At 42.8% G+C, this 144179-nt stretch overlaps 5 protein-coding genes across 9 annotated transcripts in view; 1 reads left to right on the top strand and 4 right to left on the bottom strand.

The window, feature by feature from the left end:
- The window catches only part of ADAMTS12 (ADAM metallopeptidase with thrombospondin type 1 motif 12), a 276826-nt gene extending 242232 nt beyond the window's left edge, over window positions 1–34594 (bottom strand). Inside the window, exons 1-2 of the mRNA XM_029941278.1 lie at window positions 34157–34594; window positions 26577–26938 (exon numbers count right to left, since the gene is read on the bottom strand). Coding sequence (XP_029797138.1) covers window positions 26577–26938; window positions 34157–34283 — 489 coding nt within the window. The 5' untranslated portion in view covers window positions 34284–34594. The remainder of the gene's footprint in view (window positions 1–26576; window positions 26939–34156) is intronic.
- Window positions 34595–50199: 15605 nt separating this feature from the next.
- Window positions 50200–55944, top strand: RXFP3 (relaxin family peptide receptor 3). 4 transcript variants are annotated; one of them, XR_003909615.1, is made up of 2 exons: window positions 50200–52931; window positions 55903–55944. XR_003909615.1 is itself a non-coding variant. In XM_029941533.1 (1 exon), the coding sequence occupies exon 1, from the start codon at window positions 50847–50849 to the stop codon at window positions 52233–52235; it is 1389 nt and encodes a 462-aa protein (XP_029797393.1). In that variant the 5' UTR covers window positions 50200–50846; the 3' UTR covers window positions 52236–54209. The 4 variants fall into 4 exon arrangements, 1 of the variants encoding a protein (XP_029797393.1); XR_003909616.1 differs by lacking the exon at window positions 55903–55944 and having other exon boundaries at window positions 50200–52330; window positions 52707–54209; XR_003909614.1 differs by lacking the exon at window positions 55903–55944 and having other exon boundaries at window positions 50200–52330; window positions 52509–54209.
- A 1115-nt stretch (window positions 55945–57059) lies between these two features.
- SLC45A2 (solute carrier family 45 member 2) lies at window positions 57060–85920 on the bottom strand. Its single transcript, XM_029941277.1, has 8 exons — window positions 85884–85920; window positions 83687–84268; window positions 81310–81486; window positions 68096–68421; window positions 63260–63403; window positions 62457–62580; window positions 58909–59123; window positions 57060–57306 (listed from the first exon to the last, which is right to left on the bottom strand). The coding sequence occupies exons 1-8, from the start codon at window positions 85918–85920 to the stop codon at window positions 57085–57087; spliced, it is 1827 nt and encodes a 608-aa protein (XP_029797137.1). The 3' UTR covers window positions 57060–57084.
- A 4764-nt stretch (window positions 85921–90684) lies between these two features.
- Window positions 90685–107042, bottom strand: AMACR (alpha-methylacyl-CoA racemase). The gene is made up of 5 exons (XM_029941531.1): window positions 106719–107042; window positions 104099–104242; window positions 102950–103110; window positions 98312–98498; window positions 90685–91435 (listed from the first exon to the last, which is right to left on the bottom strand). Exons 1-5 carry the CDS (start codon window positions 106963–106965, stop codon window positions 91026–91028), a joined length of 1149 nt encoding a protein of 382 aa, XP_029797391.1. The 5' UTR covers window positions 106966–107042; the 3' UTR covers window positions 90685–91025.
- A 5558-nt stretch (window positions 107043–112600) lies between these two features.
- On the bottom strand, window positions 112601–133605 carry C1QTNF3 (C1q and TNF related 3). 2 transcript variants are annotated; one of them, XM_029941627.1, is made up of 6 exons: window positions 133303–133605; window positions 127394–127505; window positions 125278–125432; window positions 120355–120484; window positions 115762–115861; window positions 112601–112774 (listed from the first exon to the last, which is right to left on the bottom strand). In XM_029941627.1, exons 1-6 carry the CDS (start codon window positions 133603–133605, stop codon window positions 112615–112617), a joined length of 960 nt encoding a protein of 319 aa, XP_029797487.1. In that variant the 3' UTR covers window positions 112601–112614. The 2 variants fall into 2 exon arrangements, with proteins under 2 accessions (XP_029797487.1, XP_029797488.1); XM_029941628.1 differs by having other exon boundaries at window positions 112615–112774; window positions 133522–133605.
- Between the last annotated feature and the right edge of the window lie 10574 nt (window positions 133606–144179).

Below are 144179 nucleotides of genomic sequence, written 5' to 3'. Positions count from 1 at the left end.
GATGGTCAAGGAATATTCCATTGTGTATATATACCACCTCTTCTTTATCCATTCATCAGTCAACAGATACCTGGGCCACTCCCACAGTTTGGCTACTGTGAGTGGAGCCCTCTTATTAGGACAGATTCCAGGAACTCACAGTCTTCTCTCTAATCCTAGATCTTTCAGGAACACAATAGCTATGAGAAGAAGTAAAAGATGTGAGTCACTCCCCTCATAATTTTACAAAAGCACACAGAAGTTAGCATGAGATGTTGTACATGCAGAGCTGGATGGGCGCACGATGAGGAGAAGAGAAAATAAAATTTCTTTTCACAAAAACTTTGTTCCAGTAAGTTCCAGGCACGCCTCAGGCCATAAAGCAGTACTTGCTTTTCTTAGTTTGTAAGCGGCTACACAGACTGGCTTCCTTGGACTTCAGCTCAATATAGATGGTGGGATGAGGAATGAATTTCATTTTTCTATCGTAATTTTTATGAATGTTTCAAATAGTCTACAATAAGATGTGTTTCTTTCATATTTAGAAAAAACAATAAAGGTTATTTTTAAAACAAGTTCTTAGCATTCTTAAGAAACACAGGAAGGCTGTCCTGCAAAACTGCATACTTCGCAGCGAGCTCACTGCCAGGTATGTGTCAGGGAATGACTTACTCCCCACTCAGGAACCCCTGACCGTCTATAAACTTCTGGCTTACATTCCAGGAGGCCTGGGCCCTGCCCTGCTCCATAAAACCTCACTGGAGGAGTCAGAAGGGCAAAGCGCATCTGCCAAAGTCAGCTCAACCGCTTTTGGCCCCCACTTCACACAGAGATTTCACCCAAGTTCCCTGGGCAGACAGGAATTTAGGTCGGCTGTCACCAGTTCCCCAAAGGAGGAGGACACTCTGCTCTTTGTGCGCAAGCACTCCTGCTGCTGTAGGCCAAGAACAGCAGCTTGCTTGAAACGTTTGCTCAAAAATACATAGTCAGGTCACAAGTAAAAGGCTACCGTCTTACTGATTCACAGGAAGCCTGGCAATTCCAACTCCCCTAACATCCGTGGGAGCAGTGAAGTCCCAAGTGGCACCTGGGAGGAAGGGAGGGCAAGAAAAAGGCAGAGAAATCACCTGCCCTGTGACAACACATGCCGCAGGACAAGCAACGGAAAACAAGTATCAGCCACCGTCTCTTCGGTGCACTCCATAACCCGCGAGTGGCTCTAAGCACCTCTCAAATGCTGCCCCTTTAATTCTCTCTATGTGTTTCTCACATAGGAGGAGACTGGGACTCAGAGAAGTTACCTGTCCAAGGCTGAACAGTTGTAAGTGGCTGAGCCAGGACTGGAGCCCAAGCCTACCGCCAGAGCCCCCGTTCACAGGCACTCAGCACCATAAACTCCAAAAGGCAGGGTCATGTCTAGTCTACCATATCCCCAGTGGCATCTACAATAAGGATCCGCTGAATAAGGAAATAAGACCATACAGCCAGCTCTCCCCAGATTAGCTGCATTCACAGAGAGCCACCTTGTCATGCACTGCCCTTAGTCCTTACGTGAACTTTGCAAAACCCATACTACCTTTTTATTGATTGATTGATTGATTTAAATCCAAGTTGGTTAATATACAGCATAGGATTGGTTTCAGTAATGGAACCCAGTGATTCATCACTTACATATCACACCCAGTGCTCATCCCAACAAGCGCCCTCCTTAATGCCCATCCCCCACTTTGTCCATCCTCCCCCCACTCCCCTTCCAGCAACCCTCGGTTTGTTCTCTGTATTTAAGAATCTCTTACGGTTTGCCTCCCTCTCTGCAAAACTGGTACTGTCATCCCCATTTTAGAGCTGTGGTACCTGGGTCTTAAAGAAAGCAGATATGTGCGACACTGTCAGGAATAGAAAACACAGAGCAATATAAGATTTTCCTGCCTGCAAAGAATTTACAATCGAATTAAGGGTGACATCCATCCATTATCCATCCATCTTGGCAGTTTATGCAGAGACCCAAATGAGAGACACGTGTGGCGGAAGCTCATACAAGCATCAACATTCCTGGTTTTGCGTATGTGTTCTTGAGGTCTATGTCCTCAGTACATTACATTATCGCAAAGCACTCTCCCAAGTGAGAAAGCCGAGGGCATATGAGCATGGAATCCTGAAACCACCCCGCCTCGCCTGCTGTGGTCTGCTCGGGGCAGGAAGAAGGGTGTCCACCATGGTGCCTCAAGGAGCCTTCACTGGCCTAGAGGTGCCGGTGGTGCCAATCCGGAATGGCTTGAAAGCAGCCAGACAGCCCCTCCACCCCTAGAAAACATCCCTCCTCTAACCCCTGACATTCTCAAATGGGTGATTCACTCCCTGTGTTGTTACAGGCCCTCTCCAAAAATCCTCTTTAACATGCAAATACCCAGACCAGACCGGAGTGGGACAGAAGTTTCTGGGAGGGGAAGATAAAAGGCAGCTGGAAAACACAGGAGGCTAGAAACAACTCCATTCAACAACCTTCATTTAATACTCACTAGATATTAAGGATATAACGGACAGTAAGAGTAAAGCAGACAAGGAATCCCCTGCTCTTGGGCGAACTTCCATTCTGAGGGAAGAGGACAACGTGAGTTTACGCCAACAACAAAGAAGCACAAATTACTGAAAGCACTGGGAAGAGGGCGTCTGGGTGGCTCAGTCAGCTGAGCATCTGACTCTCGATTCTAGCTCTGGTCAAGATCTCAGGGTTCATGAGATTGAGCCTTATTTCAGGCTGTGTGCTGGCAATGCAGAGCCTGCTTGGGGTTCCCTGTCTCTCAAAATAAATGAATAAACTTAAAAAAAAAAAAAAAGCCCTGAGAAGGAGAAAATTAGGAAATGGAATGGAAGATAATAAAACGGGGCAAACACTGATTTGGAGAGACTCTCAGAGGCTGTAAAAAGTAAGCAAAGAACTGAAGGACCAGAAGGAACCAGATTCAGGTAAAGAACGTTTTAGCCAAAGACAACAGCACTTGCACAGGTGGGAAAGAGCTTGAGGCATCCAAAAACATCAAAAAGAGGCAAGGATAGCCGTGCACTGAAGACCACCAAGTAGACGGGGCAGACCAGAGCCTGCAGAGAGAGGTCATGCCCAGCCTCTCCAACAGTCTGGGTTTTAGCCCGAGAGCCAGATGGGCCCAAGTGGTCCAGACAAGACCCAAGTTACATTCTTAAGTGGTGACTAGCTGTTCTATGTAGAACTAATCTTATAGCAGCAAGAAAAAACAGGAATGAAACCTCGTAAGAGATGGAGGGCCTGGACTAGAGTCAGGGGACCAAAGAGTAGGGGACCAAAGAGAAGGACTTGATCTATTCTTTCAAGACAGAATCATCACAACTATAGATAGACCTAGATGTGATGGTGGCACAAGGAGGGACGATGACATTTCTCCGGAATTAGGACAAATATGTAGTATAAGAAAGTCATCAGAAGAGCCCTGCTCACTACACCCACATGAACAGTCCTCCGATGATGGTCCAAGTTGGGTCTACCAGGAAATTCTTGAAAAGTATCCATTTCTTGTAGAAATCTGACCCCGAATGGCATGGAGTGCCCTTGTTTCCAGGTGAACGGAATGCCTGGCTGAAGGAGAGCTTTTCCTATCACCTTCCCAGCACCTGCTGTGGCTTCCTGCTTGCTACTTTAAGAGAGTACAATTATTCTGTGAAAGAAAGCTTACAAGAATGTGCATAATATGATAATAATGCAAACCAGGAGACAGGTCAACAGCAGGGAATATCTGGATTCAACAACAGTGTTATTCCTAAACACTTCCTACAATCAGAACACTGCTGAGAATTAATTATTGAAGAAACCTCATTTGTAACTTTTTACCAGGGAAAGAGATTTCTCATTGAGGAGGGCCTGCCCTTCAGAAAACTTACTTTCAGGAAATTTTGGGGCACCTAGGTGGCTCAGTCAGTTGGATAATGGACTTCAGCTCAGATCACGATCTCACAGCTCATGAGTTCGAGCTCCACATCCGGGCTCTGTGCTGACAGCTCAGAGCCTGGAGTCTGCTTTGGATTCTGTGTCTCCCTCTGTCTCTCTCTGTCCCTCCCCAGCTCACGCTCCGTCTCTCTCTCTCTCTCTCAAAAACAAATAAACATTAAAAAATTTTCTTTTAAAAGAAAAGTTACTTTTAAGAAATTTAGATGTTGTATACAAGAGAGAGTACAATATGCAAGCTGTAATTTACTAAGAACATTAAAGTGTCACGATAAAATTAGATCAGTATTTGTGGTTAGGCGTACTGTTTCTCCCATTTTTTTAAAGTAAGAGCCATCATGAGTAATCATGCTGCATTTTAATTACTCTCCACAACATCACCACAGAAAAGCTTCCATAGAAATTCCCCCAATGCCTCATGTGGACTCACATGGGTGTCTAGACTTCCAGGATGAGCAAGACTATACATATTTACAAAATATAAAACAACAGGGTCATCTTTCAAAGTTTAAAGAACTAAGGATGTTCCATCAAAAGAACCATGACAAAAAGAAGAAGAAGAAGAAGAAGAATCATGTCAATTACAGTATCTTAGATCCCAACAGGCAAACTCATTGGAGTCAAAGTATATAAAAGAAAAGTTTAAAAACTGAAGATGATAGCATTTAAAAAAAGAAAGAAAATGATATTAGAGGAGAAGGCAAGAAAAGAAAAGGGCTAAATGCAGACAAAGAGAATTATAGGACATTAAAGTACTGGAAAGAAAAGAGGAAGAGGGCTGAGGCAAGATGCAGAGAGAAAGAGCATGGAAAAGATGGAGAGAGAAAAGGATGGGGGAGGGGCTGAAGAGACAGTGTAGGAGGGAAAAAGAAGCAAGAGCTCACCACAGAATAAGGGTGGTCATTTCCTAAGAGAAAATGTGTCCTTGAGCTAGACAATTAACTAAAACACTTGGAAATGATAGTTACAGTAACTTCCTTGTCTGACTGAAAAACAACCGGCCTCAGAATGTCCCCAACTCTGAAATTAACCTGAAATGCTATTTCAACTCTGAGTCTAACCTTCTGGATGGCAGGCCCCTCGTCTATAAAGTGAAGCTCCTAAAACAGGCCTTTTGAAACTCATTATTCTGTGATTTTTTTTAAAAAGGCAGAACAATGTTGAAATTAAGACCACATGAACAGGAAGTTAGCTTCTTCAATTTCCTCTCCATGTGATCCTTTAGAAAGCACTTAATTTTCTGCCTCAGTTTCCTGCCTATGACTGGGAAGAGAAGATACCTACCTTGTAGGGCTCTAGTAAAGATCAAGCCAGAAGAGAGCCTGGGAATGTAAGTGTGAAGTATTTATTAGCAGATTTCTTTTATCCCAACTTTGAAGTGTCCTTTCGAGGCTAATCCATACGGGGGGGGGGGGGGGTGAACGAACCACAAATTACATCACAACTTTGCTGCATGCTACTGTTAGATATTTTACAACACTAATTAACTTGTGCTCTTCCCAAGTCTACACAGAATTGAGTCACATGGAGGCAAGGTGCTTTCCCTTCTTTAGCGGACCCCAAGTCACTTCCTTCCCAGCCTGATATGTGGTTGGCCCCCTCCAGGCTCCAGCCCTGCGTGAGAACAACAGAATGAGAGTCTGTGCTCCACACCAAGGGAAGGAGGCTGAAGGGGTTCCCACTAACTAACCACTAGCGTGGTTTCCACTAATGTCAAGCTTCTTACCTTCTTACTTCTTCGACCATCTACTTGGCCACTTCAAAACTCCTTCTGCGATCCCTATCTCTACCATCCTGCTCTCTCAAGAAGGTTATACGAAATTCTTTACTGAAACACAAGCAATGAAGACGTAATAACTTAGCCCTGCCTTCCCTGTTTTTGTCCATCCTATCATTTATGGCTCACTATAAATAATCTACAGTATTTAGCTTGGTAGTTTCATGAAACAGAAAGAAAATTCCGCTGTGTTTTCATTACTAGCTAAGTAATGCAGTAAAAGACACTGCAAAATGAAGACAGCTTTGGCGTTCAAGAATTCAGAGCTATTTTTCTAAATGTCTTTTGATGAAAAGATGAATTTTCCTAAGCAAACCCCTACTTCCCCATTCACTGACATTCTTTGACAAAAGCTGAGTGGGCTCCACTTGTAGAAAGATGCCAATGAAGGACTAAGTGCCGTGTTTGCTTACTGGTGTTTTCTCTAAGGCTTTACAAAAGTAACATGAGTCAGGTCCAGCACTCAAAAGAATAGCAGGACCTATTTTATTCCTTTCATTTCTTTCCTTCCCTCTTTCTAAGAACATAAGTGAAAACAACAGTGCTTGGGCTCCAGGGCCCCACTGTCTGCCTTTGAATCCTTCTCCCCTTACTAGCTGTGAATTAGGCAGGCTTCCACCCCCTCCCTTGCCTCCCTTTCTTAGATGGCGTTCTAAGAGCTCAGGACCAAGAACCCAACAGAACAGTCTGAGTTTAATCATGGCTCAGTCGCTTACCAGATGCAGAACTTGAGCAATTTACTTAACTTCCCTGTGCTTCAGTTTCATCTTCTGAAGAGTGGGGATCAGAACAGTACCACATCATGGAATTGTGTTTGAAGCTTAAATGAAATTAAAAAGTAAAGGACCTATTACAGTGCCTGGCACTCAACAGGAAGTTCAATTTTGTAATAAAGGTGGTGGTAGTACCAGTACCAGCCCCCTCCCCTGGCCCGAGAGTGCAGCAGGCTTACTACAGCCCTGGTCCTCCATCACTTGACACCTTGGACCCTCAAGACAACCAGCCAAGGTAGGAATGATCTTCAGCTTGCAGACTTAGCCTCTGTTCAGTTTCTGATATAGCCAGTGTATTAGCCTCGGTTGCCCAGCTACCAAAGCCCAAGGTCTAATGCAGCGGTTCAGGAGGCTAGAACCCTCCATGTCTGCTAAACTGAGCTTCCTCCATGCCCAGTCCTGTCCTGGCCAGCTGGTCTTTGTGGCAGACCTTCAGCACAGTCTCTTGGTTCATATGCCAGCACTGGATTTTCATCCTGAACTCCAGAGTACTCAGCCAGGAGATGATAGACACGGCCCTTAACAGTTCCATCCAGGGTTCAGGGGCTCCAGACACCGCTAGAGGTGCCTTCACTTCCTATCCTCCAACCTCAGCTTCTCTATATCTCCAGTCACCTTCACTTCCATTCTCCTTGTATCAGCAAAAGGGATCCAGCCCCGAGTCCATGTGCCAAAACCGTCTGCCTGCTCCTGAACATCCTGGAGCCCAAGCTCCGCCTGTGATCACTGAGCTGTAGAAAGCCTATGAGAAGCAGCAGCCAGCCACCCAGCCTCGTGGGCACCATGCGCGCCTGCAGCCCAACCCACCGCCCGGAGCCCGTGCCCACGGGCAGCGCAGGTCCACAAGGCTGGAGCTGAACACGGAGGAGGCGTAATAACGCTCTCCAAAGCTGCCCGCCCGCAAGCCCCTCACCTACCAGCCCAAGCAGCTCACTGCCTTGGAGATCCAAGTGGAGATGTAGTGAGCAGAGGCCTTGGCCAGCGCTGGGGATGGCCCCCAGGTGGACACGTGCTTCCCTCCCCCCCGGGGGCGGGGGGCGAGGATCCACTGGGGAGCAAGGGGCGCAGCCACCAACAGTGGCTAGAGCGCATCCTGAAGACAGCGGCCCCGGAGGAGCAGCCGGAGAGGGATTTCTTCTAGTTCACGATCAGCAAAGCAGCAGCCAGCCCCAAGCTCAGAGGACGCGGCCCTCGGGACAGACGCGGCTGAGCAGTGCACTGGCACTCCTATGGCCAGGAGCAGTGTGGGGTTCGGGTTCAAGGACCGGCCTCTAACACCACGAAGCGCAGCCTGTCACCAGGGACCGACAGCAGCCGGAGCCCTTGCCAAGCACCCGAAACTGCGCCAAACGCCTGGACCTCAGGCTCCACACTGGATGTCCCTATCCAGGCCACACCCCTCACATCCCGGAACCACGTCAGACGTCTCCCATCCACACGCAATGTCCCAGATCCACGCCGGACACCCTGGAACCACGCTGGAAGGGCCAGAACCACGCTGGAAGACCCAGAACCATACCCGATGCCCCTGGGGTCCATGCTAGGTACAGGCCCCTCCACACAGGAAGGCCCTGATTTACATCAGATGCCAGGGACCCACCCTGGATACCCTGGAGTTGTAGCCTCTTTTTAAAACCCGGATCCTGTTCTGATGGAGCCGAAGAATGGAACCCGGAACAAGGTTAAGGGCAGCACAGGCACCAAGTTTATTAGGGAGACAATGAAACAAAAGAAAAAGAGACTGCAGCTTCGCTACCCGCTACCCGGGAGGGGCTCCTTAAGGAAGAGGTCCCCAAGGCGTCTGAGAAGGAGGCATCTGTCGGTTAGAGTGGGGGACCTTCCCAGGGGCAGTCAGGAACTGTGCAGCTGCTGAACCAGGATATGGTCCCGTCGGGTTGTTCCAGGGAGTGGGTGTTTAAGACCTTCCAGTACTTTCTGCTCCGTTGTTGTGAACCAGGGGCCTCTTATACCTGTCTGCCCAAGGTCAGTCCATCTCCTGTCTCAGAGCCACACTAGAAGTCCCGGAACCAGGCCAAAAGCTGTGGGATCCGTGCCGAACACCCCAGACTCAACAGCGTACACTCTGGGGGGCTGGGGTTCATGCCCGAGGCTCCAGATCCACACCAAGACCCCTAATTCACATCAGACACCCCGCATCTGTACCAGACACCCCAGGGCTCACGCTGAGTGCTTTGGCTTTGCTAAAAAATGTTAAGAACAGACCCCCTCGAAAAATCTTTATGAAAGTCACACCTTAAAAAAGAAATTCTATGCGAGGCAGTCTTCTCACTGTGCTCTGGGACTTGAACAGTCTCTCTTCCTCCGGTCTCAGAACAACTATCCTTTCTCTGTAGGGTTAACCTCTAGTTCCCCAAGGCTCCTCCTGGGTCTCCCAACTTCCGAAAAGCAGTCAGTTCCTACCTATTTATTATAGTGTTTTTCCTTATTCATTAACCTGTAATTTTTCTTTTCTTCAAAAAGAATTGACTACGTTTGGAACTGAATTTCTATCTCTGCGCTCTTCTGCCCATCCCACACCACCATTCATGGTGTTGGCCACGCCCTTGCAGACCTTGACTTCTCTTCCCGTTCCTCTTCTACCTCCCCTTTCTGACGCCATGATCTTGAACACCCGTATAGCTGAACTAACGGTGTTAACAACACCCTTGCATCAGAGAAGACTCCCCTTAACTGTGCCTCAGCAATGCCTTCTCGATCCCCAGAAAACAAGGATTATGATTGTACTTTGTTGGGATATCTACGTATAGAAGTCCAACGGGTAATTGGAAACATTCATCTATGACTTACAAGAGAGAAAAAAAAATTGGTAATCCTATGCACAGAAGTGAAGTGTGCTCTCCTGGTGCTTTTCAGTCATGCCCGTGCTCCTTTTACTGACTCACATTCTGTCTTTCCAGTGCTTATATAAACTTAAAAGACACTTTACTTAGAAATACATTTCAAATTATACAGCTGAATCAATGGTAAAACAGCATTGCTTTGGGGATGACTTCACTGGAAGTAAACTTACAGAGTTATGCCTATCAACAGAGAGAGGCTTAACAAAAGTTTAAGTCATAGTCTCATAAAAGCTTTTTGGAGCAAAAGGAATTTAAACTAAGAGTTGCCCACACTGCAACTCGTAAACAGACCTTTTCACACTGAAACTAGCATAAAGTTTGCTGAATATCCAGAATGTTCCATAAAGAACTATTGATAAAACTCCACGGGCTGCTGGAAAAACACAGGGAAATAGGAAGCAGGCATGGTGCCAACCACTGGGGCAGCCTTTGCAGCTAAGCCCAGCTAACAGTCAGTGCAGAGTCCCTGCAGATAGCACAGGCAAGGACTGAAGACTCCAGGAAACCAGCAAAGTGGCCATTACATCGAGAGCCAGGGTAGCAGGTGTGAACACAAAGGCAGGAAGCAAAGGCAAGGACAGCTACCAAAGGCAGAACCAGACTTGGTGGGCACGGAAGAACTACCAGGGTAGAGCTGGGGACCTGTCACCAACCCAGCATGCAATCACAGAATATCTGAATTGGAAGGCACTGGTGATCACGCAGACAAATGTGGTCAAATTATAGACAAAGTCCCCTTCCCTCTCCCTCCTCTGTACTCTTCTCTTCTTGAACAATTCAGTTCGAAAGCCCTCAAGTAGGTCAGAGCATGGCAGGCACCTGTATGGGACTGGAGTAGGGATGTCGGGTTCAGGGAGCACCGAGGTGGAACAGAGCAGAGCATCGGTGCCTGAGTAGAGGAAAAAGGATGTCTGCATAGGGGGCATGTGAGCTGCAGGATACCAGAGCCCAGAATGAAAACAAGACAAAGACAAAAAGAGGGAGCGGTGCAGTGCTGGGTTTCCATGCTGAGTCTGGCCACCCCACAGGGCAAAGCCTAGCTAGAGAATCAAAACCCCATGGCCTGGCATGAGGGGCAGAATCTGAGCAGGATGAAGACAGCAGCCACATGAGGCATCTGGGGGAAGCCAGCATAGAACAGAGAAGCCCAATTGAGGTAAGAAGGGCATCCAGCAAGAGAGATGTTTGTTGCAACGACAACAATGGGGCATTGGTTATAAACAGGGGGAGTGCGGTTGTACATGCCCAGGAATATTATTCAACCTTAAAGAAGAAGGAAAGCCTCCTATTTGTGACTGCATGGATGGGGCTGGAAGGCATTATCTTCAGTGAGATCATTCAGTCACACAAGAACAAGTGCTGCATGATTCCTCTTCTAAGAGGCATCTAGAATAGTCCAGGGGATAGAAGTGGGCCACAGAGTGGTGGTTATCAGAGGATGGGGGAGAAAGAGATGGGGAACTGCTCAATGGGCATAAAGTTACAGGGATACACGGGGAGTAAGTTCCAGAGATCTGTGGCACACATGGTGCCTGTACTTAACAATAAGTTGTTAGACACTTGCAAATTTAGAAGGGTAAGTCTCATGTCAAGTTTCTTACCATGAAAAGAAAGAAAGAAAGAAAGAAAGAAAGAAAGAAAGAAAGAAAGAAAGAAAGAAAGAAAGAAAGAAAGAAGGAAGGAAGGAAGGAAGGAAGGAAGGAAGGAAGGAAGGAAGGAAGAAAGGAAGAAAGAAAGAAAGAAAGAAAAAGAAAGAAAAGAAAAAAAGGAAGGGAAAGGAAGAAAGAAAAATGGGTACAAGAAAACTTTTGGAGGTGATCGATACATTATTACCTGGATTGTGGTAAGAGTAACAGGAGTATATACATACCTCCCAACTCACCAAACCGTACCCAGTAATCATGTGCAGTATTTTTATATACTAATTGCACCTCAATAAAACCCGAGAGGAAAAAAAAGAAGATTCTAACACATTTTATAACGTGGTTGAACCCTGAAGATATCATGCTAACTGAAATCAGCTGGTCACAAAAGAATGAATACCACATGATTCCACTTATATGGGGTGCCTAGAGGAGTCACATTAGTGGAAACACAGAGTGAAATGGGGGTTGCCAGGAGCTGAAGGGAAGAAGCGAATGGGGACCGCTGTTTCATGGGTGCAGAATATGGGAAGCTGGAAAAGTTCTGGTGGTAATGGATGCACAAGAATGTCAATGTATTTAATGCCACTGAACTTCACGCTTTTAAACAGTTAGTTTTTGCTATATATATTTTACCACACACAAAAATAATCTATAATTATACCTGTTGAAGCCTAGGCAGAGAAGTTGTTCAGAGAAGTAAGTTGGGAGTGTCCGGGAGGCAGAGGTAGGAGGCAGACATAAGTTGTATCTTTTAAATGTTGCAGCATGTGAACGTATTACCTGCTTTAAAAAAAAAATTATAAATGGAGGGGGAAATCTGGAGTTCTCTCCTGTGGCAATTTGTGCTCCAGATTATTTTTTCTTCCCCAGGATCAGTAATAAAAGTGAAGATGGGCAGAGAAAGAGTGAAAACTCTAAATGGCCAGCCATTAAGAAAAAAGAAATAATGGAAATGTTAACTTCTTTTGTCCAAAAGACTAAATGATGAATAATAAAGTATATATGTTCATTCTCGGGCACTGCAGATAAATGGGAATAAATAAAACTATTTACTTGAGCCCTGGAGAAGATATTTTCTGGAGGACTGAACTTTCTAGTTATTCTGCAATTGTAGTAGTAACAGTAATAACAATAATTATGTAACAATAATTAATTAAGAATTAATAATAGTAATAATAATAATAAGAGGTACACATACATAGTTTTTTTAACATCTACTCTGTGCAAAAACAGTTACCCACTCAATATTTTATTTAGTCCTCATAGCTACCAATAAAAAATTATTATAGATAAACCACTGTTTACAATCTAAGAGATAAATTGCCCAAAGTTACAGAGCTAATGACCAAAAACCAGGCTGTAAACACTATATGCCTCTCATCAAGATGACCTTGGGAAATTTCCAGGGACAATTCTCACAAGAAAGGCTCTGACATCAGCATCCTCCTTCTGCCACCATTTCCCCAGCACAGAAAATGCCAGTGCCCACTCCCTGCACACTTGGGCTAAACAGTCTTTTTCACTCTCATATTTTTGACTTTTTCATTTTTCAGCTTCAATTTTCAGAAGAGAGGTTTGTACCTAGCCACAAATCATCATCATCACTACCATCATCATCATCGTCCTGTGTTTGCACCCACTGCCACAGTGATGGCACAGGCTTTGGCCACAGATCGGGCACAGTGTCAGAGTGCCTGAGTTTAATGAGACAGTAGAAACTGCTCACCCTTCATTTCACAGGTGAGGAAACTGGGACCACGGTGTGAAGGGACTTCGCGCTCCGGCGAGCTAGGAGCCGTCAGACATAAAACACAGGCCCCTCAACTCCAGGCACAGTGCTTGATTAATAAAAGCCTAAATCTCAGGGGCCTGGTCTAGAGATTAAAGTAAAAAGGAAGAAAAGCCTGCTTATCAAACTTGCATCTCTCTATTAAAACAGTTTAATGTAAGTGGAATTAACCAGTCAAATAGTAAATCCTTTCCAGAGAAAGGATGTAAAGCATTTATCAATGGATCTCAAATCCTTTCCTGGTCCTTTGCCATGGCTCCTGCCGCCACAACCTTCCAAAGAGAAAAGAACACTCACTCGGGAGGGACTCTGGACACTCGCTCCCATCCATCGGCCAAGTTCCGATGCAATGTCCAATGAGTGAGGGTCAGGGGTGTTTGACACCTTTAGCTATAATAACACCTGTGATTTCAGCCATTTCTTCTGCAACACAGCTTCAGATAAAAACCCTTTTCTGTGGACTTACTCTGTATTAACTGGCTCCCTCCCCCCACCCCTAACACACACACAGTCCACTCCTGTCCCTGCACTAATCTCTCTCTTATCTGGAAGTTCTGCCGTGAGCAGCCTACTCCCACTGTTCGTTCTCTATCACGCTGCACAGAGATTGGCAAGGGGACAGGAAATACATTTTCTAAAGTTTATTTATGTATTTATTTTTAAATAACCTCTATACCCAAAGTGGGGCTCCATCTCATGACCCCAAGATCAAGAATTGCATGTTCTTCTGACTGAGCCAACCAAGCGACCCAAGATAAGACATATAGTTTACTATATGCTACATATGAGATAGACTTTCATATACTTGAATTAATTGAATTAATATATTACTACATATTATACATGAGAGTTACAACTTAGTTATAACTTATATAACTTGTTATATAAACTAACTGAAATGTAATATGTAACATAATATAAGATATATATTATAACAATATAAAATTAAATGAGTTAAATATATCTGTTATGTAAGTTAGGTAACTTGTATATTAAATTTTAGCTAACAACTCAATTTTTTGTGTTCCTGCTGCAGATATGCTAAAACACAAAGGAATAGTAAAAATAACCAAAATGCAGCAAAAGCAAGAAAAAGAAAGGAAAGCCAAAGAGAAAGCTCAGAAAACCCACAGCCACAGGAGCACAGGAGGGAAAATCAGTCATCAGAGATAAACTAAGAATGTTGAAAGATCAGAAAGAGGAAAATGCAGCTGCAACTTAAAAAAGAACAAAACAAAACAACAGAAAAACAAAACTTGCAAGAAGAAGGGAAGACTGCTTGGAAGAAAGCTGGGATATTTGATAACCCAGTCAGAGACTGTGGGAGCCGTGCAATTTTAAATTGTATGACTCATTTTCCAGGGCCAAAGCAGAAATCAAGTGAGGAAAAAATTTTCAGAGGAAAAGCTGTCTGTAAACAGGGTGGCGGGGGGAGGGGGGGCGGAGGGGTGATGAGGGGAATCAATGACACCAAATGGGACCCTTTAGTATGAGACTGTATAACTGACAAATTTGTTTCTCAGAATAGCTTATTGCCTCCCAGCCAATTTCACTGTGGAACCCTGAAGGAATGTGTAAGTGGGAATGAGACTGAATTAGAGACAGTGGGTCTGGTATAGGACACACTGGGGTATGAAAATCTCTTTTTATTTTAAGTTTATTTATTTATTTTGAGAAAGAGAAAGCACAAACAAGCAGGTGGAGGGCACAGAGAGAAAGGAAAGACAGAATCCCAAACAGGCTCTGAGCTGCCAGCACACAGCCCGGCTCGGGGCTCAAACTCATGAACCTCGAGATCATGACCTGAGCTGAAACCAAGAGTCAGACGATTAACCAACCAAGCCACCCAAGTGCCCCTGAAAGTCACTTTCTTTAACTGAATACTTCAGATATCTCAAGGAGGAAAATAAACAAATAAAACACCATTGGGAAATCTCAGAAGGCCATATTTTTGTAATGTGTGTTTATAGGAAGATTTTCAGTGTTTGACTATTTTGAAAAGTCTTAAAAGTAAAAAACCAAGTGTAATCACTGAAGAAGGTCAGGACAACTCTGGTATTACCAGATGGTCAGTGGCAAGTAGAAAGAGAAGCATATGCACAACTTCTCTAAAACCCCAGTGTATTTAATCAGGGGTATAGAACTTAATGGAAGTAGGGTGGTCGGGCCCAGAAGAGGAGGCTGTGACTCCTGTCCCTGTTGTCTGTGGTGTGCACTGCCGTAAGTGGTCCTCTCTGCACAGATAGCATCCTCCCAGAGCTCAGAGGAAAGCCCCATCCTTGCTTTGCCATTGCCCTTTTATTCCTAGACTTTGCTGAATATCCTAGAAAACTCCACACTCACAATCTCTTAAGGGAGTATTTATGAACGTCAAGGTTTCCTCGTTCTTAACCCAAATTTAGCATCAACCAGGCTCCATCCCCTTAGGAGTGGAAAAGAAAGTCTAAATGTATCAGTTGTTATTGTTCCTCCTAGTCTGTGGAGGGCCCAGAAAGACTATCTCTTCTCAACAGCTTAGATGAAGACACCAAAACAAAAGATTATTGCTTAGCACACCCACCAGAGATGAGATTAAATAACCTGAGAACAACTGGAAGTTGTCCTGGTAAGAAAGAGCCCTTCATGCCACGGACAAGGGTTCTAACATAACAAAACACTGTGGAGGTCAGAAGAGCAGCAAAGGATGATGGGGGTAAATCCAGCCACCATAACCTGCCTTATTGGACTCTCAAAGTCTCATATATGTTTTCGGTCTTTTTTTGAATCCCATTTTCTTTCTTTTTTTTTTTTTTTTTTTTTTTTTTTTTTTTTTTTTGAGAGACAGAGAGAGACAGCTCCAGCAGGGGAGGGTCAGAGAGAGAAGGAGATACAGAATGCAAAGCAGGCTCCAAGCTCTGAGCTAGCTGTCAGCACAGAGCCCGATGCGGGGCTCAAACCCATGAACCGTGAGATCGTGACCTGAGCCTAAGCCGGACGCTTAACCGACTGAGCCACCCAGGAGCCTCATGAATCCCATTTTCTAAGATTCCTCTCCCACCCTTCTATCCATCAACATTGATTAGAACAGCAGCATGCCCCACTACTGTTGCTAAGCTTCATTAGGTATTTGGGCCAACAATTTGCCGAAAGTATGCAACATGTAAAAGGGTGAACTCACACAGAACTAGTATCTCTGGGTTTAGTGGGCCAATGCCTGTCAAATGTTAATGCACATACAAATTGCCTGGGGCTTGTATTAAAATGTAGATTCTTTTTTTTTAATAGTTTATTGTCAAATTGATTTCCATACAACACCCTGTGCTCTTCCCCACAAGTGCCCTCCGCCATTACCACCACCTCCCTTCCTCCTCTCCTTCCCCCTTCAACCCTTGGTGGTTCATTTTCAGTATTCAATAGTCTCTCAAGTTTTGCATCCCTCTCTCTCCTCAACTCTCTTCCCCCTTCCCCTTCCCCTGGTCCTCCATTAGGTTTCTCCTGTTCTCCTGTTAGACCTATGAGTGCAAACATATGGTGTCTGTCCTCTCCGCCTGACTTATTTCGCTTAGCATGAATGACACCCTTGAGATTCTGATTCAGTAAGTGAGGGAGAAGGATCTGAGAATCTGCATTACTAATAAGTTCCCAGGTGATGCACATTCTGATGGTCCACGGGCCACACAGTTAGTAGCAAGGATCCAGTCCACTCAAATAGCAGACCCAAAAAGGCAAAGGATCTCAACTAACATCACATCGTTAGTAAGTATTGAACTAGGACTTGAGCCCAGCTCCTCTGACTCCCAAATCCTGTGGGATTGCTCTATGTGGAAAATATGCCATGTCTCCACAGACCTGGCCATGGCTCTCGGGCCAAAAATAAATTAGTTATGTCACACTGAAAATCCATCTCCAACAAGCAAGTCAAACATTTTTCAGTTACAAAACCTAAAACCCAGGCCTCCTATTTTCTCATTTTTCAAAGATCTAATTAATATGCTAGTCAATGGAGATATTTTTGAAAGGAACTAGAGCTTTCTGAAAGCTAATATTTAAGCTTTCTGGACCTATGATTCATACTCGATCAAAAAAGATGAGAAATATTCATCTATGAACATCAAGTGGGAAACTCTGGACACCCAATCTTCAGTGTCTGTGATGAAAACAGAAATGAGGTTCAAAATAAAGTCTTCAGAGAAGAGATATACAGGAGAAGGGAGTAACATGTGTATCTGCATTTGTGTGAACCCATAAGCCAAGTAATTAACCTATAACAAATAGAGCTCTGGCCTCTTATTTTCCATAAGATGAGGGTTATTCCTTCTCCCTACCTCTACCTGGACCTATACCTGGTCCATAGAGAAGGTCCCTAATTCAAGATCCAGCAAAGAAAGAAAACAAAGCTGCTTCTTGAAGTACATTCTCTCTCATTTCCAATCCATCGTGCTGGGAACGCACGAGATGAACCCAACACATTGAAAAGGAAGCGGAAAGATGAAAAAGTAGGGGGAAAAAATAATGCTCCTGTTTATGAGCCTGTAACACAAAGCACTGATAGGGAGGAATCTCCCACCAGCCAGTTCCAAAGTCTCATGTCTGAGTAAGCCTGGGCCTGACCAGGCAACCTCCAAAGGTCAGGGGTCATGGGGAATTCCTCAGCCTCGAGTAGAGTTCGGGATACACAGAGCATTTCTTTCCCTCCCTCCTGGTGAGGAATAACAAACCCGACACACAGGCCTCCCACAACTCAAATGACTGTGTTCTGCAAAGGAGCCACGAAGTTCCCGATCAGGAAGCAGGGCCGGAAGCCACGCCGGGAAAGTTTTCCCACACAGCTCTGCCAGTGGATTTCATTCCTCAGCTGCATCACCCCGGGCTGCGGCCGAAGTTCAAGAACAAGAGGGCAGAGATGGTTACATCAGTTGATTGTATGGAAAAGGAACTGGCAGAACTTTCCATCTGGGCCAAGAACTGAATAGCCTTTGAGGGAGTCATGTGGTATGAAGCACACCCCTCTCTCGATGGAGGCACCAGAGCACAGAGTTTTAAATGCCACTGATCTTATTTATAGCATTCACACAGCAAAACACGAAGCCCACTTAATTCTAACATTTTGGGAAATGAGAACCTAACAAAGTTTAAAGAGTTAAAATGATATAACAGCCTTTCTAGTTAGAAGCTGGAAGACAATTCCAAAGCTTCATGGTGTCCTACATCCTAAGATTCCATTTCTTTTTGGAGCATACCTTCCGTTAATTATGGTGACAAAAATTAACATTCTCTTCACCTCAATCTAAAGATGGAACAAGGAAAGAGAGGGATGCCTTCGGACATGGCTATTGGGTATATGTTTTGGCAGAAATGTTTCACTACTATTTGTGCATGGGAGAAAGTCTTTTTCTCTAGACAGCTTGATAGGATCTGAGCATCTGTGGAACCATCTCTTCTTTTTTATGTTTTTTATTTATTTTTGAGAGACAGAGAGAGACAGCGTGAGCAGGGGAGAGTCAGAGAGAGAAGGAGACACAGAATCTGAAGACAGGCTCCAGGCTCTGAGCTAGCTGTCAGCACAGAGCCTGACGTGGGGCTCGAACCCATGAACCGCAAGATCATGACCTGAAACGAAGTTGGACGCTTAACTGACTGAGCCACGCAGGCGCCCGGGAACCACCTCTTCTTGAGAAGATCTCCTCCCTTGTATTCCACCTCAAGTGGTTGTTCACTGCAGATCAGAAACAAAGAGCCCAATAGTTTCAGGAATTAGACACAGATGCATTCTTCACCTTGAACTGGAGGAGAGACTGGGAAAAAGTATTGGTCAAGACTTGTGATAGCTCAATGGAAAAGGATCTGTTATTAATGCACATACACTCCCCACAGCTCCATCCCGCTGCAAGAAACTTAGGCTCTGGGAAACATGCTGGTAATGAATGACTGTGTCCCCTGGTGACTGTCAACCAGAAGCCACAGAGCCAGGTCAAATCCTGTGGGTAAGGGGCTCTGTGACTATTGCAGTAGCACCCATTTGTGCAAATTGCAAGAAGGTGTGCAAGAGAGAAGTGCAATTTTAAAAGGTGTCCCTTTTAGACAGATGTATTTTAAAGGGCACCCGTCTAAGTAGACAAATTACAAAAAGATGCTCCAATTTGGGCACAAGGATTATTCTTTTTTCATCCTGAAGGTAGGATTTGGTTCGGCTGGTAGAGCCTGAATTGGATTCAGGCCTCACCTCTCCCCTCGACAGGGCACTTTTGTGGGGTTTGCTGTGGGGGCCAGCTGCGTTAGACTGGGGCTGCCCTTGAAACTAGTAGCTATTCTTTGCAAGAAGTACCTGGGAGGAAGCATTAGCAACAAAGATGACCCTTAGCCTGAGGGGAAATTTTCCTCCTTTCTCCTAGGCTTTGTAATTGGGCCCAGGACTTCGTAAAGAACATTTTAGAGAGTGTGTATGGAGGTGGGGGGAGGGAGAATTCATGCTGTAAATGTGACAACGAATATATTTATGGCAATATAATTATTAGCTTTCTCATAGTTCATGTGTCAAAAAAAAGAATTGTTTCAGTGCACCCTTTTGCAAGGAGATTGCTGGTGGGGTGATCCTTCCTACATAATCAAAAGGCCAAGTGCTTGGTTAGAGATCCTCTTGAAACTCAGCCTACACTCAGCACAGCCAAGGTGAAGAGAAGTTTTGAGTTATTATTTGTATTGTACCTTCCTTTCCTTCATATCCAAACTTTCTAACAAGTCGTACTGATAATTACAGTTTGGAATCTGACGTGCCTTGCAGAACTAAGGAATGGCTCAACCCAGGCTCAGAAGAGAATAGCAAAGTGGATAGCAGTGTCCTCTTTCCAAAGTCACATGATGACACCAGTCACAGTGTTCTTAGGGTGAGGAGCCCAGGAGGGAGCCCAGGAGAGCCATGGAGCAGAGAACAGCACACTGCCCAGTGCCCTGGGAACCCACTAGAAGTGATCTGCAGACCCTTTAAGCAGACTGCATTATAGAAGTTAGTAGATGGTGTTCAAGCTACTGTTTGGGTGACTGAAGAACCACAATCTCCTTGTGAAGCCACAGCCTGGGGAAGGTCTATAAGAACTTGTGGCAGCAAAAGGCTAAACGCTGAAACAAACACATCCATCCATTCAACCAGTAGTTACTGAAGGTTTCCTATGGAACATAGCTAAGCTTGTGTAAACAAGACAGGGTCAGGAAAAGAAAAGTTAAGCAAAAAAGTAAAGAAAACATTAGGTATCATAGGTTCTCTTCGAAAATAAAATGGGCAATATGATAGAACACTGGAGGCTTCTACTTTAGATTGAGTGATCAGGGAAAATCATAAGCTGGGATCTAAATGACAAGAAGGAGCAGTGAGGTAGAAATCTAGGGGAAGAGGGTTCTAGGCAGAAGGAACATGAATGCAAAGGTGATAAGGCCAGAGTGTGCTTTGTACATTTAAAAGACAGAGAGGTCAGTGTGGCTGGAGAGCAAGGTAAGGGAGCAGGAGGCTGGGAGGTAGGCAGTGACCAGATCAAAGGGAGCCTGGAAGCCAGGACAAGACATTCAGATTTTAGTCTACTATGATGGGAAATAAGTAGAGATGTTAAGCAGTAGAGTGCACTGCTCCAAGAATGTGTTTAGAAGTCCAGTCTGGCCACTACGTGAGAAATGGCTTACAGGGAATTAAGAGAGGAAGTGGAGGAACCACTTGGGAGGTCAATGCCATAGTCCGGAAGAGACATGATGGTGACTAGAACTGGGGCAGAGTTTCTCAACCTTGAAACTACTGACATTTTGTACCGTATAATCCTTTGTCATGGCGGGTCATTCTGTGGTTTGTAGAAAGTTTCCAACATCGTTGGCCTCTACTTACCGGAAGCCAGAAGCAGTCATCCCTTTCCCAGTTGTGACAACCAAAAATATCTCCAGACATTGCCAAATGTCCCCTTTAGGGCAAAACCACCCCTGTTGAGAATGACCAGACTAGGGTGTTAGCTAGGGAAGTGATAAGGGTGGTAAACTGTACACATAGTTTGAAGGAAGAGCTGACAGGATTTACTGATAAAAATAAATACAGAGTTTGAGAGAAAGAGATGAGTCAATCATAGGATGAGTCCATGGGTTTTGGCCCAAGCAACTGAAAGAATGGAGCTGACACCTACAGCAAAGGAGAAGACTGCAGAAGAGGGAATCAAGAGTATTGCCTTGAAATAGACAGCTGGGGCTGTAAGGAAATATCAGAGTTAGATACATAAATTTTATAGTTATTCACATACATGTATGGAGATAGAGCTAGATGATATAGATAGATAGATGATAGATAGATAGATAGATAGATAGATAGATAGATAGATACAGTGATGATAGGTAATTATACAAATAGATGATTAGATAGATAAAAATGATAAATGATGAGTGAACAGATGGATGAATAGTCAGATAAACTGACAGATGAGTAGATAGCATTTGGGACCTGTCAAGCTCACCTAATAAGAGGGTGAAGTTAGAGAAGACAGAGCTACAGACAAAGCCCTGGGACACTCTAATAGTTAAGGAAATGGAAAGAAGCAAAAGACGTAGAGACAGAACTCTTAGAGTGGTAGGTAGGAGTAAAACCATAATAATGTGGTGTCACTTAAGCCAAGAGGAAAAAAAATACATAAAGACAGAAACTGTGTTAAATTTGCTGAAACACAAGTACAATGAAAACAGAGAGGCACCCTCTGGCAACACGAAGTTCACTGATGACCTGACTAGAGCAGTTTCAATGAGGGGCCCAACAATGTAGATAAAGAGATTCAACTGCTCCTACTAAGCCAACAAGAAAACTAGATACTTCTAAAAAGTACCTGAAGCTGTTATCTACAACCGTGTGAAATAGGCAGGGCTGACTAACGTGATTATCTGTTTCCATGTAGGAATAGTTTGCAAAGGGCATGTAAGGGTTAAGGCAGTCACTGAAACGAAGGTTCTTACAACAACTTTTGAGACACTTCACACTTAAAAACCTATAAAACCTATTTTAAAAAAACCCTATAAGAAAAGTTTTTAGACACTGGAATTCTTCAAACTGAGAAGATATCATAGATCATACTAATGAGGCATAGAAACATAGGTCACACCGTAGCAGACTCTTCTCCAAACATGATCATGCAATCGATGAGCAAAGTCTCACCTGTGAATAAAATGTGGCCATCTTTCAGCAGTGGGGGAGACAGTGAGGCTAGCACAGAGGGAACTATCATTCCACCTGACTGGATTTCGAATTTAAAAACTCTCCAGAACAGAATACTTCAAGAATAAATACGAGTGAACGAACAAAAGGAACAAATTTGCAAAAATGGTCTCACTAATTTTTCGCCCAAATAAATTCTATGATCCAGAAAAATCAATTAAAAAAATACAAGGCAATTATTACAGTCCATTTAACAGCCTCATTCTCTATTCACACAAACTACCCTATAGGTTGGATAAGCCTGCCGGTCCGTATGGACAGCCCACCTAATGGGTGATACACACAAGGAAAATGTCTGAGAGATTTCCTGATGAGAAATGCCATCAGAGTGAGATTTACAGTCCCTCCCAAGGAGCTATAGAATTCGCACCTTGGGAAGGAGAGAAGACCAAGCCTCATGGATCTTTTACTACCACACCCCCCCATCCCCCATCAACCTGGACAGATCTCATGGGAAGAACTGGAAGAGACCTATCCTGTTCACCAATTGGACTAAACACAACAAATGTCAATTCTGCAAATTTATATATAGGTTTATATAATTTCTACCAAAATCTCAGCAAATTTTTGTGGTCAGACTGTTCTAAAATTTATCTGGAAAGGCAAAGGAACTAGAATTATGAACACAATTTGGGGGAAAAAAAATGGTAAGAATCAGTCCACTGGATTTCCAGACTACTTACATACCTATAGTAATAAAGATTCTATTGGTGGACTAGAACCCTAAACTCTGAAATAGACTCACAAAAATACTTCCAAATGAATATGACAAATGTAGAAACAATTCAATGGAGGGAAGTTAGCCCCTTTAAAACAAACGGTGCTGGAGCAGTTAGATATTCATAGGCCACAAGAAAAAAAGAGAATGAACCTCTTCCTAAGTCTCACATCTTTTACAAAAATTAACTGAAAATGGATTATGACTTAAATATAAAATGTACACATAGGGAGAATGTGGAGGCAGGAAGGAAATGGGTGTGGCTATAAAAGGACAACATAAGGAACAGTTTATTCTTTATGGAAATGTTGGGCGTCTTGACTATGCCAGTGTCAAACTGCTGCCTGTAACACTGTACAGTAATCTTGTAAGATGTGACCATTGGGAGGGACTGAGTCAAGTGTACATGGGATCTCTCAGTATTAGTTCTTACAACTGCATACGAATCCACAGCTATCTCAAAATAAAAAGTTTAACTTAAAAAAAAAACCTGAAAATAATACCTCTTTGAAAACTGTGATCCATAGTTGAGCTCAGAACAAGAAAAGAAACCTCAAGATGCCAAAAGAGAAAAGGAAAGAGAGTGGAGGGGGAGTTTAAACTGAGTGGCCCTCGAGAAAGAGAGCTATTTGGATTAGGAGTCAGGATCTAATTAATTCTCCAGTAGGGTCTGGGATTGAGGCTAGGGTTTAGGATAGAGCCAAAAGCCATATTTACGTCAATAAAACCTGAGCTGAGAAATACTATCCCTAACTGTGAACAAAAATTTTAAATATTTACTAAAATAACAAACATTACAAATATTTACTGACTTGGGTACCCAGCCCAGGTAATGGGATCCTAGACCAAGCCCTTGGTGAAAGTGGGGTACCCATGAAGGGTCAGAACCCCAGGCCCATATCATACATAAATGTGTAGTATAACATTTTGCAGAAACCTCAGCTGAAATACTAACAACAAGGTAGCCTGGGGCAAATCCTATAGGGTTCCTGGCAGTAAGTCCAAAACCACCCAGCCAGAATTCTCACAGGTAATGGCTCGCACTGAGGATCAAATCCAAGTCTGACTGATTGAGCGACAACACAATCTTTCCATCAAAAAACCTAGAATGGAAAAAATCAACTAAACTGTTCAAAAAAAATTCCATAACTTCAAGGACATAAGGACTTAAGTGGAGAGGGTGGTGAGAATGTTAAGGATGACCAAGGAGGGGCTGCTGGACAGGACATGGGCTGACTGTGTCTGAGAGCAGCTCCCAAAAGAATGGGCGCCAGAGGCATGTGGAAGGTTTTAAATGGAGGAAGGAGGCCATCCATTACTCTGTCATGAGTGACCTTTTTTGAGTCTTCAGTTTGCAATCATCTGAACCTGCTCCAAGAGAAACTAAATGAACCTTAAATTCGAGACAACTCCAAGAAAACGCAGCCTCCAGCATCAAGATGGCTATATCTAAAGCAAAGAATCTGGCAACCCTGAGCCATTGGGAGGAGAAGCTCATGTCTTCTTCCACATGAGAGTGTTTTCTTCCTCAGAAATCTTCCCCAAATGCCATCTCTGTTCTTAGGATGGTGGGGGGCTTAAAAGCCAATATATCCTAAGCCTGCCATCCTGTGAATTTGAGTGCAAGGTCATGCTTTGGTGAAAAGGAAAATAAATATCCCAGAGTTCATTTCCCAGACAAGTGATCAGGAGACACCAGACACAAGTCCAACCACTGTCCTTTTGGTGAGAAGCACTGACGATGATGGCACATGAGCAAATGAACTTGAAGCCAGCCAGTTTGTATGCTCACAGAAAGGAAAGAAACTCATTTGGATTGTATGACCTATTTTATAACTATCCATTGATTGTTCAATTCTGTGTGAAAGGCTCAAAACTAATCCCAGTAGATTGGATCTTCTGACAAAATCATTTAGTGATTTGAATCTAAAAATCTTCCATCATCCTGGCTACCACATTAGTCTATTAGTTAATATTTGCTTCTTTGTGCTCCTGTACTTAGAATGAATCTGGAATCTGAATCTGAAAATGCCCACATGGTAGTTTGCACTGCTCCCTGGGGCCATTTGACATTGAAAAGCTCCCAGTATTCTGTTCCCAAGCCTGAGATAATGCTAACCAGTGTGCAATCTCCCTTAGAAAGCATAAGAGGAAAAGAGGGGGCAATTGAGAGCAGCGGTTCCCAGCCCCGGCTGCACATTAGAATTACTTGGGGAGAGTTGCTACTTTAGAGTAATATTGGCTAATGTTGCTAATTAATACCTGCTATGCTGATCCATTGGCTGGCAACACTTACCACACAACAGAATTTCCTTGGGAGCTTTAAAAAAATACTGATGTCCGAGCTTCACCCTCAGACCAGGTAAATCAGAACATCTGGGAAGAAGGGTGGGGAACAGGTACTTTTTTAAAGCTCCTGGGTTGATCCTAACGTTCAATCAGGGTTACGAATGACTGCTCTAGTTCAGTGTTTCTTAAATTTTAGTGAGCATCAGAATCCCCTAGAAAGCTGATTAAAACAAGGATTTTAAATAGGCAGATAACAGGGGTGCCTGAGTGGCTCAGTTAGTTAAGCACATGACTTTGGCTCAGGTCATGATCTCAAGGTTGGTAGGTTTGAGCCCTGCATCGGGCCTGGAGCCTACTTCAGATTCTGTGTCTCCTTCTCTCTCTGACCCTCCCCGTTCATGCTCTGTCTCACTCTCTCTCTCAAAAAGTAAATGTAAAAAAAAATTTTTTTAATAGCAGATAATAGAGACAGGAAGTAGATTAGTGGTTCCTCAAAACTAGGGGAAGATGAAGGATTGGAGGGTGTCTGGTAAGGGGGAGAAGGACTTAGGCTCAAATTAACAGCTCAATAAAGTTATTTAACTTCTCCAAGCTTCTTCATCTAAAAAAAACAACAAAGATGAGTGTTTGGGGGACAGAAGAGGACAGTGTACATAAACCACCTCATAAACCACACATTCCAGTACCTGGCATATCAGAAACAAACAAACAAACAAAAAATGATAATGACAGCCAACGTCCATTGACTGTATTATTTCCTAAGCACTTGTCTAAGTTTTTACATATATTAATTCATCTCATCTCACAATACTGTACTATAGGGTTGGTAAAGATTTTCTGTAAAAGCCAGATAGCAATTTTTGGGCTTCGTGGGCCAGACAGTCCTCATCCCAACTATTCAGCTCTGCTGTCGTAGTTCAAAACCAGCCATACGCAATATAAACACATAGGCTTATCTGTGTTTCAATAAAAATTTATTTATAAAAAGAAGAGGCAGTCCAGATTTGGTCTGTGGGCCATACTTTGCCAACCCTTTTTCTGTGAGATGGGTGCTATCATTATCTCCACCTTACAAATGAGAAGCCAAAGGTACAAAGGGATAAATGCCTAAGTTCCTACCCCAAGTCTGATAACCAAGTACACACCATCAGCCGTTACACCACAGCAGCTCCTGACAGCACTATCATTACTGGTAAGCCTCTCACTCAGTCCAAATTCAGGTTCTCCTAATTCAAAAGGGGAGTCACAATACCCTCCGAGCTGCCTCAGAGGTTGAACACCGACCTACAATCCTTCCCTCCACCCATGCTGTTCCTGGTTGAAGTTCTCCCTGCTCTGAACCCTCAGTGCCTTTACTCTCCATACCTCCCAGATTGACCAACTTTTTATGCGATTTTATGCATTTCTCCCCAACCCATTTGGCAGCCAGAGCTGTGCACATCACAAGTGTTCAGTCTGCATGCATTGAATGTGTCTGTGAGCCCACTGGTACTAGATATGCAGGATGAGACTATAGGGGCCTAGGGACAGAGAAGGGAGGCAATGGACCCGGGCACTCACCAGTCCCTGGCAGGCACTGAGTGCTGCAACTCCGATTCTGGTACCCTGCTGCAGAACTGTGCCCCTGAGATGGCAGGGGGGTGCGGAGGAAGCCACCATCTTAACACGGGAAAGGTTTCCGTATCTCCTCTCCACGATATAGCTTTTGGAAAGAAATCCCTGATTGACTGATAAGTTAAAGAACAGGTCCTTCTCCTCATGTGAAATTCTATAGTACACCCGATCCTCTGGGCCATCCAAATCTCTCTTCCTCCTGTTGTTGGTGGTGGGATGACGCAGGCCATAGGATAGAAAATGCCCACTGGCATCTACGCGGACAGGAGCCACCACATGATATTCTGGCAGGGCCTTGATAAAATGCGCTGAAAGAAAAGGAGACAAAAAAGAAAACTGAGAGAATTCCCTGATGAGTCCATTGCAAGGTAAATGCTCTGTCATTTGGAGCTTAGACTTTAGCTTATGGATTGCAAAATATCACTGCTGACCTGAAAAGTTCACAGATCCTGTCTACCCCATGAACACCGTTAACAGTAAATTCCTTGAGCAACTCAAATTGACTAGGGGCCTCTCCCTGATGACACGTGGCAGTCTGCACCGACACAAAGGCATAGCTCTGGATGGCAGATGTTTTGCTGGAGACAAATTAAAGTAAGAATTAATGCATGAGGAGTGCTGTTAGGAAAGGGACAAGGTCAGTATAAGGAATTACTTCAAGGCTTGAGTATATTTCAAGTATACTTCCGTATATTTCAAGGCTTGAGTTAATTAACACAAATCACAAAGCTCTTCATTACAAAGAGCTTAAACAATTCCTCAGGAACTTCCCATGAAGTCAGGTTAGAGGGGAAATGAAAAGCAAATAACACACCCTATACACTCACAAACTTCACACCCAGGGCAACACAAGTGTTCTGGAACGTAGCAGAAACTGCTGAAAGAAAACTGGATGTTTCTTTTTATTTTTACAAAACACACGAAATAAAAGGATAAGATGAAAACTGCCACTTTAAAAATACAAAACAGGAACACTGGACCCTGCTACACAAGCGGACATTCACCTTTTGACTTGCTTGTGTTTAAATCCCCACCATCTCCTCTTCATTCTAATGTTTGAGAATAACAAGGAATGTAACTAGCAGGGGCTAATCATCACTCGGGATTACAGGCTACTTCAAGCAAACTATTAGCCACTTAGTAAAATAACTAATTCTCTGCTTCAGAGGGGGGAAAAAAAAGAAAGAAAAGAAAAGAAGAAATGAAAAAGAGCAAGGGAGGAAGCAGGAGAGGGAGAGAGAAAGAGAGAGAAACAAATTCCACTTGCCACTTCCTGGGTAGATTTCTTGCACTTTCTAGCTTGCATTGCTTTGTTCATATGACCGCCCCAGCTACAATGTCTTTTGCACTTCCTACCAATACCCTGTGCATTCTCGATTATGCTTTAAAGTCTCAACTCCCGTTCCTCCTCTTCTTTCTCTTAAAGTCCCTGATTGACGTTCTTTCTCCCTCCTTTGGACCCCCACCCAAGTCCTGACTCTCTATAGCTCCCAGAATAGTGTCATTTTACAAGGCCTTTTGTTCATCCACCTTTATTCCCAAAGCTTTTGGAACCTGGAACCTTGCACATGAGAGGTGCCCGGCTTGCCTGTCCACTGGCTGTATCAGGGAGCACGTTTGTAGCTGGTTAATTATAAGAATAGAGCTTAATGGAGGACATTTATAAAACAGCCTTTTTCTCCCCCCAGACGACTGCCTTCAAACACACTTTGTGAAATTGTTCACTTCTGCTTTGGATCAAATATGAGCAGAGCACAGAGTTTTCACTCTTAGGTACTAATGAATAGTCTCAATATTTAGGTGTAAAAAAATCCAGACCCATTGCTTCTTATTGCAGCAGTTAGGAACAACAGATCACACAGCACATGGAAAAATCTTTTAAAACAATGTTCACTGAAAAATAAGAAACAATACAAGTGAATACAGAGCCATCTATATCAATGGAGAATACATGCACACAAAAACAATAATACAAAGTCTGCCAGAACATATGCGAACAAAAAATACACATGGAACCCATTAAAACTGTTTTCCACGAGGAGGAATGGGAGTAGGGACAAAAATGCATAAGTAAATCAAACAAGAAAGGGGTTTTGCACAAATTAATGATGCCAGTGTGCCATGACCTAGGAGTCAAATTGACTCAGTCTTCTGTACTCCCCAAGGAATATCTGGACATCTTCTGTATCAGAGTTTTACTGCCCTTCCAAGTTCAGACCTTAGGAGAGGAAAGGCCAGGTTGGGTGGAGCAAGGGTGGATGTAGTTGACTTCCATAGCATTATTCTCAGTTACTCTTTTCTTCTACTGGTCATGGTGATATCTCTGCGTCCCCAGGATGAGAGTGGAGTGGAAGTTAAGGGCATAAAAAGTCTTATTCTACAGTGTATAGCCATCATCTTGCAACAGGACCAACTGTACATGGGCACTACCCAGAGGCTGACTCTTCTGAGAAGTTCTTTTGTCCCTTATAAGGCCTGTCTCTGAACATACATCTTAAAGAATTCAACATGATTTCTGAAAGTATAAAATGAAATTTAAAGCTTGCCTAACCTCCAGCACTTACTTATTGCTCAAAGAATAAAAGAGCAAACAAATTTAGAGCTTTTGACCCAGTTGCTTTCAATCTAATGGGTTTTTAGGAGATAATGTAATGATAATAACCATAGTAACCCTTTCATGATCACCTGCTATGATCCAAGCACCACAAGTCTCTTCTCATTCAGAACTCACAACCTGAGATTCACAGATTCAGTGGATTCCCATTTCATAGACGAAGAAACTGAGCCTCAGAGAGGTCACAAAGTCAATATGCAACATTATCCATATTGAAATCTCATGCTTCCTATTTCAAAACCACGTTCTTAGCCACTGCCCTTCAAGTACATAAGCAGTTGCTCTTGGAAGAGACTATGACCTAGTAGAAGTGACAGGGATGATGATCTAACAAGAGAAGACCTTCTTGACTTCTTTAAGAGGCCTCAATTTGCCCAGCAATAAATGGAGATAATAATTGCCTGTACATCAGGTAGAGTAATAAGAGATAAGATCATTTTGCCTCTTTAAAAAAATTTTTTTAATGTTTTATTTATTTTTCAGATAGAGACACAGAGCATGAGCCAGGGAGGGGCAGAAAGAGAGGAAGACATAGAATCTGAAGCAGGCTCCAGGCTCCGAGCTGTCAGCTCAGAGCCCGATGCAGGGCTTGAACTCACGATCGATAAGATCGTGACCTGAGCTGAAGTTGGACACCCAACCAGCTGAGCCACCCAGGTGCCCCTTATTTTGCCTCTTGATTTGATTGCACACCAAGCAGTGGTGAAGCCATGTCAGCCCACAAGTGTGGGCAGAAATAAGAGGCCACATACTTAGGGGCGTGGCTTATGTCGGTGGCCCAACCACTCTTGTTTCATCTATACAAGGGTGTAACAATAGTACCTACCTCCTAAGGTGGTTCTGAGGATCCAGTGTATTAATATATGCGACAGACTTAGAAGAGTGCTTGACAAGTAGCACTCGATAGCTATTATTGGTATTAGAGATAGAAACTTGGCCACCAAGGATCCCTGTGGCCATAAAAGTAACCTTCAAGCAGAGGATACAGGAGAATTCCATGCTCACCATGACTTCCTCTCAGTAGGTACTCCGTTTGGAAGATGAGGGAGCTCTAACCTTGGCCAATAAAAAGCACAGCTCCAAAGGGATATGACAGGAATGGAAGAAATGAGGTGTCAGGAATCAATAAGGGCTCCTTATTTTTACCATTTCTGTGGTCAAGCCCAGCATTTAAAGTATATCAGCTTCATCTTGTCTAATCTTCACAGTTCTCTGGGACAGGTATTATTAACAGTGTCCCTGACCTTAGCCCTCATTCCCACCGCAGTTAAAAGACAATAAAGAAGGGTAAGGATTCATTCTGGAACAATCTGACTCCAGAGTCCTCTCTTCTAACCTCTGTCTTTGTTGCTTCTCGAGCGTCTACTGCCGAGAACCAGATGTCAAGGTGGGGCGTCAACAGGGTTGGGGGCGGTGGGAACGGAGACACACTGTAATCATATTACCATCTGCAGGTTTATGGAAATACATCATAAGCCCTGAATACTTGGCTTTGCCTTACTGGAAATTAGACTTTAAACCGTTGGTTACAAACTTGGATGATACTTCCTGAGTGAGGCTGTTGGTGCAAGTGCTTTTGAAAATATACAACACCAAGTGATCTTTTACCTCTGCTTAGAAAGAAAGGAAAGAGGTGAGAGAATATTTACCTGCCAGATTTTATAGCTTAGGTTAAATCTATTCTTACTCTTTACTTTGATTATTTCCATCTTAGAGAACAATGAATCTCTAAGGGCAATGAAATTCTGTAATAGTTCAGTTTTATAATTCTCTTCCACAGGTTGTTGTAACCTTTCAAATATATTTTTATCATAGAAAACTGTATGTGTCAAAATGGGGAGAATGATGTTGAACCTCTCAAAGTCGTAAAGCACAACACATGAGGTTGGATTTGCTCACAAACCCTATGACAACCAACTTCCAGACCATAATTGCTTATGATAATTAACACAAATAAAATATTAAAACTGTGAAGTCTCTTTTATCATTAAGAGAATATATGAGGGGTGCCTGGGTGGCTAGGTGTGTTACACGTCCAACTTTAGCTCAGATCATGAGCTCATAGTTTGTGGGTTCGAGCCCCACATCAGGCTCTGTGCTGACAGCTTGCTCAGAGCCTGGAGCCTGCTTCGGATTCTGTGTCTGCTTCTCTCTCTGCCCCTCCCCCACTCGTGCTCTGTGTCTCTCAAAAACAAATAAATGTAAAAATAAAAATTAAAAAAAAGAGAATATATGAAATAATTTCCTTCTTTATTTTTTTCAAAGAGCATAGATACACAACAAGAACATTTGTCTTCAAACACTCCTCTGTTCTTGCACAAAGCCATGCAGCAAGAAAGCACATCTCCACCAAGGGATCAAGTGCCTGCCCTGCTGATTTCAGCATCGCCGGGAGCAAAAGAGACCACAGAAGCAGCCGGTAACTTGCAGGGAGTATAAGGGATAGGAACGCAAGGGGCTATGGAAGACAAGCAGTACGCTGTGTGCAAGGCCAGTGTTTCCCGTTGTTCTGATACTTGGTTGGAAACCAAGAAATCTTGTGGAAGTCACTGCACGTGTATATATCACAAGTGAGCGATGCGGAAAGAATACCTGGCAGAGTTTGTCAAATCTGCCCCACCCTTAGAACTAGAAAGAATGTTAATGATTATCTGGGATTAGAATGTTTCCAACTGTGGGACGCTATGTAATTCCCTTCACCCCTCTGGTGATGTGGCATTCAATAGGCTCTCACTAAATATAAGCCGACTGACAGACTCATCTCCCAGCCCCCTCCCCTCCAATCTGTAAAAAGAAGGATGGGAGACATGATATATGAAGTGATTTGCAAGTTTAAATGTTCAGAATTTGGGTGCAATTCAAAACTCTTATCAGAGTAGAGATGAAAATTGGGAGTTTGGTTCATTGTGAAATGGCAGGCTGGTCATTTGGGGCAAAAACCAGGTCATCCTATTACCAAGAAGCCTTAGAATTTTCTCATCCCTTCTCTCTACCTGTCTCTCTCCTTCTCTACATCCCTCCCCACCTCAATTGTTCTCCATCTTTCCACTCAGTTCTAAATAAAGCCTGCTCAGAAATTTCTCTATTGTACTTAATGCAGATTACTTGTAAATCCATTGGTGAGTTGATTAAAAACAAATATTCTGGAGAAAAGACTTTTAGAAACAAATTGCTTTTAAAACCTAAATATCTGTACATCGCTAATAAACTCAGGGCACTTTACAGCTGTTTTTCAATATCAAATACTCTCAGCACATAATCCCAATGGTAAGCAAGGAAAACAACCATCTCTCACCTTCCAGACAACAGAGAGCAAGGCCCAGCGGTGTCTGCTCTCTACTAAGCTGAATTCGCTTACAAAGTACATGCAGAACCAAAACCAACCCAGGAGAATGCGTGTCTTTGAACCAAATCATCTCCAAATGCCCTGGGAGGTGCTCACAGGCTTTGTTTGTGCTGCCAGAAGAGAGACTTTTCACAAAGGGGCTGTTTTTCAAAGAAAAACAAATGCTGCTATTTTAAACTTGGGGGTAGGAGATTGTATCTGGAACGTTTACACAAGCAAGTGGTGGCTGATTGACATCTCACCCCAGTGTTCAGGCTCCAGCTTCCAAGGAAAGCAAAGGGACTCATTTCTGATGGCTCTTGAAATCACAGCAGATGAGCTCTCAGCAGTATCTGAACTTTGCAAGTCAGGCAGAACCCTGTGTGGAAATCCTCCACCAAGACAGGCTTGTGATGTCTGCCACCCAAGAGGTCTTGGGGATTAAGGGCGTCATAATGCTAGGGAAGCTTCTCAAGACTTCAGCACAGTCAGCAAACACAGGACTTAATGGATGCTAAAGCCGTGCTGTGTGTGTGTGTGAGTATGTGTGAGTGTGTGTGTGTGTGTGTGTGTGTGTGTGTGTGTGTGTGTCTGTGTTGTCCCTATTCTTGCTAAGAGGCCAGCCTCTGGAGCCAGGTTACCTGGGTTCAAAACCTCACTCCACCATGAGCTGGGCCAATCAACTCACCAAATTTCCTCATCTTTAAAACAGGGACAGTCCCAGTGGTCCCTGCACCCCAGAAGACTGTCGTCCGTGGCTGCCTGGCTGACACATACAGGCTGGTTTCTCCAGCCACTCAGGCCATTGACGGAGCTCTGTTTATCCTAGAAGGCCAAGGAACTCCCTACCAAGTGCAAAAGTGTCTCTGACCCTTCCAAGTCCAATAAAAAAGAAGAGGCAGCAGCGACACTCTGCTCAAGGTGTTAGGCTTAAGTAACACCAAATTGTCATCACACCCCTTCCAGTGTTATCTATAGCATTGAGTTTCCTCATAATGTGCAGGAGACGCAGCCAGCTGTGATCACGAAGGGCAAACAGGGAAAGGTGAGCCCCTAAGGTGGTAACTTCTCCCCCATAAGTACAGTTATTTTTGAAAACACAGGCCTTAATCTTTCCAGGAAACCAAAACACAGCCAAACTCACTCAGCAGGGGGCCGGAATCACATTTCCCCTCTCCTGTCCGGAATTGAAACTAACTAGAAACACTGCAATGACTGACAGTGGACAGTTGGAACTAAAAAAAAAATCATTTTCCATATTCAGAATTTGAAAAATAGAGGATTGAAACAGTGCAGCATTCAAAGAGGGGAGACAAAGCGGGAGCGTTACCAGCTATGTCTTGGGTGCAGCGTTGGTGAACAAGAGATCCAGGACACGCGCCTTTCAGTGAGAACTAAGGAATCATCACCTTCGACCATGAATTCCGAGACACCCTATGGTACTGAGCTCCCAGCCCAGATTTCCTTGCGGCTCAACCAAACGGTTTTTGCAGAGTTCAGCCAGTGGGGGAGGGGTTGGGGGAGCAACTAACTTTGCACGCGTCTCCCCACCAAGGTTTTCAAAGGAGATAAAGAAAAGCCACTAACCTTGCCTCCTGTCCGGGAAGTGCACCGGGCCTGTCTGAGCTTGTGTCCCATAGCAAAGGGCCCCAAAGTGAAGGAGGTGAGCTACGATGGAGAGGTTTGCAAGCCAGCTCCTCTGGGCACATGGCATGATTCAGTTGTTGGGGAGAAGAAAAGTCGACGAGGTTTAGCGCTCAGCTCAAGAAATCGAGTCCTCGCCTGTGGCTGAGCAGGAAGATGCAGGGGGACATGGTCCAGGCGTGGGACGGAGCGGCTGTGAAGCTACCCACGATGTCCTTTTGCTTTTTTACGCAGAAAGGGCTAGTTACCCTTATCCCCCTTCCCTCCTGAAAGGGGAGTGATTCAGCTGGCAGCGCCGGCTTTCCGCGGGGTGCGGAACGGGTCCGAGCGGGAGGGGGCAGCCCACCCAAGATCCCCACCCCTCGGCCTTCCGCGCTCAGCCTCGCAGCCAACTCCGCGCATCTTCCCCCGGCCTCCCACCCCCGCGCTCCTCAGGCCCCGCCCAGAGCCCTGCCGAGCCGGCCAAATAGGGGAGACCCGGGAGAGCCTCCCTGGGCGGGACTGCGAGTGAGAGCCCCCCCACCCCGGGCCGGCCCTGCCTGGCCGAAATACCGGCCCAGAGGGCTGGGCGCAGAGCTGGGGGCGCCCTGGGCACCCCACTCCTTCACCCTCTCCGGCTCAGTGCTGCCCCCTTGTCTGCCTTTCTCCGCTCCGTTTGAAACTTTTCCTGACGTGTCTTTACCAAGACCCCTCGCTCAGCCAGACTTCTCTAGGATTCTCTTCCAAGGGAAGCTAAGACTTCCATTTTCAAAAGGAATGGGCAGTTTCTCTCTTTGCCAAGTCACACAGAGGGAAATGGGTCTGAGCTCAGCTTCAAGTTCAACCCTTGACAAGTCCCCTTATTGCGCAGAGAGTTGATGAGACCCAATAATTATGAGCCCTGCTGCGTCTGCAGATCTCTCTGGTGCCTTTCTACTTTTATAACCCCACCTTTCCTAGCCCACCTCCACCTACCCAGGTGGAGAGTGGAGGAAACCAGCTCGCCCGAGGCCATGTGAAGGTATCTTTCTGTTTTACCTGCACAGGCCGCCCATGGAGGGGGCAAACGTTCAGAGGCTCAAGCTTTAGACAACGCTGCAAACCAGGGAGCTTGCCAGGCATCCTGAGAATTTACTGGGATAATCCAGCCAAGACTTCACACCTCTGGGCCGAAACAGGTTCCTTACTCCATTCTGGAGGAATTTGGCCCCATGCTGGTTCTCCATGGCTTCCAGCCAACCACATGCATTCAGTGAGAGGTTCAGGAAACCAACTCAGACAACCTTGCACAGGCCTGGGCAGCCACGTCCAAGTAGTGATCCAAGTGCAAGGTGGTCCTCACAGGTTTGGGGTGGGACTGAATCCTTCACACTGATACTGTATTAGTTTCCTATTATTGATATTACAAATTCCCATAAACCTGGTGAGTTAAAACAGCACAAATTTAGTATCATCCAATTTTGGAGGTCAGAAGTCTGAGATGGGTCTCACTGGCCTAAAATCGAGGTGTCAGCACAGCTGACTTCCTTTCTGCAGGTAGGAAAGAGTCGTTTTCTTGACTTTTTGGTCTTCTAAGAGGCTACCCCCATTCCTCAGTTCCTTGTTCTCTCCCCCCGTTTTCAAACTCAGCATGGCCATTGAGTCTTTCATAGGACATCATCCTGACACCACCCCTTTTCCCTCCCTTTTTGGTTGATAAGGATCCTTGTAATTATACTGGGCCCACTGAGATCATCCAGATTGATCTCTTTATCTTAAGGTCAGCCCATGAGCAACCTTAACTCCATCTGCAACCTTTATCCCCCATGCCACGTAACATAACATGTTTAGTTATGTGGTCATGGACCTGTCACAGAAGTGTTTTGAGCCTCTTCTCCAGTTACATAAATATTAAGTCAGAAAAGCACAACTTAAGTGCAAAAAAAAATTCAGATATGACAGGTGGGCCTGGTGAAATGGCATGAAAACCTGACAGAAATGCAATTGCAAGGGCCTCAAAGAACTGCCCTGAACTGGAAATCCTCTTGTTTCTTTTCCTTTCTTCCTCTTCCCCTTCCCCTCAGTATTCTCCCCCTCTTTCTCCTCTTCTTCTTGTTCGTTCTCTCCTCTTAATAGCAAGACTGGTCTCATCTGACGGGCAAGATCACTCCTGGCCTCCATGCCCCAGGAAAAGAGCTGTGTCTCTCAGGAAAAAGAAAAAAAAACCTTCTAGGTACTTCTGAGTCCAAATAATGTCATGGAGGATTAGGGAGAATCCATGGAACCTTCTGGACTCTTAACCTCTTAACCTCTAATGGCTTTCCCCTTAGTTTCTCTCCCCCTTCTACTCTCAAGACTGTGACCGGAGCTATCTGTCATCCAGTCATCCAAGCCTGAAATATTGAAACTATAAAATCTCACCAAAACTTCATATTCTGTCAGTCTTTCCAAAGCTTTGTACCTAGTGCCTCGGGTCTTCAGCCTCGTAAGGACCGCCTGCGTCCTTAGCTCTCCATGTTTGGTTGTCCCATCATCTATAAGCATCTCTCTGGCTTTACTTCCTTTTCTGCCTACCCACAGCCTATGATTCATCTCCTTAAATCATCTCCTTCAACACCTCTTCCTCATCAAACCCTGACCTTGTTTTACCCTGACTGCTGATTCTCCCTGCTTTTCATTTCTAAGTGCTGGTGAAGAGACTCGTCTAACTGCACCTACTAGTGCAACCATCATCTCATGTCTCTATATTCAGCAAGCTTTCAACATGGCCCAGCACTACAATGCATCCTGCTATTATCTAAGTCCCTCCTACTTTTTCTAGAATTTACAAAATACCCCCAAAGCCTGGTGTTTCCTCAGGATAGAGGGGAAAAGTAAACCCACTCAACTTTTCCTCTGCTCATTGGTTAAAGGTAACAAATGTTCTTGGTGACAGCAGTTGGTAGCAATGAAAAAAAAGAGGCAACTCCATTTCCTGATATGTCCACTATAAACAGCAGACCTGTGAATCACTGCAGAGTCCCCAAATATCCCCGAGCTGGCTGTTGCAAATATACTACCACTGAAGAAAGACTACAAAACATGTAAAATCAAGTGCCGAATAGCAACTAGAACTGAAAAAATAGACTCCATCCTGGTCATGTATCAGGCACGGTGCTAAACACTATGTATCTTCATTACTTTATGCAACTTTACAAAAACCTACTAGGCAGGTACTATTATTATCCTTTGTTTCTAGTTGAGGAAACACTGAAAGGTTATACAACTTGCCAAGGGTCACATAAGTACTAAGTGCAAAACCAGGATAAAGCAGTGAGGTGTAGAAAAATGGGAAAGACTCAGTCAAGTCACTCCACAGAATCAAATACAAATCTGTCTTCCTTAAGACCCCTTGTAATGCCCTCATTCACAAACAGTGGGAGGGCTAAGAACACTGACACACAGACAATCCACAGACATCACTGTAGCATCTCAGGTGGTGGTTTAGTTCTTTGTGGTGAAATATTTTCTGTACAAAAATGCAAATTGTGACAAAAGAATTGAGATGCCTCCCAAAGAACAAAGAAGGCTTTGGAAGTTCATACTCTCCAACTAAGCCTATAGAAGCACAGAACGGCTGAAATTCAGGGACTGTTAGTCCAGGACATATCTCAGAGCTGTCATTAACGCTGGGCAAAAGAAACTGACTTCAGCCAAAACAAAAACCCAAACAACCCTGATTTAGCCCCAAGAATCACAAATAGGTATGTCATTAAAATAGACTTTCCTTTAATCCTGCCTGAGTATCACAGCCACCACCTCATAGTGAAAATCAGTGCATCACGCTTTAGGGTTTGCAAAGCTGCCATTCCTAAGTCAACCCAGACGATGGAGAGAAGAAGGAAGAGTCTTCCTCTGAGGTTTTCAAGAGTAGTTGGACCTTACCTTCACCTGAAAGTAAAAAAACATTGTCTTCAAAAATCATACATTTAAATATTATTGTCACATGTACTATTTTCTTCACTTTTTTAAAGTTTTTAGTTGAATTCCAGTTAGTTAACATACAGTGCAATATTAGGTTCAGGTGCACAGTATAGTGATTCAACAGTTTCTTACATCACCCAGTGCCCATCACAAGTGCATTCCTTAATCCCCATCACCCATTTCACCCACTGTCCTACCCACTTTCCCTCTGGTAACCATCAGTTTGTTCTTTATAGTTGAGAAAGAGTGTGTTTCTTGGCTTGCTTCTCTCTTTCTTTATTCTTTCTCCTTTGCTCATTGTTTTATTTCTACAATTCTACATATGAGTGAAATCATATGGTATTTGTCTTTCTCTGACTTATTTCACTTAGCATAATACTCTCTAACTCCATCCATGTCATTGCAAATGATAAGATTTCATTCTTTTTTGTGGCTGAGTAATATTCCACTATATATATATATATATATATATATGTGTGTGTGTGTGTGTGTGTGTGTGTGTGTGTGTGTGTATATACACCACATCTCCAACTTATGGACACTTGGGCTGTTTCTGTAGTTTGGCTATTGTAGATGATGCTGGTATAAACATTGGGGTGCAAGCATCCCTTTGAATTAATATTTTTGTGTCCTTGGGTAAATATATAGAGTGCAATTGCTGGATTGTAGGGTAGTTTTGTACTGTTTTCTTTTAAACCTCTATGCAGTCTTACAAGAAGATGGGGGTAAGTATTTGTAACTCTCAGAAGTGTAAGCTCACTTGGATTCTTCCACCCATCTTATTCAATATGTAGGTGGATGGATAATCAACACAGCTCACTCTGTACACTCAGCTCCCAGAAAGATTGCCTTCTTGGCTCAATCTGAAGATTCTGGAATCTATGCATTCTAGATTTTGTAAAGTTACCTGGCTTTGTATCAAGTGGGTTCCATTTTGGACCATTCTTCTAATGTCGCAATTAATCAACTTAATTAAATAAACAATGTCATGGCAATGCCCCCTTTGAAAGTCATGGCTGAGAAGGCTATGGATCCCTGATTAATGAAATACACTATTTGCTGAAAGAAAACAGCATACTGCAGAAGAAATGTGTAGCACAGAGATCAAAATGTTGCAGTAAATTGTAACTAATTTCAGTTTGTAGATCATCTTAAGCCTAATCAAAACGAAATATAACAAGATTTTACTGGGTTGGTGGAAGGAGATTCATGTGAGAGGTCTGCCAGAGGGACCCCATGTCATGTGAGGGGGCCAAGGAGCAGCCTATTAAAAAGGTTTCTGAACCTCAGCAATGTAAAACTGATATCCATGTGAGACAGCTGCCCACTGCACGTATCAGAGCCTAAGCAGAGTGTCCCAGCAGGGCACTGAAATACTGGCAGGGTAAGGAAGGGTAGGGTGATGGTGGAAACTGATCCTGGTGATTGGAGAGGGCTTACACATAGGGAAATTGATCAAATAAGTAAAGACAGCAAGGATAATGGGAGCCAAGTTTCTCACTGATAGTGAAGAGAATTGCCAATATGATAAAAGAGAAAAGTAGAATAAACTGTATGTTGGATTACAATGGAAGGTAATTGGTGTGAACCCAAAGTTGTTGATGACTGTATAGATGCATACAGAAATGAAGATATAAATAAGCCTGAGAAGTAGGACTCCTTAGAGAAATAACTGACTTTAGATCTAGCGCTTGAGTGAGAGAAGATAAGCCAGAGCATTTTATTGCTAAAAACAAACAAACAAACAAAACCCAACAACAACTCAAAGAAAGATAAGAGCTTGTCCAAAGGTGAGAGGAGTTAACATGAAAAGGTGCCCAATGGTCAAATCTAGGGAAGTTTAAGTGAAAACATATAATAGTAATAAATTATTAGTCTTACAATCAGATAAGAATCAATGAATCCATACTGATACAAATAGATAAATGATGAAGAATGGGAATTTATATAATTTTAAAGTATATCCTCCCAAATATTTATTAAATAGAAACAAAAAAGAGTACTTCAGAGTGAACAAGCCTTACAAATATCCCCTTAATCAAGTAAGCAGAGAAAACAAAATCAATAGTATGGATAGTCAAAATCGTGTGCTACTTGATAGGCTCCAATAAGAACACCATCACTCCGAAATATTTGCCAAAGACACATAGCCTGAATCTAATTATGAGAAAACATCAGACAACCTAAGTTGAAGGACATTCTACAATATAACAATTGCTATTTTTTTTAATCTTCAAAAGGCTAAGAAATTCAAAGAAAAATTTAAAAACTGTTCCAGATTGAAGGAAACCAAAGAGATATGACAACTAAATGCAACACAAAATTCTGAATAAGATCCTTTTGTTACAAAAGACATTGTTGGCGTAATTTGTGAAAGTTGAAAGGAGACAAAGAATGGGGTGTTAGTATTGTATCACTTAATTTCCTAATTGTGATGGTGTGGCTTATATAGAACACTGCTCTTGTTTGTGAGAGATACACACAAAATTGTTTGCAGGTGAAGGAACATTTAGTTGACAATTTACTCTCAAATGATTCAGCACATAAAATGTTCTCTTTAACCTCACTTTCAATTTTTTGTGAATTCATGGTTGTTTCTAAATTAAAGGAAACATAAAATGTGACAATTTGTTCTGATTCTTTAAAATACTTTAACACTTGGTGAAGATACTATTGGATTGGAAATTAGAGAAGCTAGTAACCAACTGAGCGCCCAGGCACAATGGTCTCTGAGTAACAGTGCTGGCAGCTTCGGAAGTTATCATTATTAGACTGGTCCTGTGTTAGTAGTCCATTTGGGCATTCTGCCTTAAAAATTAAACCTGAATTAAAGAATGGTGTGCCCGTTGTTTATAAGAAGAGGGAGAAATTAGGGATGGGATGTATCAGGAAATATTTGAGTGCTACAATGTAAGCAAAAAGAGAACACTTCATGTGTTCATTCAACAAATATTTGTTGACAGCTTCTGTGTGCAGGCATTGGGGGGTATAACAACAAATAAAATAATCAGAGAATCTTTCCTCATACTTTCATATACCCTGGCTTGAACCAGGGAGAAAGAGAATAGGCAAGTAAATATGTAATATGTAGGACAGTGGTAAGAGCAGTGGGAACAAAAGCAGGCTAAGGAGGACTGGAAGTTTTGAGAGGAGTGGGTTCTTCTTTTATATAAGAGGATCAAGAGTGGCCTCCACTAAGATGATTGTAAGGAAGGAATTAAGAATCTGGACAAAATAAGTAACTGGGAGAAGAACATTCCAGTCCAAAGAGACAGTAATAGGAAAGACCCTCAACTGGGAATAAGTAGGAATATGCTTAAGGAGCTTAAGAAGAAGCAAAGTGTTTGTCGAGTGTGTGGACGAAGGGAGAGTGGTGATGGAGAGGAGGCGGGAAGTTCACAAAGACCCTTAGAGACCACAGGGAAGACTTTGAATTTTACCCTGAGCAAATTAAGAAGCCATGGTCGAGGGGGAGTTGAATACGGGATACAGGAGTGACATGAAGTGACTAAGAATTTTATGGGGTGTCTTGGACTGCTGTAGAGAGGGAAAGGGAGGAGCAGAGAGCAGTTAGGAAGCCATTGAATTAACTCAGGTATGAGATAATGATGGATTATATCAGATGGTAGCAAAAGACATGGTGAAAATCTATCAGATTCTAGATTTATTTTTTGAAAGTAAAAACAAGACTTTCTAATAAATTGAATGTGTGGTTTAAGAAAAAAAAGAAAAGACCTCAAGGAGGGTTTCAAGGTTTAGAGTTGCCAATGATGGAGATGAGGAAGATGGAAGGTAGAATAGAATGGGTGGGGGTGGGGAAAATCAAAAGCTCAGTTTAAGACACATTACCACTTAGATATCTGAAAGGAAAAGGCAAGGAGGCTAATGGATACGCAAGTCTTGAATGCAGAGAGAGGTTCAGGATGGAGTTATGTGTTTAAAAGTCATCATAGGTATTTGGATGGTATCGACAGCCTTGAAATGGAATGAAAGTATCTATTTTGAGAATGTAGCAGAGAAGAAAAGAAATGTGAAGCTTTACTCTGGGTATTATAGACTAAATATCGGTGTCTTCCCCCCAGACACTCACACACACACACACACACACACACACACACACACACACACACACTTTATATGTTGAAATCCTAAACTCCAATGTGATGGCATAGGAAGGTGTGACCTTTGGGAGGTGATTAGGCCCTGAGAGTGGAGACCTCATGAACAAGATTAGTGGCCTTATAAAAGAGGCCCCAGAGAGTTCTCTCACCCCTTCTACCATGTGAAGAAACAGCAAGAAAATGGCTGTCTGTGAAGCAGAAAGCAGGCTCTCACCAGACACTGACTCTGCCGGGTCCTTGATCTTGGACTTCTCAGCCTCCAGAATTGTAAGAAATGAATTGATGTTGTTTATAAGCCACCCAGTCTATGGTGTTTTTGTTATATCAGCCTAAACAGGCTAAGATATTGAGAGTGCTTTAATATTTAGAGTTTTGGGAAATAAAGAAAAATCAGCACAGGAAACCTAGGAGTAGCCAACAAAATGAGAATGGAGAGTGTGGTATCTTCAAAATCAAGTGAAACACATTTTCAACAACGCATTGTTATTCGCTAGCTCAAACTGACATAAGGACAAGAGTAAAGTCCAGGCTTTCCATATTCAGCTTCACAGAAGAAAACAATGGAAGAGAAAGACCAAAGATTGAGGTTAGTTAGGAAACAGTAACTTCACCCACTAATAAATGCAGCTCAACCAATGTCTTTGAAATCTGACCAGATCATAAAATTTCTCATGGAACGCAGTGTCAGGAAGGTATGAAAACACCAAGGAATGTCCCAGTCCTTGTTGACTGCACTTTTAATATTCTCTTAACCCACTGAGCTCAATACGAGCCCATGAGTAGCTTGGGCTGGTGTTCTCCGCAGAGAAGGAGGAGAGCAGCTGAGTGTCAAGGCTCCTGCCAGGCTCCTGTCAGGGTCACATCCTTGGTATTCATCACTGCTTTCTTGTGTAGTCCTGTGGTGATTGAGAGCAGATCAGTCATGCCCCAAAGAAACTCTAATGTTGAGTAAATGAGGTTTGTTCAGGTGGCAATAAGGATATACTATAATAATACCTTTTCTTTTGCTTTATTGAGGTACAATTGACATACAATAAACTGCATATGTTTAAAGCATACAATTTTATGTGTTTGCACGGGTATACACACCTGTGACACCATCACCACAATAGGTTTTGACGTGTTTGTGTGTGTGCACATTTGGTGTATGTGTGCAAGTATGAGTTTGTCAAACCAGAAGTTTCCCCCTGTTCCTTTGCAGTCCCCTCCTCCTGTCCCTACTTGTACGCCCTCCCCACCCCAACTCTCCAGCTGTCTCTGAAGATTCATTAGCAATTTCTTGAATTTCACATAAATGGACTCATACAGTATGAACTCATTTTTGTCCTCTTCCTTTACCTCAGCATAATTATTTGGATATTTTGTGTCCCAGTATTCTTTTCCTTTTTATTTCTGCAGAGTTCCATTGTACAGATCTACCACCGTCAGTCCATTCATTTACTGTGTCTCTAATTTATCTGCTGACCATTGGAAAAACAATGGAGATAAAACTTGGTAACCTCCACCTAGCCTAAAATCAGGCAGATGCATGGATACCACCAACTCCCGTTAAAGTTCTTTCCTTGAAACTTATGAAGCAAGCCCCCTAAATCCTCCAACAATTTCATTTCAACGAACTGTATATGTTTCTCCTCATGATAAAGTGGCTCTTAAGAATACACATGAAAATAACAAGAAACTGACTTTGAAGTTAACCCTGGATAAAGATAAAGCTTCTCTTCATGGTTTTGCACTTTTAACATAGCTTGGCTGAATTGCCAGACAGAGATGTAGGTTATCTCTACAGCCACAAGATGAATATCTGTGGCACTTTGAATCATCAGAGCACAGAAAGCCAGACTCTGTGCTCTCAGAGACCCTTTCACGAAGCCCAGGGGACAGCTGGCTGAGGGCTAAATGCCTCTACGAACACCTCTCTCTACCTTGGCCACACTCGCCAAATGTTGCCTGCCAGGATTGCCTCCTTGGCAACAAGAAGGCCTCCATTGTTGCTTCCTAGCCCCTCTGAGTGTCAGATAACACAGACTCACACTATTAGTCGATTATTTGCCGTCCTATTAAATCTGCACCAAATCTCCTGAGAGGTCTCCAAGAGCAAAGGGCTCTATTGATTCAGCAACTGCTTTACTGCAGAAAGCTCAGTAAAGCAGTGGCTGTGGTCAGATTAAGGTGTTATGATTCATCTTTTGAAGGTGAGGAGACTGATATGTGTATGGATAAACTGATGAAGTCTTTGAAACCCCATGTGAGAAAATTGAGTACACAGATATGTTTATTGAATGCGTGGATTAGTATGTAAGGCAGAGAGAACCCTGTAAAAGACTCATAGAAAGAACTGATGTTATCAAGTGTTGTGTTAGAAAGCAGGCAGCCAAGCTGAATTCCATTTTGTGAGATTCAAGTTAATGAATCTCATGATTCCTTATAATTGACTTTCCACTTGATTATAAACTGTAGGCACAAGGACTAAGTTTTATTTATTACTACATTTCCCTCAAAGATAAAAAAGATGAATAAATATTTGATCAAAGGATGGGTGGCTGGGAGACTTTGTGGGGAATGTTCTGGGAATGACCTGTTTTGGGACCCATGGACACACTTCTGTTAAAAAGTTGGCTTCCTCTCCTAACTCCCAACTTCCCTGGAGTTGGGAAACAGATTCTCATTTTAGTATTAGACTACTCATTCCTTTCTTCGCTCTCAAAAATGAATATTCTCCTTTGTGAATATGCTGAAAGCCCCCTAAAAATCCCACCTTGGGCTGCTCTGCTCTTCCCTTGGGGCCTCTACTCACCTCTGGATGAGCCAACAGCTAGGTTAATCCCTGACATAGCAGAAGCTGTCTGCATATTTATGCTCTTATCTTTAATATTCCCATACTTCTTCTATCTTTAGATTCAAAGTATTTATCGTCTTCTAGTATTTTGGGTTTGAAGCCTGGATCACTGATGTTTAACCTTTCTTCTTTTTGAAAATATGCACTTACAGCTATAAATTTCCATCTAAGCAGTACTTTGCATCCCACAGAATTTGATGCCATATTTTACTATGATTTACTTTAAACTATTTATAATTTCTTTGATAATATTTTATATTTTAGTTCCTCTTTAATCAAGGTTGTTTAAAATATGTGGCTTAATTGTGAAACATTTGAGGACTTCTAGTAATCATTCTTTGGTTGAGTTCTAGTTTCTAGTTTAAATCCTCTGTGCTTAAAATACATGGTCTGTATGATTTCAGTGCTTTGAAGTGTAATTGAGACTTGATTTTGGCCCAGCGTGTGGTCTATTTGGGTGAATGTTCTATGTGTAGTTGAAGGAAGTGTGTGTTTTTTGATTGTTGAGACTAGAGTGTAGAACTTACCCTTAGGATGTGCCTTTTGAGGGGGTTGGACTGAAAGCCTGGACGGTTTACTTATTACTCCCCTCCAGTTTCCTGGACTTTAACTTCTATCTTTATTGTCCCAGCACTGTGTCGTTGTTGAGATATCTACCCATTTGAGTAGGTCTTCAATGCCTGTTTCCTGTGGATATTGTGAGAACGTGCCCTACTGGGGTAGCCGGGTTTTAAGACAGTCCCAATGATATCTACCTCCAAGTATCAGATTCCTGTATAACTCCTCTCTCCTGGAGTGTGTACTGGACTTATTGACTGATCTCTAAAGAAGACAATATGACAGAAGTGATAGGTGTGTCACTTCTTTTACCAGATTATAAAATCACTACAGATTTCATGCTGACCCCCCCTTCTCTCTCTCTCTCTCTCTCTCTCTCTCTCTCTCATCACTCACCCTGCTGGAAACCAGCTGCTATTATTTTGAGGCAGCCCTGTGGAGCATCTCACAGAGTGAAAGATCAAGGTCTGCCAACAACCCTGTAAACAAACTTAAAGGCAATTCCTCTCCCTCCTGCTAAATCAATTAAATAAGACCACAACCCCAGCTGATAGCTTGACTGCAACCTCAGGCTAGACCTTGAGCCAATGACTACGCCGCACCTGGGTTCCTGACCTACACAGACTGTGAGATAATGTTTGTTATTTTAAGCCATAAGGTTTTAACATAAATTGTTATTCAGCAAGAGATACCTAACACAGAGAGAAATGGAAAAATAGAAAGAAGTTGATGGATTCAGGAATTTGGGGGGTTGGCTTTTGTTTTTGTTCTTGTGAACATTCTAACAAGACCTATTAGATTGAGTTAAATTAGATGTAAGGGAAAATGAGAGTTAAAGAATTACTCTTGGGCTTTTAGTTTGAACGGTTATGTGAATACTAATGCCATTTACTAAGATGGCAAACTCTGAAGGAAATCAGCAACCGAATTGAAGTGTCAAATAGCAGTTGGATATGCAACTCTAGATTCTGGGGATAAAAGGCTGGAAATCTGATCTGGGATGATAGTAGTATCAACCTCACTTGTGGGTATTAGGTGAGATAATGCAGATAAAACCCTTTGCACAGTGCACACATTTGTTACCTGTAGTGGGTAGAATTGTGTCTCCTAAAAAGATGTGTTCAGGTCTTCATTCCTGGTATCTGTGAATGTGACCCTGTTTGGAAATGTAAAGTTTAGTCTTTGCAGATATAATTAATTAGGACGAAGTCATATAGGATTAGAATGGACACTAATAGTGTCCTTATATGAAGAGAAAACAGAGACACAAAGATACACACAGGAAGGCAAAATGCTGTCTGAAGGCAAAGACAGAGATCACAGTAATCTGTTAGAAACCAAGGAATCAACATAGAAGTTAGGAGAGAGGCATGAGATGTTTTCTCCTTCAGACCCTCCAGGGAACCAACTCTGACAACACCTTGATTTCTGACTTCTAGTGTTGAGGATTTTGAGATAATAAGTTTTTGTTGTGTTAAACCACCCATTTTGTGATCATTTGTTACAGCAACCCTAGAAAAATAATAGTATCCAAATAAATGTGAAATAGGAATGGTTATCATTGCTTTTATTATTATTATTCATATTGTACCATTGTTGTTTTATTGTTATATATCCAAACACCTAATACATTGCTTTGTGTATATTAGGAACTTAATTCACAATTTTGGTAGAATAAAAATCTGTGCTATTTGCAGACTGAAAAGAAGTAATGCAGAGTCAAAAGTATCTGCACATATTCCAAAGGAATTTTGAAAGAATAGATTCTTTTATCTGAATACCCATTTTTCTTTGTAGAATCCCAGAGTCAAGAAATTCTGATTATATTATCTCCTTTCTAACCTGACTCCTGTAATTTCCGGTCTTCTCATTTATATCCAGCTCAAGTGTTTCTGTCTTGCTACAGTTTACTCAGAACAAACTATCCATGTGATGCCAGGCTTCCCCAAACTCACATCCTAGCCTTTACTAACATGTTTGTCGTATATTACATTATTTGGTTTATTATCTTGTATACTTAAATGATATTTGACCACAATTGATACATTTCTCTTTTTGAACTTTTAAAATGATGCTTGAGAAAAATATGGCCCATACTTTTAAGATAACAGGTCTACAATATCTTTAGTTTACTTTTGAAAAGAACTTATTTGAAAAGGAACTTTTGCTTCCATAACACAGTCTTAGTTAAGTGATTCTATACATTGCTGTACATGATCTCTCGTTCATTTTCTGAGAGCAGATTCAGGAATGAACATTCTAGGCTTAGAAGCACTCTGGCTAAATTCTCGGAGAGTCACACTTGGGAAAGCCTTTTCTGGAGCTCAGTCTGAGCTGTGCTGTCTTGTACTCAAGGCCTGATGTCCCCCAGGATCACATGGCTCTCCCAGTCCCACAATGACAAAAATGTCATTTTAAGGAAACTTGCCAAGACCCCTTTTCCTTTGCTTCCAATCCAGGGTGTGATAAACCATCACTGGACACTAATTACTTTTGGGGACTTACTATTTTTTTTTACCTGTAAAATTAGAAAAGAAAGAAAAGTCCAGATATTCCCAAACTTGGGGAAATTAGTATCATCTGGACAAATGCATTTAAATTGAAGAGTCGTGGAGCACCTGGGTGGCTCAGTCAGTTAAGCATCTGACTCTTGACTTCCACTCAGGTCATGATCTCACAATTCATGAATTCAAGCCCCACATTGGGATCTCAACTGACATCTTGGAGCCTGTCTAGGATTTGGTCTCCCTCTTTCTCTCTGTCCCTCCCCCACTTATTCTCTATCTCAGTCTCAAAATAAATAAAAACAAACTTTAAAAATGTACAGTCTTGGGTCCTTTTCCAAATCCACCAAGAATCAGAATCTCTGGGCCAGATGGGGCAGGGAGGAGAGTTGCAACTTATATTTAGCAAGCTCCCCACCTGACTCTGATGTCACCTACTTAGCACCTATCCTCAGAATATCGAAAAACTATAATTCCTTCCATGTACAGATGTGAAAACTAAGGCAAAAGGTTGTCAGGATATGTCATAGGCTTCCTCGTTTCTCAACAGCAGCTTGAAATATTTTTTTAACTTTTTTTAAATAAAGGAGAGATAAACAATTGATCGAGAAAGAATTAGTACAACATGAAGTGAAAAGTGAGCTTAAAGATGAAATACTAAAACAGAGATAAGAGGTGTCCACAGAGGCAACCCATGAATTGGGAGCAATAATCAGAGCTGGGCTGAACTTCTCCAGATGAGAACTGCTTGAGGATGGTTGGTTTTGGTTTGTTTTTTACTAAAGCCCTGACGCCCTCTAGCCAGCAAGTGGAGAAGTCCAGAGTGCATAGTGAAACATGTTCTCTGCTTGGAACTGCGTTCTTGCTTTGGAATCCAGATTGTTTCAATTTCCTTTCGTATGTTTTGGGTACCACATTTCTTTTTTAACTAAGTATTTTACTATCTTTGCTGCTTTAAAGTCACATCCTCTTGATCGTAAGTAAAGTCATGAACTCCGCAAGAGAGACAACAGTTATGCTTAAGATATTTTTGTATCACTTTAGTTGGGGACAGTGAGAAAAACATTTCAAATTTCCCAAATTCATCCTAAAAATTATAATTTACATTGAGCAGTTGAGCTGGCACTTAAACAAGCTGTGATTAGAGAAGTAATTCAGATGGTTTACACTGGTTTCCCTTGTCCAAAGTAATTTCAAAGATTCCTTAGCATTTACTTCCCTTGGTCTGGAAAACACCTGCTAAAGACTTTTGATTATAAATGTAGTGAAAGTAAGGGGCTAGTGGTCCAAAAACAACCTCATAGAATTCCCTATTCCAACTGGATCAAGGTAAAGAGAATGTATGTGAGTAAGTAATTCGTGAAAGAGCTTTGGGCTGAGAGCTGGACAAGAGGTATCTAGTGTCTGTTAAGTCAGCTCACCAATTATGTATTTTCTGTCTAACTTCAGTTCTTAGTACATACAAAAGGCAACACTTGAACCTATAGTTCTGCTATATGAAGAAGCCTTGAAAATCCTGACAATCATGGACATCAAGTAAAGTGGTTAGATAATTAAAGAAGGGGAAGTGGAATTTGTGTTCGTGTATTCATTAAAATCCCATCATCCGACTTGTGGTCTGGGCATGAAAAGAGACCACTGTCATTGCTTTTAAAAATAAAAACGGGTAGGAGGTCTTGAAGTTTTAGAACCATCTTTCATGGAATAGGATTCATTTCAAAGATAAAGTGGGAGTAAGAAAGAAAGAAAAAAAATTCTAATACCTGTAGTTATGTTTGGGAATAAGCAAGAAAAAGGAATCCAAATTAAATTCAACTTTCTCCGGCAACATAGGAAAGTAAAGGATTACAACCATCTCCTTCTGAAACTTCGAATAGGGAAAGGAGAATTGGCTGGTGGGCTCTGCCTGCTGCCCACCGCTTCCTCCTCCTCTCGGCGGGCGTGGCGAAGTTCAGCACCTCGGAAAGCGCCCCCTCATCTGGCGCGGGGTTTACGCATGCTCTCTGGGAGCCCGCAGCCCAGGTTTTGCGGGCGCTAATAGAATTCCAGTGACGGCGGCGGGCAACTCACTGGGAGTTGACCACAGCGGAGAGATGGAGGCGCAAGGCTGGGAGGACGACTTCGAAAGACCTCCAGAGAGTCAGAGCGAGATAGATGGAACCCTCTTATCTCTCTTTTTCCTCTCAAAGGACAGAAACCTCATCCAAGCAGCAGCAGCAGCAGCAGCAGCAGGAGCAGCAGCAGCAGCAGAGGAAACCGACAAAGGTATTTGAAAGAGAAGGAGCGGGTCCCCAGTAGAGGTCCTGAGCCGCGAGATAAGCATAGGCTAGTGCCCATATAGAAACGGAGTGGGGGAACGCAGTGGATCGTACAAGGACCGGGAGAATCCGACCTCAGCCAGAGAACCCTCGGATGCCCACCGCTCGCCCTCGGAACCGCGATGCTTAGTTCTAGAACTCCGCTCCAGAACAGACGCGGAGCGTAACTCTCGCGCCCCAAAGCCGCCGCGCGCCAGAGAAGCTTTTGGCACCCAATACCCAAGAGCTATGTACAACTGCTCCTTTGAAAGCTCCCATGCACGCCTTGTGCCGTCGCAGGGACAGCACCCCCAGCGAGCTGGACTCGCTTAGGTCTTGAAGTCCTCCTGGAACATGACCTAGAGGCACCTGCGCTTGCAGGTGGTCGCTGCAGCCATGACAGTCACCATGAATAAGGAGGCTGGCGGAGACGAGCTCGCAAAACTCTTCAGTATGATCCCGTACTTTCTGCAGGAGGCCAACACCAGCGGCAACGCGTCACTGCAGCTCCAGGACCTGTGGTGGGATCTGGGGCTAGAGTTGCCTGATGGCGCAGCGCTCGGGCATCCCCCGGGCACCGGCGGGACGGAAAGCGCAGACACCGAGGCCCAGGTGCGAGTCCTCATCAGCGTGGTGTACTGGGTGGTTTGCGCGCTAGGGCTGACCGGCAACCTGCTGGTGCTCTACCTGATGAAGAGTAAGCAGGGGTGGCGCAAGTCCTCCATCAACCTCTTCGTCACCAACCTGGCGCTGACGGACTTTCAATTCGTACTCACCCTGCCCTTCTGGGCGGTGGAAAACGCTCTGGACTTCAAATGGCCTTTCGGCAAGGCCATATGTAAGATCGTATCCATAGTAACGTCCATGAACATGTATGCCAGCGTCTTCTTCCTCACCTCTATGAGCGTGGCACGCTACCACTCGGTGGCCTCGGCTCTTAAGAACCACAGGACCCGAGGACACGGCCGGTGCGACTGCTGCGGCAAAAGTTTGGGGGGCAGCTGCTGCTTCTCAGCCAAAGCACTGTGCGTATTGATCTGGGCCTCCGCCGCGCTGGCTTCGCTGCCCAATGCCATCTTCTCCACCACTATCAAGGTGATGGACGAGGAGCTGTGCCTGGTGCGCTTCCCGGACAAGTTGCTGGGTGGCGACAGACAGTTCTGGCTGGGCCTCTACCACTTGCAGAAGGTGCTGCTAGGCTTCGTGCTGCCGCTGTGTATCATCAGCCTGTGCTATCTACTGCTGGTGCGCTTCATCTCCGATCGCCGGGTGGCGGGGACCGAAGGAGGGGCCTCAGCTGCCCGGGGCAGCTTGGCCGCAGCCAGCGCCCGGAGACGGTCCAAAGTCACCAAATCAGTGACCATCGTGGTCCTATCCTTCTTCTTGTGTTGGCTACCCAACCAGGCCCTCACCACCTGGAGCATCCTCATCAAGTTCAACGCGGTGCCCTTCAGCCAAGAGTATTTCCTTTGCCAGGTATACGCGTTCCCGGTGAGTGTGTGCCTGGCTCATTCCAACAGCTGTCTCAACCCCGTCCTCTACTGCCTCGTACGCCGCGAGTTCCGCAAAGCGCTCAAGAGTCTGCTGTGGCGCATCGCGTCGCCTTCTCTCACAAGCATGCGCCCTTTCACCGCCACCACCAAGCCAGAGCCCGAAGATCAGGGGCTGCAGGCCCTGGCACCTCTCCACCCGACCGCGGAGCCTGACCTGGTCTACTACCCGCCTGGCGTGGTGGTCTACAGTGGGGGGCGCTACGACCTGCTGCCCAGCAGCTCCGCCTACTGACTCCGCCCTGGGAGCGCAGTCACAGCAAAGTGGCCTCCCCGAGTGCGGAAAGAGAAAGCCGGTTAGGAGATGCCGGGGCCCCACAGGATCTAGAGGTAAGCGGGATGAGGCTGAGGAGAGGCGCAAAGGAGCCGCCACTGAAAAGACGAGGGGAGGGGGACTGTCTCCGGGGAGGGAAGGCCTCCAAACCCGGTGGAAAGGAGAAGCTGGCAGAGGGACCGAGGCCTGCGTCGCAGGGCCATGCCACCAGTTTGCGCACCCTTCTCTCCTTAGGCTGTCAACATTGGGCTCTTAACCGGAGAACGGACTCAGGAATGCAGAGAAATTGGGGCACGAGGAAGTGGGGCTTAGCCGAATGGTGCGCAATTGAGCACATTTCTTCAGCGACCTTTATGGAGCTCTTGGAAGGGTCCTCAAGGTGCGTGCTACTGGGGGAATTTCCTACAAAACCTTTCCTCTGCGCCTCCGCAGGCGAGACCGCCGCAGCGCCATCTGACCGCCGCGTGGCTGCGCAGAGAGCCTAGTTTGGGAATAAGAAACTTTTTCGGAGTTGGAAGAAAGTAGTGACAGTCTTCATCCGCATTCAAGAGAAATGCGCCGCGAGAGAGGCATCTCCAATGAGGTCATTGTTATCATTTATCATCGCGGCCAAGGCCAGTTGGGTACTCGGGAGCCCGGCTGCGACTCTGCGCTCAGGTATCACCCGAGGCGCAAAATAATTGTCTCCAAGAGCTGTGAGCGATTCCCTGGGGATCGGCGTCACTGAGGGAGGGAGCGGATGCATTGTGATTAGAGAGACTGAACTGAGACCTTTTCAGGCTCTCGCCTTTAAAGGAAAGGGGGAGCTCACGTGCTCACTTAGTAACCCAGCAGGAAAAGAGTGCGCTCGGGGCTGGAAGCCTGAACCTTCCATTTCCCCGGGAGCGGTGTGGGTGCCCCGAAACTCTGTGTGCTCCTTTCTGCGCCCTGCAGGTGAGCTGTGCCCTGGAGCAACTTGAAAAGATCTGAATGGACACGCTCCTGGGAGTGGAGGCTTTTCTGTAGCCTCTCCCCCCTCACTCTTTGGGACTCCGGAATGCCTGTTTGACAGAGGCTCTGGACCAGCCAGTAGAGGGATGGCACCACCACGGGTTTTGTAGGTTTAGGACTGAAAACTAAGAGATGTTGTAGAAATGGGGGGTCGGGGAGAGGGACTCCTGGAAACCAACCCCCTAGAACCAGATTTCAACAAGAGGCATGGGGTAGGAAAGCAAATGGAAGACTCAAGTAAAATCTGTCCTGAAGGGAAGAGAGTACAGAGAGCCTATTCTGAGGGGATGGCCACAATTTCCGGTGTGGGTTTCTCTCTTTCTCATAATACTGAGGAGACAAGGTGGGGAGGAAGACTTCCCTAGGATAGTACCTTAACCAAGTTTCATGTATTCTAAGGAATGCTCTGCATGGGGAGCATGAATTACTAATTTTTACTTAACCACCAGGCAATCTATGGGATCATTTCTGAAGAATGACACATTTCTTAAGACAATTCTGTTCTGGTCACAGCAATTTAGTCCTTTCTTGAGGCTGCTTAGAGCATGGGGATCAAAGATCAGCCTACCCATCCAACTGCCAGTTTTGACACAGGTGCTACTGTTCTCTTTGGTGATCTAGTTTGGGGTTAAAAAAAAATAACCTGGCAACTTGGGCATCTGTTGTTGTGGTTCCTTTATAATAAATAATCATTACACAAACCTGCCTGATTAAATGGCCTCTCAAACTGTAACTCTTTTTGTATTTTTGTTGGGAGTGTCCTGTACTGTCAGGGTCAGTGTGAGCGGCCCTAACATCTTTTATCCTGCTTTCTGTAACACAACACAACGCAATACCTAAGCATTCGTAGCTTTGCCACAAAAACAAAAGCTGCTTGGGGTGCCTGGGTGGCTCAGCCGGTTAAGCGTCTGGCTTCGGCTCAGGTCATGATCTCACGGTTCATGGGTTCGAGCCCCGTGTCGGGCTCTGTGCTGACAGCTAGCTCAGAGCCTGGAGCCTGCTTCAGATTCTGTGTCTCCCTCTCTCTCTGACCCTCCCCTGCTTGCACTGTCTCTCAAAAATAAATAAGAAACATTAAAAAATAAAAAAAAAAAGCTGCCTGATCTCCTCAATCCTGAGCAGTCTTGAGAATTTGCTTTTTTTTTTTTTTTTAAAGAAAACCGAGTAATGCTTTTGTTTTACAGCAGTCAAATAGGAATACCTGGCTGGCTCAGTGGATAGAGCATGTGACTCTTGATCTCTGGGTTGTTAAGTTCAAGCCCTATCTGGGGTATAGTCTACATAAATGAATGAATGAATAAATAAATAAATAAAGTAGTCAAATTAGTCTTTCTCTGCCCTTCACAAAGAAAAAATATTAATACTGATATTGAATAGCAATCAGGCTAATAAAAACTGAACTGCAACCCCCTCTGAGTCCCCAAAACCAAAAATAACCAAGCAACAAGCACCCAGAAGGAACAAACAGTAGTAGCATGGTGGCATATCCATGTGTGATGTTGATATTAGACTCTCATGAGAGATTCTCTTTATTAAAGGAAATTGCCGTTTCAATTTTGGGAATAAAATACTGGGTTGGTAGCTCGGGGATTTTAGGAAAGTATGTTGAAGGGTGTACTTCTGCTATGATGGGCCCTAGAAAAACAGAAGGGGCTAAGGGCAAGGCCTTTATGAAAGAACTTTGCAAAGAGAATCAACTTGTCTCCATCCAAACTTGAGGCTTCTGAGAACATGGCTAAAGAGAGCAAAGACTATGACTTCTATATACCACAAAGACAAAAAATAAATAAATAAACCAGGAAATGGCCAGATTTATTTTGTTTTTTTGAGTGCCAGTTGTGTGCTAAGCCCTGTACTGGGTGCTGAGATCACACACATCAACTAGACACATTACAGACTTGTATGTTTAGGAGACACAGCCATGTATGCAAGGCAACTAGGTCATGGAACAGTGAGTTGAATGTCATGGTAAGGCTAAAAGAAAGTGCTGAGGGAATACAGGGGATGAGAAGCTTGCTTCTGCTGAGAATCAGAGACTTCCTCACCAAAATGGTACATGAGATGCACCTAGAAATATGGTTCCCATTTAGACGGGCAGGAATGGCAATTTAGACAGGTGGTGGGGACACAGGACGTTTGCAGCTGACGGAAAGCAGTGATTAAAGGTTTGAGATGGGAATGCCAGTTGCATGGTGAGGGAAGCAGGAAGCGAAGCAGTTTGGCTTCCCTCTCTCCTACGGGATTTCCTGGGATTTCTCTTCAGAATTTAGGTGTCCCTGCATTTGCTTGATTTGTCTGGGAATGGAACATTTTTGTCCCAGAGAGAACATGTCATTGGTATACTGAGAACAAGTACTTGAGTGCCTTAAGGTAGGTAAAGGCTTTTAAAATTGGATTCTATCCACTCATTCAAACCTCAGTGGAATCAAGTTACTAGAGCAGAGTGTTTGAATATCTAAGTGTGTGTGTGAGTGCGTGTGTGCAAGGGGGCTCAGGGGTGGCGGTGAAGGCACGCTCTAGCTCCTCTCTTCAACCCCACAGTCTGTCCAGTCCTCCAGCTGAAAGGAGCTTCATTTATAATAAAGACCATGCCCTGTGGTTGGCCAGAGATGACTACTTTCAATTTCTTGGTGTCCAGGTAAAATGGTCCTTAACTGCAGGCTGCCTTCCTAGCTCACCCATTCATTGATTTCAACATCTTCAATCACCAGAACAGTCATTGGAGAAGTGATCAGGAAATAAACATTAAAGTCTGCAAATAATTCTGTTTTTAAACCTTGAAGAGGTCAAGGAGAGGTAGGTAAACCAAGGGAGGTGTTCCTTTTATAATACAGGCTACTGGGTCACATGGGGTCCTCTGAGCATTTGCTCATCATCATCCCACAGTATGGGGTAGGGAGTCCTGATCACTCCTCTGAGTCAGTCATGACCTGCTGCTCTAAGATGGATAATGTGAGAGGGAGAGGGAGGAGGGAAGACTGGGGAAGATGGAGTGGTTTTGAGGGTTGACAATCTCATGTCATTTATTGAATACTATACTGAAAATGAAAAAAAATAAAATGAAAAAGAAAAACCTGCAGAGCTGTATGGTGACAGAATGGTGGACAGTGGACAGTTGTTCACCCTTGTGGTGGTGAGGCTGACTGGGAGCTGTGGGTGCCGCTGGCCGGCCTCGAAGAGAGGATCATACCACATATCACCCAGAAAGATCAAAATTCACAATCTGAAGTATGCTTTCTACTGAACGTGCACTGCTTTCCAACTAACATTAAGTAAAAATTTGAAAAGAATTGTAATTCAAACCATTGTATTGTAAGCCAGGGGCTGTCTGTATGAGTAAATGAAATATGAGTTAAATATGAGTAAATTAATATCATAAATCATCATTAATGTTTTGACTATTGGTGAAGTAATGAAAAATATGACCCTCTGATTAAATATGGACCTCTGGTTAAGAAAAAGAAAACACATGATAGAGTAAACACAATTGTCGTGTGTAAAACCAGCCTGCTTTTCGAGTTTTATCAAGGCCTGAAGTGCCCTGAGATGCGGTAGGAAGGCGCACAGAGGTGCTGTCGCCCACAATTCACCTTTGCCACAAGTGAATGGAAGCAGAGCCCTGTCTTTCCCAAGATGGGTGATGCCTAACAGCTGTGCAGAGTTCTGGCAGAAAGTGGGGTGCAGGCAGATAGCTCTACCTGAAGTCATAGTGCGGGGCATCCAAGGGGCAGACCCCAAAACTGCGGAGCCAGAGGAAAGACCAATTTCTTACCACGCGCTTCACTGTGTAAGAGATGAAGGATGATGTCTCTTTATTGACCTAATCCACATATCTAACAAAGAGAACCACAAAGCAGCAGCCGATCAGTGACACCACAGAGGCTGTGATCACCACGATGACGCTCCCGGCCTTGTTGACCAGAAAGCCCAGGCCACCTCCAACCAGGATCTGAGCCAGCTGTACCATGCAGGTGAGCACGGCGCAGTCCAGGCCCTGCCCTCTCTCTCTGCCATCCAGGTTCTCTTCCCCAGCTAGCAGTCTCTGCAAGGGAAACACAGGAACACGTTTAATCTACGCAAACAGTACTTTAGGGCAGATGGCAGGACGCTATTTCCGTGAAGAGCTAGGTAGTGAGCATTTTCAGCTTGTGGTTTCCATGGTCTTGGTTGCAAGGACACAATTCCACCATTGTAGCATGAAAGCAGCTCCAGTAAACACATGAGTTGGTGTTCCAGTATAACTTGATGGACATTGGTATTTGAATTTCATATAATTTTCACTTGTCACAAATGGTATCCTGTACTGATTTTTGTTTTAGAAAACCATTTAAAAATATCAAGAGAATTCTTAGCTCATGGGCTATAGAAAAACAGGGGGCAGGCCACATCTGGCCAAGGAGGCATAGTTTGCCAATCCCTGATTTAAGCCAAAAAGCTCCACACACCCGCCTGAGGCTGTTTTTCCTACCTGCCACAGAGTCTTAAATTCCCGTTAGTGCCCATGAAGGTTAAATGATTAATACATGCAAAATTATCTCTTCCTAAGAAGTCAATAATAAAATGTATGGAAACTCAATACATAGCCCCTTCCTTTGCCTCCTTGTTGTTAAAAGTTCAAATATATTTAGAAGCATATTAATCCTAGATCTTAAAAAAATCCAACAATTAAACCTTTCAAGACCTTCCAATATGGTTGATATGTGGTCTGAATTGGTTGATAATGTTCTTAATAACTGTCTCTTTAACAGCAAAACCCTTGCGTGCATTAATACGTTAGTGACAATGTTTGCCAGAAGAAGAGGCCAGCCACGGACTCGTGTTTGGAAGCTTTTAACTCCTAACACAGCTCTGCCCAGTGGCATTAGTCATATCAAATAGTAGAGAAGAAGATGGAGATTGCGGTCACATAAACGTATTCAGTGTTTTTGCAGCTTCGTGCTGGGATGGACTAAGCTTGAAGTTATCTCTTTAGCTTTTATATCACTAGTCCAGGTAAGGAAATGTAAGTCTCTTCTCATGGAGAAAAAGTGACATATTTTGAGAAGAAGACATGGTAATCTTAAAGCAGAAATACCTCACCTACTGCTCTCTTAGGGCAGCTTGGTGTCTTCCCCTCCAGCCTGAGCTCTGAGACAGAGAAGGGCAGGCCTCCCTAGACGCAGCTGGGGGGTGAGCACACGCAACCCCAGCTTTCCTCCCTGTGCACAGGGTCTGACTTACTATCACCTGGACTCCAAGGGAAATGTGGGCTGGGAATTTCCTACCTTTAATCAATAACTCCACCATTGTAGTCATTGAGAGTGGGGGGCCCAGAAGTGCTGCAGGAGCACTGGACATTGGAGCTGTTGTCAGAATTCCCTGGGGTCCCCTTCTTTGTGTCTGTTTTCTCAGCATTTCCAAGCCCCCTTTTCTTAATCAGATAAATGAGGGTAACAGCACCTGCTCTCCTGCTCCCCAGGTACACAGGGCTTCAGAGTGAGGAGGAGGGTGTGGGCTAGGAAGGTGGTCATGCTTTGGCAAGACCATCATTACATTTGGCTGGGCATTTTAGAGCTTTAAGGGTTTTAAAACCCTTATCTTCCAGACCTGCCCTACACTTTCCTACCAAATCCCCCCAGCCTGCAGGTGAGGTTCAAGGACGCACCTTCTCCTCTTGCTCCTCGCGGTGGTACTTGGCAATGAGGTTAAAGGGCACCGTGTACAGAGTGCTGGACATCACGCCAAACAAGGTACACAGAGCCAGGGTGGAGTAGACATTCGGGAAAAGCCCAATAAATCCTGTCCCCAGGCCAAATAGCAAATACCCCAGGAAGTAAAGACCCTTTAATCCGATGTAGGATACCAAAGACTTCTGAAAGTCTGTGGGGAAAAGAAAGGGAGAAATTACGGCAGGCAATGCCTCACAACATTTGATCATTTTAGACAATCCTTTCTTTTGAAGATTCACTTTTTAGGAGCCTTCCTCTGATACTGAGTCAAAAACAAAAGAACCTCCTTATCTGTGCTTAAAAACAGCTGGCTTTTGGAATCAGTCTTAAATTCTGTGCATACAGAAGAGCTGGAAATTGCCTTGCTAGGTTGATTTTCTTTTCCACAAGGAAGGACCAGGTGCTGTTTAGCCGGGCAGCTGAATAGCAACAGAATGCAAAAAAAAAGTGGCAAAGCCCACTTTGGCTATTGGACTGTGGGGATCCAAGACCCGGAAGAAAAGTGGGGTCCTTCTGGTTCAGAGGAGTCTAGCCTAACAGGATACAAACAACGACTGAGGTCTTGGCCCCTTCCCCCAAGTCAGACTGGAGGAAACTGAAACAACCAAATTTAAAGAATGATCCAAAGTCATCTGGTCCCTTCACTCCCATCTGAATGCCACCTGCATACCTGAGAAGGATGTGAAGGATGCCCTTTCTAAAGACAGGTTCCCTGACTTGCCAACACTTCCCAGGCTGGTGAGGGGCTCTCACTATACCCAGCACCTCCCCATTGCTGGCTCCCTCACTCTCCAGCCATTTCCTTAACTTCTCAAAACCTCAACTTCCTCATTTAAAAAATAATCAGACTAATAAAACACTTTTTGAAGTTGCCATCAGGATCAAATGAGATCTGGTGCTAATGACATCATTCAGCTCAATGCCAAGCACAGAGAAGACATCTGGCTAATGGTGATTATCATTGCTTCAACAAATACAGGCTTGGCTGAAGATGGTTGTCTCTTAATGTGGTTCCCCTCCCAGTAGGTAAACTTGGCTTGCTCATTGATGTATTGTAGTAGATTAGTAGGGTTCATTTTTAAAAATGCCAAATTATGTTTTAAAATGTTGTATGGGGGTGCCTGGGTGTCTCAGTGATGTAAGTCCAACAATTATTTGGACAGATAATGGAAATTTTCGTTCTTGAATAGACACACCTGAGATCTCTATCCTTCATCCCCTAGATTTCTGTGTTCTGTAGGAGGGGGAGAGAAGAGATAGGGAACGTATAGATTAGGAATAGCTATGTAAAAAAGAAAGTGAAAAAATGGCTATATTTCAGTATTTAATATTGCTGTTTTCATGGGTCTACATGTGCTTGCTATGTAAAAGGAACCCGAAAATACCATTCCTCACCCTCCACCCCAGCAGCCAGAATGCCCTGCTAAACTCCATCTCAATAGAAATTCTGGGTCTGCATCTGATGTTAAATGATGCATCCAAAAAACAGGATGTATTCTGGAAGTAAAGGAAATTATTGATTTTGCCCAGGGTGGGCTGGAGTACAGAGGGAAAGAACTTGCAAGATTTAACAGACAAGGTCATATGGAGCTGAGTCTAAAAGCAGGCATAGCAGTTGTCTAGATGTGGAATTAGAAAGAACATCTGGTAGAAGGAGAAACTAAAAGCAATAGGAAATACACAGAGCTGAGAAAGTATGCGTAGTGAGTCTTCAGGGGAAGTGAATCTGTGTGGGAGTGACATAGGTCAAGGTGTGAACCAGACCAAACTGAAAATCATGGAATGCCAGGCTGAAGACTGATTTTATCTTATGGTCATGCAGAACCCCTGAAAATCCTCAAGGGCTGGTTGGTATTTTATAAATAAAATTTTAGTTCTAATTCAAGAGAGATCCCATAGATTTATACATTGATATAACTTTGAAAAACTATTCAAATAATTGTTTATGGTACACAGAGCCTTTAACTCAAAAGGGCCTAAAAAATAACATGCATTTTAGTTTTCAAGTGCCTAAGACTAGTTCCTAATAGAATGGTCCTTAGTAGGGATTCTTTGAGGAAAAAAGTATTTTCAATTGACACAAAACTAAAATGCTAATTACTTGTGGAAAAATTAGTTCCTGTTACAAGAATGAGGGTGGTTTAAATAGCCCCCCCCACCTCTTGGTAGCACAAGGGATTAAGATGAATAACTTACTAAGACCCTTTTAGTCTACTATTCTCTAATTCTATTTTAAATACTTGAAATCTTCCTCCTGGAATTTTCTTAGTTCATTCACCCTAAAGGAGAAACAAGGAGTTTTGCTAAAGAAGCATAAGGTGTAAGCCACCCTTACTTGGTTATTATAAATTTTAAAGTAATAAATTTTAAGGTTTCATGGGCATGGGGCTTATGCATTCCTTATATGTTTGTATTAGGTCTCCTGGCTATATTTTGAAGAGATTTTTTGATCTTGAAGCAGGTTTCCTAATGTGCTATGGCTAATTGTAGGCCAGATCAGATGTCATTATACACATTCAGTCTCTTCCCTCTCAGGAAGCACACTTCAGTGGCAGGAGGAGTGCCCCTGAGAATGGGAACAGGGATTGTCCTCCATCACTTCACGCTCTCCCACCTGGGCCATAACCCTGCTGTCCCCTGGGTCTGCCCAAAGCCTAGAACTCCAAGCTGGGGACTGGCTATTACCCCACAATCCAGGAGGAGTTTCCATTATTATTAGAAGCCCAATTTCTACTCCAAATGGGGGACCAGCATACATTTTATCAGGTTATTTCACTTAATTCAATGTATACAGAGCTTAGAGATTTCCATACACATCGGCAGGCCCCAAATGAGGCTAGGGTTATAATACATTAGTTTGGGATTGTTTGAGCCCAATCACAGATCTCTTTGTTTGCAGTGTCCTTTCAGCTGGAACTTAGCAAAGGGGGGTTAATGGACTCCAGTCCCTGTGGAAAGCTGGTACCTAAGAAAGTTGTCATCTTCAATCCTTGAACAGTGCTCCTGTGACACAGTACCCTGCCTACCTGGGCTAAGGTCATTATGCATTAATTCTGTCACCAGCATATTAACCATCCCTCCTGTGCTCTGTCATCTACAGTTCTAATAAGCATATCCGTGAAATTCTACCATGTGATCTTACTCTAGTAAAGACTAATCAATACACTCTGCTGGGACTCTAGCCCTTGTCCATCCAATACTTCGCCATCTTGTTTACAAGATTTCCTTTTATTTCCCAGGGAACTTTGATCAGGGTCTCATAGAGTCCAAGGAAAAAAGTGATCAATGAGGAAAATAACATAGAATTCAGTATGGAAAAGGATTCTTCATGTAGTCCTTTCTAAGGGACTAGTCTTTCCTGATGCCCATATATTTATCATGAATCTGGCATTTTAAAGAGGAAAAATAAATATAGAAATATAAAATCCAAGATTCTGCCAGACCAGAGCCCTTTAGAAGATACCCCCAGGAAGAAGAGACTTACAAGAATAAAGTGAGGAAAACATGGAATTGAGACACAAGCCCCAACATCCAACCTCGACCCCTCTTTGGTAGATGAGAAACTCTGTGGAATTGTGTGCAGCATAGGGATCCCCTTGGTACACAATCTGAAAGAGAGATTTGGGACTGTTGAAATGCAAATGCAGTGTGGTAGGGACCCTTTTCCACGTGCTCTGCTTCTCCATCTTTAGGGAGTGACAGTCCCTGCCCAAAGGGCCCTTCCCAGGACACTGAGCTCATTCTCCCATGACCACATCACCCCTTTCATCCTTTTACACCTCTACTTAAGGACCATCAGGAATTCTTAATGCCATTAAGTCTAAACAACATCTCCCTGGGTCAACACCCTTCCTTTGTAACATCTGGCCTCCATCTGACTTAGACAACCCTGCCCCCCTTCTGGTATAGCCAACAGGCTCCTGGCTCATCTCTGCACATGCCATTCCTATTCCTGCTTGAAATGTTTTCTCCCTATTCTCTATTTCTCCAACTCCTATTCACCTTTCAAGGCCTGGATCATACTGTGCCTCCTTTCTTATGCCTGTCATAACCACTGCAGCTCACATTGATTCTTTCCTCTTTGTTTTATTTGATCAAGTACTGGTCCCATAGAGATGTGTAGGGTGTAGCAACTTGCCTCTAGTACCTGTCTACAAAGCAGCTCTTTGAAAGTACTGCATCTTATACTCTAACTGTGCCCATCTTAGGGGTTGGCCCAGAAGAAACTCAATAGGTGCTGAATGAAGGATTAATGTGCCAGTAATGAGTGTGGCACACATTTATTACCTGGCCCATAAAATCTGTGAAGAAGAGCATGTTAGACAGGAAGGCAGTCCATCCAAAGAGGTGGCTGATGCAAAGGCAGCGGTAGTAGGGAGGCATATTCACCAGCGCCCTCAGCAGTGACTTCATGGTCATTGCCTTCCTAGTCTGGAAGAAAACATGAAACAGGTGTGACCTTCAGTGCAGACATGCAGTCAGCTGTGTGATCCAGAGCACACAGCCATGTTACATATCTGTCAGCTGACTACCCCAGGGTCACACTTTCTGGGCATGGCACCAAGGTATCCATGGAGAGGTCTTCTAGGAGGGGTTCTGTTTCATGTGTGTAGATATTTAGCAATTTTGGGTCCAGAATAAGGCTTTGGAGACCTAAGGATAATGGAAATGGGGCTTGCTTTGGGCCAACATGCAAGAGATACCTAGCATTCTATCTTTGAATGACAGAACCGCTGCACAAGGACAGAGCTCACAGATATAAGCTGGCCCTGAGATTATTATAATTCTTAGATTTCTTGACTCTGAAAGTGTGATAGGCCCCATGATCTCTGTTCCCCGATGTTACATGGTAGAGGGATTTTGCAGAGATAATTAACGTTACTAACTTGTTGACTTTGAGTTAATCAAAAGAAAGATTATCTGAGTGACCCTAACCAAATCACATGAGCCCTTTAAAAAGCAGACAGTTTTCTCCAGGTGGGAGCTGGAGAAGTCAGTGTTTCAAGCAGTGCTGGCGTTGAAGGTAGAAGGGGCCACACAGAAGGGATCTGAGAGTGGACTGTAGGAGATGACAGTTACTTCCGGCCATCAGTCAGCAAGAACACAAGCACCTCAGTCCTATAGCCACAAGGAATTCTGCCTGAATTAGGCTCAGAAGCCGATTCTTCCCCAGTTGAGCCTCCAGATGAAAATGCACCTCCATCAACACCTTGATTTCAGCCTTGTAAGACCCTAAGCAGAGAAACCAGTGAAGCCTACCCAGACTTCTGATTTACAGGACTGTGAGATAATAAATATGGCTCTAAGCTGCTCAAGCTGTGGTAATTAGCTTGGTAGCAATAGAAAACTAATACAGAGAGCTAAACAGCTCCCCGCTCTTGACCAACTATCTCTTTTCAGTTTATTTCCCTGGAACTTGCCATGAGCCAGCACATATAAGTGAGTCCTATGTGAAGTCAGAAGTTAAAACAATATAGAACACATACACAAAGGGGTGCCTGGGTGGCTCAGTCAGTTGACTGTTTGACTTTGGCTCAGATCATGATCTCACAGTCTGTGAGTTCAAGCCCCGTGTCAGGCTCTGTGCTGACAGCATGAAGCCTGGAGCCTGCGTTGGGTTCTGTGTCTCCCTCTGTCTCTCTCTCTGCCCCTCCCCTGCTCATGCTCTGTCTCTGTCTCAAAAATAAATACACATTAAAATTAAAAAAAAATAATGCACACACACATACACAAACTGAATACACATGCCCATATCCTTTAATTTAGACTTAAATTATGTTTAAGCCAGGGGCTACACTTTCTTTTTGTATCAGAAGCCTTGAGAAAATGATAAATTTTGAACTAGTGACACAACAATTTTAAAATACAAAGAGTAAAACAACCTTTAGCATTTTTTATGTAAGAGAAGAAAGAAACCTTGAGAATACTGAGCAGTCCGCTGCCCTGAAGACAAGGAGACTCCAAACATCAATCATTATGGGCTGATGGGTTTTTATGGTCAGATTTTTATTTGGTATGAATCTTGACATAATGAAATTGAGTCCTGGCTAGTTTATTCATAAGATGGTCTCTGGGGAATTTCTATTTTAACTGTAACAAAATATTGCTTTTTATAACTCTACACTTTATATGATAATACTTTTTACTTCTTTGTTGTGGAAAATTATATTTACTCATTGTAGGTTTGTTGTATAAGTTGATTGTTTAAGTTGTCAGTTTTGTAGTATTTAACCAACTGACCATGACTGAACTGGTTTTCTTCAACAGTCATCCCCACCCTTATCCATCGGCAATACATTCCACGACTCCCAGCAGATGCCTGGAACCACACGTAGGACTGAACCCTGTAGACTATGTTTTTTCTTATACATATGCACCTATAATCATGTTTAATTTATAAATTAGGCACAGTAAGAGATTAACAACAATAGCTAATAATGAAATAGAACAATCATAATATACTCTAATAAAAGTTGTGTGGATGTGGTCTCTCGCTCCCAAAATATGATATTGTGTTGTGCTCACTCTTCTTGTGATGATGTGAGATGATAAAATGTCTGTGTGATGAGATGAAGTGAGGCGTGGTGACATAGCATTAAGGCTACTGCTGACCTGACAATAAGTCAGAAGGATCATCTGCTACCAGATGGCAGCTGACCACAGGTAACTGAACGTGAGTGAAACCAGTTAACTGGGGATGACTGCACATAATCAGTATTTAAAAAGGATAGGCATTCCTTTGGAATTAGGAAAAATAACTGTTTTTGCATGTAAAATATGGTAACTGTCAAAATAAATGTTTACTGTAAAAGAAACTCAATGAAGTATTGTTACTTTTTACTGACCACAGGAAGAAGATAAAGGTATAGAATAAGAGACACCAGGGGTGCGTGGCTGGCTCAGGCGGTAGAGCATGTGACTCTTGATCTCAGGGTTGTAGGCCTGAACATAGAGGTTACTGAAGAAATAAATAAAATAAAATATAAGCTAGCCTGGGTTTCATGCCTCAGACTAAGTGATTTATTTTTACTCTCCTTCTCTTCTTTCCAAAACCACAGAATTTAAAAAAGTGAAGGTGGCTAGCAAGTATTCATCCTCACTCCAAATATTAATTTAGGTTTCTGCCTTATACATAATTTTCATTCTACTTTCATTGTTAATCTAATATTTTCTTTCATCCAAAAATAAATATGAGCTTTCAAATTGTGCCTAGTATTTCTGTACAAGCTGGGAATGTGAATATTCAAAGCTCTTTGGGTATTTTAACTCAGAATGAAAATTCAGCTGGCATCTTATTCTGTGACTCATCAGTTCCCTTGAGGAAGCCCTTCCAATGATTCTGAGCCCTGGGGAGTTAGTCTACTGCATGTATTGTGCTCCTTTGTCAAGGGGAGATTGGGTGGTGGTGAATTTATATATGAGAAAGGCAACAGTAGGGAGAGGACTTCATAAGTCTCAAAAGGAGACTATTGAAATGCTGAAGTAAGCAATGGTGGCATGGAGGAATTGCAGATGGATTTTATGGGATCCATTTTGAATCCTGAGATAATTCAGATCTCTCACCATTAAAAAAAAAATAATCCCAGTTCTCAAACGGCCCAGTCACTCTCATTTTGTAAATTAAGTATATTCTACCTGAGAAAATAAGTATTGGTATAAGTGGCTTATTATAACCCACTACTCCCCCCCCCCCCGCATTATGGCTAAGTTCTTGAGCATGAAGATGGGACATTAGTCAATTTTATGATCCCTAAATACCTCATAAAGAGCTTTGTGTATACTCTTTAACCAAAGTAGTTTGTTGAGTGAATACTGACTATAACATGCTTACAGACTTAGATAAAGCTTAAAAAGCACCTTTTCATGCTTTATCTTAGTTGAGCATCCCAATAACCCTAGAATATAGATAGTCCAACCCAACAAGAGAAGTCAAGCTTATAGATATGAGATTCACTGGGCTTGTCTGAAAGGTCTGTTAGAGCACAGATTAAGTTTGTTTGTATCTGGAGGGCTCAGCATTCTGCCAGCTCACAGTAGGTACCTCTACCAAACAGCTCATCATGTGGTAGGAGCCACGTTAAGTAACTTTGCACAGATGCTCTCATGTCATCTGCACAAAACCCTAGATAGAATTACTTTTTCATTTTACAGAAATGTAAATGCCCAAGGTCATGCAACCCAGAGCTGGTAGAGGCAGGATTTGGACACCTGTGCTTTTAATCTTTAGGCTCTTTACAGCAAGTGCTAGATGGTTGTTGAATGAAGAAATCAGGTCAGCCAGAGAGAAATCAGAATTTAAACCCAGGTCTTCCACAACCTCAGGCCAATACCTGAAATGTTGCCATCAAAGTCAGCATGAAGGAGGATGAAGCTGTGTGTCATTGTGGTCCAATAGAACTTTCTACAAGGATGGAAATGCTCTATATCTACATTGTCTTGTACTGCAGCTCCTAGTTCCAAGGGGCTATTAAGCCTTGGAAACATGGCTAAGGCAACTAAGGAACTGACATTTAAATTTATTTCATTTTAATTAATACAAACTTAAATAGCCTTATGGGAAGAATAAGCAATGTATTAGTCAGCATAGTTCTAGCCTCCTCTCTCTAACCATTTCCTCTTACCCTAGTCCCATTTCTCTGTAATTTAGTAGAATTTTCCTTACGTTTTAAACTAATTAATTCACTGACTAGTTCACTGAAAATGGTCTAAAATTTTTTTTAAATCCATTTATTAGATACAAATGCAATATGCCCAACCCAGCCAGTTACCAACCCAGGGATGCTATCATTCAGAAGAACAGATTTAGAATCCCAATCTAAGTAAAGATATTTCTTGAGACCTGAAGATGGTTCCAGGCTTCTCTTATGGGCTAACATTTTGAAACTGGTTTCATCTTCCCTAGTTTGATGCTCTGAAAAGAGTAAGAGGAAGACCAGAGGCAAATGCAAAGTTCTTTGAGGTGCAAAGTTTTAATTCAAAGGGATGAGCACTATAGGGAACTGAAGAGTTCAAGAAGACTTCACATCAAACAAGCTAACAAAACAAAGAATAATAAAAAAATAAAAAGAAGGGTAAGAACAAGGATATATTTCCTGAGCCAGGAAAAAAGAATTTGCATCTTACCTGTTGAGCAGGATTTTTGGTTTTTTCCCCATGCAGTGCCAGCTCTGGGTTTACATAACCACTTTTAGCTTTCTCAATAGACCCATACTGGTACATTTTGTCTGATGACAATGGAAAGTCCTGGGGGCCTTGCTGTGGGGGAATGTCCTTTATAACATCTCTAAGTGGGGCTTCAGGGATACTGCAGAGATGAATAATAAAAGACAAAATGAGCACCAAGGCAGAGAAGAAGAACATGACCTGGAATTCTGTGCCCAGCATTCTTCCGAGCTCCAGATGGGCCCAGTCGATGGCACCCAAAAGGTAACCCAAGGTACCTCCGATACCTGGAAAGCAAGAAAGCTGCATTAGCATATTTAGCAAACTGCCTTCTCTTCCCATGGTGCCCAGCACCCTGCTCCTCAGTAAGAAATCTGCCTGAAGACAGCCGAGGTGCCTGGTATGATGGAGAGTTAACACAGCAGGAAGCCAAAACATCTGCAACCAGGAAACTTGGGTTCAAGGCTCGCCTCTGGCATGTACTTGCTGTGACTTTGGACTTCCTCACTTATAATATAGGGATGATAATAAAAGAGTAAAATGGACTAGTGCCAGAGACAAATATTGACCCCATCAGAAGTCCCGTGGTCTTTCCAAACTGCACTCTCTAAACTGCTTTGGAGCTAAAATCCCTGCCCATAAAGAGCCGCAGAGAAAACCAACCCCTGGCTGTAATCAAATTATTTGTATTGTCATTTATCCATTAATAGGCTTCCTAGCATGATACAAGTTTGCAAAGATGAAACAGTTCATACTCTGTCTTCGTTCCTTTATTAGAAGCTAAAGGAACTTGTTCCCAGTTGATAGCCACAGAACAGAGAACAAAGCTAAAATATGAATTTTTAAAAATTGTTTTGTCATCTCATAGGACCTTGACCTGAAGTCTTTCTGTTACTTTTTCTACCTGCTTTTGCTAAAAACAGTGGGATTTGAGGGACACTGAGAAAGTACTCCCCCAAATCTATCTTGCCTTAATGGTATAATAATTGAAATCCTATTCGTAGTGATTCATTCTCTTTGGATTTTAAAATAAAATTGTCCTTGACCTGAGCAGGACACTATATTTGTTCCTTGTGGAGTTGTCAGTGATCCTGAGAATGCAGGGCTGATGGGGGACACCCCCCAGAGGTGGAGGGTGCCCAGGGATATAAGGAAATGGGTGCCAAACATGCCTCCTACCGACATCGCAAACTTGTGTAGGGCTGATCAACCCGTCAGAACCCTTTAAATGTCAGCCTCCCACCACGTCTCACCAAACACAAATATCTCCCTGGACAGAAAAGTTTTGTTTTTGTTTTTTCCTGGGTGAGTGAAGTCTCCATTTTATTTCCCAGGGAAAGACAATATCCTCACCAACCAGGGAATCAAGGAGGAAAATGGAACTTAAGAAATTCTTTATCTCGAACCCTGAACACCCAATATAAATCCTGATCCCAGGAACACAAATCTGAACATCAAACGCCATGACTCCTAATTCATCCCACATGGTGGGAGAAGGGGTGATTCTGGTCAGTCCACATTCTGGTTAGTTGCAATTTACTATAGAGGATATTTATAGATGACTGACCGTTCAACCAATGAATTCCAAAAACAAAGCATCATTGTCATGTCCTGAGTGCCAAAGCATTATAAGACAGAATTATGGGAAACTATGGTAAATGGATGTGAAAAAGTAAACTCTACATCTCCTGCCAACAAGAATATATGATCTAGTCATGGTGATGGGTATATACATAAACAGATAAATCACACACACAGTGACTTGTCCTAGATGGTAGATCTCAGGCTTTGAGAGGTAGGAGAGGCCCTTGGGCCAGCCACACTTGTGATTCAGAGTACGGTCTGGGACAAGTGGTACCTCTAGATCACTATGAGACAATGACTCTCCTTATCCAATCATGGAGATGACATTGGTGTCAGAGGTCATGTGCTGAGCCAAGCAATCAACCAATAAAGATGTACTAAATTCTCAGCACTATTTGCAGGCCTATGCAAATCAGAATTTCCCAATTTTGGCCCTACTGAAATTTGGGCTGAAGGATTCTTTGTTGTGAAGGACTGTTCCATGCATAAAATGTTTAGCAGTCTCTCTGGCCTCTCCCTACTAGATGCCAGCAATGACTTCACCTGCTATGAGAATGAAAATGTCTTTAGACATTGCCTAATGTCTAGGAGCAAAATGTCCTCCAGTTGAGAACACCTGTCCTTAATTAATTCTATGGAAAATTTACTATTCCTTTTTTGAGACTATGATTTGTAGCCAGGTCAATGGTTGTCATTTGTCATTTAATTCTCCTGTCATTTATGCCGTTTTCCTTCATACTTACTAGTCCACTGAGCAAAGGAAATTTGAAGCAAAAGACCCCTGTCTATTTTAAAGAATTTATATGTGGGGCACTTGGGTGGCTCAGTGGGTTAAGCATCTGACTCTGGGGTTCAGCTGAGGTTATGATCTCACAGTTCAAGACTGTGAGCCCTGCATCAGACTCTGGCAGTGTGGAGCCTGCTTGGGATTCTCTCTCTCTCTCTCTCTCTCTTTCTGCCCTCCCCCACTCACATGTGTGTGCTTGCTCTCTCAAAATAAATAAGTAAACTTAAAAAAAAAATCAAAGAATTTATGTGTGAAATAAACCTTCCACTGTGCAATAGAATGGTGGTTTTATTTTATGAATATAAATGTATGGGTATAAATCTAATAATGAATTGATATTAGATATTGATTAGAATGATCAAGTCCTGCAGTTGGAGGGTTTCCTAGTCTCTTGTTATGTCTGCTGGCTTTGTGTACTTCAATAAATATTAGTGAGGACTAAATATATGTAAAGGGCTCTCTTAGCTTCTGGGGATATGGATGTAAATGAGACACGGCTCCCCACCCACTTTTCCCCAGAAGGAAGTTCCAAGTGGGAGAAGCAGGTAAGTAAACAGCTACTTTAATTATTTTTTAATGTTTATTCATTTTTGAGAGAGAGAGAGAGCCGGACAGGAGCAGAAAGAGAGAATCTCAAGCAGACTCCATGCTGTCAGCACAGAGACTGACATGGAGCTTCAACCCACAGACCATGAGATCATGACCTGAGCTGAAGTTGGACACCCAACCAACTGAGCCACTTAAAAAAAAGCAAAGCTGTAATTGAGGAGGGCACTTGTTGAGATGAGAACTGGGTGTTGTATGTAAGCCACGAATCACAAGAATCTACCCCAAAACCGAGAGCACACTATATAAACTGTATGTTAGCTAACCTGACAATAAGTTTTAAAAATAAAAATAAATTAAAAATAAACTATAATATAAAAACTATAATAAATGATGCTAGAACTGTGAGTTGGGTATTAAAATAGTATAGAAGAGTTCTGAAGAATTTATTTGTTACTAAACAGTGCCTAGCTACTGGTACCAAGATAATGCTGATTTTTTTATTAAAAAAATTTTTTTAATGTTTATTTTTGAGAGAGAACATAAGCAGGGAGGGGCAGAGAGAGAGAGAGAGGGAGAGAGAGAGAGACAGAACTCAAAGCGAGCTCCAGGCCCCACTCTGTCAGCACAGAGCCTGACACAGGGCTCGAACTCACGAACCATGAGATCATGGCCTGGGCCAAAGTCAGATGCTTAACCAGCTGGGCCACCCAGACACCCCAAATATCTTTATTGATTATTGTTGATGATTAATAACTATTATAGGATTCCTCTTAATTAACAATGAAGTTCATAAGAGTTCAACATATTAATGGATTCAAAGATTTTATAGATCAGAGGATGTTTGGAACTCCTCTGGTTGAATTTGATCTGAAAGCCATAGGCTACAGTGGTTAAGTGACAGGAGACAGCATGGCGAGAAGGGGTTTGCAATTTTCCCTGATTTCAATCTGCTCTGTGTGCTTTCTAGTCATGTGATCTTGGGCACTACTCCTCTGAGAAATGGGGGTGGTGAGGCCTCCTTGCATGAGTTTTGTGAGGGCTAACATGGCAACATATGTAAATTACCGGCACATACAGTGGCAGAATGAGGGCCCAAAATGAGTGCCCTGCAGACTTGCTATAGAAACCCTAATTCCAAAGCCTTCCCCACAAGTGAGAGAAGACAGTTACTGCCTTCGGTTGACAACTTGCCTAAGGCTGGCTGCAAGACTTGGTCATCGAGGCCCAGTGATTAGCATCTGGGGGTGATTCTGGGGGCTGACCTGGGCCTAATGCTGTCCCTGGAGGGTGGTGAGTAGCAAGTATTATGGAAGAGAGATGTATCCCAAACCTGGAAAAAGTAACAATGGCATGTGCCTGATTTACAAAGTATCAGTCTAGAGCAGTGCTTCTTAAAGTGTAATGTGTACTGGATCACACGAATGTCTTATTAAACTGCAGATTGTCTTGGTCTGTTTGTGTTGTTGTGACATAAATGCCAGAAGCTGGGTGGCTTATGAGCAACCAAGATTTATTTCTCATGTCGTATCGGCTGGGACCCTCACAATTGTGGCGTCAGCAGATTGGGCGCCTGGTGAGCCATGCTCCTTGTTGGTGCCTGTCTTATTGCTGCAATCCATCTTGGTATAAGTGGTGAAGTAACTTTATTGGGCCTCTTTTTTAAGAGCTCTATTTCCATGAATGAGGCCCCATGACCAAATCACCTTCTAAAGACTCCACCTCCTGATACCATCACATTGGGTATTAGGTTTTTAACATATACATTTAAACATTCAATCTATAGCACAGATTCTGATTTTAAAGCTTCAGGGTGCGACCTGAGGTTCTGGATTCTTTTGAAGCTCCCCTTGTGCACCAGTGCTGCTAGTCCAAACATCTCTCTGTGCAGCCAGGTCAGAGAGCAGTGTGCAATGAACCTGCTCCACCTTTACCTGACATTCTCGGGAACTGGGACCTTGCCATTACAGGATATTTGACCAACCATCTAAAACTGACAAAGCGCAATGATGTGCAGTTCTGTAAAGCTGAGGTTAATTTGCAAACATTCTTAGGTTCTATGTAGTTCTATGATTTGTATTGTTTTTATCGCCTAATAGAGAACTTACAAACATATTTGTAACAAAAATATTACAGAGGACTTCTAGTTTTACTAACTTTTAGAAGGTTAATTAGATTTATATCTAACAAACACTTTTTCTTTTGCTAATCACACACACACACACACACACACACACACGTGCGTGGGCACACACATAAACACCATAAAGAACTTGGGGGAACTATTTTTTATGTCTTCCCTGTCAGCTCCCTCACTAATCAGTCGGGCAAAATTTTGACAACTGCTTCAAAGACCTCAGAGAATTTCCAGTCTTCTCTTCTCTTAGGGAGGAGAATCAAACAAAACAGGCAAAACTGTTTTGTTTGTCCCATAGCTATTGGGGGGATGTAGCTAAATGTTACAACAAAATATGCCCTGTGAAGGAATAGTGGGCCATTGGAGTAATTATTCCATAGACACCATAATAAAACTCTGGATAGAAACATTTAAACTTTATCTATTCACGCCCTCTGATATGATAAAGGCCACCAGAGGGCTGTAGGAATTCACTGAAGGCTTTCCTTTCTGCTGCTTCTGCTTAAGCTTAGGATTCTATCTTCAAAGGTAGTCTCCAAGACAAAGCCTCATCATTTTAGCTGTAACAAAGGCCAATACCAACTCCCACATCTACATCCAGACTGCATTATATCTCTCTTTCAACCTCACTCTCCTTGACCCCCTGGAATTAGTCATCAGGCTATTGGCCAAACCTTAAGCAGGGTGTTCTACAGAACATTTGCTAATGTCAGAGAACAAGCCTTTACAAAGAAGAGCCTACAAATGATCCAGCTGGCTCTTTCACAGAGCGAGGCCATGTTGCGAACTCAGACCACAGCCAGCCTCAGAAGAATGAACGGCTGGACAGATAGATGTTATTCTTCATAACTTATAACTCGAACAATGGCTCATCCTAGAAGAAGTCCAAGCACACAGAAATAGGGTTGTTTTCTTTAGTTTGCAACTATAATAAGTAGATGAGTAATTTGGGGGAGTTTCAGGACCAAAGAATCTAAAGAGTCTGGGTCAAACTCCACATCTGCTACGTACCTGTAGCTGTCTCTCTGCGTCAAGTGTGTGGCTTAACAATCCACACTCTGATGGCAAAATTGTCCCAGTCAAGAGAGCTAGCAGTGTGCTGCCAGCTACTTGACTCCAGCAAGAGATCAGACTAAACCCACCCCCAAGTTTCCATGGCGTTCATGAAAGAGTGATTTTGACTTTATTCTATATGGTAAGAAAACAGCCACAAAAGTGTTTAATTAGGTATATAGTTCCTACCTTCCCCCAATAAATATACACTAATCCCAGAAAGTTAACATAATAAGTACCAGCTAGTGTGTGTATGTGTGTGTCTCCTTGGACCTATCTGTTTATCAACAAAAATTGATGGAGCATCTACTCTCCAAGAACTGTGCTAACCACTGGGGACATGGCCAATAACTAAGACAGACATGAACTGCCCTCTTGGAGGCTGAGAGTACAAGGAAAATCAATCAAACAGACATAAGTCTCTGGTCAAAGAGAGAAGACACAAGGGCGTGACATTTCTTTAGATTTACAAGGAAACTTTTCTCCTAAAAGATGGTGAGATAACATGTCAAGTGTTGACCATTGTTTCCATCCACCCACCACTACCTGTGGTCCTGGGGTAAATCCCTTTATCTTTGTCCCTTTGGACCCTTCTTCACATTCAAGCTGAACCAGGATACCTTATTGCTTGGGGGGAAGGACATAAAAGTAGAAAGCCCAGAAACAAGAATGTGTCTTCTTGCTTCTGAGTTTCAAAAGCCTTTAGGCTCCAAAGGCATAGAAGGAAGATTCAGTGGGAAATGGGATTTAAGAGCAAGGCATTCGTGCTGGGTGCACATATACTGGTGAATTCCTAAGGCAGTGGTGGTTCTGCTCCTATTTCCTAGGGCCTATTGGGGGTGGTGGCAGGTGGTGGGGGGGTAGTACAACCCCCAAATGGCTAGGGAGATCCCAGAACAGAAGGGATCAAAGCCTCATTTCCTGGGTAGACTCCAGGGAGGCAATAAGACCTTGAGGAAGAAATAGCTTGTTGTGGGTCTAGACAGATATGTTTATCATGTGTCAGGCTCTATTCCAAGTGCTTGACATATATCGACTCATCCAATCCTCAAAAGAACCCTTTGAGGAAAGTACTGCAATATATTCATTTTAAAAATTTATTTATTTTGAGAGAGAGAGAAGGACAGAGAAAGGGGGAGAGAGAGCATCCCAAGCAGGTTCTGCATTGTCAGCACAGAGCCTGACACGGAGCTCAATCCAATGATGAGATCATGACTGGAGCCGAAATCAAGAGCTGGACACTCAGTCAACTGAGCCACCCAGCTGCCCCTGCAATATATTCTTATTATTAGTGGTAGCTGTGTTCTCGATAGTTGCCCCAACCAATGAATTAGTGAGTAGCTAATGATTCCTGTGAGGAGAAATACGGGGCTAAGTTACTGCAAACTTCTAGTCACATCTTCAACCAGGGAACAACAAGGTGCTTTTCTGTGTGCTTTTTAAAAAGATATTTAGTGTATATTGTTGCTTCATTAGCACGGAGCCAGTGGGCAACAGTGCTGTAGCTCATGCCTGAACAGAACTTAACACACATATTTCACAAGGCACATCACAATGTTCTGCACTTTTGCAGCCTGGAGGGCCCTTAAGCACTACATTTGGGACCATTTTAAACAGTGAAATTACACACACACACACACACACACACACACACACACACACACTTGAAGAAAAATGCAAACAATTTGGTACCAAACACACCACAAAAGAACACTTGTTTACAGTATGAGAACCAAACAAGAAGGCAGAGGGTTACCTGGATCTCCTTCAACTGGGACTGAGGCCGTGGGTGATTCAAATTGCCCTCCTACACCCTGTGCTTCTTTGTAAATGCCTGGTGGCAATGAGCTATCAGTATTGCTTTTGGTGTTACAAAGAAGCTTCAGTGAGTGAATTTGCAAATAAAAACCCATGAATATTTGATCAACTGTATTTTTATCTCTACTTTAGAGCCGAGGAAAGCAAAACACAGAGAGTTTCCTCCGCTCCTAGGCTTCACCTCACCCTGGCGCGGTGTCGGTGTCGGAAGAGCAGACTGGCAGAGGGGCCGAGGACGCTGTGGTTGGGCAGGGGCCTCACAGACAACTTGGCTTATGCGCTAGCCACATGCTTTCCAAGGTAAGTGACTGAGGAGATGTGAAAGTCCGAGGGTGACAGAAACTTCAAAGGGAACCCAGTCGGCACCAAGAAAACCAGTCATGTGGCAATTACTCCCCAGGGAGAAACTGTTCAAATAGACTCTAACATGAAACAGACCATCTTTTCCACTTTTGTGAAAGGTTTGCTAAGTATAGAAATTTGGTGTTTGATCCTTTAAACGATTCCTTGTTCTGGGCATTTGGCAAGATATTAATAACTAACATTATTGTGAAGATTCACAATCTTGTGAGGAAACCAAAGTTCAGAAATACTATAGGCACTCAGCAGTTAAGAAAAGGGGCCAGGATTTGAAACGGGACAACCTTTCCCATCATGCTTCACCCCAGCCACCCACTGCCGGAGAGAGCCAATTGTTAAAGGTAGTGAGGTCTTAGGTTCAACTTAGCAGGACTATGCTCAGTTAGAAGCACTCTGACACAAAGAAGGAATTGTCTACTTGTGAATGTGGGTTCTGCAGGCCCAGAAGCCCCCAGAGGTGAAGGCCTGGGGTAGCAGGACAAGGCTGGATCCATGAAATCCACCACATATGTCAGGGGTAGAGGGAGAATGGACTTAGTTACTTTTAAATAGAAGAGACAGAAGAAGCTAGGGGATTAAAATGTTCCCCTGGGAGCCAGTAGAGTCTTTGCTTTGAAAAAATGTCAGAAGTATGCAGGGAAATATTTTGGCAACAAACCCTTTGACATTTTTTTGCAAAGCATTTGGAATTGTTGGGCCTGGGCTAAAATGAAATCAATAGCTCTGAAATAAATAAGAAGGATTTTGGTTTATTCAGATGATTGGATTCCTTGGGTGAACAATGTCTTGCTGATAATGAAAATCAAGATGGGCTCTGACACTGAACATCTCTTTATCATAAAATGCTCGATGCAAGCAGTATGCTATACATATCACTTTGCCAAGTTCATGTACATTCAGGAGGTCTGGCATGTATGCAAAGACAGAGCAGTACAATAAGGTACTGCTTGTTATTTTTCACTCCATTTTCCAAAGTAGTCTTCCATTCGGAGTAAAGATTCTATGGTGGGGTTGGTCACACATTCATGTTTAATTGGGCATTTGGCAGTTGATATTCACACTTTGAAAAGAAAGGGAGATGGGGCACGTGGGTGACTTGGTTAAACATCTGACTCTTGATTTCATCTCAGGTCATGTTCTCACAGTCGTGAAATCAAGCTCCACATCCAGCTCTGTGTTGGGTGTGGAGCCTGCTTAAGATTCTCTCTCCCTCTCCCTCTGCCCCTCCCCTGCTCACTCTCTCTTTCTTCCTCAAAAATAAGGGGGTGGGGGGGAGAGGAAAGAGAAAAGATTAACTTATTTATTTAGAAAAGTCTAAATAATACAGGTGTCCCTATCTCCTATCTCATTCACTGAGGCCACGTCCAGCAGTAAACTTTACAGAGATGCTTCTGCAGATATAGTTCTATGTGTATCCATCACTATGCAGGCCTGTGCACACGAACAAGGCAAAAAGGCCTACTGTATTTTATGTGTGAGCTGAAAGATATTCATGAATAACGTAGACTTTCTATGATTATCACTTGGGCAGTGAATTTAGAATATAAGCTTTAAACAAAGTGAGACTTCACTGTACTGTTTTAGAAGAGGAAGATGTTTTAAGCTAACTTTTTCTAATAGGAAAAAAACCTTGCTTTGCACTATCCCCACACCTCCAGGAGTCCCCTCTGGGATTCAGAGTTCAGAGTTGGTTAGGAGACAAAGCAAGGTGACTGAGCATTCATCTGATTGATGCAATTTGCCACACAGTTTAACCTGACATAAAACTGCATGAAATGTAAGCAGGGTTATGAAACCAAGAGTCTCCTTTTACATAACTAACATTTCTAAGTACCTGCTGTCCACAATACAACAGGTTACACGCCATGGGGAACTAATTTCTCACGTTTTTACAAATCTCGTATTTTACAAAATCTTGTAAAAGAGAAAGATAAATACACACTGAATTATAATACAGGGGAAACTGTGAACAGTAAGTACTATAATAAATATGATCAGGTAAAATTGTGAACTGAAGTATAACGTTAAAGTATAATTACTTGTTAATTATTCCTTAATAGATTGGGCTTTGAAAGCTCTTGCAATACTCAATTGTGCTTATATTATACATAATAGCTATCGGCTTTGGTCTATTCAAAAATAATTACCCTTTCCCCCTGGCTAATAGAACCCAAATAGAGAGGATCTGCCCACCCCTGCCCTAAACCCTCACTTTTCCGATCTCCTCATTCTGTGGCCTAATTCTGCCCAATGAGAAACAAGCAGAAGTCTGTGCAAGTTCTAGGAAAGCTCTGCTTTCTTCCTTAAAAGAGACAGATGTCAAAGTCCTAGGCCCCAATATGACTATATTCGGAAACAAGGACTTCAAGGAGGTAATTACGGTTAAATGAGGTCATTGGGCTGGGGCCATAAGCCATAGGATTGGTGTCCTTGTAAGAAGAGGAAGAGACACCAGGAATGCATGCACAGAGGAAAGGCCATGTGAGGACAGAGGGAGAAAATGGCCAAGTACAGACCAAGAAGAGAGGCTTCACCAGAAACCAAGCCTGCCATCACCTTGTTCTTGGACTTCCAGTCTTCAGAAGTGTGAAAACATAATTTCTGTTGTTTAAGCACCCAGTCTGTGGTATTCTGTATGGCAGCCCAAGCAGATGACTCGGGCCCCAAGGGCAATGAAGTTCAGGATATGTATGAGATGAACTATAATCTCACCATCTCTTCCTGCTGGAGTCACCCACCTTGTTCATACCCTTGTGTTCATCTACTTGATACTTTTGCTTTGATAAATTTTGGAGTGGAGTCCCTGACCAAGTTAGAAGTTGTTTGCCTGCAATTTAGAAGAGAGGGGGGGTCTTCTCCCCAGGAAAGGGGTGGAAAGTTTCCAAGCAGCTTTGATTTCCAAAGGGAGAAAGGGAGAAGGGAATTTCAGCATGAGGAAAGACCCAGAAGTTGGAACAGAAAGGGCAAGCTCCTTTGTTTGTTCCATTAATATTTATTTTGAGCATGTATGATGTGCCAGCCTGTATTGAAGGTGTGAGGGATGTAGTGAGTAAAACAGACCTGGCCTCTGTCCCTAGGAGCATGGTGGGAAATTGTTCAAAGCACAGAAAATGTAAGGGATATAATAAGAAGTAAAGCTTGAAGAGGAGGATGGAAACAGATTATGGAGAGTCTTGAATCCTCTCTAGGAATTTGTTTTTTATCCAGTAAGCAAATGGGGAACCACTCCAGATGACTGAATGGGAGAATGCCCTGGTCATAGTTTTTTTTAGGAGTATGAATCTAGAGGGTGTGTTTTGGTTCAGTTGGAATAGGAAGAGATTAGAGACTAGAGAGATCATTAAAGGAAAAGTGCTAAAGCTCAGACAAGATATAGTTGGAGCCCGAACCAAAGTAATTTGAAAATTATACCATATTTGATGAGACCACCATCTACTAATGGCAACATAAAACCTCAAGATATTTTCTCAGATTTACAGAAATACTACCATGTGTTAGCCTTTGAAAAGTTCCCCAACTACCAAAATCAATCTTCAAATATCTGAGACAACAAAGCAGAGACTGTTCAGCCAAGACTAATACTGACATAAGCTGGGCAGCTGGAAAGGGTGGCCACGTTGCCCAAAGTACTTTAGAGCAATAAAAGTCTCAATGTGTCAGGTTCAGAAGCCAAAGAATCTCCCGTTGTTGTAATTAATTTCAGCAAATTACGACCAAGCAGAGAGAATTATGGGGTTTAAGTTAGGTAGGAGAATCCAAGTTTAATCTCTCTTGTGGGACCTTCTAGCTGCAGATAGGGTGGCTGGGGCCACTGACAGATGAGCAGGACTCCTGCTCCTCCATCTTCCCTAAAGCAAGGAGGAGCTACTCTCTTGGCTGGGCAGCCCCCTTTCTTCCAGAGTTCACCATTAGGTGTTTGCTCAAACATCAAATATGGAGCCAATGGCTTCCGTTGATAAGCACTGCTCTTAACTGTGGAAAACAAATGGAACAAAACTCAGATCCTGCTTCTCATAGGACCTACCTGGCCATGAACGAAGGCAGAACATATCAAAACATGAAATAAATATATTGGGTTGGCCATAAAGACATCACATAAGATGGACTGATAGAATTCTGCCCCCACTAGATATAAAAACACTCCCAGGCCAGAATTATGCTATAATCTTCTGTATGACCCCCTCCAGCTCCCAGTCCTAGAACAGTCCTGTCTGGTGCTCTATAAATGGATATTGAACGTTGCTTGCTTTGCTATAAATGAATGATCCAACAGCAACAAAAGAAGACTGACAAGAGCTCCAAGAATTGAAGAGAGGCCCCCATTGTCCTTCTGGCATAACTTTTTTCAAACCAGGAGGTTGAGGAAATAATGAAGAAATCTCTAAGACATGTGGGGATTTTTCATTTGCTTGGTTTGTTTCTAGTTTTGTTTAAAAATGCAGTTGTTAGGACACTTGCCACAGAAATGCAGACTTCTGGGCCCCATCTCAAACTCACTGAATCAAAATAACTGGAAGAGAGGCCCAGGAAGCTGCATTTTTAACAAGCTCTTAGGTAATACTGATGCTACCTTATTGATTTAAACAAACAAACAAAAACAAAACAAACACATCAAAAAGTAAAAGTGCACAAGGCCTCTTTTCAGTGCAGTTGTAAATGTCTCCACAAACAAATCTTCAGAAAGCTCTTCTGTAAACTTCCTTTGCAAAAACTTCATAGCCTAGTCACAAGCTGATTTGTTTAGAGAAATGCACTGAAAGAGCGAGCCCGCGTGATGGGAGCGGTCCATCAACAGATCCATTCATTCAGAAACCAGACACTGGATGGCTTCAGCAGAAGCGCCTCCCCATCTAGGGAACTTAAAAAGAGACTTTCTGGAATATTCCCTACCTGTGAAGAGGGCGTGGTAGTGGAGGCCCCTCTCTTTATCCTCATAAGAACAGACATCAAATAAGTAGGCTTTAATGGGCCCATCAATGAAGTCAGCAGCAAAATCAAAGAGAACTACGCCTATCATGGTGATGGTTATGGCCCAAATCAGCTTCCTTCTTGGATCAGCAATCAAAGCTAAAAAGGAAATAAACATATGTTGCCTAAATCCCGGTTTAGGATGATTTGCATTTTTGTTTCCAACAAAATGTCCTGTCATCAAATTACCATCCGCCCTCTGCTTCCATTTTGCTTTGCTTTTCCAAATAAACATAGATTCACCATTTTTTCAGGTTTTAAAAATTACACAAGTGAATGCCAGAAAGGGCAGATCTATAGAGATAGGAAGTAGACTGAAGGGTTGCTTATGCCTCGTTGTCAGGGAGGGAATGGAGAGTGACTGCTAATGGTTACTAGGTTTCTCTTGGGGGTGATGAAAATGTGGTGCAATTAGATAGTGGTGATGGGAACGAATATACAAAAAAGCACCCAGGTATATCATGTCTCTTTTAAAAAAGTTGTGTGAAAAATGATAAACCATTACAGTGATATAGACAAGCTGGGGAAAATGCTTCGTCCCAGCGCCTACTGATGGTCATCCTTCAGATTTCCTTTTATGCACTTGCAGACATACAGAAAAAGGTGTACACCTGTGCTCTAGGCAGTACTTCTCAAGCTTTAGCATCCTTAGTCATCACGTGGACAGCTTGTTAAAACATAATTGGCGGAGCGCCTGGGTGGCTCAGTCATTTAAATGTCTGACTTTGGTTCAGGCTATGATCTTGCAGTCTGTGAGTTCAAGCCCTGCATTGGACTCTGTGCTGACAGCTCAGAACCTGGAGCCTGCTTTGGATTCTGTGTCTCCCTCTCTCTCTGCCCCTCCCCTGCTCATGCTCTGTTTCTCTCTCAGAAATAAACATGTAAAATTTTTTTTAAATTAACAAAAAAAGCAGATTATAAGGCTCTGTCTTCCATGATTCTCCAATAGGTCCAATAGGCATCTGCATCTCTCACAGCCCCAGAGACGCTGACGCCTTGGGTCTGAGGACCAGGTTTTGAGAAGCACTAATGGGATCCTGTTGGACGTGTCCATCTATAACCAACTCTCCTCATATCTTTGCATTTTACTTAATGGGGTGCAGCTGCACAATTTCTAACAGCCGAATAATATTCACTCTGTGGACATGCCAGAATTCATTCACCTTATCTCTTATTAGAGAAAAAAAAATGTTCCCTTGCTTTCAGTTTCACTTAAGAATAATGTGTAACATATGCCCTTTAAAAAATATATAGTATAAAAACAAGTGGAAAAATAAGCCTATAATCCACTTTTTACATCCAAAGTCCTTTAGTACCCTCCCTTGGGGAAACCATACTTACCAGGGGTTTTTGTAAATATTTTGCATAAATAACCAAATTTATGTATTTATGCCTTCTTTTAAATATATACAGATGATGGGCGCCTGGGTGGCTCTGTCCGTTAAGCGTCTGACTTCAACTCAGGTCATAATCTCATGGCTCTAGGGTTCAAGGCTTGCATCGGACTCTGGGCTGACAGCTCAGAGTCTGGAGCCTGCTTCAGATTCTATGTCACTCTCTCCCTGCCCCTTCCCTACTCACACTCTGTCTCTCTCTCAAAAATAAACATTTAAAAAATCATTTAAAAATATATACAAATGAGAACTGATTATCCTGACTCATTATAATCCATTCTGCTAGTCTGGGAGTTAATGGTCAAAAAAATGTGTATTATTTTTAATGATTCTTTTTTCAATGAAATGTTTTAGGTACTACCACCAATTACTGATTAATTGGTGGCTGATTAATGGCAAGAAAAAGCGCTCACCCTCAGGGGTTTTTTTTTTTGTCCAGAATTTGCAATGCAAAATTGTCCCCTTGAGCTGCTACATAAAGCTATGAGGAAAACTAGCCCTTATGTAGACATATAGGTAACTTATTAGAAGTATTTATGAAGTCATTTGGCAAATGGTTAATTTCACCAAGTACTAACTAAAGCCTAGGTTCAAAAAAAACACTGCAATTAATAAATATGTAAAAATATTTCATTTGATAAAACAGATAAAAATATTATTCCTACTTTGCAATCCTCATAACAATAAAGCCACAACGGCCATGGGTCCTGATGTTTCTAAAAATGAAGGCTCCCCAACCACAGAATCTGGGTCCTTCCAAGGTGGAAGTTTATTTTAACCTGGGAGAGAGAATCAGTCTCACCAGTTTCCAACTAAGTGTCACATAAAGAAATCCGCATTCTACTCCTGTCCAGTTGCGTAATGGGCCCCTTTGCCGTGCCTGCCCACCTGCGCGGTCCACTCACCTGATACAACGGCGTCCCCGTTGAGGTACAGAGCCATGCCCAAGAGCATCATGACGCCCAGCGCGAGGATGTAGGGTCTCCGTCGGCCCCACCTGGCCCGGCAGTGGTCGCTGGCCGATCCCACCACGGGTTGCAGCAGAAACCCCAGGATGGGGCTGAGAAGCCACACCACGCTGTACAGACTCCTGGGCAGCCCCACGCTGAGCAGCACCGGGGTCACGTAGGCCGCCTCCACTGCGTAGCAGAACTCCCTGCCAAGCATGGCCATGCTGTGCATGATGAGATTGCCCGTGGGTCTTCTGGGTGGCTCCACGGGGTCAAAGGGCTCATCCTCAGCTAGGGACTTACAGGTGTGACTGCCAAGCTGCCCCATGTTGCCGCCCTTGGCCACAGGGTGAGGACCCTGCCTGCAAGCCCACCGCCTTCTGTGGGGCCCTGGGGTTTCGGCCCCAAGCTGAACTTGACATGGAGCCCGACTGAGCAGCCCACGGAGAAGGTCAAGCTGGGGGGAAGGGCTCAAATTCTTTCGTGCTTCTAAGATCACAAGTTGCGAGGAGAAGGAAGGGGGTGGGGTCAGGAAAGCTGGAGGGAGATTAGCTGCTGTGAGCCTTCTGGATCCTTAGAATCTTTGTCTAAAGCAATCCTTTCTTTCTCTGTTCTGTTCTCTCCCTCTGTTTCTGTCACACACATGTATATACACACACTCTATTACACACAATCACACACACACAGATTTGCATTATGTAAGCATTAAATGCATTTGATAAGCTTATTAATTAATATTAAATTAATATAAAATATTAAATATTTTTATTAAAAATTAAAATATTAATTTAATATTAAAATGCATATTTTGACTCAAGACCTGCATAATACAGCTTTATTATGCAGGTCTTGAGTCAAAATATGAACACATCAGTATCTTCTAAACTTTCTCTAGATATATTCTGTATTTTCCTGAACACAAGTTTCTACACACGTACCTCAGGAATCAGCTAACTAGACTTATGGCTATGGCAGACTATACCCTTTGTCCAATCTCTAGCCTGTCTCAGCACTGTGATATTTCCCTTCATTGCATTTAACACACTTTATAACTAGATAGTTCTGTGTTTATTCTATTTCTTCTGTTAGTCTTTGATCCCTTTAAGAGCAGTGATCAGGTCCTTTTCTGTCATTGTGGTGTCCCCAGATCTAACATGATACCTGGCACCTACTAGGTCCTCAATAAATATCTGCTAAAGGAATTACTGAGTGAATAAAGTGTATACACTACATTTTGTAGTGTTGGTCAACTGCCTGTTTGCTCAGGTCCATTCCCTGCTCCTCCTCACAAGCTCTGTATCGTAAGAGACTACATTTCCCACGTTCCCTTGCTTCTAGGTAGATTTGGCCAATGAAAGGCATTGGTGAGAAGACTGGGGGAAGGTATTTCTCTCCCTTTATTTCTCCTTCCTGAGCTGTCTGTGATTGATAGTGGCTGCATCTCCATGGCGGGCCTAGCTTCCACCAAGCACACTTAGCTTCGAGATCCTAGTAACACTGCCTTTCCCATTTTCCCTCAGCCATAGGAATGGCCCTGGCTTCCCATTGCTGCTTATATCTGGGTTGCCTCACTGTCCCCTGGGTTTCTCAGCATTCTTATCACCAGTGTATTTCTCTATATTAAATTTCCTGATTGACTGACTGATTGATTGATATTCCACCCCCCCCACCCCCCCACCCCCCAACTCCTCTGTGGCAACCACCAGTTTGTTCTCTGTATTTAAGAATCTGGTTTGTTGATGTTGTTATTTGTCTCCCTGTTACTTTGTTTTGTTTCTTAAATTCTACATAGGAGTGAAATCATGGTATTTGTCTTTCTCTGACCTTTTCACTTAGGATTATATCCTATGGCTCCATCCATGTTGTCATAAATGGCAGGAGTTTATCTTTTTGTTTTTAATGCTTATTTTTGAAAGAGAGAGAAAGAGAGACCCTGGCAAGCAGGGGAGGGGCAGAGAGAGAGGAAGACACAGAATCCAAAGCAGGCTCCAGGTTCTGAGCTGTCAGCACAAAGCCCGACGCAGGGCTTGAACTCATGAACCATAAGATCAAGACCTGAGCTGAAGTCGGCTGCTAAACTGACTGAGCCACCCAGGTGCCCCAAAAGTTCATGTTTTTCATAGATAATATCCCATTATATATACACACACACCTGTCTTCTTCATCCAGATTGGCTGGGTTGCTTCCATATCTTGGCTATTATAAATAATGCTCTAATAAACATATGGATGCACATATCTTCTCAAATTAGTGTTTTTGTTTTCTTTGTGTAAATACCAAGTAATAGAATTGCTGGATCATAAGGTAATTTTATTTTTAGTTTGAGGAATCTCCATCCTGTTTTCTTCAGCGGCTGCACCAGTTCACCTTACCACCAACAGTGCACGAGGGTTCCCTTTTCTCCACATCCTCTCCAACACTTGTTATTTCTTTCATTTCTGATTTTAGCCATTCTGACAGCCATAAGGTGATTATCTCATTGTGGTTTTAATTTGTACTTCCCTGGTGATGAGTGATATTGAGGATCTTGTCATGTGTCTGTTGGCCAACTGTATGTCTTCTTTGGAAAAATGTCTATTCAGGTCCTCTGCCCATTTTTAATTGAATAACTTCTTTTTTTGGTGTTGAGTTGTACAAATTGTTTACATCATTTGGATAGTAGCCCTTTATTGGATACATCATTTGCAAATATATCCTTCTACTCAATTTGTTGTCCTGGTTGGTTGGCGCCAAGATGCCCCAGGGTGAACTCAAAGTGGTGCCTCAGGATATTTAAGGTTTTGAGGTTAGTAAACAGATTGAAACTCAACATCTGCCAGATACTACATAAACTATCAGTGAGGTAGTTCACCCTTTCAACAGAAGATTGCACTACAATACTTTCAATGACTACATACTTCTGTGAGGCTGGATTTCCCACAATCATGATAAAAAGCAAGTATTATATGAAAACAAATGTGGAACATGAGGGTAGTGGTGCCCAATATGATTCCAAGGCATGAGAAGCTGCATAGTGTCCAACACATGTATGACCCATAAGTAAGAGTGTTAAAACTGAAATTTAAAAAAATGCCTTCTCTAAATTTATGTGTATTTTTTTTGAACAGTGAATTAGTTACGGCATAAATACTTAAGGTGTTGAGACCTAATTCCTTATAAATGGACTGGTTAGATATTTCTTTGGAACTAAAGGCACCATGAAAAAGTTACTCAAACACAAAGGGGGATGTGAACTAAGAAGGCTTAAGACCATCTGAGCCCTGTGTTCTCATCTGTACAATAAAGTAACTTGCCTCAACTATCCCTGTGATTGTGATTTTTTTTAATGTTTATTTATTTCTGAGAGTGAGAAAGAGCATGAGCATGGGAGGAGCAGAGAGAGAGAGAGAGAGAATCCGAAGGAGGCTCCAGGCCCCAAGCTGTCAGCACAGAATCCAATGTGGGGCTTGAACCCATGAACCATGAGATCATAACCTGCACCAAAGTTGGACACTAAACCAACTGAGGCATCCAGGCACGTCCACAGTGATTGTTGAAGAGAGACTGGGATACTGTAAGTAATGTACATCTGTGGCTGCCTACCCAACACCCACTGTCCACTCTCCCACTGTCCGTCAGGATGGGACCTGGATTATATTCCGGAATCCACCCCTTCCTCACACGCCCATGTGCTCAGGCCAGGGGAGCTCTAGAAGCAGGCTGGTTTTCTCCAAGGACAACCCTACCTTCTCTGACAGAGACTGGTGGAGGACTTAACTCCATCAAAGGAGACACAAGATTTGCTGAGTGTTCCTGAGGCAATCTCTTCTTCTGGATGTCCCTGTGTGTGGATATGAGATCCAGAACTTGTTACCAGGCTGAGGATAAAGTGAGTATCTGGAGGATGGCAATTTTATCGGCAGAGCCACAGGAATGCAGGGAAATAGGGTCTGAGTAACTGGTTTCAGGTGATCCTAAAACTCAACATCCTTCAATTTGAGGTAGGTGAGCCAAAATGGTTTATGTTTTGGATATTGTGACTTGAAGTTGAAGGCATCCTAATGTGACATAGGTAAAAGTATTTTGCAAATTATAAAGTGCAATATAATTGTGACTGAAGCCTAAAATGTGCACAAAGAGGCCTGGATGCAACTGGTCACCTCGTTCCATGTCTTTGATTAATCATCATACAGTGTGCAGATCCCATCACTTCCTACATTGCAGGATCAAAAGAAAGTGTAAATCAATGTATATTAAGCTACACACACAAGAATAAAATTCCTATGTATTCAAGACTATAATTTGCCTCTCACTAGAATTTGCCATTTCCAATTGTCTGCTTCTCCTCCATCCTCCTTATAACCTCCTAGGTTCTCCTCACCTACCACCTTGCCTATTTCTAAGTGTATAGTTTGTCAAAAGATAACCAAAGAGGAAGCATAGCATTTTATGCTCAGGGCTTAGTCTCTTCAGAAGAAAAGTATGGGTCATTAACAAAATCTATTAGCCTTATTCACATACATGTATTTTCTAAAAAGTATACACTACGAAACCAATTTTTCATTCAAACATTTGGTATAAAGTCAATCAATCACAGAAATCAATATTTTGAGCTAGTCCATCTGCTTATTTACAGATTTTTGCCAATTGGCTTTTACCCTTTCCCTCAACAACCCTTCAACAGATATTTTTGAACATCTATTATGACAGTAGCAAAACGAAAAAGAGTTTGTTTCTATCTAATAGGACAGCCACTCAAGGTGTAGTCTTTGAACCAGAAGCACTAAAATCACCAGGAAGCTTAGCAAAACTGCAAATTCATGGGTCTTGCCCTCAACACACTGCATTAGAATCTCTAGGGTTGGGCCTAGGAATCTGTATTTTAACAGTGTCTACAGGTGATTCTCTTCTGTGCTAACGCAACCACTCGAGGAGCTAGGACCTAGTGAAGAGTTACATAAACTATACTAAAAGCAATGACTGTCCTTGGAGATGTGTACAAAGTTCAATGGAACCTAGGAAAGATCCCTAAGAAGAGAACTAACAATTACTGAGCACCTAGTCACAAGCATATGGACTCACCAGTGATTGAGTGATATTTGAACCCACTGGTATCTAACTCATATTTCATAATTATTGTATAAAACTGCCGTAGGCTGAGAACAACAAGTTTCACAAAGAAGGCTGTTTGAGCCAAGTCTAAATTTGCTAAATCAACAAGCTGGAGGAAAAGGGGCTAGGAATACTGCTAGTCCTGGAAAATGCTACAGAATATGGAAAGGAATGGAAGCAAAAGAGACCATCACATAATTAGAAACTTAAGGCACTCCAATAGAAAATGCTGGGGAACAGAGACGGGACTGGACAGGTAGGTAGACATCTTATTATAAAAAGGGGTTGATATGCTACATAAATGGATTTATATTTGTTACATAGGGAAAAAAAAAAAGAGGACCACTAAAGAATTTTATAGGACAAAAAGACCAGTTTGATGTGGTAAAGATTACTAGTAGAGTAACTGGATTAAAAAAGGGGGGTCAGTGGTACTGGAAGTGGAAGTCAGGTAGGCAAGCTGAGCAGTGGTCCAAGAAAGAGGTAATAGGGGTCTGAGTGAAGGCAGCAATGGACGTAGGGCAGAGGGGATCAGTATGGAGCAATGAAGGTGGACACCAACAGCACTTCGCTATTGAGCTTTACTTCTTTAATAAATGCTTACAAAGTTTCTATTATGGGCCAGGAACTGATCCAGGAACTGAGGATTTAACCTACGAATAAAACCTAGGAAGCTCTTCCTAAAGCTTCCATTCTAGTGTGCACTGGTTAAGAGATAATTGGTTAAGAGGGCTGGGCTTAATCAATATAATGTCAGTAATAAGACAGGAGAGGGGAAAGCCAGCGAGAAGGTGGCCGCCATATTAGGGAGGGGGCAGGAAAGGGTACTCCCTAAGGTGGCATTTGAGCAGTTGTTGGGGCCCAGTAGGCCAAAAAACCTCCCGCATAGTTCACGTGTGGCTTCTGTTCATCCTGTCTATGATTTTCTCGTTGCTTTGCAAAGAGACATATACTTTTAGGCTCTGAATCAACTTGGGTCAATCAGTAACTCCAGCCTTCCCTTACTTTGTCTGTCAAAGATTTGCTTGTTAATGGATGAGCATCTTACCCTTGAATAACTGATGAAGAACCTTAAGAAATGTAAATCTCCTCATCGAATTCTTCAGGCTCATCTTCCGCTTGGAGCCAGACTATTATTAGGGAATCCCTCTCTTGTAATGACTTGATTGTTCTGGTTATTTACTACTGTCCTGATAAAAATGACCTTTTCCGGAGCACGTCTTTGCTTCAGGGGCCTTGAACTATGTAACCATTAAAGAAATGATGTAATCACCCATGGTATATAAGACCCTGGCTATCTTAACAAAGTGTGGCTTTACCACCATCCACGTTGTCTGTCTGGTCTGTCTGGTCTGTCTGGTCTGTCTTCTTCCCTAGAGATATTGTGCCAACACCAACCTCCTACTCGGGACCTTTCAACTGGGGTGCGTGGGCTGGTCCCCCGCAAGCAGTGACCTGAATGAAGTGAGGGGTAAGCCATGGGCGTACCGGGGGCAGAGGCAGATATGATGGGAATGGAGGCCAGAGACCTGCAAGAGGAGGAAGAGTCTAGCAGGACTTTCTAATGGATGGCCCTTTACTAAGAGATGTGGGGGTGATGCTAAGAGGCAGCCACACAGAGCAGGTCTAGATGGGCAGTGGGGGTTCTCTGAAGGAAACATCAAGAACCTTTTCTAAAATTCTAATTTCCAAGACATTGCTGGAAGATTTTCTTATCACATTAAAAGGATCAAACTTTCCTATCTAAGGACTTCGTTTTGGTAAACAGTAGAGGCAAAGCTACTTAAATGAGTCACAAATTGCTTTTTAAGTGCTATTTGAAGGTCTTTCTTAAAAGCTTTTCAGAAACGTAAAAGCAGAAGTAAACTTTGTGGGGGGAAGGCTTTATTTAATTAAAAGCATTATATTCATTCATTTAAAATACATTATTAATTTAATATTAAAAATATAATCTATCAAGTAAATTGAAAATCAGAAAAACTGCCACAATTAGGTAGTAAACTGAAACCATTCCTAAATCAAGAGTTGTGATATTAACCATTTTCAGAACTCAATCATTACTGTGTCCTAAGTCTTGTTTCTTGACTAGAAGAGCTGCTCCATCATGATACTGTTCCTTTGTAGTTTCCATACATACAATTTTAGGTGTTATTCTATACTGAACATGCAGTATTCAACTCACTTGAGCTGTGAGGCCTGAAATTTAGAGACTAGCTCTTGGCTTGTTAATTGCAATAACTTTATCTAAGGTAAGCTGATTGATCTCTGCCTGACTGAACCCAAACTCTTTAAGTACCTCTTCAGTATGTTCTCCGATGAAAGGACCCCTTTTGGAAGAAGGGAGAGCTGGGGTGTCTGACAGCCGAGGTGCAGGGCAGGGACTCACACCCTGGTCCTCATCGTAGATAAATGAGCCCCGTTCTTTGTTATGATCATGCTGGGTAACCTCTTCAAAGGTCAGAACTGGAGTCACACACGCATCTGTGCCATTGAAGATCTGACACCACTCATCTCTGGTCTTCTCTGCAAATATATCAGCAAATCTCTTCTTCATTTCTGGCCAATCATTCATGCTCATCTGATTAGGAAGCTCATCAGACTTTAGCCCAAGTCCTGAGATAAAAACACAATTCCTTAAATTATTATGCTTTGGGTAGAGTGATTATAATCAATAAAAAGAGTTTGACCTCACAATAGTGTTCCAAATAGGATTTTCTGCAAGGGTTTCTCAAATAGGTCAAGAGAAGAAATTCAAACTCAACTTGAAGTTGGAGCCAACAGCTGGAAAGGACAAAGGTGTAGTAGAACTGAAAACAGACTTCCCACTGCCAAGATTTTATTATTTACATTTCATCAAAAGTAGTCTCTCTGTAAAGGTCTAGTTTCAAGAAATTGATATTTTTTCCCTGAGTAGGTTTTCAAAAAGAAATTTCCTCAGGATGTTACTGTCATACTGAATTCAAATAACCCCACACTTCATATAGTGTACCCAACAAAGATAAAATTTAAACAACTTTACACACAACTAACCCAGTTAGTTCAGGAAGAAGCCTGAAGAAAAATGATTAAATTCAAGATTGCAATTTTATATTACATGTGTAATATAAAATTGAGTGATATTTGACTCAATACCCTCTTACAAAACTGCTGTGAACTAGGAACAAAGGATCTGTAAGGTAACCAAAGACACACACAACAAACTGCTCCTTTGGCAAAGAGGACAGAAAGGGATCCACGAGCCAGATCATGAGTGGGGCACACAGACTTTTGTGTCAGGCAGGAGGGAGACCCCGAAAGGCCCATCAACATATGGTGGAGAGAAGATGAAAGTATCCAGCTCGGACGTAACAGAAAGGATGGCTCATCAGGCCCCAGACTGGCTCTGTGCTTCCTTTATTAACTACAAGCACCTACCCCTGCAGATCCACTTGAACTCCAGTGCTGATTACATCATACCCAAAAGGCTACTTTACTAGAGTTTGGTGTAAATATCATTTTCTATTCCCATGTGGAAGAGGGTTTTTAAGTGTGTATCTCAGAGTGGAATAATAATAAAAGGATCTTCTTATGCATGTGATTTTGTATAAGTTCAGGCAAGCTAATCTCATAATGCTCACTTGTAAGATCCTTCCCTTCCCTATCACGTAGAAGCGCAATGACTAAGCTGCTCTGAAGAAGAAAATCCCTACAGAAGAAGGTAGACAAGAATACTGCAGGCTCTTCTTGGGGTTTTGGGATATGTAAGATAATAAGGAGAACTCATATAGTTCTGGATAGTTGTGAAAAGATACCTGTGGATAAACAAGTAAATTTTCCTCTGTAGCTACTTGTTCCATTCAAATACAAGGAAAAACATGGAGCCATAACTTCTGGTTTATCACTATATCTCCCAAAAAAAAAAAAAAAGGTTCCTAAGGATGTAGTTCACTTTGTTTCTTTTTTCCTAATTACCCCAAACTCTGCGGTTGAAAAAGAAATAAAATGACCAGTTAGCCAAAAAAATAGTGATGTAGATCATAGCTACTGTTAGAAACGTCTTTGCATGCTTTTCAAACCGTTTTTTAAAATCAGAATATGGGGCGCCTGCGCGGCTCAGTCAATTAAGCGGCCAACTTTGGCTCAGGCCACGATCTCATAGTTTGTGGGTTTGAGTCCGGCATCAGGCTCTGTGCTGACAGCTAAGAGCCTGGAGCCTGCTTCAGATTCTGCGTCTCCCTCTCTCTCTGCCCCTCCTCCACTCACGCTCTATTTCTGTCTCAATAATAAATAAAAACATAAATAAAAAAATAAAATAGAATCATAATACTAAATAAAATTGGACCCAATATGCTCTCTCTGTAACAGACATTACATTTGAAATTAACGGTCTCACAGATTATAGTCTGTATACTGGAAAAACACTAGAAATCAAAAGACCCCAGCTCCCTACCCCTAACTCTGACACCCCAGCTTTTCCACTGTCTTATCATCCATTCTCAGCCCACAGTTTCCCATCCTGCCCATGACTCTGATCAAGGCCACAGGACTAACTACCAATTGTTTAGGATAGACTGTTTCTTGTGCTCTTGACATTCCTGTATGGAACTCTAAAACCACTCCCCCACATGAATACAATTGTAGATTGTAGCTAGTTTTTATAGCATAATCAATTATTAAATTCCTGGTATTTTAAGTGAAACAGACTTTTAAGGACTGGCCTGTAGACTCAGACACTATTTAAACCTTGGGAAAGCATGTTTTGATTTCCAAAAAGCGATCTTATGTATACATGTAACACATGCATATACATACACACAATGACACAAAATACTTATTATAATTATTATTTTAAGTACATGCCATAAACTTTACTTTGCTGTAGCACAATATTAGGCATATATTAAACAAAAATTCATGTTGTAAGTATGCAATGATCCCACAATGGGGTAACAACATCTGTCAAAAAGAAAGGAAGATGAAGAGGTGCTGCATTATTTGACAAGAGTTGAAGTGACAGAATTTGAAGATATTAAATCAGGTTACAGAATAGATTTTTATTTTGAAGAAAGCCCTTATTTTGAAAATAAAGTTCTCTCCAAAGAATTCCATCTGAATGAGAGTGGTGGCCCATCTTCAAAATCCACAAAAATCAAATGGAATCCTGGAAGGATTTGGTGACATGTCCATGTCAACTGCAGGAGAAAGCCAGCAGAAAGAGACAGCATGTGGAGCCAGAGAGCTTCTTCACCTGGTTTACTGACCATTCGGATGCAGGTGCAGATGAGTTGGGAGAGGTCATAAAGATATTTGATCAAATCTATTAAAGTACTACTTGGTTCCCAATATCGATGACGAAGAAGAGAAAGGAGAAGGAGGGGGAGGGGGAGGAGGGCCAGGAGAAGGAGGAGAAGAAGAAGGATTGGAAGATACTGATGAATAAGGAGATGAGGATGAAGGTGATGAAGATGACAATGAGGGGGAGGAAGGAGAGGGGGAGGAAGGAGAAGATGACTAATGGAATAATAACAGATTCCAACCTTCCTATTTTAATTTTCTCCAGTCCCTGAGAGCAAGTTGCAGCCCTTGTCCCCACCCTTATCTTAGGCTCATTTGTCCTGGGTTTTTTTTTTTTTTTAATGTTTATTTATTTTTGAGAGACAGAGAGAGACAGAGCACAAGCAGGGGAGGGGCAGAGAGAGAGGAAGACACAGAATCTGAAGCAGGCTCCAGACTCTGAGGTTTCAGCACAAAGCCTGGCGCAGGGCTGAAACTCATGAACCATGAGATCATGATCCGAGTCAGAGTCAGAAGCTTAACCAACTGAGCCACCCAGTTGCCCCAGTCCTGTTTTTTTTTTTTTTTAAGTCCCTTTTCTCTCCCATTATACCATGGTTTTCACCTTATCTGGGGGGAAATACCTTGAGCAGAAAACAGTGGGAAAAGAATTTCTATCCCTTTCTCCTCCACATTCATTTTTATTCCTTCCTGTCCCAACAAAAACTTAATGGAATCAACACCACTGTGCTCTGTGGGGAAAAAAGAAAACTTTTCTGCTCCCTTAGCTCTGCTGGAAGCCGGAGGGTGCTAGGCCCTTGTGGAGCAGTGCACAGAATTGCAGCTTGTTTCCTTCTTTCTCTGAATGTTGGGCTCAGAGATTACTCCGTGTCTGTATGTGAATACGGGCAGTTAGCTTTTACCAACATGTGTCTGTCTACTTTCCCTTGTTTAAAAAAAGAAAGAAAGAAAAGCTTTAAGAAATGGAGTTAAAGAAGGTCAGCAAAGGGTGGGTTTGAGATGTTTGGGCGAGCATTTTGACAACAGGGCTTCTCCACTGGCATGTTTAATTATGATGTTGAACAGACATCTTTGCCGTTTTAGATGACATTTTAAAATAAAATTCTCTCCTAATGATGACTTGAGCCCTCCCACTTGATAGGAGAATCTTATCACCTGTAGGACCTTAACTGGAACTAACATTGTCTGTCTATTGTAATTTTGTCCCTGTTTATTTTTAAGTTTTGTTTCAGAGGAAAGGAAAAAGGATGCTCAGTTCTAAATGTTAAAAGTACACAAGTTGCTTTATTACAATAAAGCTAAATGTGCATGCACACGTGCACACGCACACACACACACACACACACACACACCAACATAAGCATTAAGGGAGTCTCAGAAGAAGAGAGACAGAAAAAGGCAGAGAAAATCCTTTGAAAAAAGAAGGTCTGAAAATTTCCCAAAGTTGATGAAAAACAAATTAGTTGCACATCCAAGAATCTTAAGGAATTCAAGCAAGATAAACTCAGAGATCCACACTTAGAACAAAAATGAGCTCAGTGAAACCAATATACAAAAATAACTATATACTCTATATTTCTATACACTAAGAATGAACAATACAAAAATGATACCATTTACAATTGCATAAAAAATAATAAAATTCTTCACTATAAGTTTAGCAAAATAAGTGCAGGTTTTTGTCCACTGAAAATTATAAAGTATCACTGAAAGAAATTATAGACTTAAATAAATGAAAAGCACATGTTCATGGATATTAAGGCTTAATATTGGTAAGATGCCCATCCCCAGCTTGATATACAGATTCAGCACAGCCCTTATAAAAATCCCAGCTGCCTTTTTTGCAGAAATTGGCAAGATGATTCTAAAATACATATGGGGGGCTAATGGGTGTCTCAGTCAGTTGGGTGTCTGACATTGTCTCAGGTCATGATCTCATGGTTCATGGGTTTGAGTTCTCCATCAGGCTCTGTGCTGACAGCTCAGACCCTGGGGCCTGCTTCAGATTCTGTGTCTTCCTCTCTCACTACCATTCCTTGACTCATGCTCTCTCTCAAAAATAATAAGTGTTAAAAACAATACATATGGAAATGGAACCTGAATAGCCAAACGATCTTGAAAAAGAACAAGAGTGGAAGAACTGGAAGACTCACGTTTCGTAATTTCAAACTTACTACAAAGCTACAATGATTAATACAATGTGGTACGGACATAAGGATAAACATGTACATCAATGGAACAGAACGGTGTCCAAAAATAAACCCTTACAATTATGGGCAACTGATTTTCAACAAGGATGCCAAAACCATTCAATGGAGAAAGAATAGTCTTTTTGACAAATAGTGCTGGGAAAACTGGATAGCCATATGAAAAAAAAAAAGTTGGACCCTTACCTCACACCATATACAAAAATTAATCATAATGTAACAGAGACCTCAATGTGGGTATTGAAACTATACAAATTTTTAAAAGAAATACTGGAGTTAGACTGTAAAACTGGGAGTTCTCTGAATAATTTCTATGCAATATTTACTAAAGGATAAGTAATAAAAATGTGCTGGAGCTTATCTTTGTTATTAGAACTCAATAGTAGCTGTCGCAATTATTTAGAACACAAACCAACAAGTTTTTTCCTTTTTTCTTTTTTTGTTTATTTATTTTTGAGAGAGAAAGAGACACAGCACAAGTGGGGGAGGGCCAGAGAGAGAGGAAGACACAGAATCTGAAGCAGGCTCCAGTCTCTGAGCTGTCAGCACAGAGCCTGCCAAGGGGTTCGAACTCACAAACCCTGAGATCATGACCGGAGACGAAGTCAGATGCTCAACTAAGGGAGCCACCCCGGCTGTCCTAACAAAATCTTTTTCAATGAGTACATTTTATCATTGTCATTTAGAATTGTCTGTGAATGATGACAACAAAAAGCTGACTGATGGGCATCTGGGTGGCTCAGTCCACTGAGCATCCAACTCTTGATTTTGGCTTAGGTCATGATCTAGGGACATGGATCGAGCCCTGTGTTGGGCTCTGTGCTGATCATGGAGCCTGCTTATGATTCTCTCTCCCTCTCTCCCTTTGCCTCTCTCCCTCTGCCCCTGTCCCCCACTCATGTGCTCCCTAAAAACCAAAACAAAAACTGACTGAAGTTCAGTCAGTTTAATTATTACATTTAAATTCTGTATAGACAATGCATAAATATCCAAGGTTTATGTCAGGTACACACTCCACCATGCTATATCCCTGCTGCCTTCCAAGGCCCTGCACCATGGAGGTAAGAGTGCTGACCCTCACATAGCCTTGTTCTGTCCTTAATTTTGAACTAATATCCTCTATTCCTAGTTTTAATTTTTTAACAGAAAGGCCTTTATGATCTACATAAACCATTTTGTTGGACAGTTTTCCAACTATACTTAAGTTAGGGAAGTTAATATTGTTGATTATAAAATGTTTTCTCATGCTAGCAAAAAAAACCCAATGATTTCAGCTATATGCAAACAACTTTGAGTAGTATATTACATCTGAGAAGCTACCAAACATAACAATGAACCCCCAAACATAAAGTTGAAAAGACAGACGCACCATGACCAGCTTGTCACATCACTTCATTGTATATTCTAAAATTATCTGTAAGGTAAACTTTAAATTCAAACATTTTACAGGAACAAATAACAAATAATGTTAGTCCAATTATTTAATTAGGGATTAGGGAAGAAGAGATCACAAATTCTCCTAACTCGTGGCCCCATACAAATAAAACAAGAATCTGCAAGAAAGGTAAACTGTGGAAGCATCAAGTGATAATAACATATCCCAACAAAATCTTATTCACCAAAGTCGCTCTGTACTCTGGTATCCCGTGGAGAACATCTAGTAAGGACTAAGAACTGGGAGAACGAGAACCTCCTTTCTCAGGATAAGACGTGGGCACACAAGGGCGACATAAATATCCAACACTATTGAGTACCAAATGTAATAAAAAATTGAACTCCCACAAATTGGATTATTTTGTTAACCTCTGAGCTATTTTATAGACTCGTGAAAGTACCTGTCAATTTAAACATAAGGGAAATGCCCCACAATATAAAGATGGCTATAATGAGGTTAATCATAACGTGGACATATAATAAAGACAATGAATTTAAAAGGCCCAAAAATACAGATTAAAGAACATCCACAAGAAAAGGGGAGGGAGTGAGGAAGGCACATGCATTTACTTACCTTTGATTAGCAGCTTGTAGAACTTGGGTTCAATTGCTCCGACAGCCATGAAACCCCCATCTGCGGTCCTGTAAGTTGTGTAGAAAGGTGCTCCACCATCTAGCATGTTCTGACCTCGGGGTCGTTCCCACAGTCCTGTTTGTTGAGAGTTCCACAGGAAAGTACTGAGGTACGCTGTTCCTTCCACCTTTGGAACAGAAACAGAATACAAGATGAATCCAGACATTTAAACTATAAAAGCATGATTGATTTCTGCTTAGATTTTAACATTTGTGTAACAATGTTTCTTAGAGCACAGGAAGACTATCTTATGGCACAACTTCTTGAACTTTCAAGAAAGTGTGTTAGAACAGGTTTATGGTATAGGGTTTCTCCATTATTCAGTTCCAAAAATACTGTTCAGAAAAGACTCTGAAGGAACTACTTTTGTTCTTCCTTTCAAATAAAACTGCCAAATGTTGATAATTTTTTAAGCCAAGTGAGGGTACACGGAAATTCATTACATATTCTCTCTATGATTATATACATTAAAAACTGTCAGGATAAAAGTTAAAAATAAAGCAAAGAGGTTCTGAAAAATCAGCCTTTGGATCTCAATACCTATAATCACATACACATAGATAACATCAAACCATCACATTTTAAAGGTAAACCACATCACAGTTAAATTTAGCTTATTTTAGTTTGACTCCAAGCCCAAGAAAACTTATTTGAATGTTTATACTTTAACAATCAGTAGAAAGTTATAAAATAAACATAACAATGTGAGCGGCAGTGTACAGGTTTTCTGAGTCCAGACAAACTAGTTTGGGAAGGCCAACATCCCACTGAGTTCTGAAACAACAGGAATGGATTCAGATCCTCAGGTGTAACTGCCACAAGGCTGGATCCATGTGGCTCCAAAGAAGACTACTTCCCTATCTCTATGGCTTTATGATTCTCATAATTCTTGAACCCCAGGGAGAAGGCCATAAAGCATCCTCATGTCAAATAGTTGGAATTGGGAGGCCCACGGAATTTTTCATAGTTACTGGCTATTTTTTTTAGAACATCCCAACTTTCCCTTTTAACTTGAAATTTCACGACACCTAATGTTACGGCTCTGACATCTGACACACCAAATAGTATGTATAGTTTGTGTACGTTGCCTAACGAGATGCTTTTTTTGAATGTGAGTTACACAGATTTTAGAGTCCCCATATTTATACATACACACACATGCATGTACACAGGGAATGAAACACCACATATAATGATACATACACACATATATACAGATACACATAAAATCTCTTTCATATACTAGATGTACTGATGTGTCAACTGAAAAAAAGATGCACTAATAGAGTTATGGGTCTATCAGTTTGGCCCGTTCAGGACACAAAGAGGCTCAAATTTAATCCGATCTTTATTTGGGACCATAGAAGAATAGAGAGCAGAGACATAACAGTTCCAATCCTCGCCTCCTCATGAGGCTAGGCAGGTGTGTGGCTTCTCTTTTCCTTCACCCACATGTGGCCTAGCTGACAGGAACGAGAGCCCTCGATACAGAAAAACTGCAGCCTCGGTTTCCCAACCTTCTACACTGTTCTCACCAACACTATGAACAGCTTATGTGCCACTGCACAGCCATCCCACCCCAGCTCAAGTGCACTTCCCCAGATCAGGGCTAAACACAGCAGAAGAGATGCCAGGTTCCACAGTGTTCTGAACTTGACAGTTTCCAAGGAGACAGCACTACAAAGAGACAAGCCCAGGACATGACAGGCAGGCTTGATTCTGCTGCTAAAAACATTTGAAAACTACTGGCCTAAAACAATAAGATATCTGCTCCCACCTACCAGCTTCTATAACTATTTGTATCACAAGGGTTCCCAGAGATGAGAAAATAGTGAATACCATGCTTTACTGACCCATTAGACCTTGAGGTATTAGCCAACACTCATACTACCCTAATGCAAGCATGAACCTTGAATCAAGTTTGATTTCCACGCATACTAACACCTTACTAATCATCATGTAATTCTGATTAGGCACAGTCTGATGAAAGCAATTATCTTTTATTTATATTTGACTCTACGTAAGAAATTACACATCATTAGTGAATTATTCAAATTATTAATACGTAAATAGTTAATCTTAAATTCTCCTCAAAACTCCCCAGGTCTCAAGTTAGTTCTTAGCTCATTCCTTTTGGACCACCGTGACCATGCCCAGAGAGGGCAGTGGTGAAAGCATGAGTTTTGAGTTTTCACACTCATGAGAGTGTCAGCTGCCTGGGGGCGGTGCTTCTGATGCCCTCCAGAACCTGCCGTCGAAGGCAGTTCACTTCAGCAAGTCTGGAAGTCTTCAAATGCCAAAAGAGAGGAAGCATATCTCCTTCAGAGAGCTATGTGGCTCAGACAGAAGACATACATAACACCCCTCCCCTGCGTGGGCACAGAGCAGGTGTAAAATAGGTGCTGCTACTGCTACTAGTGCATGCTGGGACTCGGCCAGGAGTGGGAGATAGAAAGACCAATCACCGGGGTGCCTGGGTGGCTCAATGGGTTAAGTGTCCAATTTCAGCTCAGGTGCTGATCTCACAGTTTGTGAGTTTGAGCCCCGCACTGGACTCTGCTGTTAGCACAGAGCCTGATTTGGATATTTTGTCCCCGCCGCCCAGCCCCTTCCCCACTTGTACACGTGCATGTGTGTGCCTTCTCTCTCTCTCTCTCTCAAAAATAAATATTAAAAAAAAAAAAGATCGATCACACACCACACTTCAGAGATGGACACAATGGACAATGCGGATGTAACCTGGTAAGAGTATCAGAAGGTGCAGAAATAGTACAGGGTTTAGCCTGTAAAGAAAAGAGAAGGAAGCATAAGCCAAGACCCCAAGATGAGGGCCTTGGAAATAGTTTTCCAACAGGTCACCAATGACGAATCCAATTTAGAGTGTTCAGATCGAAACTGCTGAGGGGGCACTTGGTCAGTTGAGCCTCCGATTCTGGATTTCAGTTCAGGTCATGATCAGTTCATGAGTTTAAGTCCCATGTTGGGTTCTGCACTGACAGGTGGAGCCTGCTTGGGATTCCCCCCTTTCTCTGCTTCTCTCCTGCTCACGTTCTCTCTCTCTCTCTCTCTCTCTCTCTCTCTTTCTCAATAAATAAACTTAAAATATATAAAAAAGAAACTTTTGAGGTCTCTTCTGACACCTGACCCTCTAATCTTTCTTTTTTTTCTTTTTTTTTTTTTTTTAGCACTTTCTTTACCCTTCATTTCCATGGAAACACTCCACAGTTCTCTGCTTGGCTCTCGTTATGCCCTTGCCTCTCCTCTTCTGCCCACTCTTCAAATATGGTGTTCTCTCCCCTTCCCTGGAGGACCACACAGTCTCATGCGGCTTCCAAATGACAATAAACTGTTTCTAGTCTCAAACTCTGAGTATTCATTCTGTCTCGATATCTGAAAGAAAATTCAAGTTTGAAATGACCCAAACTGAATTCCTCTTATAATAACAATAATAACAACAACAACAACAACACCAACTTCTGAGAGCGCACCTCCTCTATGCCAGGGCTTGTTTGCGCACCGAACAATGGATCAATTCATTTAGTTCTCTAACAGTGCTCTGAGGTAGGTACCATTATTGTCTCCATTTTACAAAGAAGAAGCTGAGAAAGAGGGAGGTGAGTAACTTCCCCAGGATCACAGAACCAGTCAGCGGCAGAGCTGGGGTGAGGGAGCAGGTGGCAGAACCTGTGCTGTTAACCACTCACCCCTGCTGCCTCTTCCATTGGCAGTCCTCCACCAGGTGCCAGGGATGCCGTCCACCAGGTCATCCAAGCCAGACACAAGGGGGCCACCTTGACTCCTCCCTCCCTCCTTACAGCCAAGGCTCCACCAAATCCTGCCAATTTTACATCTCAAATATCCCTTAAACCCGGACCCATTCCACCATCAACGACTTCAGCACTTGTTCTTATCTCTCAGCAGCAACACAATAACTCGCCCCCTGCCTCCAACCTCGTCTTCCTCAAATCCTTCATTCTCCCTCCGAAGTCCTGTCCAAATGCAAATATGCAGAATGCTGGATTGGGCTCTTATCAAATGGCTGTGAGAACTTGGGCAAATTTCTATGCTACGGTTTCCTCGTCCTTAAAATAAAGTATTCCAAGTGGAACTAGGAGAAATGGTAGAGGGAGAGCGCCCCGCTAACACAAGGCGCTACTCAGTGCAGGACAGTGAAAAGCCTGAGGCTTCATGCTGCTGGCATCTCCCCATACTAAATGTAACAGGGCAGTCTACACTGGCCCAGCTTTACCTTAGCACCCATAAAAACCTTCTCTGTCTGCTAAGGGAGACTTCCTTTCTGAGCCCAGTTTTTAATGAAGATTGCTTGAAAACTGTATTCTAAGCACAAGAAATGGCAGGGGCAAATCGCTGAGACCAACGCAGGAATCAGAACTTCCATGAAAAGTTTAGAAAACTGATTCTAAAAACAAGATCATCAATTGAAGGATATCCTGGATAATTTGGATTCAAACTTCAAATCTCATTCATCTCTTATCTTGTTCACAGAACTACCTGAGGCAGCCGCCTACCATACTTGGACCAATGGGTAGGCTTATCACCTCCCCCAATAACACTTACCATGCTGGCATCGATGACCTGCCCTTTGCCAGAGCGCATGCGTTCAAACAGAGCCACCAAGATGCCCAGTGTGCACATGAGGCTACCACCACCGAAGTCAGCCAGGAGGTTCAGCGGTGCATACGGGTTCTCCCCACTTCTGCCGATCTTTGACAGAACACCTGCATCATTTAAAGAAATCAGGGAACACTAACTGTAAATTTAATGTCTCTTTAAATAAATACATGAGCCTCTTAAGAGGAATAACCAATCATTCCGGTTGCTGACATGGTGAAAACCAGTACCTGATGCTTTTCCAAATCTAAACCTAGTTAGCATATTTATAAACAGGCTTTTCCCCCCAACAGGGCTCTGTGTTTTGTTCTTTTTTTCCTCCCTAAGACTTTATTCCAACTAGCACTTTCAGAATTTTATTGCTAAGTTTTTACTCACTGAGTTTTGAGAAAAAAATCGTTAGCAATTTAGGCTTAACAACAGTATAGTCCACTTCCCGTCTTATTAGAGATACAAGAAAATAATCAAACACAAGAAAAAAGAAAAGTGATTCTATTTTAAAATAGATGGGAAAAACAATTCTACCCACACTCTTATCTTCAATCTTTAAACGTGTGCTCACAGGAAATTTGAGACCTTTATTCAACAACACACAATTAATTAGAATTCTGGGATCAGGCCATGCTAGGACACGTTCTCGCAGGCAGAAATTCTAGTCAAGTGACAATATGACCCAAAAACTACAGGTATTCATAGAAGTCTAAAATGGTGACTCAGGCAACGATCCTCAATGGAGGCAGAAGGAAAGGGGAGTCCAGATCAAACTCTAGCAGCATTTTTGAATTGGAGAACAGCTGCCCCTATACCATCAAGGCTCTTACTTCCTGGCAGGGTCACGCCTGAGAGCCGTAGTGAGAAGTGTAGTAAGTAACTGTTACTAGTGAGAGTATGTCATCCCTCAGATGTGTTAAGTCAGGGGTGAAAGGGCTGAGAGTAAGTGTCCTATGACAAACCAACCCTTTCAAACAACCATGCTCTCCTTATTGATTCTGATAACTATTTAAATTTTCGCCTTTAAAAATTCTTTTTAGTGTCACTGTAAATCTTGATTGGGAACAAAATAAAAAGTGTAGAGAAATGATTTTGTCAACATACCTGACAAAGCCAAATAGTTGATGTCATGGCCTGCCACCCTGGAGAATCTTCCCGACTGGCCAAATCCAGTCAACCTGGCATAGATGAGCTTCGGATTCTCCCTCTGCAGAATCTCCGGGCCTAGCTGGAGTTTTTCCATGACGCCTCGAGAGGAAAAGGAACAACGATTCTTTAAGAGGGAGGAATTGAGGATAGGTACAATCCTGTCTCTGCGGCAAACATAAAACGGCACTCTTCCAAGTCATACTGATAAGGCTTGTGTGGGTTTGACCATGTTTCCAATATTTAAGGATGCAAAGAGTCAGGCCCACCATTTCTGGAATGTGTGACTTCTGCCCCCAGAATCCTACTTCCTTCCAGCTCTTCCTGAATTCCCTTCAGGCAGATCTGAATCCCTGCAATCCCCAGAGTGGGCCATTCCTTCCTTTGGTCGGGGTCTTAATGGTTTTCCCAAATACTCTCCTCAGTAATTTATTAGAAATGGCTTTTTCTCCTGGAAGAGTTACCCCGGAGCTGAATTTGGTCAAAATTTTTCACTTTGGAAAGTTTTTAGGGTCTTTTCATTTTCTGTGGCTACATCATCATCTGCGACCTTCTGTCTGACACTGTGCTTCTGTGTGCATAGATTCCATCATCTTCCCTATCAGCTTAGAAGCTCCTCGGGCAGGATTCACACCCGATCTGTTTCCATGGGCTTCTCAAGTGCCTAGCATGGGCATCTTCCCAAAAGGCCTAGCAAAATATCCGCGGAAAGATTTGCTACAATAGCATCTAAGAGCTCTTATAAGTACTGCATTTATTGTACAAAATCCAGATAACTAGTATTTTTAATCTCCTGGGCCTAAAAATAATAAAGGCTATATAATAAATTTACAGTCTTTATCTTCCCAAAGTTACAGTAAATTACAGAAAACTCTAGTCCCCTACCTAAATAAACACCAGCCACAATCCTCTCACGTGGCAGCTAATCCATATTCACAGCTCCACTTTCCTTCTAATTGCAAGATCTTGGAGTCAACCATGCTGAGCCTCCATCTTTAAATGGGGCGTTCTTACATTATGATGTAATCCTACGTACTAAATTATTATAATCCTCCAAGCTGGCTGTGTGTCTCACAGACATTCAGTTCACTCACCAAACCTTTACTGACTTTGTTATATGTATCAGGCAAAGCTATGGATTTGTACTAGAGCAAGATCGCCCTGGTAGCTGAGAATGAATGCAACTTGTACTAGACCCCAACATCATCTTAAAAAGGCTGTGGGGCATCTAGGTGGCTCAGTCGGCTAAGCCTCCGACTTCGGCTCAGGTCAAGATCTCATGGACATGGGTTCAAGCCCCGCATCAGGCTCTGTGCTAACGGCTCAGAGCCTGGAGCTTGCTTCTGATTCTGTTTCCTCTCTCTCTCTTTCTGCCCCTCCCCCGCTCATGCTGTGTCTCTGTCTCAAAAATAAATAAAAACATTAAAAATTTAAAAAAAAATAAAAAGGCTGTTAGGACAGTGTGACAGAAGCTACAGCAGCAAAGAAGGAAGAATGTCTGCATTCCTGATAACTGAAAGCAAATGAATTTAAGAATATTTGCAGTCATTGGGGCGCCCGGGGGGGTTCAGTCGGTTAAGCCTCCGACTTCAGCTCAGGTCATGATCTCGCAGTTCTTGGTTGGAGCCCCATGGGGAGCCCCTGTCCCTCTCAGTGCTGACAGCTCAGAGCCTGGAGCCTGCTAAATGATTCTCTCTCTCTCTCTCTCTCTCTCTCTCTCTCTCTGCTTCTCCCCAACTCAGTCTGTCTCTCTCTCTAAAATAAATAAACATAAAAAAAATTTTAACAACAAAAAGAATATTTGGAATCATGGATGGGGTACAGGATTCGGATTCAGACAGTTGGGCGCATATTGGTTCCATTTCCGAGATAGATAATATAGGAGGAGACGCTACTTTCGGAGGTAAGATAATGTGCTTGTTTTGGGATTTATGGTAGTTGCAGTGCCTGGGGGCTAGCCAGTTAAGAGATGTGCAGGGTCTGTGTATTTCAGTGGCAAAGGCCCTAAAAGACCGGGGTACAGTTACGGATTTGGCCATCACCTGTCTATAAAAGGTGAAAACAGTGGGAATGGAAAAGGTGACTCCAGGGAGCAGAATAAATTGAGCTGAAGCTGGAGCTTGGGAACACCAGGATTTACGGCAGAGAAGTTAGCCTGGGTCTGAAGTTGGCTTTAGAGGGTACGCCAACCCCCAAAACGGTAGAAAAACGACTATGTACTTACATGCAATTTTCCAGGGAGGGAATACTTGGCTTTCGTTATAGAGTCTCACAGGATTCGTGGCTCTCAAATAATTAAGAAAGACGAATCCAAATGAGTGATTAGACACAAACAGGATCCTGGGAAGGGGCTAGAAATCGGTCTGAGAACAAGGGCAACCCCAACATCTGAGATTCCAAGTACAGAGTAAGGGGTGAATGACCAACAATAGTAAACGCAGCAGAAAAATCTAGAAAGTCAGTGACCAGAAAGGGTTCGTGTTGCAACGGGGCATTGCGTGGCGGCGCAGCCTGTCATTCGGCCCGGCCCCTCCCTTTGGCGGGGATTTCCCGGGTCCGGTCCCCTACCGGGGCTCACCGTGGCGGAAGGGCTCCAGCACCACGTCCGCCTGGCGGCACAGGCGCCGCAGCAAGGCCGCCCCCTCCGGCCGCTTCAGGTCCACCGCCAGCGAGCGCTTGCCCCGGCCCAAGAAGCTCACGTCCCCTCTGGCGCGCGGAGGGTCCACACGCACCACGCGGGCCCCGAAGTCCGCCAGGACCATGCCGCAGAAGGGGCCTGGGGCCAGGCCGGCCAGCTCCAGCACCCGGATGCCCTGCAACGCCATGGGACAGGATCTCCAAGGGAAGGAGTCTCACGAACCCACACCACCCGGGAGGCCTAGCCTCCAAGCGGCCCCTCCCTCCTGCGCCTGCGCAGGCCGCTGTCCCAGTGTCAGCGGCGGGAGGATCGTGGCCTCGCCTCCTCGCCTAGTCCAATAGGCGGTTTTCCTTTCTCTTGGCTGCTTTCCCTTTGGAGGGTTGCCTGCCTCTTGACTCTGGCCGACTTTCCTTGCCTCCCTCTCTGCAGATCTTCTGTTAAAAGGTAATCTGAGGCTTGTTAAGTATTTTAAGATTTTCTTTTTTTAGCAAAATCTAATCAAGCAGCACCAAAAAGGAAGTGGTTAGGAGCATTCTATCCCCAGGCTCTGGGGAGAAGTTTGTATAGAGAAAAACAAATAAATCATTGATTAGCTCTAGATAGATTAAAGTCTACTTGGCTGTTTGTGATGGGTTTCTCAGGTTTACAGGGTTGGAATTTGGTTTGCTTAGTAGGTTGCCAGGACATTAGAACCACATCAGTCAAATAGCCTCCTTGTTTAATTAATACAGCACCTCTTTGTCCTTGTCTAGCCCATGTACCTACCGTTGTTCAGACATATGCCTCCTTACCCTCTTCTCTTGTTTTATGTTTATTTTAAAAAACCTGAAAAGAAAATAAATTGCAAAGAATGTTCCAGACGACATCCAGATTGACATGAGATTTTTTTCATATTTGCTTACAATCTATTCTTCTAAAAAACAAACAGCACAGGAATAATAGCTTAAGCTAACAGCCAGGATCGGATTCACATGAATCAGAGATATTACCCAGCATCAAGTAAGAAGCTCAAAGATACAGGGCATGGAAAAGCTCAGCCAAATCAGACATCTGGAGAGTCTTACATGACTCTTCTTCCTACATTGGACACATATCCCCTGTTAGAGGCTGAATTATGTCCTTTCAAAATTCATATATTGAAGTCCTACATCCCCCCTGCCCCCCCCCCTGCAGTACCTCAGAATGTGACTGTATTTGGAGATAGCATTTAGAGTTAATTAAGATAAAATGAAGTCATATGGGTTGGTCCTAATTGATATGGCTGGTGTCTTTACAAGAAAAGATTAGAACATAGAAAGCAAGGACTGACAGATGACCATGTGAAGACATAGCAGAGGTGACTGTCTATCTGCAAGCCAAGGAGAAAGGCCTCAGAAGAAACCAAACATGAAGATACCTTGATCTTGGACTTTAAGCCTCCAGAACTTGAGAAAATGTTTCTCTGTTGTTTAGGCTACCCAACCTGTAGTGCCTTATTATGGCAGCCTGAGCAAACTAACAAAACTATTAAGAAGATTGGGGGAGAGGGTGGCACCTGGATGGCTCAGTCAGTTAAGCATCCGACCTGAGCTCACATCATGAGCTCATAGTTCATGGGTTTGAGCCTCATGTCAGACTGTGTGCTGGCAGCTCAGAGCCTGGAGCCTGCTTCAGATTCTGTATCTCCCTCTCTCTCTGACCCTCCTCTGCTCGCGCTGCCTCTCTGTGTCTCTCAAAAATAAATAAACATTTTTTAAAAATTTAAAAAAAGACACAAGCACTCCCATGATTTTGATATATAGTTCACAGTCCATCGATGCTATAGGCGTACTACTTATATACTACCTCTGGTTTATATTATTATATTTTGCAATTTTAGTTTATATAGATGATGTTACATTGCAGTCACTTTTCTGAACTTTCTTTGTACTCTATCTTATCCTACTATCCTAACTTGTCTCCCTATTTCTACTCCTTTCTCTTAGATCAATTGAATTCTTGGCTTAAATATAACAACTCATTAGAAGGATATCAAGTAGTTTACACAATTGCCTGAGATTGCTGAATTCAGGCAATTGACCGGATCTGGGCCACTGGAGTCACATTGAAGGTCACAGCACGAAAGTCTGCTTGGGATACAAGTGTACACAGTTTCCACTCATCTCTGCCCTGCTGGGCGAGACCCAGCCTGATTCTGGGCCAAAAGAATAGAGGAACTAACTTGAAGGGCTTCTACTGACCATTGAAATCGGGCCATTAAATTCTAATAATGACTATGGTGGATTGAAACACATTAAATATATGGCAAATCATAAGTTAAAAATAATGCTTTTATAGAGACCTTATTAATTACCTTTGAAGATTTCGAGGGCACGACCTCTTTATTCTAAGAATTGGTAAATAAAAGTGAAACAAATCAAGTATCAATCTTGTTTTCCATATGAACAGTATTTCAGGATAAACAAATAGCTAGTGAAAGAATGTATTTCTTTTAAAATGTTGTAATTTTTGCACAATGACGGAAACCATCCACAAAACAAAAAGGCAATCTACTGAATGGGAGAAGATATTTGCAAATTATATATCCACCAAGGGGTTAATATCTAAAATATATTAAGAACTTATACAACTGAACATCAAAAAAACCTATAATCCAACTAAAACTGGGCAGGGGACCTAAATAGGTATTTTTCCAAAAAGACATCCAGAGGGCCAACAGACACACAAAAGGTGCTCAACATTACTAATTGTTGGGGAAATGCAAATTAAAACTTAATGGGGTATCCCCTTACACCTGTCAGAATTGCTCAAATTAAAAAGACAAGAAATAACAAGTGTCGGCAAGTATGTGGAGAAAAAAGAACCCTAGGGGTGCCTGGGTGGCTCAGTGGGTTGAGTGTCCGGCTACTGCTCAGGTCATGATCTCACAGTTCATGGGTTCGAGCCCCTCGTCAGGCTCTGTGCTGACCGCTAGCTCAGATCCTGGAGCCTGTCTTTGGATCCTGTGACTCCTTCTCTCTCTGACCCTCCCCTGCTCATGCTCTCTCTCTCTCAAAAATAAATAAAAACATTAAAAAGAAAAAAGAACCCTAGTAACAGTCAGTGGGAATGTATATTGGTGCAGCCACTGGGAAAAACAGTATGTAAGTTTCTCAGAAAGTTAAAAATAGAATTACCATATGATCCAGTAATTCTACTACTGGATATTTACCAAAAACCAAAACACTAATTTGAAAATATACATGCACTCCTATGTTTATTGAAGCTTTATTTACTATATAGCCAAGATATGAAAGCAACCCAAGTTCCCATCAATAGATGAATGGATGAAGAAGACCTGGTATATATACCATGGAATATTACTTGGTCCTAAAAAAGAATGAAATTTTGCCGTTTCTGACAACATGGATGGACCTAGAGGGTATCACACTAAGTGAAATAATTCAAATAGATAAAGATAAATAATTCATTTATATGTAGAATTTAAAAAACAAAATAAATGAACAAATAAACAAAAAAACAGGGACAAATTCAGAGAACAAACTAGTGATTGCCAGAGGGGAGGTGGTGGCAGGAGATAGAATGGGGGAAATAGGTAATGGGAATTTTATTAAGTTGGCTGCTTAGACTTTACCTACCTTTTTAGGACCTCAGTTTAATGAAGACTTGTAAAACCAGTCTACCAGATATGGTCGTGGATAAAATTGTGAACTAATCAATCTTGGCCTTTTCTCACATTCCTTATTAAATCTTTACTTTTTGCCACTGGGACTTATTTGCATGACTGAACAAAGTCCTTTCCTCCTGCCTGCAACCCAACTGAGAGTCTCTACTAAGAACAACACTAGAATATACATCAACGTAGAAAGATCTTACGTATGTGATAAAGATCCTGTCCCTTTAGAGATATTCAGATTTCATTAAAGGACCTCCAAATATCAATGTCATAAAATTGCAGAGGGTTAAAGTCAGAAAAATGGGATAACTGAAAAGTGGAATATTTTGTAGACAAATGTGTTCTGTGCCCATATCATTGATATATGGTTGTTTGCATCATCTGCATGAAAATATTTTAACTTTGTGTTAACAAACCACAGCGACTTACAATCGTATGACTATTCAACTTTATTAAGGACATTATAAAACAGCACATTTAACAAAAGTATGTTTATTTCCATACAATGCTTTTACATTTTTCATGCCTCAGTTGTATCTAAAGCTAAGTCAGTATCTTTTTCTAAGGCACTTTATTAATGGTATATGTTCATTAGACATGAAATCCCTTTGGGCAACATCCAACATTCAAATGTCTATTGGAAATACAGTTTACAAAATATTTATGTCGTTTGGAAACAATAAACCTCAACACCCATAGCCCCAGGGATGGCAGGGAACATATGCAAAATCATGAAGACACTGTCAACCAATCAAGCACATTTTGGCTAATATCCAGTCACATTAAAATAACATTGCTTGTGTTGGCCAAGAAGAGTTTTTAAATATTTATAGATCAAAAGAAAGGGTCAAAGACAGAACAGAGCTAGGAGCCCACTAAGTGAATAGGGCAGCCCTATTTCTCTTTGCTTCCAGCTGTAGGAATAGTCAATACAGTTAAACCCACAGTTTAAAAGCCTTTGTGGAAATTCAAATTGTTACAGAAAATTAATCAAGGGCTAATTGCTTCAAAGGGAATTTATTAAATGATATTTGTCTGGTAGGCATCTCTCTAGTGCCTTTTAAATGTGATTCTACAGCAGGGTAAACACATATTCCAATGATGCTTTCTTTGCTTAAAATAAACCATTTTGGGGTTCTGTCTTCTGAATTTATGCCTTTTGGGAAGTGACAGACAAAAGTCAAGGAGCACAGCTGCTTTATAAATGTTCCTTACAGATGGTAATCAAAGAAGTCGTATCATTTTTTATTTTTAAAAAGGTTAAGAGATTTTATTGTATGTCTTGTAAATGGAATGCCCTTATATTTTGCATCCATTAGTTTAACTGTATATAAATGAGTTTACAGCTCCCTCAAATGACATGTCAGTGTGTGTAAAGTTTATTGGGGTAATTTCTAAATAGAGAGAGAAGGTCACTGAATCTCTATATGTGGATCTACAATTGCCTGAGGTGGTTCTGAAGGCCAGAGTCAACAACGATCTACTGCAATCCGAGAATCTCAGTGGGAAAAAGTGAATATAAGAAGGCAGATCTGATAAATCCACTTTTGGATGTGAGAAAATTCCACATCCAAAAATACAAGCCTTTACAAGTCAAGATTTAAATACAGCAGTATCCTTATAAAAAAAAAAAAAAGGAGGAGTCCATTATTTATGAGCATTGTGAATACTTTTCCTATCTAAAAGCTATCTAGAATTACTAAAAATATCTATACTTTATTCATAAATATTGACCCACTGGATCAAAGTGTTACTTCCCAGTCTAGGCTTTACAAATGTTTCTGGTAACTTGGTCCTGACAAGTGCCCTTGTCCCTGCCTGGCCCCATCATAACCCCTGTACCCTAGTCCTTGAAATATTATAAAGCACGATGAGCCTCAAACCTCAGGAGTTCCTGAAAGTTGCGATTAAATTAAAAACAGAGCAGCCAGATTATTTGCAAATGACTTCTTTGATGGGAACAATTATTTCCAACCTGTATCAAGAAGGGGATTCTTTTTTAGATGCGTAGGGAAGAGGAAAGGTGCTGAGCATATTAGTCAAGATCACTTGGGAAGGCAGTTTTGTGGATTCTTCTTCTGAGCTCCTGAGTAGAACCCTGAACTCTAATGTCCTTCAGATCATAACAATACCGGCTCGGCCGTAAGTCTTCCCAAAAGCAGAGCTGGTCTATTCATATATTTATTTGGTTTCGAAGAGCAGGAAGCCTGCAAAGGTGGAGAAGCGCTGATGGTCCCCATGAAGCGCACCGTTGCCCATTCTCAGCCAAACTTCATCCCCTTTGGCCAGCTTCAGAACTGCATGGTTGCTGGAGGTATCTGATTTCCCCTTTGTTTCATAGCTGTAAAGAAAAAAAAAAAGGCACCAACTACTTAGTCTTTGTAGTAGACAGCCATCTCTTTACCAAAATATGTCCTCTCCTTTTTCCCCCAGACTCTCATGCATTTGGAGTCCTGTTGGTTAAGTTCTCTAGATGACATGTGGACAGAAATGACATGTACCACTAAAAGGATTAGCCAATACAATTCTCACAAAGACCTCTCCTTGCTTCTTTCTCATTAGGACTGTGTGGAATGCTAATGACAATGACCAGAATGACCTTGGAAGCCACGTGTTGTAGCCTGAGTTTTTGAAGACTAGGTAGAAGTATGCCTTTCTCACTTGCTCTGACCTGGAACACTCTGGACTGTTTAATGAGAAGAAAAGGGATTTCTATCATGTTTAAGCCACTGGGTTAATGTTACAGCAGTTTAGTTTACCCTAACTTACTGGTACTGAAGGAGGCTTCTGTTATCACATAAACTAAAATATGTTGTGTTTGCTCATGGTCAGACAGAGAGCACTGAGGAAACAAATATTGTGGGCTTGAAAACTGTACATCCGTGTTGTGCTGTGACAAAACATTTAGGAAAACGTCTGATAACATGGAAGACAGACCTGATGTCTATCAAGCCTATACACCAGAAAGGAGGCGAGAGGCCAGAATTCTCTCTGCTTTTAGTAAGATGTTCCTACAAAAGACAAGAACTGACATGGTTGAAGCACAGAAAGGGTGAGTTCAGATAGCTGAAGCCTAACAGGAGGGGAAAGGCCAAGTGCTTTTACACCAGAAAGAGCAGAGATAAAATTTATGTTGTTCTCTTAAGACCTCTCACTTAATCTAACAGACATAATCTGATGGATTAAAAATTGCCTTTCAACCTAAATCTAGTGTTTGAGAAGGCCGTGTATATTCCATGGGGGTGGAGATGGGAAGATGTATATTCTTTTTTTGTTAATTTTTTTAATGTTTATTTATTTTTAAGACAGAGACAGAGTGCAAACAAGGGAGGGGCAGAGAGAGAGGGAGACACAGAATCTGAAACAGGCTCCAGGCTCTGAGCTGTTAGCACAGAACCTGATGCGGAGCCTGAACCCATGAACCGCGAGATCATGACCTGACCTGAAGTCGGATGCTTAACCTACTGAGCCGCACAGGTTCCCCTGGAAGATGTATATTCAAACTGTAGGAAGAAGAATTCAACAGATACTTGGGAGCCAGAGGAGCAGAGAAGCCTAGCTGTTCACCAGACTCCATTTCCCTCTTCCAGAGGAGGAGTTCTGTTTCCTTGGCACCCTTGCATTGGTAGGGATGGGGAAGTATATGCCTGTGTTCTCTGAATAGAATTTATGATGCATAAAACTTTTCACAAGACTGTTGCTCTTTTCTCCTTCTGACTGTGCAATGACCATGACCAGTGAGAATTTGAAAGTCAGTTTTACTCAGGTGGCAGAACTGCTTTCACCAGTCTGTGTCCCTGGAAACCCCGATGGAGCACCTCCCTCCCAACCTCCACGAAATCTCTCCTCTACCCTGTCTGCCTTGTCCTCTCCCCATCCTAGAGCTGGTCAGGCCACAAAGAGCTCTTCATCAAGTGAGTCACCATATTCTGGGTCTCTTTTTGGAGTAATTTCACCTACTCGTCTTTCTCTTTTTTGGTTTTTAAAGACATCTTCACACCAGAGGCCAGGCTCCTGAAGAAATGGCATTCCTCCCAAGTTTTCAAAAATGACAGGGGTTAGATAGTAACCACAGAGTTTTTCATAGATAACTCAACACTCACTTAGTGATGGGAAAGATGTTGGCTCTCTGTCTCTTTCCTTTTTTTTTTTTTTAATGTTTTTTTATTTATTTTTGAGAGACAGAGACAGCACGAGCAGGGGAGGGTCAGAGAGAGAGGGAGATACAGAACTTGAAGCAGGCTCCAGGCTCTGAGCTAGCTGTCAGCACAGAGCCTGACACGGGGCTTGAACCCATGAACGGTGAGATCATGACCTGAGCTGAAGCCGGCCGCCTAACCAACTGAGCCATCCAGGCACCGCCCCCGCTTTTTAAAAAATTTTTTTCCCTCTGCCTCTTTCCTACACACTAAGCTTATATCAGAACAAGTTGTAATATTTCTTTTTAAAAGTAATTTTTTTAGGGGCACCTGAGTGGCTCAGTTGGTCAAGCACTGACTTTGGTTCAGGTCACCATCTCACGGTTCATGGGTTTGAGCCCTGTGTTGGGCTCTGTGCTGACAGCTCAGAGCCTGGAGTCTGCTTCAGATTCCGTGTCTCCCTCTCTCTCTGCCCCTCCCCTACTTGCACTTTGACTCTCAAAAATGAATAAACATTTTAAAAAAGTAATTTTTTTAGGGATGCCTGGATGGCAAGTGTCAGACTCTTGATTTAAGCCCAGGTCATGATTTCACAGTTTCTGAGACTGAGCCCCACAATGGGCTCTGCACTGACAGTGTGGAGCCTGCTTGAGATTCTCTCCCGTCCCCCTCTCTCTTGACCCCCCATGTGTGTGCACATACTCTGTATCCCTCTCAAAATACATAAATATGCTTTTTTACAAAAAGTAATTTTTTTACAAGGAATGCTAGGATAAATATCAGAGCAGCAGCACAGCCTAAACAAAGGGACCTACTTTCTCTGCCAGCCAAGGAAGATGGTAGAGAAGACCATCAATAGGGCTAATCTCTGGCAAAGGGGGTGGAAGAAGAGGAAAATAGAAGAAAGAAGGAAAGAAATTGTGAGTTAAGGAGAGAATATGAATGATCAGTTATGGGGAGTGTTGCTAGTAATTAGCTCAAGGCCTCTTATCAACCTGCTTATTCTCAAGTGTATAAGATTTATTTCTTCCCATAGTAATAGTAATTAGGCCATATGTCAGTATATAGGAGCTTTCAGGGATGACAAGGCTCATGTCATCTCTGCCGATTACTGTCCACTCCCTGGGATTTGCCATCCTTTGAGGGAGCAATGGCAGCATGGAGAGCTGTGATGGAGAAGGCCTCCCACCTGTACATGCTGAAGACTGTGTTGCCGTTATGCATGAGGTACACGTACACTTCTTCCACGTCCTCGTGCTTCATCATGCTGAAGGTGAAGAAATACACACCTGAAAAAAGCAGGTATTTATCCACAGTTATACTACTATATTGTACATTGAGGACCAAGAGATATACCGTGTGACTTCGCATTCTTTGCTTGTATTCTATATGGTACGTAGGCTCTTCTTGGCCTTTATTTGTATGAATGTTCCTTTATCTGTTTTCATCTTCAAAGTACTTTAAAATTTTTTGAGACCTTCTTAGTGTGTGTATTGTGTGTCCTTAATAAGACTATGAAGTCTTGAGGGGATGGAGTAATTTTGGCTGTATCTCACACCCTCCTCTTCCCAATAAAGTGCTTACAGTGAAGTATATGCTATTCTTAGGTATAGATCACCTATCATTAGCACCTGCCACAGGACTCACATGGATGAGACATAGAGCCCAACATGGATGGACACATGACCTCCGTGGGCTACCAAATGAGTCATGTGTAACATTACAATGCACTCAGCACAGAGATATTAGCCAAAGATAAGAAGTATGATAGCACAGATAATACTAATAGTTCTGAAGAAAGAGTTTTTATAGTTTATTGTGCTATTCATTGGCAGTAAGTTATGCACAATAAAGAGAAAGATTCAACTTTGACTCAGCAGCATGACCCTGTTACTAAAAATATGGATCCTTCTCATTTGTAAAGGACCAACATATCTTAAGAGATGCAAGCTTTCTTGTAAGATTCTAGGCAACCTAACAGAAAGGAACTTAACAGGACCTGATACACTCTAAATGCCAGTGTAGAAAATGCCTCACTGAAAGATTTAAAAGAAGCCAAAAGTAGAGAGATGAGCAAAAGGGAAAATCTACTTAACTCCAACTGGTGTGGGATTTGAGAGTGCGTTTTTGGAAGATGATGAGTGTACATCATCAAGCTCTTATGGATTTCTCTGCTACATTTTTAAACTAATGACCTTGTCTTGGCCCATTTGAGCTGCTATCACAAAATGCCAGAGACGGAGTAGCTTATAATAACAGCAATTTATTTCTCGCAGTCATAGAGGCTGCAAGTCAGAGACCCGGGTGCCGGCACGATCAGGTGAGAGCCTATCTCCAGGTCACAGACTTCTGATTGTATCCTCACAGGACAGAAGGGGTTAGGGGGCTCTGTGGGGGCCCTTTCATAAGAGCACTCATCCCATTCATGAGAATTCTGCCATTGTGAGGGAATCACCTCCCAAAGACCCTACCTTCTAAAACCAATAACTTGGGCATTAGGTTTTCAATGCTCAAGTTGAATGGCTAAGTTGAATGCCAACCTTAAATGCCAGTGAATTTTGGAGGGACACAATCAAACCATAGAAACAAACCTTGTAAGGGAAAAACCCAGAAACATCTTTTTAAAAAAATAGCACTACACAGTTCTATGTTCTTTATCAAAGGTGCAATTAAGTAAGATACAAGCTATAAAGACACCATGTTGAATCACCTGCTTCTGAGTCAAGTTGAATCAAGTGAAGAAGTGTGATTATGCTTCATTTAGTGCCAGGCTCACATATTCAATATGCTCAGAATAAAGGAACAGATATAAAACTCAGTCCTGTCCATTCATATGCCTAGAGATTTGTTCACAAATTAAAAGTAAAGTCAGATCATAATTAGGGGACTCAAAGTAGTTTATATGTGTTTAGGTTTTTACATTTTACAAAACTTCTTCTTAGATGCATACATGTGCACACCTATGACAATTTCCAATGCCTTAAGAAGATAAGGCTGGAATCAAAATGACAGGAAAATGTGTAAGTTTTCCTGAAAAAAATGACTACTATACAAAATAAATTGCAGAAGCGTTTTAGAAAGAGAAGACTAAGAAATTAGATGGGAAGTAAACAAAAAGCCTAGAGGTGGAAATATAAAACTAAATACATGTTATATCCACACGTGGCTTCCTTCTGCAGGGGAAGATACTGAAGACAAGAGGCAATACACTTGCAGTGCAGTTTTGAGGTCTCTGCTGCACTGTAATTGAAAAACTCAGCCTTTTCTGTCTTGTCACTCTCTAAGTTGAAAAGTATAAAATGATCATTTTGTAATCCATTGGATGACGTTTAAAGTGAAAGACCAGTGATGGTTGGTACCATCAGAATTATGTCCAGCCCAAGAGAGTTCTAAAAAATCTACTAAATCTTTGAGCTTCAATTATAAAGCTCTTGAAAGTGATTGAACTTTTGGGCATATCTAGGTGATTATGTAAATTGCAGCACAGATAGAGTTTCACAAAATAGTTGTAGGAAATTTATAAACCTTCAGAGCAGAAAATCATATAAGAAGGTTTAGGGACCCTTGGGTGGCTTCCCTCTATGGGAGAATATTAAACAGAATGCAAGAACTCATGGGAGAAATATCCAGATAAGAGAAGGAACCAAAAACTGGGACTACTGGTTAATGTAAAATACAGAAAATATAAAGAAAGTATCACATAAACAAGACAGGAGAAATTGAAAGAAGCAAAAAGGAAACTTCATCCTCAGACTATACAATTAAGGACATGCAGAATAGTGATAGAGGGGTGCCTGGATGGCTCAATCAGCTAAGTGTCAGATGCTTGGTTTCAGCTCAAGTCACAATCTCACAGCTTTTGAGTTTAAGCCCCTCATCAGACTCTGTGCTGACCGTGCAGAGCCTAGTTGGAATTCTCTGTCATCCTCTCTCTCTCAAAAATAAATAAACAAACAACAACATAAAGAGAATAGTGACAGAAAAAGCAAACAACATGAAATGGAAATAAAGAGCAGCAAGAGATTAGAGAAAATAATAGATACCAAAGACAGACTAAGAAAAGTCAAAAACAAAACCAACAAAGTAATAATCAGAGTCCTTACGAAGTTAACCAGTGGCCCATTAAGGTGCAGGGGGACAGGGTTGGGAGGATGCTCGTGAATGGACAACCCCAAAGGGGAGGAGTATTTTATCATTGACATTGTTTGGAATTGCTGGACTATGATGGCAACCAAAATCAAGTTACCTTTTTTTAATTATAATTTTTTATTTTTGAGAGACAGAGACCAAGTGTGAGCAGCCAACGGGCAGAGAGAGAGGGAGACACAGACTCTGAAGCAGGCTCCAGCCTCTGAGCTGTCAGCACATAGCCCAATGCAGGGCTCAGACTCATGAACCAGGAGATCATGACCTGAGCTGAAGTCAAATACTTAACCGACTGAGCCACCCAGGCGCCCCCTTGAGTTACTTTTAATTGGTCTTACTATACTTTAAAAATATCCCATAAACAATATGCCCACTTATTGCATGATTCCTAACACAAGTCAGACAGCTCCCAATGCTACCACCTTGGTACAACAGTAAGAAAAACAGTATTTATATCTATATTTAAAAATATAACTCAAACTTTTCAGGGCAAAAAGAAGGCTTATATCCTTGTATTGAAAGGACAGCAGGAAAAGCCCAGAATGATGAGCTTGTGGGGCCCAAAAGTAAGGAAGTAGGGGCTGAATGATGGTTCCCAAATACGCCTTTGTCCTAAAATCGCCAGGAGCTGTGACTGGTACCTGCCATGACAAAATGGACTTGGCAGGTGTGACTAAATTCACGATGTTGTGGGCCCAAGGTCATTGTGTTGTCCTTGAGAGCCCAGGAGGTCAGCATCTGAGGAGAACGGATGTTGACGGTAGAAGAGAGACAGAAGTGAGGAAGTGACGTGGCTCACAGAGAAGGCACGCCGACAGTCTCTCCGCCTTGGAAGAGGCCAGGTAGTGGACGAAGCTGCACTGCCTCCATCAGACTGATTCTGGACCTCCGGCCTCCAGAATTACAAGTGCATAGTTTTTTGTCGTTTTAAGACCCTCAGTTTACGGTAATAGGAAATGAAGTGCTCAAGAAATTTTAAAAATTTAAATAAAAAATTATTTAAAGGATCAAGTCCTCCTCAGGGCAGTGGCATGGGAGGACATCATTATGACACATTCAACTGTGAGAATTATGGTCTTAGGACTTTTAAATTCTTTTTTAATCTTTATTTATTTTTTGAGAGAGAAGAGACAGAATGCAAGTGGGGGAGGAACAGAGAGAGGAGACACAGAATTCAAAACAGACTGCAGACTCCAAGCCGTCAGCACAGAGCCCAACCTGGGGCTTGAGCTCACAAACTGCAAGATCATGACCGGAACTGAAGTTGGACGCTTGACCAACTGAGCCACCCAGGCACCTCTGCTCTTAGGACTTTTATAGTCAGAGGTAACTATGCCCTCTTAGGGATTATTTGCTTCAGTTCAAGTCAGAGTTAAAAAATCTTAGTAACCATGGTTGTCTTTTTTTAATACATTTTCATCTTTTTTAATTCTACTTCATTTACTTTGAAATCCAACAGAAATCCATATATGAGCGGATTGTCTTCACCAGAATCAGAAAGAATTCTCAACTCTCTAAGTGTCTTCCTTTCTTTGTTTTCTTTCCCTTTCCCTTTTTCCTTCCTTTCTCCCTCCCTTCCTTCCTTCCAGATGGCTAGGTTGATTAACTCAGTCATTCATTTATTTTTACATCTCACCTGATACTGGGGCCCCAAATCTACCGGTCATGACATCGAAGAAATTTCCGATGTTGGTCTCCACACTGCTGAAGATAATCCCGCTGTTCTGATTGCTGAAGTGAGTTGCCAGAGAGGCCATGAACGCAATCTAAAGAAAGAGTCAGGCAGTTAAGAGGAAATTTATCTTAAAGAAATGAGGTTTCTACAAAAGTAAGCCTATTTCTATATTCTAGGTAATCACTAGATTAGAAATAAACAGAGAAAGAATTAAATAAGTCACAGTAATTTCTAACATTTTTATGCTTTGCAACCATTAAGATGATATTATAGATCAATAGTTCTGACCATGTGTTTCAAGAAGCATTAAACTTCAAAATGCTTTTTAAAATGTTAAAATCCTAATCCTGGGAAAATTTGGAAGAAATCTACTTATAGTTATTAAATGCACAGGAGTATGTTAAAGTATCTGAGAAGGTCTGCAGCCAGATAACTTTTTAATTTTGTTCACCTACATTATCTTTCCCCCAATGCCTGTGATATTATGATTTATAATAAATATACATTGTTTCTTGGTCCCAGTTTAGGGCATGAAGTTCCTGAAACCATCTGAATATTTTAAGTGTTTATTTATTTTTTTTATTCCCTTTTAAAAAGTATTTATTTATTTTTGAGAGACAGATCAAGAGCAGGGAATGGGCAGAGAGAGAGGGATGCACAGAACTGGAAGCAGGCTTCAGGCTCTGAACTGTCAGCACAGAGCCCCATGTGGGGCTCGAAGCCATGAACTGTGTGTGAGATCATGACCTGAGCTGAAGTCAGATGCTCAGCCCACTAAGTCATGCAGGCACACCATATTTTAAGTGTTTAGAGGCATCAAGTGGTCTTTTGTTATGTCAGCGACGGGACTTTTGGAAAGCCCCTAGGCAATCTAAAGATGGAGGCTGTTTGCCAGCGAAGCCAGTCACATGATTAGAAACGTTGGACCCCACCTCAAATCCAGGAAGCGCAGGGGGGCTGGAGGTTGAGTTTTATCAGCCCTGTGATTTAATCAACCCTGCCTATGCAATGAAAACACCATAAAACCTATAAGGAAGGGGTTCAGAGAGCTTCTAGGTTGGTGAACACAGGCAGGTGCAGGAGAGTGGCCCGCGGTCTCTGAGAGGACATGGCCACTCCCCAAACCTTGCCCTAAGCATCTCTTCCATCTGGCTGTTCCTGAATTATAACAAACAAGTGACCGAGTAAGTGACCGAATAAGTAGAATGTTTCTTTGAGTTCATGCTAGCATATGAATTGATCCCAAGGAGGGAGTTGTTGGAACCTCTCCTTCATAGCCAGACTGTTAGAAGCAGAGATGACAACCTGGACTTAGGAGTAGCATCTGAAATGGGGAGAGAGAGAGTCTCGTAGGGGGAGGGGGAGTCTTGCAGGGCTGAGCCTTTAGCCTTGGACTCTGATGCCTTCTCCAGGTGAGTAGTGTCAGAATTGAATTGCATTGTAGGACACCCCATTGGTGTAGGATGAATGTTTGGTGAATTACACCACTAAGAGACAGTCATAGTTGAAAATCAATGCCAGGTGTGCCTGAGTGGCTCAGTTGGTTAAGCATCCAACTTTGGCTCAAGTCATGATGTCTTGGTTTATGAGTTCAAGCCCCACATCAGGTTCTCTGCTGTCAGTGCAGAGCCCACTTCAGATGCTCTGTCTGCCTCTCTCAAAAATAAGTAAACATGATGAAATATATATATTGCCAATCCCCCGTCCAAAGGAGTCATTTTAACTTTAGTGTCAGATCAACACATTCTTTAACTTGCTGGGACCACCTGTCTTCAGTGAATGGGAGTTTAAAGAGAGGGGCTGAGAGAAGAGAGAGAGTGGAAAATCTGAAGTTCTGAAAGACTCAGGGGTCTGCTTGGAAAGCAGGCCTGGGAGAATGAACACGGAAAAGATCCGAACAGTCAGAAAGGCAGCGTGAGGGCCCTGGACACAGAGGAAGGAGAAGGTAGGGGGTGACACCAGAGGAGGGACTTGGAAATAAGAATGAATGGGCCTGGAAGTCGCCCTTCCTTACAGGGTCCCTGAGGCCAGTCAACCCTCCTCTGTGATGCCTCCTTTATAACATGAGAATGTAGTTTTCCCAAATTATTACATTATCGTTTTAGGGTATAAGAGTTGATGGACCAAGTTCATAATTGCCTAGGATGTGCTCCATCAAACTGGCTACGTCCGGGCTCCTGAACATTGTGTAACCATCACATGTTTGGACTCAGAGTTTCTCTTTGGGAGTGTTCACCATTCACCTTGTTGAACACCCTTCACCTCACCAACGGGCATGCGTATTTGTAAATTTTTGCCAGCACATTGATCTCAGGTTGCTTAAATTAATAAACAGCACTCATGTACAGATGCCACAGCCTCCAAAGCAGTTAGAGAAACACAAAAGACCTCTCAGGTTACAAATTTCAAAATTCGAGGCCCAGAAAATTGATGGAATTTATCTGAGGTCAAACAACCACCAGCTATGCCCAAATAAAAGGCGTAGTTTCCCCCCAGTTGATCTTTCAGATAAAAGTCTCTACATTCTGGTTCTTTAAAAAGTCCCTCCTGCTGTGATATGCTCTCTCAGTGACACGCAGCTCCCTGCCTTAGATGGTTTGGCTGCACAATTTTTCAGCTTTGTTTTTTTTTATTATTTTTTAATGTTTATTTATGTTAGAATGAAACAGAGTGCAAGCAGAAAAGAGCAGAGCAAGAGAGGAAGACACAGAATCCAAAGCAAGTTCCAGGCTCTGAGCTGTCAGCACAGAGTCCCACACGGGGCTCAAACCCACAAACCTCAAGATCATGATCTGAGCCAAGGTCAGACGCTTAACTGACTGAGCCCCCCAGGCACCCTGTGGATGGTGCACTAGCCATACACATTCAGTGGAAACCGTACCCCAGATTTTAAATTTAGATTTTTTTCCTGGGCTATGAATACATGGCAGATCCTCTCGTGAGATGCTGGACAGGGATCAACAACCGATGGTGAACACAGGAAGGTGCAGGAGAGTGGCCCTCGGTCTCTGAGAGGACATGGTCACTCCCCAAACCTTGTACCATTCTGTACCCACACACCATTCTGTTTTCTACTTTTAGTAGAGATTTCAATAAAGTACATGAGATAGTCCACACTTTATTACAAAATGGGCTTTGTGGTACATAATTATGCCCAATTATAGGAGAGTGGAAGTATTTTAAGCATGTTTAAGGTACACCAGTCTAAGCTGTGATTTTCGGTAGGTGAGGTGTATTAAGTGCATCTTTTAAAAGTAGGCTCCATGCCCAGTGCAGAGTCCAACATGGGCTTGAGCTCACAACCCTGAGATCAAGACCTGAGATCAAGACCCATGCTGAGATCAAAAGTCAGACCCTTAAGTGACTGAGGGACCCAGACGCCCCTTAGATGCACTTTTGACTTACCATGTTTCCACTTCAAATGGGTTTATCTGATGTAACTGAGAAATAAGCCCAGTGACCCAATCAAAGGAAGGACGTGAAGACTCAGAGCACAGTGAAGTGAGGCTTTATTCTATGTTCTTGTAAGAGCAGGTGTCTGATGGACAGGCACACTAGGGCGGTTACAGCAGGTAATTTACCTCCTAGCGTGCATGTCCCTCCCCTGGTTCCTCATTGGCTGAGCCTCACCCCACATCACTTGTGCCCATGTAAGGCACATAGTCTAATTGGAACAAACTATATTTCCTGAGGTGATACAGAGACTTTCAGTCCCTCCTCGCTTTATTCTTTAGTGCCTGCTTATTACAAAGCCCCCGAAAATAAGCCCCTGAAACGGAGAGGGGAAAAAGAACCAGGAAGTGAAGTGTCTAAGGGTTTGGAACTCCATTGCTGGAGGTTGTGGGGAGGGCCGTACATATTTCCAATAGGTTGTAAACTTACTGTTAATTAGACAACATAGCTTTTATTTGGTATTTCTGAAAATGAATCATCTCTCTTATTTCTCATAGTAACCCCATCCTAAGCTGAGGAAGGTCTGTTTTTTATTTTCACCACAGTTACTATTTCACACCAGCCAAAAACAACCTTACTAAAAACGTCTAGTTTTCAATGTTGATAGGAATCCCTTGGAAAAATCAATTTAAGAAATATCAGCCAGAAAATAAATAAATACCCAAGACTTAGTAATTTTCTTGATGACATAATCTTACATTTGCAAATTTTAGATGTTACTTGCAAATTTTAGATGTTACTTTAGATGTTCACTTAAAAAGAGATATAAATAGACAAATAAGCATTTGAGCTTAGGATAAAATATCCCATTATAGCCTCCTAAGTACATTGAAAACACTTTAAACTGAAATGAATATAATCAAAGTCTAATCTAGAGTGGGTGGCTGAAATATGAAATATCTCTACTGATAAAGAAGATGTTCATGAGAAAAGTTTAAATAGAAACCGTGCCACAAAATCTTGAGTTGATAGAGAATACTTACATATTAGTATCCAAATATATGATTTGCATTGGTAAATGTAACAAAATTTAAAAAATATTGTAAGTAGACATTTGACCATTCTATTTATACATCTAAAGATTTGTATATTTGAGTTGCCAAGCACCTTTTTATTTAACACATCTTCTAATTTGGAAAATGGGAAATTAGTTGATACTCATAGCTGCCCGTGGATTTGGTCTAAGAAGGAAGTTGAATTTCAACCTTAAATGCCTTCCTAAGAATGATTTCAAAGCACTCTTTGAACACAGGCTTCCTGAGTCGGGGAGGAACGCAGGCCAGTAAAACCAGAGGCAGACCGGCCACTGGCTGTTGGTTGAGAACCTGCAATGGCTGAGGACCTGAAGAAGTACTCAGGCCTTCAGGTTCCCACACCAGAAAGGTCAGGGCCGTTTGGAAGTCACACAGAGCTGAGCCCAAGGAGATTTACCTGCAGTTCTGGAGGAATCCCCGGGTAGCCCTTCTCTCCTTTGGGGCCATGCTGCCCCCGTTCCCCTCGTGGCCCCAGGTCACCTTTGTCTCCTTTCTCCCCTTTGGCCCCTTCATGGCCAGTGGCTCCATTATTGCCATTGTTTCCATGGTTTCCTGAAATCACAAGTGGACACCTCACAGGAGAAAGCCTCCATCCCTCACACTCCCCTTTTATATTTATGCAAATGCAGTCGCTTTCTTCACAAAGTTTAATCTCAATTGTAAAAGAAGACATTTGAAACAATTCTGAAACAGCCAAGGGGTCATCGTCAAATGGGCTCTCTGTTACCTGGGACACTGAAGACAGCCTTGTTAGATACTGACGTCTCCAAAGCCTGTTTTTCTTATAAAGCAAGAGTTGGATGAAAAATTGTGAGGACTGATTATCAAAGTATCATTTATAATAGCAAAGATTAGAAACTACCTAAGTGTCCGCCAATACTGGAAGAGCTAAATAAAAAAGTAATACATCCAGTAAATAATGTTATATAGTCACAGAGAAAGAGTGTTGCAGAAAAAGATTTAATAAAATTTAATAATATTCATGATACTTTAAAATTAAAAGATTATGAATTAGTAGAGATAGAATATTATATATGAAGAGTATTTATATATTACATAAAAATATTTCATGGTTTTTTTTCCTGAATGGATGGAAGATGACTGGCTTTCATTCTATATACTTTTTTTCTCTTTGCATTTTTCTACAGAGGACATGTACCACCTTTATAACCGAGGGGAATGTAAAATCATTGCTAAAAATTCAAATGATAATTTTGAAAGCAAGACTTGAATGATTTCAACTCTTTGCCACTAAGAGACTATTTCTACAACTCTTCCTTTATTTTATATTTGTTGAATTTTACACCCTTTTGCTGATTATTTTGCATGCTACTTTTGTTCAGGTATTACACCAAGCTTGCAATGTACCCAGATAAATGAACTTTGGCTGTGTTTACAATGGACTAACAACTAAGTTAGTTATGGACCAGTTACTAATGGACTAACAACAAAGCCATTTTGATTGGGAAATATTACAGCCTGTTCTGCCAACTCAGAAAAGTTTAGGCCTCCGCATATTGCCATTGACCTCCAAGGACATAGATTCCAAGAGAGTAATCATAGTTTAAAGTCTAACAGGATGTTTTCTCATTTTAGATTTGGTTTCATGAGAGAAGTTATTCAAAAGTATATAAAAAAATTAAACCTCACTTGATAAATGTTAATATGAATGAGGGTAAGTTACAGAAAAGCAAGTGGACTAATGTCAAACACTGAGAAAAAGTCCTATCCCAGGAACTGACCATGGGAAGAGGAAAATAATCTTCAGATGGAATTGAGAGTCTTAAGGCAGAGGGTCTGGGCTACGCTGTCCTTGGCTGACTCCAGATACTAGCCAGTTCCCAGAACCTCCATGCCTGGGGCACAGTCAGCAGGGTAGGATGGCTGAATGGACCCCAACAGCATTTCCCGTGCCACTGTGTGGTGCTGGAGCCCAAAATGTTCCTGTGAGCCCGAGAGAGGCATGAAAGAGTCAACCAAGAGCTAAACATGAACAGACCCTGAGGCTCAGGGAAGAAAAAGTTAGCTGGACATAGAATCAGATAGAAGGATGTGTGGTCCGGTGAATGGCACTGTGGAGATGGCTCCAAGCAGACCGACAGACGCCCATCTCCTCCACACCTTCACTTCAGAAGTCCCTGAAAGTTAGCGCATGTTACATGAAGCAGGTTGTGGTGAACACACTGAAACAAGAGTATGTCAGATAAGATCGCCTAGCTCTGTCCGCCTTGCTGGTGAAGAGCCCCACCCCTGCTCTTCTGCTGCTCTTCTGCTGCCCTGGTGCTCCCCACACGTTTGGGATTCTGCAAGTGGGAAAAAAATAAATTCTATGGAGTTGATAGTATGTTGTTCCACCTAATTGGCTTAATAAACGCAGGCCACTTCCCAACTCTCTTTTGGATTTCCCATGCACACCCTTTGGACCACACACAAGTGAACCTAATTATTTAGATTTGCCCTCGCTCCTCTGTTGGCACAATTAGACTAGAGTGCTTCATTTCTCTCATTTTTACCTGGAATACCAGGGGGGCCGGGCGGTCCAGGGGGGCCTTGGTAGCCTCGGAAGCTGTACTCTCCATGGCAACACTTGCTGCAGTCTGGGGGCAGTCCTCCGGTTTGTGGAGACTTTAAAAAGATACAGAGAGAAGTTTCAGAGAATGATACTTGGGAGTAATTAGGATTTGTACATTTCCTCTGGTCTTGGCCCTTGGGTAAGTTAAACTCCAAACAACCTACAACAATATCAGAAAAGATGGCGTGGCGTGGCGTGGAAACTTGAACAGCATGGTAGCTAAAGTGAGCTGGTGACCAAAAGGACAAGGAAGCCAGAGGGTCAAAAGAAGCGCGTGCTCTTTGGAAGGAGTGTGATGCTAGCTGGGGATGGGGCAGGATTTCTGGGAAGACTGTTCTGGGGATACTGGTGACGGCGAAAGAAAAGACCCCTTCCAAAGTGGGCGTGGATGCAGCCCTCTCTTTCCCAGCTGCCAGCAGCCTCGAATGCAGCTCATTTGAGTAGATGATTCTCAAATGACAAGAATTATCAACTTCAAAGATAGTTACTACGACTTTCTATATTCATGATACTGAGGTAAGGGTTCTTAGAGAATTTGAACTGTAATGCCCCCTTTCCAGTCACAGCACACTTAAATTGCCTTAAGAAATTAAGGAAACAAAGTGTTCATTAGTCCAGTAAATTTGTATACATTATCTATATCTTGAAACAACTTTAACTCCCTCTTTTAAAAAAAAATTTTTTTTTAATTTATTTTTGAGAGACAGCACATGCAGGGGAGGGTCAGAGAGAGAGAGGGAGATACAGAATCTGAGCAGGCTCCAGGCTCTGAGCTAGCTGTCAGCACAAAGCCCGATGCAGGGCTTGAACCCACGAACCATGAGAGCATGACCTGAGCTGAAGCCAGACACGTAACCAACTGAGCCAGCCAGGCACCCCTTTTAACTCCCTTTTAATAGGTATTCAAGCTAGGGGCACCTGGGTGGCTCATTTTGTTGGGCATCTGACTTAGGGTCAGGTCAGATCCCATGGTTCCTGAGTTTAAGCCCTGGATCAGCTTGCTGCTGTCAGCATTTGGATCCTCTGTTCCCTTTTCTCTGCCCTTCCGCTGTTAGTGGTCTCTCTCTTAAAAAGAAAAAAAGGGGTGCCTGGGTGAATCAGTCAGTTAAGCGTCCGGCTTCGGTTCAGGTCATGATCTCGCAGTTTGTGGGTTCGAGCCCCATGTCAGGCTCTGTGCTGACAGCTAGCTCAGTTTCTGTGTCTCCCTCTCTCTCTGACCCTCTCCTGCTAGCGCTATCTCTCTGTCTCTCAAAAATAAATTTTAAAAAAACATTAAAAATTAAAAAAGAAAGAAAAAGGAAAAAAAGGAAAGATAAGTATTTAACCTCATGTTCTGTTTCATATTTATCTATAAAACTTTAAATGATTATCACATCATTTGAGCCAATATTCAATGAGCACTTAATGGGAACCCAATGTATTCAAATACGGCACTGAATGGACATGCTTATTTATTTAAAGAAATATCTCTAAACTTTGTGCTTACAGTCAAGGAGCTAGAGATCTAGTGGGAGAGTTAGATCTGCTTTTAGGATTTAGAGTATCGCTAAATTGGTAACTTGCCTTTTAAGTATATCATGCAAAATAGTTGTGGAAACTTTCCTAGACATGTGTTATAATTCAATGGTCTTTCATTTTAACTTTTTAACGTTTTATTTACTTTTGAGAAAGAGAGAGAGAGAGAAAGCATGAGCAAGGGAGAGTCAGAGAGAGAGAGAGAGACAGAATCTGAAGCAGGCTCCAGGCTCTGAGCTAGCTGTCAGCACAGAGCCTGATGTGGGGCTCGAACCCATGAACTGTGAGACCATGACCTGAGCCGAAGTCTGTCACTCAACCTACTAAGCCACCCTGGTGCCCCTCAATGGTCTTTTGAAAACAGCACATTGTTTCTAAAGGATTCATTAGAATCTTCCTTTTCATTAGAAAGGGAGAGAGAAAAAGAAGCAAAAGAGGGACACAGGTGGGGGAAAGATTTTAAAATTCATGTTTAATCTATCACTAGAAATCCAACCAGAAAAATGAGTCAAGGTTCTGCATTGCTGCACATTTAGAATTCACTTTTTTTTTTTTAATCAAAAATAGACTTGGACTTTTCTGTCACTCCCTCATTCCTTTTCCCCAAAGGCTTCCACCAAGCTATCCAGGGAAAATGCAGAGCAGTTAGCCCAAACATTCTCTTGCCACAGCTCAGAGCTCCAGTCTCAAGTGATCAGGGACCACAATCTGGAGCTAACTCCTGTCTAGTCTTCTGCCTCCCAGACTCTACACTGGCCAGATCTGAGGGTCTGTAAAAACCTTTAGTAAAACTGGTGAAGGAAAAGAAAATCAGCTAAAGGAAGTGGTCTGACACAGGCAATTTCAGACACTTGGAAAGTCAGAGACCCACCTTCCAATCCAAGGATGCAATGTGAGAAGTTAGTATTCCATAATTTCCTGGTATGATTTTGCTAATGTGAATTACAGCTTTTTAAGTTCCAAGAAATCCAAGGCTCTGCCAATAATGGGCTTTGGGGAAGAAGGTGGGGGGAGGGGGAAGGAGGGAAAATCCTGACATGGAGCCATTAAAGAACAGAATTGAGTTACCGAGATGTTAGGAATGTTAGGAAGAGGGCTGTACAAGAACCAGAACTCCCATCTCAGTCTTGTGTGGCTTTAGTGATGTCACTCCCCCCTACCCCCACCAGGCATCGTTTTTCTTGTCTACTAAATTAGGGCACTAGGTAACATGGTCATGAAGTTTCTTTCCAGCTCTAAGAGCAAGGTCTTTTCCAAACTCTCCAATAATAGCTTAGAAAGGTTTTTTTTTTTTTTCTTAAAGTTGAGTGTCCAGGTGTGAGAATTTAGCTCCACGAGATGGGGCTGCTCAGTATCAGAGCTCACTGAAACTGGGGTGTGTGCCCAAGCTACTTGGGAGCACCTTGAGAGCCTAGAGCTGTCACCCCAACAGGGAGAGTCTTCTGGTTACTACTAGTTGGACATCTCCTGAGAGTTCTTCTACCACCTTACACAACATGTTCCTCTGGCCTGGTCTTTCAAAATTCAGTCAAATGGAATAGTGCTTGTGAGCCTTTGAGGGACTCTTAGACCAAGCTGGACAGGATGTGTTCACTCAGGGGTTATCGCCTAGGTAAGGGAGAATTACATATGGAGGAATCACTCCATATCACCCTTGCCATTTCTTCTAATCAGGTCAAACTGGAAAAGCCAAAGACACAAAAATGAGCAGCACTGGGGGAGGTAAGTGTCTCTAAGACAAGTTCTTCCATTTTTGTAGATGGAGGCGATGGGCAGCTACTCAGATTTGAGCTCTGCTCTTAGTGAGTGACTTCTCAGAAAGAGCCCACTGCTCCTTCTTTACCAGAAGAAAGAGGGAAGAGAAAGGAAGAGGGAAGTGGGAAGAAGGGGAGAAAGCATCCAGGGGAGGAGGGAGATTGATAAAGGTGAATGACTATGAATTGCAGAGAAGAAACTACTCTCCCCTGATCTCTGCATGCTACAAAATCCATGGCCAGAGGCTCTTTCTAGAACACACCCCAGATCACCTTACTGCCCTGATATGAACTACTTTTGCTGGCAAACTAAGGTCTGAACCTCTTAACCAGCCAACAGAATCTTCCAGGCTGGCACTAAGATCATCCCATTTTCCACCTACAGCTCAGGAGCTCCAGCCACACCCATTTCTCCCAGACTCATCTCTTTGCTGTGTCACATATTTTAAAATTTTATTTCTAAATTTTTAAATTAAAAAAATAATAAAAATATAAATTACTAAGAAAAAAAATTTATTCCTTGTGTGGATAACCATTCTTTTTGTCTCACCTTTAGATCCAACTCAGCAGCCACCACCATTCTGACCCTTTCTCCCCAACTGCCTTAGGTGTAGAGATGTTATCCTATGGTAGTCAATTATCTGTTCATTTATCCCCAAGAGAGCTCTTCAGAACTGTCTGGACATAGACTTGGACATATTTATTCCCATCATAAATCTTGGTGCATAGTAGATGCACAGGAAATCATTGGTGGAAGAGTAAATGATGAAAAAGAAGAATTAACAGAAGGGGAGGGGGCACAGGGAAGAAGGGGAACAAGGTAAAATCCTAAATATAGTGAGTCTCCATACCCATTGGCAGGCAAGTCATTATTGAGGATTGCCAGAATGTCAATGAGTCTAAATCTCCTTTAAAATCCCGACTCCTGTTGGGGTTTTTCTTTTTTGGTTTTTGTTTTAAAAATGCTTCTGGAGTCCAGGAGGGTTCAAAAGCCCCCCTGATTTCAAAAAAAAGCCAGAAAGTAACTTCTTATCCCTCGCATCTGACTCCAGCCTGCTGGCTGCCTCAGACTAGAAGGCAGGGCAAAGTAGAAATGTAATTTGGATTCCAATGGTCTGCTGGGTGTTGGCTGCCAAGAAATAACAAATGATAGCCTACATCTGCCTTCTGCTGCATCTGGAGCCTCACAAGGCCAAGGCCCGGAAGGGCCCAGCAAAGATCCCATCCACTGAAATGGAAAGGTCAGGTCAAGACTTGGACAAAAATGAAAATATCTTCACCACTAAGAAAATGCCAAGTAGCGTTAGTCACCCTCTAGCCGAAAGACTGTCAGAGGAGGGGCGGGCCTGGCTGGCTCAGTAGAGTGTGTGACTCTTCATATTGGGGTTGTGATTTCAAGCCCCACATTGGATGTAGATTACAAAAAAAAAAAAAAAGGATTGTCAGATAAAAGGACAATCTCTAAAAGTGGCCTTTGAAAAATAAGATTGTATTTGGAGGTTATCATTTCTTTTTGGCTCCTTAGAGAAACAATTTTTTCTTAACACAGCCTCACGGAACAGTCTGGGATTCTGCACTGTGCCGTTGAGTTAAAGTCCCAAGGTAGTCCCAGGTCTGCAGCTGATCATGTGTGGGATTTCAGGTTGATCATATCTTCAGTCTCAACCCAAACTTTTCAGTCTGTGATAGGACGGGCTTAGATTTCAACTGCATGAACCTTTTCAGGAACTATTTAATGCAAAGATGCAGTCAATTGTTATTGTAAAACCTCTTTGTTCAAAGCTCCTATAATTCGAAGTAACTCTTCATGTCCCCTTCGTCTGATTTCAACGTGCTAGATGTGGAGATGGTAAGTCAATATCCATTTTGTCCAGTTCTTAATGTTTTAAATTAAATGGAGTTTCACCAATTGGCGATTCACTACACTGAAACCTTACCTCACTCCTATACTACCCCAAAAGAGTTAAAAATGTTTCCTTAGATGCTGAGGTTACAGCCAGGGAAATAAATCAAGTCCTTTGTGATTGTCAGGCATTAAATCACACAAGGAAGTTTTGCTTTTTAAACACATGCAGTCTTTTTTGTTCTAACTCTTTGGTGCACAGGCTCAACAGAGAGGCTTAGCAACCCAGACGGCTATAAATCAAATAAACAGGCCTGGGAAGAAAATGTTATAGTAAACTAGCACATCAAAGTGAAAAACTCAAAGGGCAGCTTCTCCCTGCTGGGAAGGATTAAGAAAATCCAACTCTCTTAGGATCTGCAAAAGATCTATCTGCTTAGGTCAGCACTCCTTTGCACACTAAGAGCGCAGGAAAGAAACCAAGTCACAGCACAGCAGGGAGCCGGCTGTTCTGTCCTCCTTTCTCCTGGGGGACACTCTGTCCCCACACATCCTCTGCTGATTTTCTAACAGAGACCACAGTTCCCCTGGTCCCCCAGAGCAACCCAGAAAGACACCCACCAGCAGCCCAGCAAACGTCTAGAAAGCATCGATGCGAAGAATCACAGCTGAAAAAAAGAACAACAGCCAAACTCATTAAGCTTTCACAGTAACCCCTTAAAAGAGAATTCCGAGTACCTGGCCCCAGAATGGGGTGATCTGGGCTAGGTCATCTACCTCGGGGGGCGGTAGCTCATCCGGTCTCAGGGGTTTTAGGTCTGCAGAAGTGTTATTATCCACAGTCCCAGTTTTAGGATGGCTCCGCTCTCTCACTTTCTCCCTCCTGGAGCCGCTACGGCCAGTCTGCTGGTGGCTTTGCACTATTCTCGCCACTACTTTATTAGCTCTTCCGCTCACCTCCATGTATTCATCTTGACAGAGGCAAAACGGGAGGAAAAGCAAAGCCAGCAGGTGCCAACAGATGAGCTGCCTCCCGCGCATGATTGTCAACAGAGCCCCAGAGCCTCCCGGAGAAGACGGCGAGGCTCCACGGGCAGATGCCAGGGCTGGAGATGAGAGCTGCAGGCGGCTGGGCGCTTTTATACTTCGGTGTGTAATAAATAAGGCTGCAGGCACGCCAGAGGGGAAGCAGCCCTCCTCCCCGGGGCAGGACAGCCCCCATTCATCACTTTCCCACCCCACAGGCCAGCGGGTTTGTGTGCACAGCTCCCAGTTGGTGGGGTTCATCAATGTCACACCTTGGCACATTTTTGCTAACGTGTTTAGAAAACATACGCGACCAGCTGGAAACAGAGCGTGTGTCCAGAGGTTGGCTTTCGTGATTAGACATGTGCCTTTGTGGTCTGAGATGGCTTTTGGAAAAACCTGCCCTCAGGCTTGCCAGGAAATTCGGCTTAACTGCATCAATTCCGCCTGAAATGGCAGGGGCGGGGGACTGGTTCAGAGAGAGGGCTTGCTCCCTTCTAGTCCAGGGAATGCTTCCCTGCTGGGCTGCACGTAAGTACCTCCTTTCTCCTTCCAGGCACCAGAAGCAGAAGTCAGCTGGGTGACTCCGCAACACTGAGCTGGCTTCAGGTACAGAGTGTCTGGGTTTAGCAAAAGCATTTCCCCATCCCAGGTTCTATTTCCTTTTCCCCTGCGTTTCCGAAAGCCAAGGTTAAATTAAAGTCAGTTACTGCCAGATGAAGATACAACATCCTGTTTTGTATTAAAAGAAGGCTGCTTGGCTCCGGCTACTCATCCTTCTGATATATTCTTGATTAAAAGTGAAGAAATGGAGAGTGCCCAACCAAACATACTACCTCAAATAGATTGGCATGGAGAGAGTTATCATTTGTGTTATTTGCTACACTTTTATTAATTTGGCCAAAGAGCACATGGGTATTCCTGACTTTTATGATCATAAATTGAGGGAATTTATGTAGCTTTGTCATTAAAATTGCTTCCACTTACGTATCATTTCATTTAATATTATTCATTTACTCACATAACAAGTCACTGGCCCTCCCCCCATGAGAACTGCAGAGACCCTGGGATTTAAAAGGATGATGAGAGGCAAGTGTCTGAGGCCCAGGGGACACGGGTGGCACTGTACAAAAGCCAAGCCCCCGAGAAGCCAGGCCTGATGATGAGGTGACATCAAGCAGCTGGAGAGAGAGCAGAGCCGGGAGAGCCACCCACAGCTGCCTTCCTTACTCAGCAAAGGGACCTGAGAAACAAAAACCATTGATGCCGGTTGTATCACTTCAGCGAGACAGCTGCCTCTAGAGCCCCCATTTCTACTTAGAAGGAGTCTGGTCCTGGGCATAGAGTAGGCAAGTGAGACAAGTTCTCCGTAAAATAGAAGCTCTCCAGTTCACGAGCGTAGGGGTCTCGCGAGTCATGCTTATTCAAAGTGAGCAGCTCCCATCTAGTGGGGGATAAGAGGCCCCACTCTACCCATCCCATAAGTCTACGGGGCCGAAATTTCCTCACTGGAGAATTCTGGGGGACCTGTGATGAGCACGCCTAGTCAGATCTCCCTAGGGAGCATGCACATCAGCTGTTGTCTGGCATTAACTCTTACTGAGGATATTTTTACCAGACCTGGAGCCTCAGTCGGGGAAGTTTAACACCTGGGTCTTTGTGGTCAATCAAGTGGATGGAGTTTCACTGGGAGAGAGAAGACCCAAGGGAGTGTCTCGGAGGATGCTCCCTCATCCGTGGGGCCTGGAAACGATTTTACAGGGAGACCAGGAAGCAAGAAATGGTTCTGCAGTCCAGATCACCTAACTCACAAGGTTTCTGAGAGCTGTCCTTGGCAGCTCCCGCTACCTAGACCATCTAGCAAAGTAGCCACAAGCCAACGTCTTCTGACTTTCAACTGCATTGAGACTTTCCATCGGTGCCTGCAATCCTTTCAGTGATTCAAATGGTTCTCAATCCTGGCTGCCTCTTAAAAAAAAACAGGAAACCTCTAAATATATCAGCGCTTGGATCCCATCCTAGACCAATGGAGTCAGAATCTCTTGTGGGGCCTGGGCACCAAGAGTTGTTAAAAAGTTCCCTGAGATGATTCTAATATGCAGCCAGGGTTAGGGAATCACTGAACCATCCTCTCCTTGACTCAACAGGAATAAATAACAACAATTTCTCATGCATTTACCATGTGCCAGCCAAATACTTCTTTGCTTTAGGTCACTGACTTTATTACTATGTTAGGTGAGAAAACAGGGGGGCTCTGTGAGGTAAAGTGACTCGCCTGATGGTACACAATTGGAAAGCGGTCATTAAGACATGCATGCATCTGTCCTCCTGCTTCCCTACAGCAAAGCAGAAGACCGGTGACAGGCTGGCTGCAGAGAGAAGGCCAGCTCCAGGAGGTTTGTGCACAAGAATCAGGTCAGAGGGCTATGAGTGGAATTATATGTCACCCAGAGAGATGTCGGAGTCCTAACCTCCATACTTCTATGAGATGACTTTATTTGGAAATAGAGTCCTTGTAGATAATTAAGATGAGGCCACTCGGGTGGGCCCTTACCAGATCTGACTGTGTTAATATAGAGGAAAAATGTGAACACAGAGGCAGACACGACACGGGAAGAGTGCCGTGTGAAGATGAAGGCAGGGATGGCAGCGGTGCATTCACAAGTCAAGGACACCAAAGATTGCCAGCGAACTGACAGAAGCTGGTAGGAGGGCATGGAGCAGATTCCCCGCCACAGCGCAGAAGAACTCACTCTGGCTGACAGCTCGACCTCAGTCTTCCAGCCTCCAGAACTAGGAGAGAGTGAATTCCTTTGCTCAAACCACTTGATTTATGGCAGCCACAGCAAATGCCTACAGAGAACATGTGGGGAATCTTCGAGAAAAAAAAAAAACCTCAGCCCCCATCATCTTGCAGTCTTAAAAGGAGATGTCAGTCTGAAAAGATTAAGCTAATTGTTCACGTTCGAGGGTGCAGAGTAGCAAGCCTGGCCTAGGCTAGAGTCCCCAGCCCATTAGCACGATCCTTTTTACTTTTCTGCGGTCATTTCCCATTAGATTCGTCTTAACTTAGCCTTATTATTAAATCTTACTTGAAGTTAACATTTCATACATGCTCTGGTGATGTCCCTTGTATCCAGTTTCCCATGATGTGAATTAGAGTTGGGCCGTCATTTCTTGCCTCTGAGTTGAGTACTAGAACATCTAGAACCTGCCCCAGATAAAAGCCAGAGTCTCCATTCTGCACAGAGGTCTCTGAAAGCTCAGAAAATGCCTGGGGGCATCCAGCTGCTAAGAGGCCCAGGGACGGCCTGCTGTACTTTGCTGGCTCAGCTGGCCCCAGGGGTCCAGCCAGGATGTTGGCACAGCCACCACAGTGAGCACACATGGATACGTGTGAAAACTCAGGCCTGTGAATCAGCTCTGCAGGCTGGGAGCAAATATTTGTTTAGCTTTACAAAGGAGGCTGTTATGGGATGTGTAGGTGCCCTGTGGCCTCCCCCAGGGTGCTCCACTGTGGCCTTGGCCAAAAGGAGATCAGCTATGGTCTGGCAAGGGACAGTCGAGGACTGTGAGGGATTGAACGTGTCTTTATATCAGTGCCAACTTAAAGGGTAGCTAAAGAAGGCATCTGTGTGCATGAGTTTCAGAAGCAGTTGGAGTGTGACCCACCTCTCTCCTACCCCATCTTGCTGAAAAATACTCCAAGGCTCAGCTCAGTGAATTCGGAGACTCTGAAATCAATGCTTGATTCCTTTGACTTAAACCAATTCAAGATTTATTGAAATGCAAATAAAATTAAAATACTCTCTTAGCTGAGGTAGTTTAGCTGTATTGGTCAATTATATTTTGATGTTGAAGGCTTTTTAGATCATTTTCAGAGAAGGTTTAGTTGGAGAATTAAAAGAATGGAGTTGAAGGATAGATACCATATGTTTGCATTCATAGGTCTAACAAGAGAGACCTGGCAGGGGACCATGGGGAGAGGAAGGGGAAAAGAGAGTTGGGGACAGTGAGGGACACAGATCATGGGAGACTACTAAATACTGAAAACGAACCATGGACTGAAGGGGGAGGGGGAGGGAGGGAGTGGGTTGATGGTCGTGGTGGGGGGCACTTGTGGGGAGAAGCCCTGGATGTTATATGGAAACCAATTTGACAATAAACTATTAAAAAAAAGAATGGAATATAATGTGTTTAAAAAGGGGACATTGTCTCTCAACATTAGCTATTGTCATTTGAAGAAACCTAGGTTTAAGCTTGACACTGTTATGAGGCAAAATCTGGGGAGGAATAAGAGAGGAAACTGGCTGGCTGGTCAAGGTGTCCTCACGTTGCTGGTATTAAATGGTTTAGGGTCCGGCCCTCGTTTGGCCAGTGCAGGATACCTGTTACCAGTGTCCCAGAAATGGATCTGTGTCCATAGCTGAAATAAGGCTGTCAGAGACTGATGTATAAAAACCAGCACTTTAATATATTCACGTATAATGGTCAAGTGTTTTATACACTTGCTGAAAAAAAAAAATCTGTAGAAACCTCCACGAGAAGCCAATTCTAGTCAGAGAGATGTATGATAGGCAGGAAAGTGTGTGTGCGTGTGTGTATGTGTGTGTGTGTGTGTGTGTGAAGTGGAATTTTTTTAGATAATATTAATGGCTCGTATCATCAAGTATTCATTTCAGTCAGAATCCAAACAGAAAAACAGAAGCCATCCCAGGATTTTCAGCAGAGAATTTAGTATAAGGAATGGGTTAAACTCAGAGATAGGAACTAAGAAACAGCCATCTCCTATGACTAGGAATACAAAGAGAAGAGATTGATATTGTCAGAGGGGCCCTGCAGACTGGCACTCAGACTTCTGAGGAGAGGGCATTGTCCGACCTAAGATGGCACATTGGTCAGTGTGCAGTTAGTTCTGGGAATATAGAAAGATGCTGGTCTGGGACCAACTACAATTACCAGAGTGAAGGGCTATTGGCCAGATGACACTCACAGAAATAGCCAGCAAAAGGAAAGAACTAGTGTCTTCTGGGATCTTCCTGCCTTTCAGCATCTCCTTCCAGCACCCCCTACTTGTTGATCAAGGAAAGAAGTAATTTGCAGAGTCCTAGCATCCCAGGGCTGCTTTGATGGCTGAGATGGAGCCAAGAGACAACAGTATAGCTCTAATACCCTGATGCACCAATCTCTTCTCTAGGAATGTTCCTGCCACTGAAAACAGATACTCAGGTTCCTGGGGAAGCACTTGAAACACATCCCCCAGGTGAGTCTGTCTGAATTCTCGTTTTGTACACATCCTTTCTAGTTTTTCCTAATAACTTCTTTCTTTAGGCAGAGGACAATGCAATTTCTTATCCAAGAGTTGTCTTATTTCCCCCTGGTGATTGCACCCAGAACACGCGAATTGGATTTAGAGTATTCAAAGATGATGTTTCTTTTTTCTCATTGAGGCCACTAGCTGACTACACATAGGACACTAACATAATGACCTTCCCCAGGAGTAGTCTGCCTGAGACTGTTTTGTTCATTGAGAAAAACGGAAATTCATTTCTGCCTATGGAGGCCAAAAAAGCTTAATTCAGACCCTGAAGAACCCTGAGACAGAGGCAGAGGTCGCTCTGACTCAGGAACTCTGTCTCCCAGGAGGGGCCATACCGCTGGCCACCCCCGCCTTCCAGTCCTTAGATGAAGCAAACTGCATTCATATAAGGAAAGCAAGACAAGTGCTGTTTTCTCATAGGTCTTGCTGGGCTAAAACAAGAGCTTAGAATCCAAGCTAATCTTCAGAATAGGAGATTGTTGTCATCAGAGGTGCAGTATCAGTCAAGGTTCTCCAGAGAAATAGTATGCACACACAGAAAGGGAGATTTACATTAAGGAATTTCTTCATAATATTGCGGAGCTGTTGGGTCTGAAATCTGCAAGGCAAGCCTACACGTTGGAATCTCCAGCAAGAGTCGGTGTTGTAGTCTTGAGTTCAAAGGCAGTAGGGAGGCAGAATTCTTTCCTCTTTAGAGAGCTCCGTCTTTCCTTTTTTTTTTTTTTTTATTTCTGAGAGACAGAGACAGTGCGAGCAGGGGAGGGTCAGAGAGAGAGGGAGACACAGAATCTGAAGCAGGCTCCAGGCTCTGAGCTAGCTGTCAGCACAGAGCCTGATGCGGGGCTTGAACCCACAAAACGTGAGATCATGACCTGAGCGGAAGCCTGGACACTTAACTGACTGAGCCACCCAGGTGCACTGCCCTTCCCCCCCACCCTCGTCTTTTCTCTTAAGGCTTTCAATTGATTGGATGAGGCCCACGCACATTATGGAGGAGATCTACTTTACTCAAAGTCTACTGACTTAAATGTTAATCACATCTAAAAAATACTAATATCTAGACTGGTGTTTGACTAAACAACTCTGCATCAGAGCCTTGCTAAGTTGACACATACCATTTATCATCACAGAGGTCATTGTGAAAAGTAAACAGAAACCCCAGAAAGCTGGTCACATTTGGTAACCACAAAGAATAATCCAGTAATACTTGAAACACTGGAAGATAAATTTTCGTCGTCCAGAGGGAGGACACGAGGAGAATGTGTTAAGTACTTTGGGATGGGCCTGTGGAGATCACCTCACTATCCTTACCCCCTGTTCCCCCATGCTCAGCCTTCCTTAGGCTTCCATAGACTCCTGTGCTCTCCTCAGACAGTTCTCATCAACTCTCATGTTGATGTCCCCTCTCCTGATCATTGTCTCTTTGCCTGAAAAGCTTTCTCTGATGCTAAGGTCTTTCCTCATGAAGTTTTGCCAGGCTTATTCAGATAACACCACAATGGGTTATGTTATTATAATACATGCCTGAATGCCTATTAAGCCCTTAGTATCACCTCCATGGCAGACACTGTTTGTGTGAGGCCATATAACTACTCTTCTCTTTCTTCTTTGTAAAAGAATCTTGATTTTATTCTTCATTCTGTGGAAGCAAGTCCCTGTGGGAAACAAATCATAATCAATGTCATCTTTTTGGCCGTGTTTATTCTGGGCATGGACATTGACATAAAACAGTGTGGAATAAATCTGCTAGGGTACCTGAAGGAAGGATCCTCACTCACAAAAAGGGATGTACAAAAAAATAAATGTACCTTTTCTGTCTCTTCTTCCACTTAATATTGCCAAGTTTACATGTGAAGTGGGGTAATGCAGCCAAACCCCAAGCATGGTAGAGTGAAAGATATAAAGAATTTGGTCTTTGGTGACACCCATGAGCCCTTGATTACCTAATGTTCAAACCACTCAGCTGTTTTGCTATGTGAGGTAATATACTTTGTGTTTGCTTATGCCTTTGATAAACAATACTGCCTTTATGTATTCCTTATAACTTTCTACACATTTGTCTCATCTTTACAATGAGATTGATGATATTATTTTGGGGAGCCTTATTCTGCAACCTTCACACAGTGAGCACTCCTTATAAGTGGCTTTCGTTAGTAGACTAGGTCAATGGAAAATATAAACCAAATTAATGTGCTAAGTTCAGACTGATTAGTTAAAGCCTGCCTAAGCTCAGATAAACCAAATCGAGCTGGGGGATTTAGAGGGCTAGAAACCCCTCCCCATTTAGGTGTCTCCTAGTGCTTCCTGGGGAGGCGGTACACCTGCTTCACACAGCAGTCACTCTTTCCCCAGAGAAGCCTTCCATGATGTCTCACAGAAGAGGCAGTGCCCTGTATTTCCACTTTATGGTTCTCTTCTTAGACATTTCCCAGGCTCCTTTGCAGTTCACTTGGGGTCAGGTGACTGGACTCCTGTCAATGGGTGTGAGTAAGGTGAACCCCTTCTGAACTTGGCCTTGGAAACATCCAGTGAGGTCATCCTACTTTTCTTCTCCCCTCATACTGACATTGGAGGTTGAGAGAAGCTAGGATGGTAGAGGCTGTGTGTCAGCCTGGGTCCTTGAGAGACTAGAGGGAGGAGGACTCTGCTGACCCTTATAAAACATGTATTCTAGGTTAGCAATGCTCTCTATTGTATTAAACTGCTGTGCTTCCGGATTAACTTGTTCCTATAGATAGTCTATGACCTAGCCTGATACGCATCCTTAACTAGGTCAGTTCCCTCTTTCCTATGTTCTTGGAGTCCTAAAATCTCTTCTTTCTAGTACTTTCTAAGTTAAAATTTATATTTATCTGCACTCTTTTTAAAAATGTTCTCTGGGGCACCTAGGTGTTTCAATCAGTTGAACACCCAACTCTTGATTTTAGCTCAGATCATAATCTCATGTTCATGGGGTCAAGCCCCATATTTGGCTCCAAGCTGAGCATGGAGCCTGCTTGAGATTTTCTCTCTCTCTCTCTCTGTCTCTCTCTCTCTCTCTCTCTCTCTCTCTCTCTCTTTCTCTCCCTCTCCCTCTCCCCCTTTCCCACTCTCCCATTGTTGCATTCTCTTTCAAAAAAGTTTTGTTTTAGTACCATCTGAGTGGCTCAGTCAGTTACGTGTCTGACTTCAGCTCAGGTCATGATCTCACAGTCCGTGAGTTTGAGCCCCCCATCGGGTTCTGTGCAGACAGCTCAGGTCATGGAGCCTGCTTCAGATTTGGTGTCTCCCTCTCTCTCTCTGCACCTCCCCCAATCATGCTCTGTCTCTCTCACTTTCAAAAACGAATACATGTTAGAAAAAATTTTTTTAATTTGTTTTAAATGTTCTCTTCACTAGACTGTTTATTCCATGATGAGACCTTTTGTTTTCTCACTATTGTGTTTCTAATAACAAACATAGTTCTGGGAATAAGATAAGCACCAAATAAATATGGATAATGATGGACAGATAGATGAGTGAATAGATGGATGGATTAAGGATGGAAAGACGGACAGATGGACAGGTGACTACTGGCCTTGGCTTCAGACCCAACCCAGATTTGAGTCTCAATTCCTCAACTTTCTAGCTATGTTACCTTAATGATTCTAAGCCTCAGTTTCCTCATTAGTAAAATGAGACTAATGATATCTGTCTCACATGTGGTTGTGAAAAGGAAAAGAGCTGATTTTGTGCTAAAACATTCTCTTCCCAAGACCCACTGTCATTATAGTGTAGGGGTAGACAAAAGGGTAGGTATAGAGGAAATTATTAGAAAGAAAACATCAGGTTAATATAAACTTTATTATACTTCCTGCTAGTGTGTGTGCAATTAAAAAATAGCATTTGAGTTATGAAACCTACTGAGAGGATTTGGATCAGTAAAAAACAATCAGTTTCTCTTTTTAAGTGTAGAGAGAAATTTTTTTTCCATTGGATTAAGCTTCAAGTAGTATAGGGTGTGAGTGTTCAGTAAATAGTTGGGATCCTTGTGTCATTTTAAAAGGCACTTCATCAACTTCTTTTATTTCCCAGAGATGCATTTGAAAAAGAATAAAGCACCTCAGATTTATGAATAACTCATATAATAACTTTTAATCCACCTTGAAAATTAATCACTTGATTCAGCAAATAGTAGGGCAGCTCTGTCTTGCCTCCTTCCATGGTCTTCCACAGCCTGTTCCAGGATCTTCTGGAGGTATTAAAGAGCAAAATGTTTCCACATGAGTAATGCTGATTCCAGACACTCCACCCGAACCACAGAGGGAGTAGATCTGGGGTTGGCATCCCAAATACATTTCTTTATTCCAAGCCTAAAAGTAGGCCATAAAGGAAAGGCATTCTTGGATTCTGAACCAAGAGTCCACCCAGCCGTGTCCCCTAATGCGTTTACTCATCCTGTTGGTTCTCGTCTGCTGATGTGACATGGCACTCTCATCTTTCAAGGCTGTTTGCCCCAGTTGTCTGTGTGCCTTCCCGCCGACCCTGTCAAACCCTCATGCTCCATGACTGCATCCTTGGCTGGCCCCGTTTAGGATGGATTTTGCTGCAAAATCAGCCAGTTTTTATGCATCTAGTTGGGATGTGTACCAGTGGAGAGGTCACATGTTTTGTGAGCAACAGGAGCACCCCAGGATTTTAAGAAAAGCAGGTCCAGCTGTGGCCAATTTCATCTAATTCTTCTGCCTTGTTATGTGTGAGCAAGTAATGACCCATAAAGGATGTGCCCAAGGTAAAGGAGCTAGTTAGAGGCAGCCACAGAACTAAGACATAGGTCTGTTGACTTCTAGACCAGTGATCTTCATGTTTCATAACGAATGATAAATTATGTATCCAGTTCAGTGAAATGCTGCTTTTCAGTGTTTAGCTACTGGAGGGAAACTAATTAATGGTCTTCACTTGCACAGATTGCACTCAGGATTCTAAGCCAGACTTAAACCCCCCACCTCCATTAAGACTTCCCTGAAGACAAGGTGGACTGACAGTGCAGAAAATACCAGGCCAACTATGGGAAGACCTGGCTTTGGGTCCCAGTGTCCTTTACCAGCTAGTCATGTGGCCTTGAGCACTTAACCCATTACCTCCAAAAGTAGGTCTCTGAGTCTCCCAGGGCAGGGCCCCCAGACAGGGAGGGAGGAAGAAGAGTTGAATGGCTACCGCTGTGTCTCCCTTTCCTTTCCTCTGGGAAAGTGGATCCCAGCCCTCTGAAACAGTGCAGGGCCCAGCGTTAACCCTCAGCGTGGGGAAAGCA

Source organism: Suricata suricatta, chromosome 6 (genome assembly GCF_006229205.1).
Source record: "Suricata suricatta isolate VVHF042 chromosome 6, meerkat_22Aug2017_6uvM2_HiC, whole genome shotgun sequence".
NCBI lineage: Eukaryota > Metazoa > Chordata > Mammalia > Carnivora > Herpestidae > Suricata > Suricata suricatta.
The sequence above is the reverse complement of the archived record's forward strand: the minus strand, read 5'-3'. Positions and strand labels throughout refer to the sequence as shown.

Coding starts and splice junctions, on each gene's coding strand:
- AMACR (XM_029941531.1), bottom strand. CDS start 106,965: ATGGCGTTGCAGGGCATCCGGGTGCTGGAGCTGGCCGGCCTGGCCCCA. Junction 104,243..106,718: donor GCTGGAGCCCTTCCGCCACG/GTGAGCCCCGGT, acceptor TTTCCTCTCGAG/GCGTCATGGAAAAACTCCAG. Junction 98,499..102,949: donor AGGTCATCGATGCCAGCATG/GTAAGTGTTATT, acceptor TCTGTTCCAAAG/GTGGAAGGAACAGCGTACCT.
- SLC45A2 (XM_029941277.1), bottom strand. CDS start 85,920: ATGGAAGCAACCCAGCCAATCTGGATGAAGAAGACAG. Junction 68,422..81,309: donor CTACCACGCCCTCTTCACAG/GTAGGGAATATT, acceptor CTTGCTTTCCAG/GTATCGGAGGTACCTTGGGT. Junction 63,404..68,095: donor CCAAAAATCCTGCTCAACAG/GTAAGATGCAAA, acceptor GTTTTCTTCCAG/ACTAGGAAGGCAATGACCAT.
- RXFP3 (XM_029941533.1), top strand. CDS start 50,847: ATGACAGTCACCATGAATAAGGAGGCTGGCGGAGACGAGCTCGCAAAA.
- C1QTNF3 (XM_029941627.1), bottom strand. CDS start 133,605: ATGCGCGGGAGGCAGCTCATCTGTTGGCACCTGCTGGCTTTGCTTTTC. Junction 120,485..125,277: donor GGATTCCTCCAGAACTGCAG/GTAAATCTCCTT, acceptor CTCTTTCTTTAG/ATTGCGTTCATGGCCTCTCT. Junction 115,862..120,354: donor ATTTGGGGCCCCAGTATCAG/GTGAGATGTAAA, acceptor TGCTTTTTTCAG/GTGTGTATTTCTTCACCTTC.